Source organism: Sesamum indicum, linkage group LG10 (assembly GCF_026168435.1).
Source record: "Sesamum indicum cultivar Baizhima isolate 11 linkage group LG10, ASM2616843v1, whole genome shotgun sequence".
In the NCBI taxonomy this organism is placed as follows: domain Eukaryota; kingdom Viridiplantae; phylum Streptophyta; class Magnoliopsida; order Lamiales; family Pedaliaceae; genus Sesamum; species Sesamum indicum.
The window spans coordinates 17,517,868-17,631,326 of NC_142666.1; the positions used below are offsets into that span (position 1 = coordinate 17,517,868).

Genomic DNA, 113,459 nt, shown 5'->3' on the forward strand with positions numbered 1-113,459 from the left:
TTAATTAGTTCTCCTACGTACCAACTTTCCTCAGAAATTGACAGAGGAAAACACATCCAAATCAAATAGACATTTTCCTCCATTTAAAAGATAATGACCATCTACGTAGTTTTTTTTCGTCTATTTTTTAATAAAAATTGACAAAAGGTCAACTAAAAATAAAACTTTTTGTAAGTTATTAGCCATTTTTTAAAAGATTGTAAGTAATAAAATTGTAAACATATCAATTTTAACTCGTTTCACTTTTGTAAGAGAGTAGTACTCCTTATTTATACTTTTGTGATTTATTGTAAGGGAGTAGTACTTCTCGTTTATGCTTTTGATGAATATTTGTAAGGGAATAGTACTCCATTTTTGCAGCTTTTTAGAAATGATAGGGAGTTAGTACTCCCCGTTGTAAATTTGCTCGCTTTCTGATCTTAATAAAAAATGGTTGGGAACTTCGAAAAGCTCCCCACTCTCGAATGACTTAAAAAAAATTTAAATTATAGAACAAAAAATATAATTTCCCCTAGTAAGACAAGCCACAGTTAGTTCTTTGGGAATTAAGATTTTCAAATCCGCAGGCAACTTATTTTTATTATTTGTTAAAAGATTATTATGAGCAAATTGCACTAGACCAGTGGTTGTAATAATGTAAATTCCGACCATACTGATGGATATATAGTATTTTTTGGTTGTTTTAAAATTTTAAATGTTAAAAAATGCATGATGGGCATGGGGTTAATTGCAGTCTTTGTCTCGTATATAAGGAAGAAATCTATAATTTTGGTTCAAAATATAGGGTGGTTTGCAGTATTAATTTTATATTTTTTTAAAATATTAACATTAGTCTCATATTTTAAAAAATTAAATATTGAAAAGTTAATCTCATTATAAAAAATTCGCGACATTTTGGATTACTTTGCATTGTTTTCCTACAAAAGTCGAGCTAACTTTGCAATATGTTTCTAAAATATGGGGCTAATTAATACTAATTATTTCAAAACCTCCGAAACTAATGTCGGTTATTTAAAAAAATATGAGACTAATGCTGAAAGTTATTCCTATTTAGAACCAAAATTGCAGTTTTCTCTGTAAGAAGTTTGTTAAATTTAGGTACGTGAAAAAGTTCGTTTGACATTTTGTTAATCAATTTGTCAATATTCACATATTAAGGTCTTTTTTCACATAAATTGTTAAAATTTGTTGGATTTTTTTATACGCACGTCACTCGAGGGTATAAAATTAAACACTATGTTTGTTTTCATTTTCAACTTATTTCCGAGACAAGTCAAAACATACTCAATGTTTGTCATCATTCAAAAACACCTTATTTATGTGTTTTTAACTGTTTTAGCATAAAAACATACATATATATACACACACATATATACATAAATATATATAAAAAAGGCATGATTTGACAATGAATAGTAATTTTTGTCTCCCAAAATACAATATTAAACATATAATACTTATTTTAAATTATCTCCAAAGATATGATTTGACAATGAATAGTAATTTTTGTCTCCCAAAACACAACATACATACTATCTCTAACACACACTTGTTTATCTTTGTTTTTCTCTCTCTATTTCTACAAAACACTCAGAAAACGAATTCAAACATTATGAAAGTTTTTTGCAAATTTGGTCGACGAAAAAAGTTCTCAACATATTAAACTGCTGATTTTGTAAAGAAAATTGTCAAATCAACTTTTCACATGACAAAAATAATCACACTCCTAGTCCCCGATATTATGGACAAAAATTACAATTAAGCCTCTAATCAATGTTATTTCACTAAAAAAAATTATAATATTTAATTATTATTAATTGTCATAGTTAAAAATAAATAGTCGGAGCAAATAGTTATTGACTATGGTACTCAATGGTTGTTGGTCGTGGTATTTTAACAGTGGCAAATGTTTTGACCATGACAAATAATTTTTTCATAGTGAAAAAGCTAGTTTTTTGCACCGCTTTTATTTAATTGTAGTCAATAATAGTCATTTACCATGATTTGAGCTATAGGAATTAATATTGTGGCCAATAGTAATTTATTTTTAGTGTCTCTAATAATTAATAATATTGACTAATAATAACCTTTGTTTTCTTATAATTGATTTATATTAAATAGTAAAAAAAAAATTGTTACTAGGATAATTATTCAGTATTATGAGAGCTGTTGTATTAGGTTATCGACCAGTTGAACAATGGATGATATGTGCGTAATTTAAGAAAATTTTAGTTTAAATCGAGTTTGATCGAATTTGAATCAATTATATAAGATGTTTAGGACTAAATGTGTAAATGAAAAAAATTATGGGATGAAAAATGTTAAAGACCTACAGTTATAGGATCAAAAATATAATTTTGGCAAGAAAAATATTATGACAAAATTATTTTTATTATTATTATTCAAATGTATAAATGGTGCCAACTTATGATATATCTTAATGTGTTGCTACTAACTTTTTCACTATGCTGCTAATATAGCTACATAAAAATTTGAGGGCACGATCAAAAAGTTTATTACAGCAGCAATTAAGCAGCCAAACATTTAATTATTCAGACACAGAATACAACAACTGTCTGTCTATCTCAATGATTATTCATATAAACTCTTAAAAATTACAAACACACTCTTATTTTCTGCTACAAAAATACACTAAATATCATCACAAAACTCTACGAAACCCAATTATAGCTCAGTGTAAGTTGCATTTTCTTGACAATGACAACTGATTCAGATAATGCCGAAACGCATTTTCACTGCATGGGATTGTTATTCCTCCCATCGGATGATCAAACCCGTATTCTTCCTCCGACCACCTCAACAGCTCTTGAAATAGAGGCTGCTTCAAGTACGAAATCGGGACGATGAAACGACTTTTAACCTTAGTCTCCCCAACATAAACCGCCATGTACCCTCTTCGTACGTCTAGTTTCCGTGCTGCTGAAGAAGGCGACGAGTAGTTCTGTCGACCGATGTGCTTATAAGCATTGCGAATCATCGTCGGAAAACAACTCCCCATTAGATATTATGTATTGCTGGAAGATTATAAATGTGAAATTTGTATTCTTGGTGGAAATGAAGAATGGTTTTTGAGGTGATGAGCTTTTTTGTGTGTGCTTATTTATAGAGTAGGGTTGTGTGCAGTGATCAGACAAATGCGATAACATGTTTTGGGAGACAAATTTAGGGTCCAGACAACGATAATGTAGGTCCGAAGTTGGACTTAGTTTGTGCATAAATATGCATTATTTAGGTCAGAGTTTGATCACAATCCCCCAACTTGTGAGGACTGCCTCTTGGTGTGTAGGCTGATGAATGCCTGCCCATGGTTTTGTGAGAGGATAGTGCATGTGATCAGGCACACAATCAGAAATGTCTGAATATTTTAATTTTCGTTTTCAAAATAATTCCAAAATCAAAAAAATTCGACATATTTGGTTCCCTACTTTATGAAATTTATAGGTTAAATGTATCCAATTTGTCAATTTTGGGATCATTTTAAAAGTTTTGAAAAACATAAGATTACATATTTTGAATCTCGTAACGTATAGGACTAAAAGTGTAAATTCACCCATTTTATCACTACTCCTTGGTTTAAAAAGTATAGACAGCTTCTCATAGTCATCAAAGTGATTAATTTGATTAAAATGATCAATTTCTTGCAAGTAATGGTGTCCCATTATTAGTACATATTTATTGCGGAAGTATATTTATTTATTGTAAATCTATTGTGCGTGCTTAATTAATCATATAGTCGAGGTAATACTAATTTATTTTCTTTTATATTTATCCATTTATGTTATTTGGAAACAATGATCAAAGTCTTATAAGTTTGTACTTAAAACGAACCTCGCCCCAGTAAGAGGGACTTTTGTGCTTATATATGTCATGCTCTAGCCAATCTCGATTAACATATTTTTGCACGATATATTATCGATTTCGCCCAGATCCATAGAAATATATATATTTGTATTTTTGAAAAATAACGTCCCACTAAACTTTTGAATTTATATATATTACAAAAAGCATACCGATTAATAATGTAGTAATTAATAGTTTTTCAGGCATACAAGAAAACACACTTGATTTGATCTTCTTTTCTTACATTTATGTTAATTAAATTGAATTAGGGAATGAAGTATGTTTCAATTTTCAAAACAAGTAAATATTAATTTTAAATCAAAGCAACATAATATTGAGTGCAGCTGCAATTTTTTTAGGCTAAGGCAGAGATGAGTAGTTCCCTTACAAGAATGAAAGCAGTAGCCGCCCACTGTTTCTTGCATGCACTCTTTTTACATTATTATTTTAAGCATCAATGAATGAATGGATATATCCCACTTTTCCTGTTTCTTATAGTGAAATCAATTGAACCATTTTTTCCTCTTTGATTATTAATTATATATATATGTCCATACCCACATGCACATATATATATATATATATATATATATATTACTACAAGTCACTGTCCAAATACTATTTGGTTGCAAATTGTTGCATGTGTCCTTCAATTTTTTATTTTTTTTATTTTTTCGCCCAATCGATGTGTCTCCTTCAATTAATTATTATGAAGGATCAACATTTTTTTTTGATTGATTTTTGGTGGTGAATATGCCACCCGACCACCTTCAATCATCTGTTAGTCCAAATCTAGCCCGACATATATATATATATATATATTAAATATTTGTAGTAAAGTTTGTGATAAATTAAATGGTACAACATAAATGACAATGATTCTTGTATTAATTGGTAGGCTTAAATGCATTTTAATTCCGTAGTTTAGGTCATTTGATGTATATGAAAAAATAAGATTAAATTAAAAAAAATGTTAATATGTAGAATAAAAAATGCGATTTCCCCTCGACATTATACATAAATTGCTTCAAGGGGTGTGACAATATACTTGAATACCCATGGGATTTTGAGTTTTTGTGCATGATCTGATTGCATGTGCTGATTGGTGGGTATTCTGAAAATTGTGAATACAGGAATTATATATATATATATATATATATATATCTTTACTACTCCAATGAGAGGTCTATTATCCTTTTCCCTGGCACATCAACTTGTTAACTTACGTATCCAATTTGCGTATCGTTCAGAGTTGGGATATTTCTATCATCAACTAGCTATATGTGCAACTCAAAATTGCTTTATTTGGTCCTATACGATGTGGGCCTCACAAAAAATGGTCGCCCATTTTTTGTTATTATTTGATATTTTTTTTATTTTAATTTTATAGAGTAGCATTTTGTTCTTTACATCCTTTTGAATTTCGTGATTTCAATTATTTTTTTCGTTGGAGTTCACACGTCTTGTCGGAAAAATGCATATTCATCTCACATGACCTTTAAAAATTGAGGCCACGGTACATATTCGCTCATTTTTTGTTGTTATTTTTGTCTATTAACTTTCTAAAATAGCATTTTGATCCTATATTCTTTTAGTTTTCACGTTTTAAGTCCTTTATTTTTATGTTGGAGTTTATCTTTTTTGTGAGTGGAGGTGAACTCAGCGAAGAAAATGACTGGAATCACAGAAACTAACAAAAATACAGAATGAATATGCTATTCTACAAAGATAAAAGAATGAAAACGTCAAATAACCCGAAATGCATCTAAACTTTTTGTTTTGAGTACCAAATTTTTAACATAGCTGCTATCGTTTTACTGGATTTTAAAAATGACTCCATATTCTGTTAAGAATGGAAAATGAAGGTAAAAAGGCAATACACATCTAGTCCTCTTCACTAATTGCCATTTACTTTAACAGCAGACCAGCACGTGAAACTCACGCGCCACCAGCTAGAATTTGTGTTAGTCAAATATTCAATATTTCAGCAATCAAATAAAAATCTTATAATTGTTATATGATGGTTTTATTGCTGAAATATTCTGTATCAGTCAAATTCTTTAAGACCACGTTTGAATTGATAAATTTAAATTTATACATGGATTTTAAATACTTAGTAACAAATTAATCTTTTAATTTTGGATATATAATTATAGATTGAAAGGATTTTAAATCTCTCATTCTGAAATTTGAACTATATTTTTAGTTATCATGAATGAATTTTTAATTTTTTTAATAACATAGAATCAATTGAAATATTTTATCTAATTTATTTCGCTCCAAATACAAATTTATCAATCCAAATATAAGCACAAGATTTTAGCAACATTGCTTTAAGTGAGTTCATACATTTCGTTTCAAAAGTTACCTGATAAACATAGGTTGAAACCTTAACGAAATGAATTCAAGTATAAAACGAGGGAATTTTTAGAAAGGCGTTTCATTTTTAAAATATAATTTTAGCATTTTTAGAGGGGTCTAAGTAATAATATATGTTAATGTGATTAATTTGAGCAATAAATATAATATTTAATCACATAAATTTCATTTTGAATTATAACATAATTAAATGGGTCAAATATATAATTAGGTGTGAATTCGAACATTTTGGTATATATATATATATAATTAGCAGTAGCAAGAAACTAAACAAGATTAATAAAAAACATGATTTCTTTCCCTTACAACATCCTCTTCTTCCTCCTCCTCTTGTCTGCATCTAACTCTAATTTTATATTTTCAGTTGGTGCATACGACTGTGTGGTAACCCTAATCAACGGTTCCACAAACCAAGTCCTGACCGCACACTGCCAAGCAAATGGCACTGATGTCGGGACAACCACGCTTGACCCTGCCGGTACTGCTTCGTTTTTAACCCCAGTGGCCGGCGATCAGAGGACCGTTGCGACATGTGATATGACACTGGGGAATTTGCACGGACGTTTCGATGTGTTCGATTCAAACGAGGATCGGAGTAGGTGCGCTGTGAGAGCGTTGTCATGGCGTATAGATGAAAGCGGGTTGTATGTGTTTGCTAATCAGCAATGGTACCAACGATATCACTGGTGATGTCATCATCATCACCATACTTGTGTACCTTGTCATCTCATTCATAGCTTGAATAAGGGTACTTTGTGTTTTCAATTTCAATGTAATAAATTTCCTTCTATATATATCAATTATATTAAAAACTAAATTATAACCACGTATTTAGTATGCAGAAAATATAAGGGTATAATCGTCATTTGTATGGCAAAAGTCATTAATATGGTAAAGGAGTATCAATTACATGCAATCCCGGGGCATGATCCAAGCATAATCTCTATTAATAAGCGGATACCAAATATATCATGAGAGACTTTATAAATTTAACGGGTAATATTTGTTAATTATGATAGTTTTTTCTCAAAATATATATACATTATTACATTTTTATCAAATTTGGTCGTCGAAGTGTCTTTGTTGGAGACCCACCCAACTATCCTAACTTCTTTGTGTTCTTAGGATTATTGATCTGTTTAAGGAAGTGTCAGAGGTCGTGAGGCGGGCCCATAACTAAATTTCTGAGACGGATCACAATTTTAAGTCAAAAGTTGAATAAGATTAAAGGAAACATCCATGAAATTTGGCTTAATAAAGGGATGCATCATATGGGCGCAGGCCCTTTCCCGCTCCTCCAAGTTTCCAACTTTCTTTTTCTATAATTACTCCTTCGAATTTATTTCAAGAAAAAATTATTACATATCCATTTCCAACTTACCAAACATGGAATTTTGACTCCCTCCATAATCACCCAATCCCAATTAACAATTTTGGTAGGAAAATAATAACTCCCCATAATATCTCATTTCCAATCCTATATATGGGAAATATATATATATAGGAACTAATAACTTTAAATAATTCAAATCTAGTCAAATATCTATACATGAATCATAATATTTGATCACTCTCCTCATAATCTCCATACTATAAAAACGGAAAACCATAACCACAGTCATAAGAGACAGGAAACAAAATCCCGACACCACAAAAGAGAGAAAAAATGGCCTCAAAATTCTTGTTTTCATCTTTGTTCTTGGCTTTAACCCTTTATTTCTCCAGTGCATGGGCTGCCCAACTCCAAGGCAGCGGGAAGCTGCCGGTGATTCACATAACCAACGTTTTGGGTCGCAACAACTTGCCTGACATCAGCCTTCGTATCAAAGCGGGCGGGAAGTTGAAGGGCTCGGCGGAGCTGAGCCCCTGGCGGGAGTATCAGATCAGCGTGGACGTAGACGACGTGTATTACGCGACCGCGGTATACGGCGTGAAAATCGCGTCGTTTCATGCGTACGAGACGGGTAGGGATAAAGGGCATGCAGACGTATATTGGAGGGCGAATAAATGGGGGTTTGCCGTCAGTTATGACAATACGAAGTGGGAGATGGTGGCCCTCTGGAAATCGGAGTGATGGTTTTCTGTATTTTTTAAGTGATTCCTTTATAATTATATGATAAAGTTGAATTCTTAATAATAAATATATAAATTACTAATGTTAAATATTTATGATTAATCAATAATTTCTGTTAAAGGAAATTATGTAAGATACTGTTATACATAATATTCAATTTGCAATTTGCAAGAATATCCAATTTTCGTGAACGAAGCATTGTTTGATTGATAAAGTTGGGGCTGTGCAATCCAAAGGATCACTAGTATAATATGAATTTTTTTAGACTATTTTATATGCTTCTCTACAATTATGAAAATTGTCTTTATGAAATTTTTATTAATTTCTTATTATTTTTAATATTTATTCTTTTTTTCAAGTTTGACAGAGATTTTTACGCGACGACCCATGCTATGGTCAAAGGATATACAGATCCCACAGGCGTCCTCCATTGAGGCTCATAAGCGTAAGATGGTAAGTAGTTTAACCTATAGTATTAATTGAATTTAATTTTTTTATTTTAATTATTTCTTTAAATAATTTTTTAATATGAGGCACAACTCAGATGCTTCGTTAGGGATACCATAAAAGCGAAAAACCATAAAAAAAACCAACCAAATTTCAAAAGGATTAGGAGCTAATTGGTTCAAAAAAACCTGAAAAAGACGAGCGACCTCTAAATAAAAAAGGAGAAGAAGAAAACGCAAACTTGAGCGTAGTTGGACTGCGAAGAAACACAAACAGTTGGGAGGAGAATGGATGATGACATGTAGGAAAAGAGTATATCCAATAAAGTGAGAAGGGACATGAAATTCTTGAAGCAATTGATCTATAGAGGAGGTCTTCAGAGTAGAGGACCCCCATCTATTATTCATTGGGGCACCCTTTCCTCTTCTTCCTCCTCTTGATGAGACCTCTTTTTCTCTTCCTAGGAGGGGATTCAGATACCCTGTCCTCCCTAAAGGAAAACCTAGGCGTCCCCTCGACCTCGTTTTCCCCTGCCTCCTCGTTGGAATCCTTATTTCTCAAACATCAAGCAGCAACCGTCGCCTGTATTAGGCTCTTCCTATGGCCCCTGGAAAATCGAGCTAAGACAGGGCTTGTCTTCCTTGAAGTGACCTTAGAGGTATCATCGTCCAAGAAGATCTCCCTGAAAAAACATACAGACTAACTAGAAGAAAATATGGAGGAAGATGAACCTTGGAAAAACAAGAAGGATTAATTAGGAATACTTACTCGAGATGAAAATGTAAAACCCTTCTGCTTCAAAAAGGAGTTTTTGAAAGAGGAACACAAAGGAAGATTACACTTAGTCAAGATAATGGTGGGAGTTAAACCCAAGACCCAATTTATAAATTTAACCGGTAACATTTGTTAATTATGATGACTTTTTCTCAGAATATATATACATTATTACATTTTTATCTAATTTGGGCGTCGGAATGTCTTTGTCGGAAACCCACCCAACTAGTCTAACTTCTTTGTGTTATTACGATTATTGATCTGTTCAAGGAAGTGTCAAAGGTTGTGAGGCGAGCCCATAACTAAATTTCTGAGACATATCACATTTTTTAAGTCAGAAGTTGAATAAGACTAAAAGAAACATCCATGAATTTTGGCTTAATAAAGGGATGATCATATGGGCGCAGGCCCTTTCCCGCTCCTCCAAGTTTCCAACTTTCTTTTTCTATAATTACTCCTTCGAATTTATTTCAAGAAAAAGTCATTACATATCCATTTCCAACTTACCAAACATAGAATTTTGACTCCCTCCATAATCATCCAATCCCAATTATCAATTTTGGTAGGAAAATAATAACTCCCCATAATATCTCATTTCCAATCCTATACAAGGGAAATATATATAGGAACTAATAAATTTAAATAATTCAAATCTAGTCAACTATCTATACATGAATCATAATATTTTATCACTCTCCTCATAATCTCCTTACTATAAGAACGGAAAACCATAACCACATTCATAAGAGACAGGAAACGAAATCCCGACACCAAAAAAGAGAGAAAAAATGACCTCAAAATTCTTGTTTTTATCTTTCTTCTTGGCTTTAACCCTTTATTTCTCCAGTGCATGGGCTGCCCGACTCCAGGGCAGCGGGAAACTGCCGGTGATTCACATAACCAACGCTTTGGGTCGCAACAACTTGCCTGACATCAGCCTTCGTATCAAAGCGGGCGGGAAGTTGAAGGGCTCGGCGGAGCTGAGCCCCTGGCGGGAGTATCAGATCAGCGTGGACGTAGACGACGTGTATTACGCGAGCGCGGTATACGGCGTGAAATTCGCGTCGTTTCATGCGTACGAGACGGGTAGGGATAAAGGGCATGCAGACGTATATTGGAGGGCGAATAAATGGGGGTTTGCCGTCAGTTATAACAATACGAAGTGGGAGATGGTGGCCCTCTGGGAATCGGAGTGATGGTTTTCTGTATTTTTCTTTTATTATTTTCTGCCACAGATTAGTTGATATTTGCTTGATTTGGTGTCCACGAGAAATTTACATTTGATGTGGATTTTGTGATGGGGTTGTTGGAATTGATATGATTTTGTGTTGTGATTTATATAAGTGCTTTTTTTAGTGATTCCTTTATAATTATATGATAAAGTTGAATTCTTAATGATAAATATATAAATTATTAATGTTAAATATTTATGATTAATCAATAATTTTTGTTAAAGGAAATTATGAAAGATACTGTTATACATAATATTCAATTTGCAATCTGCAAGAATATCGAATTTTCGTCAATGAAGCATAGTTTGATTGGTAAAGTGGAGGCTGTGCAATCAAAAGGATCACTAGTATAATATGAAGTTTTTTTAGACTATTTTATATGCCTCTACAATTATGAAAATTGCCGCTATGAAATTTTTATTAATTTCTTATTGTTTTTAATATTTATTCTTTTTTTCAAGTCCAACAGAGATTTTTACGCGGCGAACCATGCTACGGTCAAAGGATATATCCGCATCCTTAGAGGAACATATTACAGATCCCACAGGCGTCCTCCATTGGGGCCCATAAGCGTAAGATGGTAAGTAGTTTAATCTATAGTATTAATTTAATTTAATTATTTCTTTAAATAATTTTTTAATATGAGGCACAACTCAAATGCTCCGTTAGGGATACCATAAAAGCGAGAAACCATAAAAAAAACCAACCAAATTTCTAAAGGAGTTGGAGCCAATTTTTTCAGAGAAATCTGAAAAAGACGAGCGACCTCTAAATAAAAAAGGAGAATAAGAAAACGCAAACCTGAGCGTAGCTGGATTGAAAAAAAACACAAACAGTTGGGAGGAGAATGGAATGATGACTTGTAGGAGAGAGTATACCCAATAAAGTGAGAAGGGACATGAAATTCTTGAAGCAATTAATCTATGGAGGAGGTCTTCAGAGTAGAGGACCCCCGTCTATTAGTGACTGGGGCACCCTCTCCTCTTCTTCCTCCTCCTCTTGATGAGACCTCTTTTTCTCTTCCTAGGAGGAGATCTAGATATCTTGTCCTCCCTAGAGGAAAACCTAGGCGTCCCCTCAACCTCGTTTTCCCCTGCCTCCTCGTTGGAATCCTTATTTCTCAAACATCAAGCAGCAACCGTCGCCTGTCTTAGCCTCTTCCTATGGCCCCTGGCAAATCGAGGTAAGACAGGGTTTGTCTTCCCTAAAGTGACCTCAGAGGTATCATCGCCCAAGAAGATCTCCTTGAGAAAACGTATACACTAACTAGAAGAAAACATAGAGGAATATGAATCTTGGAAAAACAAGAAGGATTAGGAATACTTACTCGAGATGAAAATGTAAAACCCTTCTGCTTCAAAAAGGAGTTTTTGAAAGATGAACACAAAGAAAGATTACACTTAGCCAAGATAATGGTGGGAGTTAAACCCAAGACCCACTTGTCACCACACAAGAGTGGCCAGTTACCAGGCATGTGCATGGATGGTTACTCGGTGCACGGAGGGTGGTTACCAAAACGTTGCATGTCCTTGAAATGATTATGGTTATCAAATTGAGCCGACAAAAAGTTGAGATATGCTTTCCTAAGTTGCAGAGGGCGGCAAAAGGAAACGGGCGACAAAACATTGAAGAAGGATCCCCTCTTCTTGCGCTACAAGGGCTCCTACTCTAAGGAGTTAGGGGCATCCTTCCTCCTTAGAATAGGGGGACTGAATGATGTATGTGGTCCAAAAGCACTTGACCTAAAAGAGGTCACGAAACCCGAACAAAGTCGATCAGCCCATGATGAAGATGACCCACTGGAGGATTATCAGAATCAACCCAAGAGGAAGCCCAGTAAAAGGCTTGCCAAACCACAAGCTTGCCCTCCAAGCCCAACTTATGATAATGGGGGCGTCCCCAAAACTCAAGACTCCTTGACCTAGAAGGACTCCCTGCAAAATAGGAGTACTCACATAAAAAGATCTTCCCCAAGCAAATATATACTGATTTTCCTCAAATAACCCTTCATTCCTCTGTACTATCACTATCTCATCAACCCAAAGATGAAGCCCAACCGTGATTCACTTCAAGAACGTCATCCCTGCAGCGGGACTGCCTTATATCAGAATAGGCATCAGCATCAGCATCAGTACTCGTGTGATCAAAGCCCGAGCAATTAATAAGGGCAGCACCGTACTGAAGTCGGGTGATGCTAGTCAGGTGAAAACTGATGTAGATGCAGTGTATCATGCAAAAGCTAGCTTCGGTCTCAAGTTTACGGAGTTTCCTGCATACTTCCGGCCCGAGATAGGGGCCATGCAGCTATATAATGGAGGGCAGATAATGGAAGATTTGATTTCAGTTTTGATAATAAGTCAAATTGGAACAGAGGGGCTACTTGGAAAGATGCAGACTTGTACTTTATATATTTTTATGATTATTAATAATGAGATTTAGTTCAGTTGGTAAAGCTGATACTCTATGGTCTCTAAGGTCATGGATTTGATTTTTATTTTTTGCGTGAAATGTTGTTTTTATTGTAATAGTATGTGATGGTGGGATGTTGTTTCTACTAAAAAAATAGGTAATACTAATGTAAAAAAAAATAATAATGAATTAAGTGTAACAATTTTATGTTACAAGGGAGAATAATGATTTTTAGTTGAAGTTTTAAAGTTGCTGCTTTAAATTTTGAGGGAATTTTACACCAAAAGAAATATCATTTTTCGTTATGATTAATTAGAGTTAAATGTAATTTTTGTTCTATTTTTTTTTTAAAAAATATTTGACATATTTGTCTTTTATTTTTTTAGAGTAGCAAATAGGTCCTATATTTTTTTAGTTTTTCATGATTTTGATTCTTCAGTAGTCGCCAAAGTTTACAAATATTGTTGAAAAAATGTGCGGCAATTTGGAGCCTTTGTTTTCATCGAGCAATTTAATGGGCCAAAGTGAAAAATTAAAAGTTACATGACTTATTTATTACCATAGAAAAATTACGTCAAAAATGCAAAAAATATAGAACCAAAAATTTAAAACCCAAGGCGTTAGTATTTTTCATACATTTTCTGTTATTATTGGATAGAAATCGCACATAGGACTAACATTGAGAAATTCACGACTTTTAAAATGCAACATAAAAAAAAATATAATAAATAGAACTAAATCATAAAAAGCCTAACATATGAGGGTTCAAGTTTATTACAACCTAGCCAAGAATTCCAACCTAATTGCCAATTGTGGATTAATTTCACCAAACTCAAAATATTTTCTGGTAGCTCTAATTTATCCTCAATTTTATTTTTATTTTGGGTGTGTTTTGAAAATTTATCAAAATAATAATCACAATTAAAATCTAAAATTGCTAATTGAAAAAGAAAAATATAAAAGTATTTTTTTTACGGTGACCATTTTACCTTGCTGAGGATAATTTTGATATTTCATAATATTCTTTTAAATTAATGGCATTCCTAGTAATTTCAAGATAAAATTATAAAAATAAGTAAAATATTACATAATTCTATCACTATATATTCTAAATATTATCATTTATTAATTGGGTGAATAGCAATTTACATGTTGAAAATGAGCATATTATCTCCCTATGAAAAAAATATAGCAATTTACTCTCCTATACTTTTTAAAATGAAACAATTTACCTCTTTAGGGGGGTAAATTTTTGTATTTTAAAAAATATATGGAGGTAAATTGCTATTTATTTTCTTATAAGGAGATAATTTGCTCATTTGTGATATCACGAGGAGGTTTCTTGCATTTTTCCTGTTATTAATTTATAGCACTTTAATTTCATCGTACAAAATAAACAAGGCGTCAATGGTTTGTACATAGAGTTTTTAAATGATTGTTACATATTTCTCATTTCTAAAAGGTGGGGTATTTGTTAATGATTCAATTATCTGACATATTATACATGGGATGTAGCATATGTAAGATCCTAATGGTGCTTTAAATTCAGACAGAAAATCCCACACTGCTCCCATATTTCTGTACTTCGTGTTTAGAGGACTGATATTGGAGAGCTCTTAATCAAAATTGAAAGAAAAAACCATGTGCATAGGAAAGGATTCGAATTAAGGTGTTTTGGTGAGATTATTATTTTTCGAACCAAGGCACCCAAGTTTGAATCCTTTTGTATGCACCCATGGTAAATTGTTTCATTTTAAAAAGTATAGGGGATAAATTGCTATATTTTTTTCATAAGGGGTAATGTGCTCATTTTCAATATCATATGGGGATAAATTGCTATTCACCTTTTATTTAATCAATGCGAAAAAAAAAAAAAAAAAGTAATAAGATTTGCAATTTTCTAGACTCTAACAATTTTAAAGCAAATCGTCAATACTATTAAGACTTGTTAATTATTTATTTTTTTAAAGTTGTTATATGCGTTTACGACTTTTATTTTTTTTCTTTAAATTATTTATTGTTCACAAATTTAATTAGTTAATTAATAATTATAAATTTAAATATTTAACTCATTATACCACTTAAGAAGCATGCGGGCAGATGGATAACGTAATTCTTATATACGTGATGTATATTAAATACAATAAGATTTGAAATAAAATGGAAGAGTATGAAGTCGGCAATGGGCCAAAGACCCCACAGGCAATGCGAATATTACTGCAAAATCCAACCTTGTACACTTTGTAATTTTGTCTGAACAAAGATGTTACTGCCTGTAAATATTACAGTGGGCCCCTAACATGAGAGGCACGCACGACGGGCTATTAGCTCAATGGCGGAGTGTTGTGCCCGTTGCGTTGTTGATGGCGTTGCGCTGTATGGATAGTTCAACGTGCTCAAAAGTCTTCAAATCCAAATACAGGCCGAACTTTGAATTATCTTATATGTACAACATGAGTGCAGGAACAAGAACCACAAAAGATGAATGGCCTTATCTTGATGCAAAGTCAAGCCATGACAACCTTGAATAGCAACAAAAGAGAAAGATTGACAACATATATTGCCACTATCCAGCTCTCTAGATTGTTGGATTGAGATTCTCAGAACAAGAGACACAAGACAAACACCTAGTACTAGACAACATATGGTCTGCAGAAAGTCTAATCCCACTCAGGCTCACCCCTCACAACCTCTACACTTCTCATGCATGCATGCTGTAATATGAAGAGGGCTCTTGTTACTTTAGATGTTTCAATATAAATACGGTCTCTTTTCCATGAAAGGTTTTCCAATAACTTTTGTCGTGGTTGTGGAATCTTTGATTTGCAGTAGCCACCGGCATCCACCATCCGACATGATTCCGTAGCCAAATTATCAACTCCTAAAAGTAGAGTATTACTTGGTTTCATACAGAGTTTTTCATAAAGCAAAGCACAGATAACATAGAAAAGAATATATGTACACTCAGAGATTCATGCTTCACTGCTGGGACGTTCCTTTTCTTGTTTCAGTAAGTGATAAGCCAAGTGTACATCAATGGCTTTATCTGTTTCATATTCCACTATGGTCTATAAAGCACTAAAAGTCGGGCTTTCATCAGCTCAAACATATGTAGCCTCTTTCTGTCTGCACAGATTGTAAAACAGCAACCATCGATCATGTGCTGACTATGCTAACACTGAACTAAAGTAGCAAAAAGCATGAAGGAAAAAGGAGAAAAACAATGCTAGAATACACCTGCCGACTAAGCACAACAGTGTTATAAGCTCTGTTAAATGCAGACAACATATCAATAGACCTTGTCTTGCATGGGAATATAACTTAAGCCAGGGATCCTAAGTTTTCACATATGTCAAGAGTCAGAAACAAGTTTGTCCCTAGAAATGACCACGGCCAACTATTTTAGACCTTCGGAGGTCGGAGGAAACAATAAAGAAAATTATGTACTCAAAATAGCAGTAGCTGTAGCTCATATCTGTGTGCTTACAAAGTATTGCAGAAAATGAAAACATATAATACACAGCATGTAATGAAAGGTAAAGGATCCAAATTTCAGGCATCTTAAACACAAACTTGAACAAGATAATCACTCTCATAATGTACAAACTTGAACAAACTTCAATTACAAGCCAAAATCCTAACCAATGGGAACTTTTCAACCAGCGGACATACAACAGAAAACTCAGCTAAAACATCGACTGATTCATGACATCTAAAGTTTGGATCATTCCTTCTTGCTAAATCCTCAGAAACAAAGACCAAAAAGTATGATCGAACTGCAAAATCCGAACCATTTCTAATGCAAATTTCCTAGTCTGATGCCTCCAAGCAAGTTTAAGTCAAAATTCCCTAGTGGATTTTGATCAAAGAAAAACCAATTGGCTTCACTAACAATCTACTCCATTACAACAAGCCATAAACCAGTTCATAGAAAACAAAACAAAATCCTAAAACCTAATCTAACTATACTAAAACTTCAACAAAAAAAAGGTAAAAAATTGCTGCAACGCTGTAAGGAACTAACTCACCACTATCCTACCCTATATCCACATGCCTCGTTGACCGTGATTCCTCCTCCCTCTCCTAGCTGCTTCTGCTTTCTCATCTCAACCACCTTCCTATGAGAATTTGAGTGCAAGATGCTCGAGAATGTTGGGCTACTTGCGGGCCGATACTCCGGCAGCAGACGACCTGACTTATACCGCACCCCACAAGCATTACAGAGCGTTTTCGGTCCCATTGGGCCTGCCCGCCACTGTGGGGTCTTGTCAGCTTGGCAATGCAAGCACCTCCTCCCCATACTAGCACCATTAGTCCTCATCGTTGATAATGGTGGCAACAAGAACGACGACTCTTGTTTCTTAATATTTACTTGGTCCAGCCACACGCAATGCTGGCTGGGCAATTCACCGAAACCTGCCCTTCTCTTTCTCCTCCGTCTCTTGCTCCGAGCTCGAACGGGGAACTTTGCAGGGACTTTGAGACTGCCACAGCAGCTTGCAATGGCAATTCCATTGCCATTACTACTTGAGTTGCTATTGCTGCTGCAGCTGCTGCTGTTCTCAAGCACGGAGACAGGGCTCTGGTGGCTCAAAACAAGTTCCGGATTGTCGGCCAAAATGCCGAAGCAAGTCTCCACCGCCGGGAACGCATCCTTGTTGGATAACCATTCCAGTTCTTCCTCAACGAACTCCTGAAACATATAACCAAGACTCAGTCAGTACACGCAAAAATTCATGAGCCCCACACAGCGAGTCAACTAAGTTCAGAAAAATCTTCAACTAGGCATGCCCACAAACAAAGATTACAACTTTATGACACCCAAACCATCAAATGAAGTTTCTCAGACATGACTCGGTCAGGACTCGAACAGTACAATAAAGCAAATTATTACTTGACTCACCAATAATTAGCCACTCAGCAGAGCTCAAAACGGAAAAATGCTTAATCAAATAAGGGCAGGCTAAACTAATCCATTCACATGACATACTCAGTCGTTGATCATTTTATATGAAATGTATATCAATCATATATTTATTATATAATTAATTTAAATTTAACAAAATTCAAATTAAAATTTCCCCCAAAAATTCCACTTCCTTGAAAGAAAAAGAAAATAAATAATACCCTCTTTTAAGAACATTGTTATCTCCAATTTTTCAAAATTGGGTGACACTAAATAGTTTTCCAATAAAATAATGTCAATGGGGTACCATGTTATGATGTTGTCTAGTGCAAGGGCATAATAAGGTCAGAATGTTCCAAGTGGGCCTTTGCAACTTGACACCAAAATATTTCACGAGGGCAAATTTGCCTTTTTCCATGGAAAATAGTATAGCCACCCCAATTTGATTTGCTTTGGTTTCGCATATGCCCAAGAATATAGGTAAGGACTTTAAAATTAATATTTACAGCTCAAAGGCGTCCAATAAATTCCCCTTCCCAAGAACACCCCTATTGTTTCTCCACCACACCAAGTTCTCTAAGGGGCAACTTCGTCAACCCATAATATTCCGCTAATCACAGTTGGGAAAGTGTCATTTCCCTGAAGAAAAAACAAGAGGGGACAAGCCGGCAACTTTGACTCGGACCGTTCCCATGCAGAGTCAATTATGCACCGACTCACCCCAACTCGCCCGAGTCAACCCGGTTCAGAGGACAGAGTAGGGCTAAAACCCGTCCGAGTCAGGGCCGGTTTCAAGTTTTACACACAACACAGAGCATGAAACTTACAGGAAATGAACCGGTACGATTCTCGTCGCTAAACGTCGTCGTCTCCAAGGAAGAAGAAGAAGAAGAGGAAGCGTAACAGCCTTTGAGAATGGTTTTGGTTACTTGGTCGTCCTCACCTTCTCCGTCGAGAGTGAAGTTGAGAAGTTCATCGTCCACCACGAAACACGCAGCCGTCGCGTCCAAAATCTCCATTTCTGAAACGGGTTTTTCCTCCTCGCTTCCGAGTATAGAGAGAGAGAGAGAGAGAAAAGAGAGAAAATGTTACAGGTCTAGAGAGAGAGAGAGAGAGGAAAGTCCTGTTTCCTCAGTTGGTCTTATTAGAGAGAGGGTGATGGATATAATTATGAAGAGGAATTGAAATGAAGAAGGCAGAGATTTTTATTGTTCATATGTTTTGGATGGATGTGAATTTTTTGAGTGTTTTTGTATGAATTTGGTTGCTGCTCTCACTCACCTGTTATAATAGCCTGTTGCTGTTCTTGTGTTTCATCTCATCTCATGCTTCCCCTCTTCCTCATTATTTAATACTACTGATGGTCCATTATTAGGTTTTACTTTTCTTCCTTACTATTTTCAAATTCCAGACTGCTAATGTTGTAGTGTAGCCTCTTGGATTCATTCTCATTGCACGTCCCCACTGTATTTGGATTGATGAATTTAAAAATAAAAAAATATTAAGTTATTATTAATAAAAAAAATTAATTTAAATCGAATTCGATCCAATTTAAATTAATTATATAATAAATATAATACATTTATTGAGTAATTCGTATGCAGTTAAAGTAAAGTAATCAATCACACAATAAGTATATTCCACTTGCTCTGTGATTCATTTGGTCAAATCTAACCTGATTTGAGTAAAAAAGATTCCGTTGTTAACATATTTTTCTAATTTATTAGGACAATTTCGTATTACAAAAAATTAAATTTGTCAACTCCCATTTTCGACTATATTTTGTGGCTAGCAAAACCTAAATTAGTCGACGAAGTTGAGGCACTATGATCAAAAGATCATAGGTTGGAATTCCACCAATGTGTAGATATTAATTAATCTACTTCAATAGTAGTTAATCGTCTACTGTAATAGTAGTTATTAGTTAGTTTATACACATGATTGGCATATATTAATTGTTGATAATCAAAATTCATAATGTAATAATGATCCATTCACTTCAAAAAAAGGAAAAAGAAATCAATTATATTTTGTTGAATATTAATAGATTTCAAATTATTCCGACACGAAAACATTTGAATTCTTTTGTCGAAATGCTTACCTGGAATGCAGATCATTTCATATAAATGCAACCATTAATATTGAATTTATGAATTTTAACACTTGTCCTAATATTAAGTGGATTTAAAATCTCAGGTGCAGATTCAAAAAGAAATGCTCTAACAATGGTATTGTAATTATTTCGGTAAGTTCAATAAATATGTTACTGTCGATTTAAAATTACTAAAAATTAATGTTCTTCTTCTTTTTTTTTTTTTTTGGAAAGCCTAAAATTAATATTCTTGAAATTTAAATTTTGAGATGAACATTTATGTTTGAGAGAGCATATTTTTGGGAAAGAATTTGTTGTAAAATATTCGATAAAATAAGTATAATTTTAATGCTTATGCGTAATGTTTTATTCTATATTCTCAAAATTGATACCGTAATTATTCAAAACAGTATAATTCTATTTTCAAGAATATTCTTTATATTTTCATTTAATATAAGTAAACAAAACGTATTTTCTTAAGAATGAAATGAAATATAGACCGAATTTGTCAACTCAATTATCAAATTTTGCAACTAAATACATTTTCGAGGTACTTTGATCATCAGACGTATTTTCTGTAACAAACTAATACATTGTCATAAATTTGTTGCATAGAATCGCAAAGGCGATCATTTTCGAATTGACTAGTAACAACATAATGAACTAAATCAAGCCCGTAAAATACGAGAAGAAAAATAAATTTTTAATCATGGATGAGGTTTAACATAATTGATGAAACTGAAATTTTATTACCCTGAGATCATAGATTTGAACCCCACCAATGCGTGGATGATGCAATGTTTATTTTAATAGTAATTGTTGATTAATTATAAATAATTGATATTGATAACTCGTGCATTACTTTTTAATGATTGAAATTCATGATGTAACTGTAATCGATTTTTTTTTTTGAAAAAAAAATTAATTTTGGTGATTTAGAGGATAGATGAGAAATACAAATTTAGAGAGTTAAGATATTTGAAGCAAAATTCAAATTTCTTAGAAATGTAGGGAAATTTTGCAAGAAAGTTAGAAAAATTTTGGTATTAGTAGTTGTCAAGTAGGAGGGAAAGGTACCACCTTGAATTTGAGTGATAGTACACCAAACTTTATGCTGAGATTGACTTGTACCTAAATTTCTTGATTTTTTTAGTTTTCATATCTTTAATACTTTCATGGAAATATATATATATATATATATATATAATATATGCTTTTATATATGAAAATTCTATATAGAAATCATGTAAACTAAATAATCATATAATACTAGGAATTTTTTTTAATATAATCATATAATACTAGGAAAATGTTTTTTTTTTTAAATTTAATTAACTAATGTTTGTATTTATGCTTTATTTTAGTCTTATTAAATAGAAACAAGATTTATGAGCTAAGGGGTTTGGGTGAATTTATAAACATGATTTTTTTACTAAATAATATAATATTATTAATAATCAATATACGTGAATTATCAATATTATATATATGTATAATTGGTCAAAATTACTATACAGTAGACCAATAATTACTATTAAAATAGAGTATTACTCATACAGTAGTGTGACTTGATCACATGGCTTTTTAGTTATTGGGCATCAACTTCACCAGCTAAGATAAGCATTATTAGTAATAAACATAAGATGTCGTAGAGTATTTGGTATTTTTTATAAAAAAATGATATTATAAAATCTAAGAATAAGAGTAAAAGTTTCCAATTTATTTTCAAAGTTTTGACAAATTAGTTCAATTTTCTTCAATTTAATTACAAAAACATTATTGATAATATATTATAAAAATTTAATAATTTTATTAATTCCAAACACCTTAAAATTCTCTTTATAAAATAAAATAAAATATACCTTATACTATATGAATATATTAGATCTCCTCCCCTAACAAAAATTTGGAATAATTGTCACCTTTACTTTAAAAAATTCAAAGATGAAAATGTCCCCATTTTATTAAAATATTTCGTAATAAATCAATACTATTAAAAAGAAAAGAGGTGATATATATATAAACTGATAGTTTTGATACAATTCCACCAATTTTTTATAATTTCAAAAATATTGTTCAGATGATAAGATAACTAATATCTATTCGACATTTTGAATTTTTATTAATTTAACTGCCCAGTTAAAACTCTAATATTTTTTAAAGAAAATTGACTTAGCTTCATCTATTTATACTATTATAAAGAAAAGAGGTGTTATAAATACGAAGTGACGGTTTCGACACTATTCATATAAAAAGAAAAATCATTTACCTACTTTTTACTTACAAATAATCGTTACGATACTACTATACCAATTTTTTTTATTGTGTCGATAATATTCTTAAGGTGATTTTATTTTCTTTTCTTTAATTTTAAAATATGATATATTGCTCTATACATTTATTCTTATTTAGAGTATATTTAAAAATATAAAAATATATTTATTATATACACACAGAAAACGACGTGTTGCAATGGATAATAAATTATTAAAGAAAATCCGCATAAAAATTGTATCATATGCCTTTGATTGAGGCACCAAACACGCCCTACTGTTCGACTTTTTATTTATTTATGCAAATTATATGGGCCCTACCACGTTTCAATTTGATCACGTTACTAGTTGAGAGCCTGCAACCACTCTTCAAAAGAAGCACGTGCTGCTCACGTGGAAGAGGAGGAAAAGTCGTGCTTTTTATTAATTTATTAAAGCGCATATATATATAATAAAAAGTGAAAATTGTATGGCAATATTCCTGTGATCTCTCTATACATGTGAGACACGTAAGCCAGCCAATGGGATTCTTGATGATAATTATTGTCGGACGTCGTCGTCTTGATTTTATTCATCAATTTTTTTTTGGTTAATTGGGGCCATATATATTTTCCTAATTTTAATATTTCATAGATTTCTTGAGAGTTTGTCATTTTCATGTATCAATCAATTAAGCGTTCATTTTTTAGAAGGTAATAGCTAATTAAGTTCCAAATGGCAAGTCTTCATGGATCCCAACTCAAACTAATATAATTATGATAATATAATTTTATTTAAGTCAAATTATGTTCACATCGTTTGATGCTGATTGCATCGTTGACGTCCCTCTATCGAAATATTGCAAAATAATTAGGTCATATAGGAGTTGTAAAATTTCTTTACTATCACCAACATTTATTTATAGCAAGAGAAATTATTTAAATTCAAATTATATTTTCTTCTATTTTATCTATATTCATTTGGGATAAAGACAAATTTTATCTATATACAAAGACAATCCCATAAAACTCCAATCAAATTAAACAATGCCCAAGCAAAAAAATTTAAATGTCGTATGTGGGAACGAGGTCATATATCCATCGCAGACCCTTTGTCTAGGGGCTGATGATTATGGCATGTCTACATTATTAATGAAAATGAGATTATATACCTGTCCCAAACCGTCTTCATCGGAGCTTATGATTTTGGCACACATAGTCGTCAATTACAAATAAAAAAAAAAAGTATTACTAGCTTAAACTCCAAAGCTTATTTTTCCTGACGAGACTTTTATTCAAAAAAAATAAAATCATAAAATTATTAATCAAAATAAATAATACCTTATACAGTGGGAGTGGGAGTGGGAGATCGATTACATTGTAGTCAAGATCAATAGGGTTGAGCTATTTGGAAGAAAATATATTATTGTAATAAAGATATGTATGAATTAAATATTGTTGATAGGGGTGAATGGTTGTGAGATTACTATATTTTATGTGGTCTTGTTTTGGAGGAGAAGATATGAAGTCAAATGAGGTTAGAGGTGACAAAATAAAAAGGATATTACAAGGCACGATGTCGCAATGAGAAGATGGTGTCCCACTCTTTTGATTTTTGTTTCATAAAAATCAAGATTTGTTGGAAGCATTAATCTCCCACTTCTATTAGCATTTGTGCCCCCAAATCACCTGAGATTGCAAGGATATTTTTATTTATAGTGATGATTGTCTGCTCCAATAATATCATAATGATCGAATTTTTTTTAGATAAAATTTAAACTTAAAAAAAGACTAATTTAACATGCAAGACAAGGGGTAGCATTTCGTTATTTAAGCTAATAAAATGATTTATTGAACATGAGTAGAGAAACATTTAAAAATAACATAAGATATGATGTAATAATTATAGTTGGGTGATAAATATTGAAATATCAAAGGAAACAAGTGTGTGGAGTGCAAAAATTGTGCAAGTGATAAACCAACAAGGCTAGAGTAGCTGGACTGGTTAATGGGGGTTCATCTCCTTTATTCTGAGCCTTAAGAGAAATAGTTGAGGAGGTATCATATAATTTGGATGTAATTATTAAAAAAAAAAGAGAGAAAGAAAGAAATTACACTCCCAAAATGGGGAAATGAACCCCAAAGAAAGGTATGATTTTTTTTTGAAAAATTATCTTATAGTAATTATTTATCTATTTTAATAATAAATATTTATTAATTGTAAAGTGTTATAGAAGATATTACTCGTCGATGAGTTTAGGTCTTTAGATTACTCGTACTATGTAATAAGATTTATACAAATGGAGTTAATTACATAACATGTTCTGAAAATTAGTAAATTTACTCATCATATCTTTCCTTTTCTTTTACCAAATTATGAGAACCTTCTCTTTGAATATCCATGTTGAAGGAGACAAAATCATGCTGTACATGATGCGTATACGACTTATATTTTTTGAAGTACAATAGAAATACTTGTCAAACTTTAAATATTTACCGCAGAGTTGTATGTAAAAGTTATAAGTTAGGAGGGAAGAATCTTAGAATTTCTAAAAGAGGAAGGATATAGTCAACAATTACATTGATTCATAAATGAGTTCATCGTAATTAGCATCATTTATTCTGGAAAATATATACATTGTATTTATAAAGTATTTAAAAATTAAATCTACCATTTAAACTGGATATACATAAAAATTATTCATCGGCACATAGATGGGATCGACTTATTTCAGTCAATAGCAGTTCAACGAGACGTTTCTAAAGCCGTTTGGCTCCCAGACCAGGACTCATAACATCGACATCTGCCCAAGATGCATTTATCTCCAGCAGATTCACCTAAACACCAGCCTCCGAGCGTTTGCTTGCCTTTATTTTGCTGTGGCAGTTCTTTGCGGCCAAGAATGGGATAGTTTGGGGGAAATGGTGAGGCAAAGGCCATAATGCTCTTGATCAGTTCGTCGAAGTTGCTGGAATTCAGCGAGTTGGGTTACTGTCTGGAGTTGAGATAGCCACGGTGCAAGCTGTTGCTGATAGTGGTTTGACCGAGTTGATGTGAATTGCATAGGACGGTTGGGAAGCAAACAGGAAGTCGATGCTGGCATGTCGAAGACATACATTAGCAGAGTCCTGGGAACGTTGTCTGCACCCAAGATATAAAACTCAACGAACTTGCGGCTCAAAATAGCTGCCAGAGGACCTGCAAGCAAGCAAAGACATCTTCAATTCAATAATGTCTCGTCTTGTGTACTGGGAGCCGGGAGGCTCTGAATACAGCATGGTACAAATTTGCTGTATTGGCTGGTATTATTCCACATCAGTCATGGTGTATGGAATATTAATATTGGACAATACAAAAACAATATATTATACAATACTTAAAAAATTCCAAAAAGATTAGTAAAATTACAAAAAGAAAAAATAATAATCAGTATAACAATTTACTACATAATATTAGAAAGAGAAACTTTACCATATCAAACATTAATAAGTGAATCATACAAGCTTAAAAAATTAATTCCTGAAAATAACATATAATCACACAAAATACTACTATATAATTGTTTATAGTTTAAGTAAGATTATCAAAATGAGCCATGTTATTTAGTTCTTGAAATATACATTTCTATACTGGGACATGCTAAAAGTTAATATTGAGTTGTAAAGTTAGTTACCATCATAGCCATGGACTACTCGAGTTCAATTTTTTCTCATGTATGTAGGCGATAATATCATTATATCAATGATAATTCGGATACTATCAGGGACACCAAATGGTTTCGGTATAATATATGGAATCGGATGGTTTTCTCGGATCGGTACTAGCCAATCCTGTTATGTATCGGTTGATATCATGGGAAATTGGCTGATACTTTGAACCATGGAATACACATGTGGTTACTGCTCCAAAATTTTTCCATTTATAATCAAACAAGAGACAAAACTCCCTACTTGGGTTTGTCAGTTAACAAAAATTGAAGATCCCAGCACGCAAGTTTGATGTCATAGTCAATATGAAACATCTGATCCGGTCTCAGGAGATTCCCCAAGTTTACACGACTTCGATATTTTCTCATTTTGCAATCAAATTATCTAATTAAAACTTCTTCAATGTGAATAAAAGTTAATCTCCTTGTCTATCTTTGGCTACCTTTTACACAACGACAATGCATGTTCATTAAGGGGAACCTGGGATTCAAAACAAAGAAAAGTAAAAGGTAGTGTAGCACTGACCTCTGAACAACCGATATGCATCAGGGAGCTATCTCTTTTCAGTGGTATAAAAAATCTCGCTGTTTTCTGCCATGGAGAATGGAGAATCAACAATTATTCATTTCAATATCCTTGATCTGCAAAAAGAATGTCCAAGAAACTATATGAAGATTAATCCTACTAAAGGTACCACTTTTGTTGCTCTGACGTGATGTGTTTAGCAGAACTTAAATTATGAAACATACTCTCTCCAGTCAATCTAGATTGTGTGGTTCACAAAATTAAGATTCCTAGGAAGATCTCGAAAACAAGAAAACCTCATGCACGAAATTAAATCAAATTACTCATGATAGGGGTTAACAAGTATTCGGATGGGAGTGGACATATAACATATCTATATTTGAGAATTACACCATACAATCACACAAGCATCCACTGCATGCATACCATAAGAATTCATAAAGCTATATGATATAGATTAAAAGATCGATAATCAGAAGCAGAGAGATTGAAGAATCAAATGCCAGAAACACCAGAATCACTTACAACTATGCCAAAATAACTTTCTATAAACAATTGAAAGAAAAATTAACAACATGGCTAGGATTATATACAACCAACCAACATCAGGACCTATTCAACAAAAGACAATATAACACAACCATAAGAATTAAGAAAGTAAGACAACTACAGACAAACATCATGTTTTACTCATATCGGCGATACTGAAATACGAACAAGAACCATCTAAACTAACTATCAAATAACTAGCAGCTGCGAGGTTCATAAACCTATCAAAGTCACCCAAATTATGCAAGCACAGCGAACCAAGCATGTGGAGAAAATTAGAGATGCCGCTACAGAATTTGTTCTTGAATTTATTCGCATATGCAGCTTGTCCGTACCCAGAAACAAGTAGCACGTTTACAAGAGATTCTCACCACCAGCAAAATTTTAGATACGGAGTCGTTATGGAATTTGAGCAATTTCAATAATATGTTACAAAGATATGATGAACAGAAGAACTAATGTCAGCAAGTCCAGGGAGTATTGAATTGAATTAAGAACACTCAATCCCTCTCTGCATTCTAGTATAATCATGCACAAACACAGACCAAGAATGCGTACAATTAATCCTTCAATCAGCAAAAACATTTCAGAACAAATTATAATGCAATTCAGGGATAGCTCATCAGACTTTATGAATTTGGTTATTAAAGACAACAAACAGTAAATACCCAAGAACCCAAATCAACAAGGTCATAAATAATCATGGAAGAAAAAATTACCATCTTGAGTAACAAGCGGATAATCAGAAACCGAAAGACTGATGAACATTCCGCGCACTCCGTAAAAGCGGTCGAGTTGGAGGAGGTAGTGAATTCTGGGGTGGTAGACGGAGTGGAGAAAGCGTATCCGAAATCCTTGCCGGATCCGAAATATAAGGTAGGCTATGGAGGGAGGGGGAGGAGGAGACAGTGGGTTGGCGGTACTTGGTGTCTTCGTCATTTCGACGATTGTGAAAGAGGACGCAGCGAGAGGGTGGTGGCGAAGGAGGAGGAGGAGGGCGGCGAGAATGGTGGCTGCTATGATATACAGGGAGTTGGCGGCGGTGGAGGGCGGTAAGTGGCCGTCGTTCGTTCCCCCATTTTTGCTTGCTTTGATTTTGCATTTCAATTTCGCCAAGCAATTTTCTTTTTTATTTTTTTTCACTAGTGATAATTTATTTTAAACCATACCATTTAGTAATACTTTGTCCTATATTTTATTTTATTTTATATTATATTATTGAATTAAACAGAAAAAGAAATAAAATAAATAATGAATCAAAAAATAAATAAAATAAATTACACATTAAATATGAAAGAAAATATTTATTGAGAAAATTAATCAGATGCTATTTTATGAAAGAAATAAATATATTCCATGACACTTTAGTTTATACATATTCTAGCAATTGAAATAATTATACAAATATATTTTTAATAAACAGTATAGATATATAAATTTTGGGAAAAATATAATTTTAGAGAAATGAAAAATTATAAAATAATAAGGCTTATATATTTCAAGAGAAAGTTTATTATTATTATTATTATTTGAAATAGAAAAGTCTAGTATTCATCAAAATCACAATTGTTTCTTTTTAATCACTTTCCAATATCATATTACGCACAAAGAGTAATTCTAAGTAATTGTGCCATTTGTAATTTCAATATTTATTTTATATCTTTTAAATATTTTCTTATCATACAAATCTTAAATAGTAAAAATCATTTACATTTAAAAATATTCTACACAATTATTAAAGGGCTATTTACTTTTATGTGTGAGATAAATGGTAGATAAGGTCCGATTATATTAAATTAGGGGTGGTAATCAAGTGAGTAGGGGAAGACTCTGAACCTATCCCGCCAACTCCAGGAAGAACTCGGGACCTGTACGACCCTAGTAACTTTTATGCCCCGCTACAAAATCAATCGGAACAGATCCGACGATTTAACTTCTTTTTTTTTTTTTTTTTTTAAAAAAATCAATTATTCTGCAAATATAAAAAAAATAAAAATTCAACATATCAATAATAAAATTGTTTAATCACTTAACTCAAATATTCAAGTAAAACAAAAAAATTATCAAGTACAAATAAAACTGTTTATAGCAAACCAACAAATCATATCAGTTTTAAAACCCAAAACAAATTATATTAATTACATATGAGTAACAACTTAATTATCTTCTTCTTAGATCAAATATATATAAATTAATATTTTTTGTTCAATATTTATCTAATTAAATAAAATATGGGATATTATTGAATTATAGTTGCCCCCTAACCTTGAAAATTATTATATGTATTTATTTTGTTAAAAAACTCAGTTAGAAACCACAATTGGCTTCAAAAGTAAATCCATTAAATTTGTCGGAATATATATAAATCTTATGAGATGGCTAGACAGAGCTATGGAGGACAAAACCCAAAATCCCCAAGAACAGCCATCGACGAGCATCACAGAAATCAGCGAATCATGGCCCCGGCGAGCATGGGCCCACCTCGAGTCTGTACGCCGAGCCTCGCCCCTTATCCAGTGCATCACGAACTTCGTCTCCATGGATCTCGTCGCCAATGTTCTGCTCGCCGCCGGCGCCTCCCCGGCGATGATACACTCAATTCAAGAAATCCCGGACTTCGCCCCCAAGACCCACGCCCTGTACGTAAACGTCGGAACACTCACCCCCGACTGGCTACCAGCCATGAAGATGGCTGCCCAGGTGGCGAATGAGTGTAATAAGCCTTGGGTGCTGGACCCCGTGGCTGCCGGAGCTTCTGGTTTCAGGCTGAACGCTTGTCTGGAGTTGCTGAAGTTGAGACCTACTGTTGTTAGGGGCAATGGGTCCGAGATTATGGCTCTTTTTAAGGGCTCTTCCGATGAAAAATCCAAGGTATGTTACCATGTATCTATGTACTAAATTTGCAATCTTTGTTTTAGGGAATGACTCAATTATTATTTCGGTTGTTGTTAATTGGGTAATGATTCTTGGAAATTTTGGTGTTTTTTTGTGTTGTTTGGCATCCCAATATTCAATTTAAGTATACAAAAAGTTTAAGTATATGGATATGATTCAATAAGAATTGAAAAATTACGGGAAATTGCGGTTGAATTATGGCCAAGATTTAGTATTATCATATTTTACCAGAATGGAATTTGGAGGGACAGAAAGTCTGTGTTATAGAAAATGAGATCTTATTCTAGAATACAAAATGGATTCAACTCTAAATTTGGGATGGATAAAGTATAATAGAATGGTTACTGTTGTTTGTATTTATGCTACATTTCTAAGTTGGTGTTTGGTAGCAAACTGAATCCCAGAATGTGGCGGAGGAAAAGGATTTGGACTGTGTTTGAGTATTTTATGAATTGTTCTTATGAAGATCTATGGATTTTACATGGCATAAGAAGACTGACTTGTATGCAGAGGACTGGAATTGTGGAAATTTTGTTTGTCTAAACTAGGTCTCGTGGCACCAATCAATCACTTAAGATGTGGTTTTGCGCTTGCTATATAATTGATCACTCTTCTTAAATCGATGCTGTGAGTGAGGCCATCGCATTCTGCTCAAATGATGGGGTTGAATCTCTTGCCCATTTTAACAGAAGAAAACAGAGCATCAGGATGAGCACTTTTACGTCCTTGAATGTTGAGTTTCCACTTTTTTCTTTGTGTTGGTTGAAGCCCTCTACTGATTTTCGTCTAATGAACTCAAGATGGATGGGGGCTGAAGGAGAGTTTCTCTCAAGTTGCTTTTCTAAGCCTGTTTCTCAATACGGAGGATGTGATTTTATTGAGAGATGCTGCCGATTCTGAACCTGTAGGCATTCCTTGATGTTGACCGATCTCTTTCAGGGTGTAGACAGCATGCATGACTCAGCGGATGCAGTTGAAGCAGCAAAGTCGCTGGCTCAAGTTACAGGAAGTGTAGTTGCTGTATCCGGGGCAGTCGACATAGTCACAGATGGCCAACGCTTGGTTGGTGCTAGAAATGGGGTTGCTATGCTGCAAAAGATCACAGCAACAGGATGCTCCATCACTGCCCTAATTGCTGCTTTTGTAGCAATCGATCCTCTACGGCCATTTGAAGCCACAGCCACCGCACTGTCCGTTTTTGGCCTTGCAGCCGAGATAGGGATGGAGATGGCTAAAGGGCCGGCTTCTTTGCGGATGCACTTGATCGACGCTCTTTATGGGTTGGATCGAGATATCGTGCATCGACGCACGAATATCAGCCACATGTGATGGTTAGTTGAAAGGATATATAGTTACACTGATTTAGACATATTACAGAAATGTTTTGAACAAAGAATTATTAGCCTTTCTGTAAGTTCACTTCTTTATGATATACCTATCTGTGACTCATTGAGAATTATTTATTTATTTATTGGCTAGGGGTGTTATAATCTATATAATACTCAAAATATTATATAAAAAACCTTCAATTATATATATGACTGGAGCAAAATGGCTCTTGTCCGGAATTCTTTCACCAATATACTTTAATCAGATAGAAACATTTTCTTTTCAACTAAACCACAAATTTCACGAACATTACATTTAGAAGGGACTTATGTGGTTTTCGTTGCACGACAATCACTTGTACACAAGTCATTAAGGCAGCTTTCTCGTAGAAATTAATAATAAACACCTTGCTCTTGCTCTTGCTCATGGAATAATATATTTGTTTCTGACGCTATATGTAATTGTTGTAAACTTTACATATATAAATCGGATCAGCTCTAAAATTTAAAAAAAAAAACTAGGAAAAATTGAGAAAATTTTGACCAAAATCAGATTTGGTTGAACTAAATCAATCACAAAGCAAGTGTGATGCGATTGTTATGTAATTAGTCACTGGTATATTACACTTGTCATATTATTGATTTAAAATTGACTAAATTGGGTGTGAGTTAGATTTTAAAATCGACTAAATTGGGTGTGAGTTAGATTTTTCCGAATCTTCAAACGCATGCATGCTTCTACATTGAATTTAATTTGGGATGTGTTGCAGAACCAAAGCAAATCAGACAAAAATCTCCGTATGAGAAACCTCGTTCATGAAAGGAAACCCTTTCTTCCCTTCCTCTATTAAAACTACTCTTAATTGCAAATAAGGCAATCTCCAAACCTTAGTTACCAAACGTGAAAACTTCCCAAATTTCCATAAGATCGATCCCTTCAACTATATATAGTGGGCCTTGGCGAAGTATTTAGCTCATTCAAGCATTCATCATCTTCTTGCAACCATCGACTTTCTTGCAAGAAATTAATCTTAATTAGCATCAATGGCTGACTACATCAAATCGTGTGTTGTTTTGATGTTCTTGATGATGGCTTTCTTGGAAGGGTCGATGGGTGCTGTGTACAAAGTTGGTGATTCTGCTGGTTGGACTAATACCGGAGTTGACTATGAAAAATGGGCCTCCGCTCATACGTTTAAAGTTGGTGACACTGTAGGTATGTAATGGTCTTATTTTGTGATTGATTAGTTTTTGCAAATCAACAATTCCAACATGATTGTAATTTGTAATTATTTTTACATCATAATGTTTCTTATACAACGTCCCAACTTACTTTTTGCATGGATTTCTTTTGAGTGCTCAAGAACTTAAACTCTTTTTGTACATAATGCAGTATTCAACTATGACAAGGAAAGCAATGATGTGACTCGAGTGACCCAAGAAAATTACGAAACATGCAACTCAAATGATCCAATTGAGACTTTCAACAGTGGGGACGATGAGCTTGAGTATTCCACTCCTGGCAACTTCTACTACATCTGCAGCTTCCCCAACAGGTGTCTGAATAACAAGCAAAAGGTCGAAATCAATGTCTCCCCGTCGGGCAACGACACAACTCCGTCACCTCCTGCAGGCACCAGCACCTCACCACCAGGCACCAGCCCCTCATCACCAGGCACCAACTCTACACCACCAGCAGGTGTATGCAAGCGCAACACTACTGCATCAGCATCACCCCGCCCTTTCAACAAACACCTCGGCGGACTCTTGGTTTTTGCTTCATGTGCTTTGGCTCTTTATCTCCACTAGTTGCAACATTTCAAGCTTCATCCAACTGCTAGCTAGCCTACTACATACTTTAATTAATAGATCATAGAGCTAGGAATCCAAGTTTTTCATTTAAAAGATACGATTATGGTAGGTTCTTGACTTGTTTAATTTTTCTGAATTTTGACGAATTATATATATATAAGTTGTAATGAAAAATCGATCTTTGCAATTAGGACACTATTATAAAATCAATATATATTGATTTTCAAGAAACGCTAAACTTGTATTATTTTAATTAGAGATAATTACAACTTCCTCTCACGTATGTAGATTTTTTGAAGTTTATCTAATACCCTTGTCATTTGCTCTTATTAACAAATAGATCCATTAACTGCATAATTTGTCAACGTCAACATAAAAATTGAATACAAATATAAGTTTACCTTTGAGTTGACTTCAATTGTTTGATAATTACATAAACCCCCTTAAAGTTTAAGCTAAGTGCACAAACCCCTCTAATTTTTTAAAAAAATTACATATATCTTTATTAATATTTATTATCATACAAAAAATGATCTTGGCATCTTACATTAATACTATCAACATCATTATTTCAATTTGAAAAATGATAAATTTTAAATTAATAATTGTTAGTCTAAATTTATAAAAGTTTCCGTAAAGTTTGACCACATATATTACAGTACATTGAAATTTATTTTATTTGTGCTCATCTTAAAATTTAATATTTCTAATTTGTGATAAAAAAAATTAAAATCATATCTTATAATACTAATAAGTCTATTCTAAATTACTTTAATAAAAATGATTTTGAATTTAAAAAATTGGAAAAAAACTATTTTAGTCCTTTAACTTTATTTCAATTTTATTTTGGTCCACTATATTTATTATTACCACATTTTTACGACTAATTCATAAAATTTAGTAAATGTATAGTCCTGTTCAGAGTATTTTTTTGCCAATTCTTTTCCAGAAATTTTGGAATCTGCCGAAAATTGATTGTGTGTTGCGATAAAGTCAATTAAATTTGAATTCGAAAATTTAGTTCAAACTGCTAAAGTAGTCACTTAATATACAGTTACTATTTTAAAAGGGCAATTGTAATATGAGAAACCTTATAATTAAGGGGATGTGTCTGTAATTTCAATAAACTTTAAGAGATATTTGTGTAATTTACAATGGAGGGTAAAAAGGTATTTTTATCAAGAATGCTAGAGCTTATTAATGATCATTGTTGTTATGGGATGTAAATATAAGTTTTTAAATTTAAAGGGTTTTACATATAATTAAATTAAATATCAGGGAGGACATTGTAATTGTCCCTTTTAATTAGTACAAGGTTCCTTTTTATTATATACAGTTGCTTTGGCAAAGAAATAATGGAGAGGTCAGCATAATTTACAGCCTTCAAATAAATGTAACTGTTGTTTTGGTGTTTGGTGACGCTTTCTAACACTGTAAAGTTTACATATGTAGATTCGGATCAACATTAAAGTAATTTAAAATATTAAGGATATTTTTAGTATATGTCAGAATCTTTTTTAATTTAATCCATTGTTATAATTTTTTTAAATTACATCACATAAATTGAAATTTTTCTGAATATTAGTCATCATATGTTTTTTCGTCCAATATACTAATGGCTCTATCAATTATTTGACAGAGAATATACACGATTAAAATTGAGACAATTTTTAATTTATGAGATATAATATGAAAAAATATGACAAATGAGACTAAATTGAAAATAATCCCAATATATGGGATCAAAAATGTGATTTTTCGAAACATTAATTAGGAAGCTTTGGATGCATCCATGATTCTCGATTGAGATCTTAATTCAATTTGGAAAGTGATATGCTTGTTCCCTTATCTAACAAATCTCTACATGAAACTAAAGAACCTCGTACATAAAATTGGAACCCCTTTGCTTTCTTCCTTCCTCGGAACATCCCGTACTAGAGCTCTTGATGCAATTAAGGATAGTTTCCCAACCTGAAAACTTGCCAAATTTGAATAAGATCCCTTCAACTATATATATATAGTCGAGGTGGTCTGCTCCACTCAATCATTCATCGGCTTCTTGCAAGTGCAACCATCTTAGCTTGATCGATCAGGTTTAAGCATCCATCAATGGCATATTACACCAAACCATGTGTTGTTTTCTTCTTGATCATGATGACTTTGTTGGGAGGGTCGACCGGCAATGTGTACAAAGTCGGCGATTCTGCTGGTTGGACTAATACCGGCGTTGACTATGAAAAATGGGCCTCCAGCCATACGTTCAAAGTTGGTGACAAGATAGGTAACGCGTTCTTTCTTAAATAGTTTGGTTTGATCAAATCTGACCACTGATGTACATGTTAGTCCCATTACTCTTTTTAATTATGCCCAATGCATGCAGTATTCAACTATGACCCTGAAAAATACGATGTGGTGGAAGTGAGCCAACAAGATTACAACATGTGCAACTCAAATTCTCCAATTTCAAGATACAACAGTGGAAATGACGAGCTGGATATCACCACTCCCGGCACCTTCTACTACATCTGCAGCTACTCCAACATGTGTCAGCAAGACAAGCAAAAGGTGGCAATCAAGATCGACAAAGAAAAGAGCACTCCGTCGCCCCCAAATGGCAGAGTATGCATGCGGACTGCTAGCAGTGCATCGCCCCTCTCTTTCGGCAAACTCTACCTTGGGCTGTTGGCTTCATGCGTTTTGGCTCTTTACCTGCACTAGTGGCAACCCAAGCCTGCTGCAGGAACCACTGCCACCTATCCTACTACTATTATTGTTATTACAACATCGATCATACAGCTTAGAGTATAGGTTTTTGGTAATTTAAAAGATAAGATTTCGGTACCTACGTAGGTTCTTGACTTGATGAATATTTTGGAAATTTGAGGAGTTGTATATCAGACATTAATTCTTTTTGCTTAATTATATTATCGTTCGTCTTATACTGATAGTTAATCAAGAACTAATGTGATGGATGAGATATGTCAAATTAACTTTTTGATAATTACAAAAATCCCCCTTAATTAATTAAGTTTAAGCTAAATGCAAATACACCACAGCCCTTTAAGTTTTTAAAATTTCATAGACCTTTATTAATATTTTACATCGATCATCCCACAAATTAATTATCTTAATTAACATTTTACAATATACTATCAACATCTTTATTTTAATAAAATGATACATTTAAATTAATTTTTAGTCTAAATTTATGAAAATTTCTCTAAAGTTAAGTCTGACTATCAAGTTTATGCTCATTTGTAATTTATTTGATTTTATGTACTTATCCTAAGAATTTAATGTTGCTAACTTGTGATAAAGAATTTAGAATCACATCTCATAAAATTATTATATATATATTTTTTAAAGACAAAATATCACTTTTGGTCCCACTAAATAGGGCCCTTCTCACTTGCAGAAATACGCTTTACGTGTTCAACACTTTTAGTTTCAAAATCCTATTTTTTTAACGAAAATGGTCCTACTCCATTAACAACTAACGAAAACGGCACGTGACTTGGAAGTTGGCGAAAAAAAGAGAAGACCAAGCTTGTGTTCAGTTTTTGGAGGGAAAAAAACTCTAAATTATAACTTCAATTAAAACTATTTTAAATTTAAAAACCAATTGAATAGATCATTAATTGTATTTTACAGTGATATCCTTTTATCTTGTTTTGGAAAATTAAGTTAATGAGTTTGATTACAAACTAACATAATCATACAAAACAATTAGTCAGTTTTTTATATAGAAGCAACTTTTTGAAATTAACATGAATTTTTTTCTTACATTTGAAAATTAAAAACAGACCAATGAAAATTTAAAAATAAGAAATAATAACCAGAATTGATATTAAATCTAAATATAATTTTATGAACTTAAATTTAAATTCGAAAATTTACTTTCATCTATGGTCAAAATTCATTTTAATACTTAATATGCTTTATTATTTTATTTTTATAAAATTTAAATTGTAGTAGGGGTCTAGTCATTAAAAAAAAATTAATTGCATATACTACATACCCTGTATATAACGGGGGTGAAAAATCGAGAAATCCACATATAAGGGTGATAAATAGTAAACCATAATTAATATTTTTGGCAATTTCAAGACTTCCGCTATCGAATTTAAAAACGATTTGTTGAGATAGACAAAATCAGAGATTTTTTTTTTAAACTGTTTGGATATTTTTTTATTATTTTTTACAACATAAGCACTTACATGAAAAAATTCCTTGCACATAAGCAATAAAATAGAAAGAAATAGGGAATTTACTTTTAGGTTTGTGGTTTTTTGTTACTGACAAGGCATTTATTTTACGCTCATCTGCCATATAAACACTTACAATAAAAAAACTCAAATGCTTAAAAAATAAACTTTGAATGTATATTTTATACTAATCATCGTGACACAGCATTCCTTCATACATTTAATAAATAATTTTATACGCTTTAAAATATATTATAATTTATAATAAAATATATAACCCAATACTACATTTTAAAAAACTATCAAACAGCAAAAAAATATAAATACATAAAATTATAAAAAATAATTTTATTATTTTATGAATAATTTTAAATTATAAAAAAAAATATTAATTTAAATAAAAATGAAAAAGAGCAACAAAGACTTGCGAAGGAGGCGAATGATGTAGCCCCACGAGCTAGGGGATGGATTGGGGGAAGGGAGTGTAATTTTATTCTTATAATATTTTATGCAATTTTTTTCGTATTAACACTTATGTGGCTAATGAATAATCAAACATGCCCAGTCAATAAAAGCCCTAATGTTGTCCACCTCCACAAATTTCGATCACTTTTAAAATTTTGGTAGTTGGGGTCCTGTAATTGTCAAAAAGTTATTAATTGTGGACCATTGTTTGTTACGTCTATATCTAAAGTCCTTATTTTATGCCACCTTTTCTGATATATAGGGCAGTAAAAAATTAAGAGGCGATTGTAATATGACAATTCTTGGGGTTGTGCTTGTAATTTGAATAAATATCAAGAAGATTTGTGTGATTTCCAATTAAGCGTGAAAGAGTATTTCATCAAAAGTTAGAGTATTCTAGCGGTCATTAATGTTACGGGAGGTAGATGTAATGTTTTAAACCTTAAGGGACTTAAATATAATTAAACCACATTTGAGACTAGGGAAATGAAATTATCCCGTACAATGAATACAAGTTTATATTTGCATTATAGTTTCTTTGGCAAAGAAATAATAAAGAAGTTGGCATAATTTAGAAAACAGAAAATAAATCTAAGTACTGTTTTGGTGTTTGCTAACGCTATCTAAAATTGTAAACTTTACATATATAGATTTGGATCGGCATTAAATTTTAATAAACTAGGAAACTTTGCATGCATGCATGATTCTTGATTGTGTTTAATTACCATCTTAATTCAATTTGGAAAGTCATATGATTTCCTACCTCAATATTGCCTAACCAACAAATCTCTACATGAGAGAACCTCGTACGTGAAATTGGAAACCCTTTGTTTCCTTCCAACAATATCCCTTATTGAAACGTACTCTTGATGCAATTAAGGTAATCTACTAAAACTAGTTACCAAACATGAAACTTCCCGAATTTTCATAAGATCGATCCCTTCAACTATATGTAGTGGGCCTTGGCGAAGTATTCAGCTCATTCAATCATTCATCATCTTCTTGCAACCATCGACTTTCTTGCAAGAGATTAATCTTAATGGCTGACTACACCAAATCGTGTATTGTTTTGATGTTCTTGATGATGGCTTTCTTGGAAGGGTCGATGGGTGCTGTGTACAAAGTTGGTGATTCTGCTGGTTGGACTATTACCGGAGTTGACTATGAAAAATGGGCCTCTGCTCATACGTTTAAAGTCGGTGACACTGTAGGTATGTAACAGTCTTATCTTGTGATTGATTACATTTTTGCGTGTCAACAATTCCAGCATGACTGCTCAAGAACTTAAAACTCTTTTTATACATAATGCAGTATTCACCTATGACAATGAAAGCAACGATGTGATTCGAGTGACCCAAGAAAATTACGAAAAATGCAACTCAGATGATCCAGTTGAGATTTTCAACAGTGGGGACGATGAGCTTGAGTATACCATTCCTGGCAGCTTCTACTACATCTGCAGCTTCCCCAACAGGTGTCTGTATAACAAGCAAAAGGTTGAAATCAAGGTCACCGCGTCTGGCAACAACACGACTCCATCAACTCCTTCGGGAAGGAATTCATCAGCCCCAGGCATCAACTCTCCACCAGTTACCAACCCAGGTGGCATGGTATACACTGGTGCTGCATCACCCCTCTCTTTCAACAAACGCCTTGGGGAGCTCTTGGTTTTTGCTTCATGCGTTTTGGCTCTTTACCTGCACTAGTGCCAACATGCCAAGCTTCAGCCATTGCTCGCACTACTAACATAAAGAGATAAGATCAAAGGAAGAGCTGAACAATCAGTTTATTTACTTTACAGATCAGATTAGGTTTTGGGTTATCAAGATACATTACGTACTTGAATTTGGAGTTTTTTGGAATTTTGAGGAGTTACATATTCAGCAGGTTTTATTTAACTAATATTCTTCATATATTTACAATTTTAATATCACGCAAGAACCAAGATTTCATGATTTGGTTAAGATAACAAGTAGCATTTAGCAAATATCCAAAGAAGATTAAAGATTGATTCTTTTGACAGAATGCGATGCTAATTTCCAACTTGACAGCCTTAAACTCTGATCTCAAACTTTCAAATGCTAACCTCATCACATTTCCGACGATCCATACCCAGGTTCCTTAGCAAAATAGTGGTTCAAGAATTTCCAACAGTTTCTCCTACGTCATTGTCCTTGATTCTTCTGTTCACATGCTTGGTAGCAAAGCAAGAATCTCTGTATAAATATACAAAGATTTCATCAAAAATCAATGTAATCTAACAAAAAGAATCAGAGTTCAGACTAGTTCTCTCTCATTTGTATGAACCTAATTAATAAGGAGAGACACTGGTTTTTGTGCCAAAGTTAAGACAGTGCCTCCAAATTCAGAGTTGTTCATTTATAATTCGGGATGTACAGCAAGGAGTTCAAAAATTTTGATACGACATATTTAGTACCACCTCCTTTGTAGAAAACAACACAGCACTGCCTCAAGTACTAAATTTATAGTTGACACTTTCTTTACATCAAGATTCTGCATGAAGTAAAGGACACACTTTTTTATGACCTTTTATTTCATCATTCAAGTTTCCAATTCTAACACTACCACCAGTTCCATGATGCATTTTTTAATCTATATCTATATCCATTTATATTGTACATATATATATATTATATTATATTTTTATATTGTCATATACCTATAAAAGTATGAAACAACTAAAAAGTTTTTTCTTTTTTTTTTATTCTACTAAATTAACCTCGTAATATTAATTTTTTTTTAAGGACAAAAATATACTTATTCATTCCTATTAATTTATACAAGCTAAGAATCTAATTCTTAAATGTATTCATAGAAAAATTAAAATTAGAACTATATTTCTCAATGATTACATCAAACTAATTAACTTAACAATATGAAAACAAACAAAAGTTAAGAGGAAGAAATTGAGAAATAGAATAAAAAAAATCCATAGATATTACAATAAAACTATACATTCATTAAGGACATTTCATATATTATACACCATATTATAATTACTATATTAATACTTAAACAAATAATTATTGCTAATTATATTTTTCAAAACAATTCAAGTTTATAAAATGTTTATAATTCTTATAACTATCTTTTACAAAATTAATAAAATATAAAATTGATGTTAAAAGTCTACTTGCAACACTTGTGCACCTTAAAGTAAGGTTAAAAAGCTGGAAAGCATGACAAGAATGATAGGTTGGTAATGTAATGGATAAAAAGATACGTCAAATTCATTATAGCAAACGGCAGGTATGTGAATAGTAAACAGAGATAGTGAAACAAAATCTAGACAAGATTTCACAGAACAAGTTAAGTGTGTACCTCCCGAACTGGCCAGTGGATTCAAGAACATTAACTCTAGCAATTACGGTAGTCCTTCAGTACTGGTTCTCGGAAGCTGCATTTCTTAACGGAGCGATAGTTATAGAACGGAAATAAGTTGTAATGAATTACTACTGTTTACAATAGAGCCAAAAATAGAATAGAGATAAGAAGGCGAGAACTTCCTATGCTTTCATTAGCAGAAATATAAGGTGAAGATCGCTGGCAGTTTACTTAAAGTAAAGTTCATGTGGCCTTAAGATTTGGCAAGAGAGAGAACAACCCTGATTATTGAGAACACTGAAGTTCAATATTCCGGTCCATCAACCACTGTATCCGTGTTGAGAGAAAGCAATCCTAACTCACATACGAAGTCTCTAGTCCATGTTTAAAGTCAATCATCAGAGCATGTTACATTTGAGATACACCGCCATCCCATAGAAGTAAGCCTGCTGATATTACTAAGAACCACCTTCTGTAGCAGCAAATTTATGAAAACTGAATCAAAATCAGAAGAAGGGGTGGTTGCTACAGAAAGTAAGTAACAAAGAATAACCAAAATGAGTAGCTAAAGGACTCCATCTAAGGTTGGAGATCATGAATCTAATTACAAAAGTGGAAACATGAAGTAAGCCTTTTAAGCAGCATTCACTGAAGCAATCCGTAAAGTTTTTCCTTCCAATTGAACCAAATGATCTTTTTTCCCAAAAATAGTCGCCATTCATCACATGTTTAATTCCTGTAAATCAAACAAATATAACACAGCTTATCCGATTCTTATACCGAATGTGTTGGGTCATCAACCAAAGCCATCTGACCAAGAATGATCCTAAACATAAACAATGTCCAACGGCTTTAACCAAACATGATGGTTTGCTGGTCAAAATATAATGCACAAACCTACTGAATACTGATAGGAAAAGTATAATCAGTAACTTTCTGCAGTTCCTTTAAATATATACAGATAAATAAGTAATAAAATACCTTTATGCGGTTCCATGTTATTTTGGAGCAGTCACTGATTTAATATAGAGGGTACAGCTCTCCTCTGCTTTCAATGATCACTATAGAAGAACTTCCAGTACATTGGTTATATACACTCTTTACAGTGAATTACTCGCCAAAGTCTTCCTATACAGTCCGTGCCTCTTTTCAGTTGATTTCCCCTTAATTCTTTCAATATTCTGCAGTTACTTATGCAAACATATAAAGAAATTTTATAGAAGTCAGTAGTTTTAACATCAAACCATAGTCCTACGAGTAATTTATCTCAAGAACAGTTACTAAAAAGTCAAATCTGATAGCCATCAACAAACATGATAACAGCGAAACTTCATGATGAATGTTATATTGGTTCTCTTCATGTTCTACCAACTACTACACGATACCGCTAAGCTTTCGCCTTTTACAAGTTTGTCACCACATTCCTTCGGGTATAGCATTTTTCCTTCAATTGATTTCTTCCAATTCATCGTAGATCTCCAATTTTCCAGTGTTTATCATTTGAAAAATCGTTAGCAACGATACGACTTTACCAATTGGGAAATTATGCCTTAAAAAATATGATCACTTAAGGCAATCAACAGGAAGTTTGGAAGAAAAGGCAAAACCCTGTCCTTTCTCCCACATTGATAACACAAAATAGGGTGAATGACTTTATAAGATACGTTAGTTGTCACTACAGTTCGCCGGGCTCAGTAGCGTGAGCCTGTAACCCAAGTGGGGGCATTAAGGGTATCATATTACTTGCGTGCACCAAAAAAACTGAAAATTAAAAATCCAAAAAATACTTCCACGCTATTCCGAAAATTAACAAAAAAATTGAAAAAGAAAAAGCACCCAATTAAAATGATACCTTTTAATATTTTATTCTTTTGCACAAAATACAAGCAACAGAAAATTAAGTTTACAAGTGAGGGAAAAGATATATACAAGAACTGACAAAGCTTATTAAGAATTCAAAATCTTTCAGCCATACGAGGCTTATAATATTGGTGCTTTTGTTATCGTTGTGTCTCATATTAGAACAAATTTAACCATACTCCAATTCTCTTGATCCGTAAATTATATAATCATTTTTATCATGTTTATTATGCAGCTATAACAAAAAGAAATTGACACTTCAGTACTCATTTCCTTAACAGGTGTAGCATCAACAACCACCAACAACATTTATGGAACAAGACCATGAATCAGTTGTATTACATAAGGAAAAAGTAATCTATTTCTTTAAATGTCAACTCTGTCCATATTAGATGCCAAATGTGGATGTTGGTGGATCTCATTTAAAAGATCGATATAGTCCATATATTCATATTTTATTCCCCAGAAAGAAAAGTATTTTATTATTCAATAATTCTAGTTTCCCCAGTAGGGTTTAGGCCTATATCAATGATCAATAATTTTTAGTTAAACAGAACAACCATACCACTGTATTATATTATCCATGCTTTCTGTTGGATGTATGGTGTTGAAAGTACCACTTATGTGATCTCAAAATGGTTTCATCAACTTTAGAATAAATTAACAGTCGAAAAGGAGACAACTGAAAACTATCTTGCATCAATTTCTAGCCATTGAGTCATAAAAAAGTGGTAAAAAAAATAAAAGGGCTCAATTGGAGAAGACTCACAAACTGGGAAAAACCCATACATGGGATCAATAGTTGACATGGAAATCCATATCACACGTACCAAAAGGTATACCAGGGAGCAAGATCTGTTTCGATGCACTTCATTTTCATCTCTCGACATGAATGTGTGGAACTATATTCAAGTGCTCATGCTACCTTTCCAATTAAATAGCATCTCAACAAAGAGTAAAAGTAAAAGGTAAATCCCGAGAGGAATCTTATTAATCCAGCTGCTGCAAGTCTGAGAAGAGAAACTCTATGCAGTAGCATACGTACGTGAAGATGTATAACATCAACCATAGACGCATTATTACACAGTAAACCAATACTGATAAGGAAACTATACATACATTTAAAGAGTACATAAATGGTGAAGACAAAAACAAGAGAGTTCAAACCAGGGAACGAAACAAGAAATTCCATACATAGTCATGATACTTAATTCAAATGAATGTGCAAGGCAGAAACAGCTAATATGACATGAAAACAAGCACAATGATCAAAATTAAGTCCACATAACTACAACCATTATCCCCTTTATAATTTTACATCTGCTAGCTCAATTATTCAAAGAAGACCACAGACACACATCACTAGCAACAGAACGTAACATAAAGAGTGTCGGAAAAGGTTAGAAACACCAAAATCATTGCTTCCTATTAAAACTAACCACATCATAGAAACTTAGAGAATACATAAAAACAAACACAAGAACATGGGTCTTTAGTGGTGCATCGAGTACATATATCTCTACCAATTGACTAAGTTTTCCCTCTATACAAAAAATATCTAAAACAAGCAAGCTAAACGAAGGGTCAAGAAACACATGGAGTCTACAAAATATAAACATAGAATTTTCATAAAAGAGCATGAATCCTCTCTTTCTTCCATTTTCCTATATTTTGCAGGTATAAACAATTTATAAGAAAAAAAAAATTCTTAGCAACCTGTAAAAACACAATTATAGAAGCACACCCCATTAATCCTCAGACACTCATGGTGTACTACATCAATGGAATCTTCAAAAATCAAACATTCATTGCCCCAAGAATACGATAAAGACTCTACAAACCGCGAACCAAACAGATAAACATAAGATACATTACACTCTCCAGCACAATATTCACACAGAAACCACAGTTCTTGAAGAAAGAAGAAATACCTTGACATACTACGTAGAAGTGAAGAAAAAAGAAAACCCTGATCAAGAAATGATGCCAAGAAGCACTGCGTCAATGGGGATGAGAGGATTCTTCATTTCTTGTTTGAATTTCCATACTCCTGAATTTATTTTTTTCTATGTTCTCCAATTTATCATTTTTTTTGTTTAACGATTCATGGCCTTCCTGGGTATGTTTGATTGGGCTATATAGAAAATTTTGTAGAGCCCATCACGAAATGGACTTCCTCAATATCCGTCATCCAATTATCATGCCTCAGGCCCAGGCTCCAACCATCTCCAACAATTATAATTATCATAAAAACTCCACGTTATTTTACACTTAGCCGATGCATGTGTACAATTTCATTTTTATTATAATTATTTGAATTATATTAAAAAATAAAAATAAAATAAAATAAATTATCAAAATTGATAAATTTTTAAACAATTTTTATTAATTTTAAATGAGCATAAATAAAATAGTACTAATATAAAATTAAAGAATTATCATTTTGTGTAAAAAAAAAAAGTATGTTTGAGGGTAATTTAGTCAAATTATAATTTATCAACCAAAACTAGTTACTCCTACACCCTCATACTTAATAAATAGTACAAATGTTACGTATTTTTTGATCAATCAAATATCGGGATATGTATAGGTCCAAAACCAACTTTAACTCATTCTCATCCCTATTTTAGCTCAAGACCTATAACGTATTTTTAAAACCTCAGCCGTAATTACCAACACAAGCTACATTTGACGCGTGGTAGTACATTAAACAATAGTGGCAATTTCCTAATCCCTACATTAATGAGCAAAATTTCCCAAATCATGAGGGCATTTCCACATCTTGATCTCCTCATTTCTTGATTCAAGATGCTCCATATCTACAATTATTTCTTAATTATTAAATAACACAGATTCTATTTTTACCCCCGAGAAATTATAAAAAGGACCTTAAATTTGACATAAATTCAGGCATATATACATGAAAAAGAGTTTGATTAGCACTTGTCTATTGTTGTAGTTTATACATTATATGCATGCATGGCCTTCACCAATTTATTGGTCTTGTTTTTCCTCTTGGCAATGGCTCTATCTGACTCCTCCACCACCGCCGCCCATCACCAAATCGGCCACGCCGTGGACTGGACCGCCGCCGGCACCGTTGATTACGCTAAGTGGGCTTCCAGCAACCTTTTCCAACTTGGTGACGAATTAGGTTAATTTCTATCTTTTATTATGTATTGAATATGAATACTCTCATTGTTGTTCGAAAAATTAGCAATATTTTTTATATTTTATGAAATTTGGATGGAAATTAAAAAATTATTAATTTTGCCCTCAATGTATTTGTTAAATAAAAATAAAAAATTATAAAAAAATCGAACGAGTTGGATGAAAGTTTTTGAAAAATTGTAACAACATCACCACTTAGTTCATAAAACAAATTCAGGGAATTTCAAAATAATAGTAAAATTATAACTCATAGTCCACAAGTATATTTTAATCAGTTCACCACAAAAAAAGAATAAAAACTTAACAAAGACTAATAGATTGGACTAGTTGTTAGGTATTGGTATTTTCCCTAACGACGAGCATGTACTTGTAAATTGTAATTATGTCAAATCTTATAAAAATACATTATAATTACCCTTATTTTAATCGTCTTTGTTGATTCTATATAATCGGAGAAAACCATGTCGCAGATTTCAAATACGACCATCAATTCCATAACGTGATGGAAGTGAGCAGGCAGGATTTCGAGTCATGCAACTCTAGTTCGCCAATTCTTACCTACACTACCGGGCATGACTCGGTCAAGCTAGCGTCCGGTGGCCACCATTACTACCTCTGTGGCATTCCCGGTCATTGTGCTGCCGGACAGAAGATTGACATCTTTGTCCGGAGCCCGAGTGACTCTTGCAGACCCAAAATTAGTCCTCCTCATCGCAGTCATGCATCGTCGACACCCTTCGTCTCATTCAAGCCGTGGCGTAGTGCCAAATTATTAGACATGTTCCTTCTTGTTGCCTACGCAATTTTTGCTTAGTCTCTTCATAGATAAGAAAATATAGGCTATATATAGCTAGGATATATGGAAAATTCTTGTTCGAATTAGGCTAGATCGAACTATATGAATTATAGAGCAAACGTGGTACACTTGACATATGATTGGTCACTCTGCCTAAACTGTACACTAATCACAAGATAAGTGTATTGCACTTGCCATACAATTTATTCAGGTCCGACCAAACTCGATTTAGATTAAAATTTCCCAAGACATAGTAAGTTTAGACAGTTCAATTTCCTTTAACACACAAATTCTCCACCCTCTGATCTATTAATCATAAATAAACAACTCCGCATAGACGATTAAAGAAAATAAGAGCATTTATTTTACATAAAAGAAAAAACATTTTACTTAATTTTGTATTACACTGGCCTGGAAACAGTAACCTGAAAATTCTAAAAAAAAAATAAAGAATAGAGGCAGTATGTAAGAGAAAAAACATATGGTAGATGAGAGAACAAAATCATGGGTGGACAGCAGACTTATCTACACTTCCTCTGTGGAGTCTTCATGGTTCATCACTTTGGTCTCTTTCAAGACAGGGAAAATCAGCTTCCACACTGCCCATTCACAAATCTTTTATTATCAGATAATCGAAAATAGTATTGGAGCATCAAGCAACAGAGATCAGAAAAGTATTTCCCTACTTAATTTAGAGATGTTAATCCGGAACCGTCCAGTTTGGAGCAAGTTTAAGACAACAATCAGATTTTGAGTTTCGGTGTTTTAGACACATCATGTTGTCATTCCTACTATATTTTCCGTGTTTTTTAGACAAAATTCACCTGTAAGGGAACGGTACTCACAGTATATAGTGGCTGCAAACCACTCGTTGACAATCTTCACCCATGTGCTAGCCCAACCGACGTCTATGCTCCACCTGTTGTTTTATATAAAGCTGTAAGGAAGGTACAAGATAGAAGCGAAAAACATGTGTCGAAATCAAACATAAGAAGACAGAGGCGTCCGTCCTGATGTTGAGTCAGACTCCACGTTACAAGAAATGGTTATTGCAGATACCTTAAGAGCAACTATATATGACTTACTTTCTGGTCAGGCTGCCTAAGTTCCAGCTGATGAATAGCATTGCAAAGTACATGGCCCCCAAGGAAAACACCAAGTGGAAGAATCCATAACTATATGGAACATCATCCTCCAGCAACTGGGCTCCGTTTTTACGGAACTGCAAACCGAACAGAATTATTAGGATGTCTTACATATTTTGTTTGAGAAAACAATGATGTTCAAAGAAGCAACTCCTTGTCTTATTGCATGGTTGCCTATTGATGAATTACTTGAAACAATCAAGTATTTAATCACGGGATCAGTATTACAACAGGTTTTGACTGGGCTGACAAATCATCGGTCCCATTCCTTTAACAGACGTCCCAAAATAAAGACTTAATTTCCGAAATTGGAAATTCTTGTCCAAAACTGAGTTAGAGTAATGATGCGACACTACCAACGGCCACTACTTTTAAAGACAACATTGTAATTTTTAAGGCTGCAACATGAGCAGAAGAAAGTCGAGAATTCTAGTATCATCACCGTCAGGAAAACACGAAAACTTTAAGGACTGTTGCTTTGTTGTTGTAAGCTTAACCCACCTGAAATGTTTGTGAGTCGATCCCCGTTGAAAAGGTAGCAATTACAATTGCACATAGAGCAATGACAAAGCCCTGGAAGCAGCAGCAGAAGCAGACTAGTAGTTTGAAAGACAGTACAGATCAGAACGATAGATCAAACATAGTGTGAAATCTTACAACGATAGTGGACCAACCACCATGTCCACTTTCTTGCTTCTGGGGGCTGCATTTTTCGCTGCCCGGCTCGCTGCATTCAAATATAACATCACCGCATTCTCAAAAACAGATGCTATGCAACAGAGCAAAAAACTCTAAACTCTTTAACATGTAAGAATTGTAACCTTCTAATGGCGGTCCAACATAGGAAAACAATGTAAGAGGCCATGATCCCTGAAGACAGCAGGCCTCTATTCACCTGTCTTAAGCATGACAAAGAGTCATACATCAGATACAAAAACCACTTGGCTGATATTCTTCGTGAAATATAGTTACTGCAAAGACGTACCCTAGAATGCAACGATATAACCATCATCACAATAAGCAGAACCCCAGTCCAAGAGATGAAAAATATGTTGAGAGAGCATGACGTTTTTGAGGCGTAAAGTGCATACATCACGGCTATTCCGCACACAGAAGCAATGTAAAATACTGTTGACATGAATAGTCCGATCGAACAGCTGCCACAATAGCAAATAAATTCCAGATGACATATTCCTATGTATCTTGTAAGCTAGAGACTTTCTTAATACAACATCCTCAAAGAATGCATTGAGGTCTTCTCATCGTACCTTGATTTGTTTTTCTCATCAGACATCCAGTAGTTGTTCCACCAGGTGATAAACTCAATCACACTTATGAGCTGGAGAATCAAAAACACCCTGCAACATGTGAGTTAGATCAAATATTGATGCGTACTAAACTATAATGCTTGTAATTTTCCTAGGAATATCTGCTTGGGCTTTAAGTGCTGTCAACGCTTGTAATAAAAGATTTTACCAAAATATTGCAGCATGTCTGTGGTTCTAAGAACAAATCAATGTGGAATTTCATTAGCTTAAAAGGAGGAAAGATTACCCTGCACCAACACGAGCAAGTTCACCATATAGTTGAATGTAATCGGTGGGGATGAAGAACGGAATAACGAACGAGATAAGCAACAGAATAAACTTGAGAGCCCACCACCCAGAATGCCAAGCATTGCGAACTTCATGCAACTTTCTGGTGTTACATGTCATCACAAACATTAAAAAGAAGAATATCTATAATCAGATGTCAAGGAAAAAAGCTCTATTCGCAACAAACTCTGACTCTTGATGTCCTAAGTCCTAACAGTGACAAAAGAAGGGTAACGGAAGAAAATTGTAATTGAGTGAATTCCTAGTTTTGGATAATTTCTGTTGTAAAATTAATGCATGTAAGGATACAAAGCATCCTAAACTGACACGAAGAACTCCCATCGTATGGTAACATTCTCGCTCCTCTGCCCCGCACGCTCTTGAATCTGCAGAAAGAAATGTAATAACATAATTCGATGATGAGATTAAGTTCATAAAACTGATATATAGTTAAAATTTCTTAGCAGTAACTTATGTAAAAACAAGAATTCAAAACGACAGCTATGTGCGACATCACGCGATTGTTTGTCAGCAGAGAGTATCTCATTGTTTACTAGAAACAAAACTGAAAGTCGAATGCTACATTGTACTGCAAATTCTGTCCTCAGCAATGTGGAAAGAAAAGAAGGCAAACTTACAAGGTAGCACCGGCAAAATCCTCTCTCCATAGTCTCGAAACAGCCACGCTATAATATTCGTTAACAGAAAAATAACGCCATATGCATATCGAGCCCGCAAAGATTTCTTCTTTCTGACAGAGCACTTAACACTCTTCTGTCCTGACGCAGGTTGTTCCTCGCTTTGGGAACTCCCATTGTTTCTTAATTCAGGTTCCATCATCCTAGGTTCAAGGCTTCCAGCATTTTCACCCATCCTGAACATGAAAATGACCTTAAAAAAGGGCTGAATAGACTTCCAGACAAACTAAGTAAATCATTCTCGAGTAAATCTTGAAGCACATCATGTGATTGCCCTTTTCATTACATTTGAAAAAAGGTTTAGTTTCAACCCGAAGAAATTGGATAATTCTGTAAGTATGTGTCTGGATAGATGTATGTTCCTGGTAAAACAGTCAAGTTTCCTTCATCTACCAAAACAATTCTCCAGCAAGAAAAGTATTGTCTGTGAAAGATACATTATCTTTCACGCAAGGAATAGGTTGTTCATGTCCAACCCACCCCCACCCCCACCCCACCCCGCCGAAAAAACAAGAAAATCAAAAGGGACCAAGAAAAGTGAAAGTTAAGGAGTGAGTAAGAACAAAACTTTTTCAAGATTTTCAAAGGTTTCACAATGTGCAATAACTTGTTTGTGTTTGCAGGGAAACAGTCAAATTACTCAAACATTGCAAGGAGTGACAAAATTTCTGTTGGCCTAAAAATTGAAACTTCCCAGTAAAGAACAAGAAATGGAAAACTTTAGAAATGTTTCAAGCTTCTTTGTTCATCACACATTCTTTACAACAAAGGAAACATCAATGCAAGAAATCAAACATTGGGAACCATAATCTTGTAATAACAAAACACAATAATCCCAACACAAGTGATAAAACCTATACAAGAATGATCCCAACAACATAAAGAATTTCCAAAAAAAGAGGGCTCTTGAAAACTAACCCTTTCTACCCTTTTCTTGTTCTGGAACAGCCCAGACTTCCCTCTGGAGTGTTGAGATTTCACACACAACACACAGTCACTTCAGCAAGAAAAGAAGGCTCCTTTGATTTAAATAAACTGCAAGAAACCCCACTTTTGTTCTTTTTACAGGAAAAATCAAAGCCTAGGCCCCTGAAAAGAAATCATCAACAACCCACTTTTGTCACATGCATAATAATAATAATTTAAAGAAAACAGTAGAGACATCAAAAGTCAGCCAGAAGGAGTGTTCATAGTTACACTTTGAAGTAAGTGCCCTATGGCATGCAGAAGACTTATTTCCTCTGACTTTTCTGTTTTTGTGCAGAAGAATTTATTGCTGCTATTGTGTTTGCATTTTGCTACTTTCTTGCAACCTTATTAGTATAAATTTTTACAAACTCTTTTTGTCCTTTCAAGAAGATTTGCATGCTTGTGACATCATCATGGTGTAATAGTCACTCTTGCCCAGTTATAACTGTAGAAAACTAGAAGGATCTTTCGACATTTATCAGTTGCTTCAAAATTAAAGCTTTTAACTTGGGAAAAAAAAATAAAAGTAAGTTTTTTTTTAGTTATTTCATTGTTTGGATCAGATTCTTATTACATTTTGATTGTAAGAGCCCTCACTGAGATACATTGCTGACAATATTTTCAAGAAATTGGCTTTAATTTTTCAAGAAAAAATATCCTTTTTTGTACAAACGAAATAATTTCTTAATCCCATTTTCCTAATGACCGACTAGTTTACTCTGAAGGGCGTGTTGAATAAAAAGATTCGTGGTCGTGCTTGCTTGTAAGATGTATCTCATCTCATCGTATTCGATCAAATTAAGGTAATGTTTGGTTGTAATTCTTTTTTTTTTCAAAAGTAATGCTTCAAACACATCGCACTGTTATAAAAAAAACATATCACATCACATATAATAATTATATCTTCTTTCTTACCTAATATATTACATTAACTATCATTATTACACTTTTATATCACATCCAACCACATACACAAAAAAAATATCGGCAAAATCCTATTTTTAGTCCTGTAAGAATAGTTGTGTAATCCTTTATTTTTTAACAAAATACATTCCATCTTGTAAGTTTTATAATTTTGACACATCAGTCCTATAATACCTATTTATCAAATTAAGACTTGCATTTATTTGTATGAAATACATTTAGTCCTATAATTTATTAAATTTGACACTTTTAGTCCTGGACTCAGTCATCGACCTAGAACACTGGCCGGAAAAAGAAATGTATTCCTAATGCATGGATGCGGCTGGTCAAATGCAAATAAACGGTACTTTTTACAATCTTAAGTTCCCAGGCGTATTCTTCACCATTCTAAATTCCTAACTATTCATCTAACTTATTAAAAATTATAAATATTTTTCTATAACTATTAATTGTCCAGCACATACCTTCTCATGACAGCTCATTATCAAAGTATTTATTAAATATTTGTTAATTATAAAAAATATTTATCATTGTTTAAATAATAGGATCCTATTTTTAATTAAGGGACAATTACTTTTATGGGCCTCTTAATCAGGGTCATTAAAAGTCACCTAGGAGAGCTCTATGATTCAATATGTTTTGAACATGTCTGAATTAAGATAAAAATTTGTAATGCAATGAATTATACTAAGAGTGTTGATGAAGCAATTGTGACAAAGAAAAGAAGACATGAAAGGTTGAGTGGGGCCTCTAGTATGCTGACCATAAACAAATTCCATTCCATTCCTTTGGCATTTTAATAATGCGGGTAAATTACATCTACATCTCCTAATTTATGATTTATTTATGTAAATTATTTTTAATTTTTTAAAAAATTATATATACATTTATCAGAAATATTAACGTCATTTACACAAATCATTCATTGCTTTTTAAAAAATTATATATATACCTCCGAAAATATTAACAATATTATACAATTAATTACTCTAATTTTTTAGTTGTCAGGGATGGTTTCTGTAATTGCACAAGTGATAATGATGATTTGTGTAAATAAATCATAAATTAAGAGATGTAAATATAATTTATCCCTAATGACCATGGAGCATGTGACGTACTTCTTGTCTTGTTCTGCAAAATATTATCTATTTTAATTGAAATTTTGCACATAAAAAGATGTCTCGCTAGAGAGATGAAGTATTAAGACTTATAAATCATACAAGTTCCTTAATATCAAAGTGGGACACGTGAAAACATCCGAGCCAACTAAATCAGAGGTTTTCGATGGGAACATAGCCTCATCTCCACACATATTGCTAAATTTTCTTATACATCTTCACGCACATTAATGCATGTGAGGAAATACTTTTTCATGTTATAAGAGTAGTTTAGTTACAAAAGATTTGTTTGAGCTGCAATAAGTCTACTATAAATCAATCGAGTGTAAATATTAATTTTTATTTAATTTTTTTTATAATATTAATAAATTTAATGAATTTTAAGGATCTATTTATTAATAGAAGTACTAAATATAAATTACTAAAATCATAAAAAATTACATAAAATTATACCAAACTCACTGATAGTGTATTATCCTAAGTCAAAGTGGAACTCGTGATAGCATCAGATCTGTAGTTTTGTATTTTGTGATATAATAGGGATTTATGACTAACCGTTGGAGGGAATGGGAGGTGCTCGAGGCTACTAGCTCTGCTATTTTAAATATGCACTCTATAATTTCTCACGGGTGCTCTATATATCACATAAATTCTTTAATAACTTTGTACTATTAAGACTGAATATTTGCAAAAGTTTGTATTTAGGAAGAAAGTGAAATATTTAAAAATAAAATAAAATTTTGATTAAAAGCAAGAATGTTCGCAATAATTAGCAAGAAATAGAAAAATCTATTTTTAGATACCTAAGAAAAATTAGGGTAGATTACGTTGACACGTCTTGTGATTAAATCAAAACATGTAAAAACTCTATATTTTTGCATAATTATAATTATATTTTTTAAAATTATAGTTTTGATTACAAGTGCATCTTCTATTCAATGGCAAAAATAAGATACATTATATGCCTTTTTATAAAATTATAATTACACCATTTGAAGTTGTACTTTTAATTACAAAACACATATTCAGTGACAAAAATTTGTACGAAGAGCCTCTAATGTATATTACATTAACATATTCAACCGTAAAAGTTTACACAAACACCCTAAGAGGTGTATTTATAATTTTACAAAAGGCATGGGGTATTTATGTGTTTATATAGACATAATTTCAAAAGATGTTAATATAATTTACCTAAATAATTATTTTCAATCAAAAATTAAAAATAATAATAATAGTATTAATATTTTGCAAGCACTCAATAAATACTATAAAAAATATAATATTTAACCATGATTTATTAACATAATTAAGAAAAATACCCGTAAGAAATAGTTATTAACTAGGATTACACCACATGTATCAATCGTGGTTTTTGCAAGTGTGGCTAAAAGCCACGGCGAATATTTTTTTCATGGTAAATAAAGTAAATTTCTACATCAATTTTATTGAACCATAATTAATAATGACCATTTATCACGATTTTTAGTGTATAATAATTTAAAATATGAGTAATAGTAGTTTTTTTCTCAAGCGGGATAAAAATATAAGTGGATTTCCAACATAAGCGGACAGTAATTACAAAAAGCAAATATAGATTAGTAAGAATTCATCATTAATCTTTTCAAAAGATGTCTCATTGTCCTCAAAATGTGTAATGACTATGAGAAAGAAAAAAGCGATTACATGTCGGGGGGAAAAAAAATAAGGGTGGATTAATGATTTTCTTGCCATGTGCGCCGCGTTAATTAGTGTAGAGCCTCATGCTTAATTTAATGTATTTTATTCTAATTTCTTTTACCAAATGCTTTGGCTTTAATTGATGGATGCTCAATAATTAATTAAGCTTAATTTCCTCTCCCCATCCTTTTCTCTTTGTCCTACACTACTTTTTGTGATGAGGTTAAGTGGTTTCACATTCATAATTGTGGGTAAGTTGTTAGGTGTTGTATGATTAGGTGTTGTATGATTGGGTATGTTTTTGTGCTTTTGCAATGCAAGATCTAAGAGGAAAATGGAGTGGGTGGAAGTGGGCAAGAATGTTTGTGAGGCCACCATGTGTTGTGTTGGAGCGTGGAGTTTGTCTCAATTTTACGTGTAAGTTTTGTGACTGTGAATTAAAATATGTTGTTAGGAGTAAAATTATAATTTTATGATGTTTTACGGGTGTTTGAACATGAATTTTTCGAAAGCATGAATAGTTGGGTCTTATGATTAGTTTTCTTGTCATATATATTTTACGCATGCATGCATTCACAATTTGTCAGAAATAATTTTTGGGATCATGGTTATTTCTGGACTTGTCTCTAGGTTAAGATTTCATTGACTTTATTTGATTTTGGGGGTTATTTTAAAACTTAAATCATTGGAGAATAATCAGTATTGTTAAGAATTTTAATAGATCTTGTATCGTGGTTAAATTACTTATCAAAAGATGGGATTTTAAATGTGACTCAGAGTTGATCATCAAGAATTCAATCCATTAATAAGTTAAGTTTAATGGTATTATAACATTTTTCGACATATCTTATCATATTTAAAAATACAAGGGTAGATTGCTGCATTTTAAAAAACACAACAGATAAATTACTAATTTTTTTGTCAGATTCTTTTTCATTCGCAATCAAATTACAATAATATATACAATTCAAAACAACTCAAGCCTCACAACCATCACCATTGAGGTAAACTATCAGCAAGAAACCTAATCTCACAATCTGCACTACAACCTTCGCAGTGCACATCTTCCTCGTCATCAATAATGTCCACCCAACCCCTTTTCCTCCTATGGTTATCTTGTCTGGTACAGCACACCGGCCGATGCCTCAGAGCCGGATTCTCCACCCACATTAACCTCAGCATGTTCTTCAGCTTCTCGCGATGCTCCTTCAGTTTTCTCCTCACATACTTAGACTTCTTCATGTCGGCCATCAACCTCACACCGTCTGCTTTCAGCTCATCGTCTCCACTAAAGAGAAGAATAATGCACGTAACATATAAAGCTCCGATGTGGTTCGCGTTCAGGGCTCTTTGGAGGTGGCTGAGTGCTGATTCAGGTCTTTTTCCAGTGAAGTAGTCGAGCTGAGGACTCAAGAAACTTATAATATATTCAACGAGCTTCTTTTTTAAAAGTTTAAGTAGTCGCGATGCAATTTATAACCCTATATATATATATATATAAATTACTTACCACTCCTTGTCTGTACATGATCTCTGGATTCTGACACTCTTTGCACTTAGTTAAGAACGCTTGTTGCTTTTCACTTAGGGGGTTCCATGGTACCAATGAAAAATCGTCTAACGACATATGCCGATATACATGCGTGTCCTCTGCTGCTTCATGAAAATATTTACAACTAGAAGATATAAAATTGTCTCAATGTAAGAATATTAAGGAAAAATATAAAATTGAAGAGAAAATATTAATCTAAGCTCATGCAAAGAAAATATATGGATGTGAAATAAGCAAGTTATAGTTATATGTAATTAAGAGAATATATATAAAAAATAATAATAATAAAATTTTTTACATAGCATACTTACATGACACGAAGCATTAGTTTTTGTGGTTCAATCTCATAATTATTGTTAGTTTTCGCTAAAATTCAATGAAAATTATGAAAATTCATATTATAACATAATTTTGTATGTTTGTAACTTGATATTATTAACCAGTTTACTTATAAAAATTCTTAAATATAAAAATGGCATTTGGTTGGGTTTAAATTCAAAATACTGATATTTCTTACTTAAATATATTGACATATATATTGTATAACAAAATAATGTTTATCGAGAAAACACGTTTTATATGAGATGTACTAAATGAATATACAAATAAAAAATAAACTAGATTGCAATAAATTATAAAAAAATAACGTCATTTACATATATAAGTTTTTTTTAAAAAAATCAAATTACCAAAAAAAGCATATCAATAAAAAAAATAATAGCTACGACTTTTGAATCTCGGACAAATAGAAATTAAATATAAACATGCATGCAAGATGATCATGTTCTAACATGAGTAGATAAATATATACATACCTCAACTTGGCGTTATGAATATCCGTAAACGAACTTTCTGCAATACGAGATAATATTTCAACCAATAATTCTCTGGGGATATTCTCAATGTTACTAGCCATTACCACAGCCCGTTCCGTTGTCTTGGAACTCTGGCTTCTCAAGATCGCTGGCGTTGCTCGTCCCACATTCTTCGAATCCTTTACCATGATTCATTCACAAATTGTAAGAAGATGAAACAAAGTAGAAAAAAAGAGGAGGATGTAATGAAAAACAGAATAGGTGTGATCAGATTTGTGGATGGTTATAAATAGTAGTAATTTGTATGCGTTATATATATTCTCCTAAACTTAGAAGGTTTTGAAAACAAAGAGTTCTTTCCTAATTTAACTTCAGCTTGTAAGTACAGAAGGACTAGGAAACATGTTTGTTGTTTTCGAAAAGTTTCAAATTTTGATGAATGTTCTTGGATAATTTCTTACACCCAATATTGAACTGCCATATGGTAGTTTTTTTGTTTTTTTTTTTTTTTTTTTACCTTTTTGCTCCCTTTTGTATGGGACTTTGATCTACACAAGACTACTCACCATGGCTACTTACGAGTATATGTCGGACAGATACAACACAAATTTCAAAATAAAAATTAATTTAAAAACAAATCAGATGAGTAATACGAATGATAGTCAAAAATGAATATGAGTGCAATGCTATTACGAATTGTCGTAGCTCAGACTATCTTTACTTTTTTACTTTTTTTTTACACGAGATGTCAAGAAGCCGTTTATGGTGTATTGGGCTTGGGCCCATGGAGAATTAATTTGCCAGGCACAACGATTAATCTATGTGTCTGGCCCAACCTAATATCATATATTTTCTATTTTGATTATATTTTTATTTTTAATTTTAAGTAAAAGAATATTTCTTTTCAATTTTATGTAAAATTTTTGTGTAAAAATAATATTTTATTTTATATTAATCTATGATGTGGAATAAATATATTTTTTTTATGAGAATATGTATAAATAATTACTGGAAACAATTTCGCTAGGGGTACGTCTGTCTTTACGTTTTATGGAAGCGAAACCTATATACGAAGCTCGCATTTCTCAATTTAATCTGGCGGGAAGATTCGTTAGGGTTCAACGGAACATCTATACCCTGTCTAAAAATCGCGACAGTTTCGTCCAGAACAGATGTCCATCAGCGAGGAATTTCAAGCTAGTAAGTGTAATTTCATCTCTACCTAATTAAACATGCGTTTGTTCGATTGATTATGGGTATTTCTCTTGGAACCCTAGGTCGTCGGAGTGTTGGATTCTGCTTAAATGGATCGTGTTTTGTTTCAATGTAATACGTGTTCTGTGCTTTTAGTGTGGGGATTGCTAACCTTGACCAAAAAACTTGGAATTTGTCTTGTTTTCTGTTTTAATTTATTGATGGTTTTTCTGGTGGGCGCTGGGAAAATTCATTACTTTAGTTATTATTGGTTGTTTCAAATAATTTTCTTTATTAGATGAATTGAAGTAAGTCGTGAAAATGTGATTAATTTCAGTACACGCATTGTTTTCATTGGCATTAGAAAGTTATTGATGTTCTTCTTCTTATTTAAATAGATATTGAAGCCTTACCGAATATATTACAAAGGAAATATGCTCTCTTACGAGATTTGGATAAAAGCTTACAAGGTATGTGTAAGGAGATGTTGGGGTTAACTAGCTATTGTCTCTCTCCTTGAAATGTCTTTTTTCAGTTTTTTGTTTGTTATTATACTGTGTGAAAATGTTCTAAGCCCTATGCATCACCATCCTGTTTAAATTATGTGTCACAGTGACTTAGATATGGGTAATACTGACATTTTCCTTAGATTCAGTGCTCTTTGTTGATACTATTAAGTCTACATTCAATATCAAGAATATGTATGATGTAATCTGATGGATCTTCCGACAACTTTACATCAGGGATCGTAGTTGCTGACTATATCCTGTGAAATGCAGTTCATTAGACGCAAAAACTAGATAGGGTTCATATAGGACATGGAGAATCGACGATCAATGCAACATTGCATCAACTCGAGCCATGCAAAAAGTTGAGATTCTTAATGCACTGGAATGTCATTTGACAGACAATGCAGTTGCTAATGCAGCAGGACACCAACCAGACATCATATTCGGCATTGATATTTTGGGTTTTACATTTTCATTGTCATTGTTAAAAAATTCCAACATCTTTTCTTGTTCTTCATCTTAGTCTCATTTTTCTTCATGTTGAGTAATGAGTCTGTAGACTTTTCAGTTAAGCCAGCCCCACGACACCCAGTCTCTTGTCCTTATTGTATGAGGTTTGCTAAGTAGCTCATCAGAGCCTTATTCACTCCATCTCATCTTGCAAGGAAATTGAACTTAAGTATTTTGTGTTGACTGCTTCTTAAATCTTCCTCAACCCACCTGGCAAACATGAGACAATAATTATAAACTCTTGGTGGCAAATATAAAGTGGTTATTTTGTAGCAATTTCTGAATTTGCAAATTGTTTGTATTATTAATGCTTGATCTAAAGCCAAGCGTTCATGCATATTACTAAATTTATTACTTTATGAAGATCAGGTTTCTAGTTTAAGCATACTGATAACCTTTGTTCAACAGAAATCCAGCGGCAGAATGAACAGCGCTGCGAGCAAGAAATAGATGATATGAAGCGTGGTATTAAGTCCGGTAACATTACTCCAAATTCATCTCTTCTGAAATTCTCGGACGATGCTCTAGATGAGCAAAAACATGCCATCAGAATTGCTGATGAGAAAGTTGCATTGGCTGTTCAGGCTTATGATTTGGTAAAATGGAACTCACTCTATTTTGTTGTCTTGTTCTTTGAGTATTCCCAACAAAAACTTGTTTCATGCACTGTTCGCTAACTGAGCATTCTTATCTTCTGCTGTTAGCTCACTGGATCTATTCTTTTGCCACCAAAAATTTACCATCAGTTTCCTGGTTATGTTAATAGACAGATGTTCTATCATTGTTTGTTTGTTATAAGAAGTGGAGAACACTCACATGCAAACAGAGAGAAACAGATAACCTTTACACGAACAGAGAGGGGGTTATAGATGGAGGAGTGTCTAACAGTCTTGAAAATATAGTACTTGGTAAAATAACTTTGGCGACAGTTCGTGTGCCCCACCTTTGTTTTCAAGCATAGGGATCTATATAGCCATAGGGGGAGCTACTGCTACTCTGTGTTTTGATATGGTTCAATATAAGTTTTGGGGTGAGGATAGGGGTGGAAAATGATGGGATCAGGGAAAGGTCATGGTCATCTACTTGTTGACAAGAAAACATGTAGCTTGTACACTTATATGAGAACTTTGTGCTAATTTTGCCCCTGAAAGGCTACTAAATTATTTTATTGAGTGTCATATAGGTACATTTACACGAATACTCATGGAAGGCTATTTTTTCTTCTGTTGCTTCATTTCACCATGTCCATCATTTAGATGAAGCCTGTATCCTTAAGGGGCTAAGCTTAAAGTTCTCGCAGATGACATTAAGAGGATCCTTTCTTTCAATCATGTTATGCATAAAACAATAAAGCACCCTTGCCCTTCTCACAGCTAAATTGAATGCATGGACACTTGTTCAATTCATTCAATATTATGCATCTTTGCTGTCTTTTCATTTAATTATTGAACCTTCAATATCAGTCTGGATTATGTAATGAATCTGATATCTTTTGATCGAATCCTCTTGCATCCAACCATGTATTGGTCAAATGGACAAGATCTAGTATGGAAGCATCGGAAGGTGTGGAAGTCACATATTAACATGAGATGATAACCGGTTTCGGGAGCATGCACATTTAGTTGTAGTAGATCTGAATTGATTGTGACCTATTATTGTTACAAATTGGATTTTGTTTATTAATTTTGTGTGGACTCTGGAGAGGATGAGAAAGTCATATTAAGCAATTTTGTGTCTTCATTGTTCATCAATAGGCTAGGACACCCAAAATAAGATTGGATTGCAACATCAAGAACCATGATAAGAAACCTGATCATAAAATTATTTGCTTACAGCATAAATAGTTTAGGCTTGGCTTCCGGTCAAAAAGCTTTCTTATCCATTCATTGTATTACTCACTACTTTATTTTTTTTCATGCAATAGGTAGATGCGCACATTCAACAGCTTGATCAATACTTAAAGAAATTTGATGAAGACCTTCGGCGTGGTATTTATCTGACACTTCGGTATCTCTTTTCATATGCAAATGGGTTGCACACAGTTATTGATTGCTACTGAATGGATTTCTCCTTAATTTCTCCCAGTTTACGTAATTTTTTGTGTAAAATTAGCAGAAAGAGATACCATGGCTGCAAGTGGAACTTCTCCAACTCTTGATAACAATGTTAAAGCTGGTAGATCTGGTGAGACTAGCAACAGAGGGCGTAAGAAGTAAATCCTTTCTCTGGACCCTTTTTACTTTAAATATATTCTGTAGAATTAAAATTGTTGAATTGCAAGTTGGATTTGGTACACTTCATATGAACAATTTGCCTTTGCGAATGAGATGAAAAGAGGATTTTAGTCGGGTTATTCTCTAATAGAATACATTGAGAAGAGTACAACAGAATACCTTTACTGTAAAACAAAATGGGATCACAAGGACTGCCTCCTCCCGCCCCACAGACACACAGAGAAATAAATAATAAAAGAATGAAAGGAATAAAAAAGAGGTCCTTAGACTGGCAATTTAGAATTGCCGTGATACTCTATTACGTTTGCCTCATAAGAGTAAAGGCCCTGTCTGTTTCAAAGAATCAAAACTAATTGCTTAATCCTTAGAAATGTTATAGTAATTTGTGATGGCCTGACGGCAAGGATTATATGATTTTATTGTAGTATTAGATGATAATGCTATCATCCTACAAGTGTGTGACATTTCTGTAATGTTTGTCTCTCTTATGCATTGATCAGACTATTTGTTATTTGATTACCCATTCATTTGCCCCTTCTTGCCTGAAGTGCACTTTGATTGATAATCTCTTACTGTAATATCCTTGAGCCTGATGGTGGCAAGTGAGATAAATTTTACATTGGGCAAATAACATCTTCTATGTAGGACACGCCTCGCAACAGCGACTGCAGCTGCCTCTGCCTCTGCAACTGCTGCTGCTGCTGCTGCAACAGCAGCAAATTCAACCAGTATGGAACTAGATCTACCTGTTGATCCCAATGAACCGACATACTGTTTCTGCAACCAAGTGAGCTACGGGGAAATGGTTGCATGTGATAATCCTGACGTATGTGGACATCTCTCCCTTCTTGTTATTCTTTACATTTTTTATATTACCTTTCTCTTGAGCTCTGACAGAATTGATTGCTCACCTTACAGTGCAAGATTGAATGGTTCCACTATGGCTGCGTTGGCCTGAAAGAACAGCCAAAAGGGAAATGGTATTGCTCAGATTGTGTTGGGACCCAAAGGCGTAGGAAAACCAGATAACACCCTGCAAACTATACTCAAGTCTTGTTCCGCATGTTGATTTTACATTCCCAGGCGCCAGTATCTGGTGTAAATGAAAATGTAATATTGTGACTTTTGGTAAATAATCTGCGCCCAAGCTTCCATTCACATATAATTTCTAGATTGTCAAAGAGATGTAACTAGGTGAATTGGACCACCCTGGGTAATGTCGTGAAGATGACTTAGTTCTGACTACAAGACAGTTATTGACAAGCAATTATCTTCTATGGATACATGTTATTTTATTACATCACCTCTATCATCTTGTTCTGGCCTTACATCACAGATAGGAATACTGCAGGAAGTACTATGCATAATCAGAAGTTCTAATGCAAATCGAATCTATTCATTTTCAACCAACTATGTCTCTGTTTGGGCCCACACCAGCACTAAACTTGAGTTTTGAGTGCAAACACAATTTTTTGTTTCACATTGTTGGGTTCCTTTCCATTGATCACTTTGAGTATCCTATTCGATCAAAATTAAGTTTCGATAAAAGTTACCATTTGTGGTTTTAATCTCATCACAACTAATTTTCACCTCGCTGCCCTTCTGTGTGGTTTTGGAACTTAGTACAATCTGCATTTGTCTAATCATTGTAAATTCTATCAATCTTTTTAAAGTAAATTATTTTAAAATTTATTTCATAGTTCTTCATCTTATAATCGATAAGTTATATAATTGCCAGGCCAAACTGGTCCTACAAGTGTTATTGCACTATATGACAGTATTTTGACATTTTAAGTATGGACTAGTCTTCAGTTTGTTTCTTAATACTTGGGCTCATCCCTCACGTTCGAGAGGTGAGGATGAGGTACCCTGTTCATGTTTTAGCGGCAGCCGATCGCAGCACCAGTACCCAAATGTTTGACGCTATCTATAGAATTTTCTGCCAAAAGCGAAATGGTGCGACTCCTACTTCCAGTTCCAGCTAGTTGAAACGCACAATGGAGCCAGAAATGGTTGGTTCGTATCTGGGACCGCTTCGGAAATGGCTAAAAGAACAACTGGGAGTGAGTATTTCCTCCAAAATCCACATGGAAGAGTAAATTATGAGATTTCCATAATTATAAATATCTTTTGAGTTTGAAAAATTATCAATAGTAACGGTCATCTGACAATTCGCTACTCATTTAATCTCCATTATATTTTCATATATTTTAAATGATAAAATGATAAAAATACCTTGTAAACTAAAAACCATACTTTTATTTATTTTTTAAAATTTTATCAGTTCTTTTATGTACTAACTGATATTTTTTTTATAATTTTTTAAAATTTTTCATCGACATCGTTCAACTTTTTTTATAATTATTTAAGTCTTTTTAAAAAATATATATAACAACAATAAAATTAACAATTCCAAACCTCCATCCAATGGTTATAAAATTTCATTAAACATGAATAAAATATTTATAATTTTTAAATAATAAAAAAAATTATAATTATGTAAAATCGAAGCTCAATATATATTTACCCAAAAGATAAGAACAAAAGCTAGCACTCAACGCAGACTTAGTGCCACCAGCCCGCATAAGGAAACTTCACGTACTCTTAATAGAGAGTTGCAAAGAGTAACTGATAGACGCACTGCAGCGGAAGTTTAAAACATGCAATTCCAGGAGCAGTGGGATTTTCAGCATTTGCAAATCAGTACAATCAAGAAAAGGTGAAGTTGCAGCTGAATCAAATGGACTTGAACCGTCCTGGAAAGACAATCATTAATTAACCAAAATGCCAATCCCGTCTTTCAACCAATTACAGAGTGTAAACCTACATGATCAACATGTTTTCTTTCAACTCTTGTTATGATTACAATGGATGCCTCAACGTCCCGCAACTGAACTCGTCAAAATGGTGACAATCCTAAGCTTATTTGTTGTTTAAACAATGTTTGACATGCGTGCTAGATTGGTTCAATGTCTTGAGACTGGTCAGTAATCCATTTCACCCATGCCGCCACCCATTGGAGGGGCAGGCTTCTCGTCTTTAGGCTGTTCAACCACAATGGCTTCTGTTGTTGTCATCAATGACGAAACACTGCCACGATCCCATTAATCAACATATTAGTTTGCATTTTAGATGTCTATCATAATGAATAAAGAAAAAGAAGAGGAATGGGGTCTTCTTGCTCACCTAGCAGCATCTACAAGAGCAGTTCTGATAACCTTCAACGGATCAATAATTCCAGCTTTGACCATATCAACGTATTCACCTGTTTCACAAGGCAATTATACATTTTAGTGTTAAGAGCAAAGAATAGGATAAACTATTTTTTGAGAATATAGAATACTAATTTTCACAGACCTTTAGCGGCATCATATCCGAGATCAGGATTATCTGATTCCAGCAACTTGCCAACAACAACGGCACCTTCTACTCCAGCATTCGATGCAATTGTATAAACTGGTGTCTGCATTTAGAAGTTATTTAATTCCAAAGTGTTCAAGAGGTCTAATGATGCGGTAATATAAACATAGTACTATTACTGTATGGAAAGAATTCTTGATCAGGTTAATCTAGATGGGATAATGGTATCCAAAAAGCCTAGAGAATGAAATACAGACCTTCAATGCATTCTGAATAATTTGAACACCAATCTTCTGGTCAAAGTTTGCAGTTGGCAACTTTTCCAATTCCTTTGATGCATAGAGTAGGGCAACGCCACCACCTGTATCATCAGGATTAATTTAGCTTCTTACTTTGTTGATTGTCGGCTAAAGATGCCAGAGTAGATATGAATGTAAAGACATACCAGGAACGATTCCTTCCTCAACTGCCGCTTTCGTGGCATTTAAAGCATCTGTGACCCTATCCTTCTTCTCACCAACTTCCGCTTCACTAGCTCCTCCAATCTGAAAGAAAATTTAGATTCAAAAACTTGACAAATTTCTTACCATAGTCTTACTAGTTAAGCCAAAGAGAAATGCATCAACAGGTATTGCTGATAGGTGAGTTAAGTAGAAAAAACACTGACCTTAAGCACAGCTACACCACCAGAAAGTTTGGCAAGTCTTTCTTGCAACTTCTCCTTATCATAATCAGAAGTGCTCAATTCAATTGCTGACCTGATCTGCATCATTGACAACAGGCCATGTAACAAGAGCAACGGCAAAAGGTTTTGGGCAAACAGTGGTGTAAGCCATTATAGATTACTAAACATTACGAAAACATACAAGATTGCCATGCTGAGAAGTAACAAACCTGCTCACATCTTTCTTCTATGGATTTCTTTTCACCAGCTCCATCAAGTATAACAGAGTCATCCTTAGATATGGTGACCTTGAAAAAGAAGAAACTTTTATCTCAATTTAAGTCCTTAGACAAACATACACCAAAAAGAGCCAACATGTAATGACAACAAAATATTACTTTCGATAAAATAATGATTTTTCACACACAAAGTTGCAAACAAAGGAGAGGAATGTCATTAACAGGAAGGACCAGTAGATCAAGTGAATATATAGCTAACCTTCTTGCATGATCCCAGCATATCCAACTCCACATCATCAAGGTTCATTCCAAGTTCCTCAGTTATGACCTGCAGTAGAGAATATATCACAACAATGAATATGAATAACTATAACATATCCACAGGAAAGAAGTTTTGACAAAGCGCTCACCTGGCCTCCTGTTAAAACAGCAAGATCCTGCAAGCTAGATTTCCTGTTTTCACCAAATCCAGGAGCTTTTACAGCACAGACCTGCAATATATATTACAAAATGTAGTGTAGTCCACATGGAAAAAATTAATAACATCAGAAAGAAAGTAGAAAGTACCTTTATTCCAGCTCGAAGCTTGTTAAGGATAAGAGTTGCAAGTGCATCACTCTCCACATCTTCAGCAACTATCAGAAGAGGTCTTTGCCTCTGCACAGAGATGAAAAGATATATCACCAGTGCAAGGAACATGCATCACCAATCCTAAAAGCAAATAGCTAAATGTATTTACCTTCAAAGCCAGTTCCAGAACTTTGACAACGGCATTTATGCTTGAGATTTTCTTCTCGTGAATTAGAATTAGAGGATCGTCCAATTCCTATTATCAGTCAGACTTGTGAGTTAAAAAGGTCAAAAGGAATATAACAATTTCATTTGGCGTGTTCGCCATTACAAAAGGGTATTATAAAACAATACACTTACACATTTCTGGTTCTTCTGGTTTGTAATGAAGTATGGGGAAATGTAACCTCTGTCAAGTTTCATCCCCTCAACTACTTCCAATTCATTGAACAATGTCTTTCCATCCTACAAAAGAAATGAGTACAAAATTCACACATCTCACAAGCATGACAGGGCGTATTGAGAATGAAAAAAGACCATAAACGTGAAGAATAGGAGGATTAAAGCCAGCAACTAGTAACCTAGGAAAGCGTACAGCAGCTCAAATCCGTCAAAATGTTCGTTTCCTACCACCAAATATAATAGCAAAGTAAGCATATCACTTTGCTAAATATCAGCTTTTCCTATCTATATCAATTAGCATCTTTCTAGCCGTTTCTTTTTCATGATAACATGAAAAAGAAGCCAAGCACGCTTTAAGGTATACAGGCATGGCCAAAGCCTACACCAAAGATGAAAATTAGATGATTTCTCATTTGGAAGTTACAGTTCTAGCAACTGATTAAATGGATACAAGGACATACCAAGAAACAGAGAACCAGAAACCCAATACCGCCCTACTATACCAACTCATGAAATAACAAGTGCACAAAATTACAAATTTACGGGGCTCACAAAAGTCTCCATGCATAAAGAAAAGCATATAGATACATACTTGAATTGTGATCACACCCTCCTTCCCAACTTTTTCCATGGCCTTTGCAATCAGCTCACCAATTTCTCTCTCTCCATTGGCAGAAATAGTTCCAACCTACAAATGTATTGTTACACTGTAAGTTCCACAAGTAAAAGAGTACATAAGACCAAATGTGATCCAATAAACCACTTCAACTGCAACATAGATAATTCGAGTAATTATCTTTTTCTTCCTTATTCCACCTTTAGACAGATTCTAAAGCACTGAACTTAACATTAAAAGCCTCCAAGATACAAGAAGAAGTTCAAGACCAGGCAACCAACCTGAGCAATCTCCTCTGAGGTGCTAATCATTCTCGCTCTGCTTTTCAAGTTTGTGACCACAGCATCAACAGCCATAGTAATACCACGCCTGAGATCCATAGCATTCATGCCAGCCGCCACTGACTTGCAGCCTTCCATAAATATCGCGCGAGTGAGGACAGTGGCGCAGGTAGTACCTGAAGTACATAATAGACCATATTAATTGGCATAAAACATTGGAAGAATGGAATTCACCCATTTTAACAAACAATAAAATGTTACCAAGCTGGTAGAACTTACCATCACCAGCAACATCATTTGTAGCATTTGCAACCTGTTTTACAAGGCTTGCACCAATGTTCTTAACTTTGTCCTTAAATTCAATGCTCTTTGCAACTGTCACGCCATCCTTTGTAACTTTAGGGGCACCCCAACTTTGTTCAATCACTACATTACGCCCCTATACCAAATAAAACAATCATTACATTTCTCATCAATGCATCAATAAACGCAAGCATAATTGAAGAATCGGATGCAAACAAAGTGAGAATTTGGTAAAAGAACCAGTTGAGTGACACAGCATTCCATGATATTTGTGCATAGGGCATCACAAATAAAGTTAGAACAAGTAAAAACCAACAAATATAGAGACCTGTAAGAAAATCTTATTATAGAAAGATGAAACATGAAGATCGTTAGCATCAGTAATATCACAGTACCTTAGGACCCATAGTAACTTTAACTGCATCAGCAAGCTCTTCAACACCCTTAAGCATCAATGCCCTTGCCTCCACTCCAAATCTAATGTCTTTTGCAGCATAGTTTCTGCTCCAACCCCATCTACTACCAACCTAAAACAAACCCACCGAAAACCATCAATCATTCCGGACAAACCAAAACATATCAACTCAAAAAAAATACTTCAAGAAAAAGATCCTTCTGCAAATAAAGTACCTGTTGGCTGCTGTTTCTTGCAAGCCTGCACAATCAAGAACATTGGGTTACCATCAAATCACAAAATGAACAATCACACAGCATAAAGTACAATAGCACCTGTCTCAAAAGGGTTCTTGAATACCTGGCTTTTCCGGCAAGATTTGTTGCAAACCGATACATACTTCAAAATTGAAGAAGAAGCTGCACGGACTGCAGGGAGAATAAGTGCACGAGAAATACTTTGCAGAGGAAAATGGAGCAGAAGTGGTATTTGATTTGGCTTATTGAACGGGGTGTGTGTGTGTGTTTAAAATGAGAAGAGAAGGGTCTAGAAGAAGGAGGTTCTAGGGTTTTAGGGTTTTGAGGTACCGTCGGCGTTTTAAGGGGTTTAAGCTTCCCTCGTGTCTTCACTTTAGCCCCCAAAAAAGCGCAAAGTGGATCACACAATTGTGCTCTTAAATCTTTTGGATAATTACACCTTTCATCCACGACTCTCGATGTAATTATACGTAAATTTTTTATAGTTTAAAAAATTATATTTAATACGTTCGAAATTTATTTTTATTTAATAAATAAGTCCCTTTATTAGTCAAAATTCAATAAATTTGTTGATATTAACAGAAGAATTGAAAGAAAATGATATTTACCCTCCATTAATTTATTATAGATCAAATAATTTTTTTAAATTAAATTACCTTTATAATGGTAAAATATATCTCCTCATATACATTAACGCGCGAAGACGTATGAAAATAATTTGGTCATAAAAAAATTTATTTGACCTGTAATAAATCTATCAGGGGAAAATAGATGTTTTTTTTATTTTTTTAACATCAGCAAATTTGATGAATTTTGTCTATTTGATGAACTTATTTGTTAGATGAAAGCAAACTTTAGGAGTGCTAGATGTTATTTCTCAAATCACATGGGATTTACATATAATTATATCAAACCTTAGGTGTATTATCTCCAAATTAAACTTAAAGAGTTGCTTGCTTTTATTTTATTTTTGATTAATTACATTTAAACCTCTATAAAATACAAAATTATATTTGTCTCATCAAATTTTTCAACTACACTTACACTCTCTTCAAAAATATTATATTTAGCTTAACTCGTTTTATTCTACTTTGGACAAAAAATACTAATGTTAGCAAAAGAAATTACATAAATTTTCATTTTGTACTTCATTTAACATTCTCATATGTATTTTCATACTTATAAAGATATTACTGTAATATATATATATATGTATATATATGGAGGGGGATAAATTATATTTTTTCTTTATAAGTAAAAATTATTATATAAAAATATTAAATAAGGGGTAAAATTGAAAACTTATATAATTTTTTTTTTTTTTTTGCCAACATTAGCATTTTCCGTCCAAACTTTAACGAAAGAGAATCGTGTAAGCAATGAATTTTTCGAATGGAGGGTAAATATAATTTTTTTTTTGAAAAAAATGTATAATTTCATATTTTTAAAGCTAGGTCTGAGTTTAATTAATTATTTTTTTTTTATATTTTTAACTCAATACATCCAGTATGTTGGGTTGGATTGAAAAGTGAGAATATAAGATAAATGGAAGTAAAAAGGAATGTATGAGAGATGGTTTGGTGTTTGATTAGATGGAAGAAGTGACGGGAAAAGTAAAACTCGATGTATATTAAACCCCTCCGAAATTCAATTTCATTTCCATTCAAAATTGAGCGGAAAAGTGAAAGCATAAAGGCAAAAAGACAAAATAGAATATAATTTATTTTTATTTACTCTATTTACCCCATATATAATTTTCCTCAAATTATTTTCTCTTTTCCGCCGATAATACCATACATAATCGGCAGTGCAAAGATAATGAAATCGGTGAAAAATTACTACATCAAAGTAAACGATGAATATTTTTATTAATAAAAAAAATATTCTTCTTTTTGTTTGACAAATATTTTTATTAATGAAGTTTTAAAATTTTTGATATACAAAATTAATTAATATAATTTAATTTATTTATTTTCTAATACAAAAACAAGGAAAGAATTATTTAGTAAAATTATAAAAAATATTTTTTTTTCAATTTATTTTTCTTATAACAAGTAAAAATATTTGAGATTTATCGATTGATTTTTTTTCCCTCCCAATTTTGGTTAACATGGACATCAATAGAAAATCAAATGTCCATTTATTTTAATTGTTAATAATTTGCATTTCTATTTAAAAATATATTATTTTATTAAGATTCAATGTCTTAACAGTCAAATATGATTGATAAAATATATTTTTTTAATCTAATTAGACATAATTCATCAAATCAATTTTCAATATACACGAGCAAACACATTTGTAAGACTCGAATTCACAACCTTTTAATTGTGAGACTTCAACCTCACCACTCAACCAATAAATTATTGGTTTTATTGGTTACTGTGGACATATTTTGTTAGTTCCTAAAATGTTTTTTTATTCTTACACTATCCAATGCAAGTACCTCAAATATATGCTCAGAGGCTGCATCATTTAGACAAGTTTGTGTGCTATATTAATTTGTATTTATTGTCAATAAGTATTAGGGTAAATTAGGTCGATCTCTTCTAAAATTTATTATTATTATAATTATAAAAATTATCTCGCTGCTTAAAAAATTACAAATACCCTCTAAAATAAATTGTCGTCTAATAAATACCCCCTACAATGGACTGTTGTGAGGAAGTATTTATAGACAATCATTACTTTCAAAGTATATTTGTAATTTTCCAAATAACAATGTAATTATGATAGTTTTTAAAAGAATTTATTGTAATTTATCATAAGTATCATTATATTATATGTTAAGAATAAGAACTCAATCATGGAACATTGTGTATTATATTAAATGATTCCAGAAAAAGCTACACACATATCACATGTTGTCCTCACTACAACATTCCACCCCTCCCCCCCCCCCCCCCCCCCCAAACACACACACACAGAGGACATGTCAATTGTGTGGAAGTAGTATACTAATTATAGAATACCGAGAGGACCGTGTGCGATGACTTATTTTATGTTTTACATTAGTTCAAAATTATGCAAGTTGGCTTATACCCCATTGGGCTTTAATACTAAAATCCAGCCCATTTACTGATGGGCTGAGTAGCCCGAGCTCTAATTCGACAGATGACCTTTTCACACGACTTTAGTTCTAAATTTTCGAACTTACGCGACATAACAATCCTTTCCGTGGCTCCTCCGGAAAGCGCAAGTCGAGCAAAGCCGAAGTACCGAAAGATCCACTTAAAATCGGTAGAAACTGTAGGCGAATTGTAGAAGCGGTCACAGTAGAAGAATAGCTCCCTCCTCTCTCTCTTTCCGCAGTCTCATTTCCAGTTTATACTCTCTTCTGTGTGTACAGCCTGACGGGAAAATTAACGGTAAATTCAGCCAAAAAGGAGAATGACGGAGGCGGTGATAAGGAAGAAGGCGGGAATGGCGAGCGTGAAGGATATGCCGGTCCTGCAGGATGGTCCGCCGCCGGGAGGTTTTGCGCCGGTCCGATTCGCACGGAGGATCCCGAACAAGGGCCCGAGTGCGATGGCAATTTTTCTAGCCGCTTTTGGTGCCTTCTCGTGGGGGATGTACCAGGTTGGCAAAGGGAACAAGATCCGGAGGTAGACACGCAGAGACGAAAGTATTTTTTGTGTTTATTGCAATTTTGATGTTCTGATCGAGGCCGGTTTTTGGGGTGTGGCATTTTGAGTGATTTGGTTGGAGAATTTTAATTAGGGAATTTTTAGGATTTTCAATGAGATTGACTGTTTAGGTTATTGGTTCCGCTGAATTTGTGAGCACAGAAGGTGAAATTTGAATCTGGAGATCATATAATAGCAAGAATAATCACAGTAAACCACAATCTCATTTACGTGAGGGGATTAAAATGTGTTTTTGCCTATAATTATGGGCCAATTTTATGCTTATAAGTATTTCAATGCTTAAGAATTAGCATTCTTGTTGTCTTCTGAGTTGATATGCCTTGATGTTATTTCGGAGTTAAGTGAAAAATATGGAGGTTATGTTAGTTATGTGCTGATCGCGCATGTGCATATATTGAAACATAGGCATATAACTTACGGATACAGTATTTCTGTTTGTTAATCATGAAGTCCAGATTGCCTTGTGTGGTATTGTGCTTAATGTAGTGGAAGGGCACAAACTTATGAGGAGGTTTATATGATTTTCCTGATCTGATCCATCTCTCAAGCCACTCCCATTCTGTATTATTATTAAAGAAAATCATGTGTTGATTGTGTACAGATGTATATCATTTACCAAACTAATGTTTGCTGTTGTTATGTGTAAAGATTGGATTTTGATGAGGTGGTTTGTATATAGTGATAGTTGTATTTATGTTTTTTTTGAGCTTGAGAGAGTTGATATTGGGTTTAAAGTTGGATGAGAGATTTATAAAGAACCTTAGTTATTTTAAGTAATGAAACATTACTAGGTTTTCATGGTTCTGTGACAGAAACTTGTAACAGGCCACTTATAGTATGCTGCTATTTTTATGGTAAAGATGGGAGCACTGATGTTTGTTTGAATCAAAAACTGGCCTGTCCCTACTTGAGGTGAAATTCTGGAGGCGGAAGGTGAGCTTTGGGTCTGTGCAAAGCAGATTAAGTTTAGCATTGATCAGGTTTTACAGTGGTTGTGTTGCTGTGGAGGACAATAGTGATTGCCATCAAATACACCATCAAAATCACATTAATCATGTGTATTAACATTTGATATGCATGAACTGCTGTCAGTATTTGTCTCTCTTATTTTACGCTCTTGCTAGTATTCTAAATTTTTTAGCAAGTCCTTACTGTTCATTTATTTTCTTATGTATCTACTTCTTGCTTCTTCTCATGCTGGAATGTGTTACTATTATCACACTTATATTACGCATAAATGTGTCTGATTTTTTCACACACAAAATTGATTGGAAAGTTTTCTACTGTATAGGGCATTGAAGGAAGAAAAATATGCTGCTCGGAGGGCCATATTACCTATACTTCAAGCCGAAGAGGATGAAAGGTGAAAATTGCCATTTGCTTGTAAGTCAGAGCTTTTCCTATTTTTTCTGCATTACACCCTTCTGATTTTCTTCTTCTATTTTCTTCTTCAGATTTGTCAAAGAATGGAAGAAGTATCTCGAGGAAGAGGCAAGAATAATGAAAGATGTGCCAGGTTGGAAAGTGGGTGAAAGTGTTTACCACTCAGGAAGATGGATGCCTCCGGCAACTGGGGAGCTCCGTCCTGACATCTGGTAACTTCATGGTCCTTTCATCACTTTCTGGCCTATGCAATCCGGCAAAAACATTTTTCTTTCCTGCAAAACTTCATGTCCCTTGGGATTGCTTCCTTTTTTCAAATAAGAAGATGATGTTGAAAAATCTTTGTGCTTTGTATCCACAACGGTTTGGTAGTTGTTCGTTATATGGTCATATTGATATTGTTCCTGGTGCTTTTGGCTATTAATAACGTCCATATTAATAATAGATTTGTTTTTCTTTTTCCTTTTTAGTGGTTTTTAGAATGAACTATATATACAATATTACAATCCAATATATTATTCTATAATCAAAACAATACCAACTTTCATTCTTTACACAATAATATATGATTCTTGACATAGATGACTCTTGACAACTCCAACACAAGAACTAAATAGAAGCACAAACAAAATAATAACTCCTCATGGCCAATTATGTTGCTTCACATAATTTTCATTATCACAACTGAGGAAAATGCCCTCTGCTCTCACTGACCAGAAACATGCTGAAGTTTCTTCACACTTAGAGCTGATGTAGTCAGTATCAAAAACAGTGAAACTTTTCTCCATTTCTCCCCATTTTACATGGCAAAAAAAGAGAGTAGACCTGAAGAAATTAACCCTGAAATTCCAATACCAATCATCACCCTTGTCCAAGAAATGCTCTCCAAGATCATCATCTGCCGATTTGCAGCGAACTATCAATTCATTGGTGTTTTCGCTGAAGTTATTGATCATATGTATTTCATACCGTTGGAAAATTCCGATGCTGCTTCCTCTTACTGATGTAGTAAACATGAAAAATGTTGCGATAAACAAGGTGATTGACCAAGTATAAACACAATTCATTTTAATCTATGAACTAGAGATTATTTACTTGGATAGTCTTTTGTATATAATATCTATATTTTTTTCAGTTGAGAAGTCTGTATTTATAGCTTCAACCCTCACAAGAACCCATTAATTTGCTTTGAAATTGACACCTGTCTATAGGGTTCTTCCATGGTAGTTCATGCCTCATTATAGCAAGTATGAGAAATGAGAAGCCATTGTGCATATTTTCTCAAGAAAGTTATCAAAGGCTATCAATTGTTTATTTCCAATTTTGTTTGCAAAAGTTTAATTCTGATATGAATTACTTAATTCTGGTATCATCTAATTATATTTGAAATATACAGAATCCTCTTGCTATAGTACTTCATTACTTTTCACCTTATTTGCACATTTTACTTGAATATCTTGAATTTTTGGACCATCCATGGAGTAAATTCTCTGCTCAAGTCCAACCTTCTGTGAGTTTCGGTAATGTCATTTTTTTTTAGTACAATGGGGGTAGGGGTACATAAAAACTTAGTTTGAACTCGGGATCCTCTCCTTGGTCAATGAGAATCATTCTAATTCAATCAATTGGTTGTTTGCTTCGGTAAATATCATCTTAGCAAAGAGAACTTGTCTAACCTACTGGGCATAATTTTCTTATATGTATGCAATATAACTGAGTTTTTATTGCTATTTCCTTAGTCAAATAAAAATGAATTTATCCTATATTGAATTCCACGAAACAAATTTTGACTATCTTTGTTACATGCTATTTAACTTTCAACAAGATAGGCAAAGAATTTAAAATGCAAATAAGGTTGTCTAAATGTAAAGGGTAATAATAATACAAATTTGATTATGGAATAAAAGGATTTATATTTGATTAAGTTTGTCAAAAATTTGACTTTACATATAACTTTTAAAACACCTTTTTTTCCTTATCATAACATCATTAATGCAATTCAGTTTGTACATATATTAGAAGGACTATATACTTAATTATATTATTTATTTAATCTATATAAATTCAATTATCCTTACTTAATTTATCCAGAGTAGTGGATGATTATATCATATTCTTTTTCTTTTTTTTATATATTTATTGGGGTATTTTGACATAATTATAAATACTTCATTGTTGTTTGAAAAATTATCAATATTCCCTTGATCTTAACGGTCGTAGTCTAATCCGTTAGTCCCCGTTAGGTTTCTATCGATTTTTTATGGTAAACTGACCAAAATACCTTTGTGGACTAAGAAATAAATTTATTTATTTAAAAAATATTTTGAATTTTTTTAATGAATTAAGTGGACAATTTTTTATAATTTTTCAGAATTTTCCACACATCCCGTCTGATTTTTACAAGCTTTTAATATTTGTAAGAAAAAGAAAAAAAAATACAGCGGGAGCAAAATTGACAGTTTCATACATCCATCTAAAAATTACATAATTTCATCAAATATTAGGAAGATAATTGTAATTTTTCAAATAATGAAGAGTATTCGTCTTTATACCAAACCTCAAATAAAATTGCAATTTACCCTATTTATTATCTTATTTTATCCGTATTCATACCCTGCATTTTGGTATCCACATCCTCATAACATAATTGATTGATCAAATTGTTTTATTTCATTGGATAAAAAGAACAGGTACATATTTTTCTCTTGAATAATCACTTGGACAAAATTTCACCTAACAATTACTTCATTAAGTAGGAGAAAACATTAACACTCAATTACTTCTTATTTATAGATACCAATTCTTAGAAATACACAGTTAAAGTAACTTAAAATCGAAAAAAATTCGATCAAAAAGTAATATGATTATGTGTTACGTATAAATGGCATAATCGCAGCATACTGAAACATCATCAATTCCAAGGATATTTTTTCACCAAATCATTTGGAAGAAACGACTCTACACTGGTGAAATAGAATCCATCACTCCTCACTACCCACTCACATAAATTTCCATCCCGATTATCACAAATACTGGACCAGTTGTTAAAGAAGACGTCGAAAGCGTTCTGCCTTCCGTTCCACCAGAAATGACAGAAGAATCGAGTAGTCCCCAACATATTTGGGCGAAACTCCCAACTAAAGGTTTGATAATAATAAAGCAGGCGAGTTCCAAGCTCATCATCTTTTGAGGCACAATGAACCTTCACAGAGAGGTTTATGGGGTTGTTAATTTCATTGAGAATTTTAACTCTATATTTTTCTTTGGAATGAACAACGTTGAATAGCAGGACTAATAAAATAAGTAAAGACAAATAATACTTGATAATTCTTGCAGCCATCTTGAAAAATAAGTGTTGGATCTCTCTACTTTATAGTATGGATAATGACATAGTATATTTAGCACGTTTAATTAGTAATTAGTGTATTTAGCAAGTTTAATTAGTAAGTAGTATATTTAGCAAGTTTAATTAGTAATTTTTGGGATATTTCTTCAATTGAAAAAAGGAATCTGATTCTTATTGTTAAGAAGGTATTTGAATTGAATATAATCATTTTTAGAAAAGTAATTAGACATAAATAATATTGTTCCAAGAATAAATCAACAATCAATTATATATAACTACAAATTTTATTAAGGGTTAATTACATTTACATCTCTCTAAAAATAAGAAATTACACTTTTTCCTAAAAAAAAGTTCCAATATCAAACTTACACCTCCTCTGAAAATTTTCCATTTACACCTAATCCCAGTCCGTTAGGGTAAAGACGAAAAATGCTGCAAAAATATATATATATCTAAAATTTTAATTTTGCCCCTCATTGAATATTTTTATTTTCATGTATATTTTTGTACTTATAAGGAGATAAATATAATATATCTATATATATATATATAAGTACAAAATTATTACATGTTAATGTTAAATAAGGGGTGAAATTGAAATTTTGTATAATTTTTGCTAGAATCAGTATTTTTCATTCAAATTATAACGAAATGCGATCAAATATAAATGATAAATTTTTTAAGGGGTTATAAATATAATTTTTAAAATTTTAATGAAAAAAAATATAATTTTGCATTTCTGAAAAAAAACTAAGTGTAATTAACCCTTTTGTTAAACATATGTTTCCAGTTTGCATGTGTTGGTATGGTTTTTATCATTCTCTTTTTCCACATCATCGCGTCGTGTATATGAATTTTGGAGCGTATAAATTCATGTATGTATATGTGTGTTCTTTAGGCGTTCATGTATACATTGCATGAACAGTTTACAAACGTAAATTGTTAATAATATATGCAACATCGTAAATTACGAGATTGAGAGGAAAAAGAAAGGAGAATTCTTACTTGAATCAGATTTGCTCTAATTGAACCCACAGAGCAAGTGTATTTCACTTACTATGTAATTTGTCATTTTTTCTGAATTGTACACTCATACAAGGTAAGTATATTGCACTTGTCATATTACTGGTTCAACTTTGATAGAATCGGGTCCGGGCTAGAATTTAAAAAAAAAAAATTAAATAAAATGCTTGACAACATATTTATTGGAAGGATTGGGTGTATATATATATGGTAAATTAGAACCTGACACTATTATTGGTCCCATCGATGTACGATTTCTCGTTCACCATTAAAGTAATCTTCACCATGGACAAGACTGAAGCCGTGGGGTTCTATTATATAGTAAAATACAGTATTCCATGTAGGATTGGGCTGACCAGTTGGAAAAACAGTGAACGCTGCATGTTTTTTCCGCCACCAAAAATGACAATAGTAAAGAGTAGTACCCCAAAAATTAGGACGAAACGACCAACCATAAGTATTCCCTCCGGAGATCCGATGAGTTCCAAGACTGTCATCTTTAGACCTACAACGTATCTTTACAATGTTGTCTGGTATACGATTATAAAAACCTACGAAATTTGTATGGAAAATCCAAGCAGCATCACTTACTTGGAAACCATTCAATACTAAAACAAAGAAAAAGCATTTGATCATTGTAGAAGTCATGTTTTGAGGTTCGTAATTTTTCCCTTTAATGACTCTTTGTAGTTCTAAATTTGATTCTCATATATATAGTGTCGTAGAGTCATTTTGGTCGGAATTTTTACGTTCAATGTATTGAGATTATAAGTCTTTATGTGTAACGTATTTATTTAAAACTCTTAATTTATGAAACTAAGCAATTACTCTTAATTTGTGAAACTCAGTGACATTTTCAATGCATATGCAGTTACTAGCTAATTAATGAGTAATAGAGTCTGGTAAGTGATAATTGCATAAATTTATGTGTTAAAATAAGCATATAACAATTAAGTTCTTGATAAGGGGTGGAGATTTGGAGAAATAATATAAACAAAGATCTGTAAATTTTATTTAAAACATGAGAGGATTTGATATAATTTAATTAAATAAAGAGGTGGAATTTGATAAGACTTTTATTTCTTGACATCAAAATTTTGGAATAAATTATCTATTAAGAGTTTAAAATAGATTTACTAATAGTTGTGTTCCAATTAAAGTTCATAATATATTTGAGCTTTATATATTTTTAAGATGACTCAAGTAAGCTCATACGAAATTTGGACCTACTGCATTTTTATTGATCAATCCAATACGAATACATGCTTTTCTTTTATTTGGCTAATTGAAAGTATGTTCAAGTACAATCCGTTGACGGATGGATTCATATTAAAGCATACGACATTCAAGGCTTATAGGAAGTGAGTCCGAGTTGCAAACTGAAGCCTACTCATGCCTATAAAAAGGGACCTTCACCACATACAATACAAGTCACGAGATTACGCACATACAACAAATCAAAATGACTCAAGTCTAAAAGCTCTCCGTCACAACGAAACTCTGGAACCGCGAATGTTCCATGTTTTCTTTGGCATCAAATTTTCAAAACCTTAGTACCAAATATTCAAGGTGAGGCGTAGTTGCTCTACAAATCTGGAGGAAATTACACATCCATATATAGGAATACGCTTCAAGTCCTTGGATCGACATTCGGGACGAATAATTAGGGGATAACATTCACTCTACAAATCAGAGTGAAATTACACATCAATACCAATGAATATGTTTCAAACCCTTAGATCGATGTTCGAGCGAAAACTTACGGTATAACTTTCACTTTAAAAATTTGGAGAAAATTACACATCAACATCCAAGAGTATGTTTCAAACTCTTGCATCGTCATTTGAAGTTTATTACGTTGATATAGATTATGTAAATAACATAAATGTGCACACGATATTTATGATACGGTTCTGTGTTTTGTCGATTGCAAATGAGAAGTTTATGCGGCTAATGAAAGTTTTTACTCATAGTGAAACGTCGTTTTATGATAAAATTGTGAAGCTTATATAAAGTTAGGGTTAAAAATATCATTGTAAAACGAATTATCAATCACATTGCATATCGTATCAATTAGTATCGTATGTGTAAAAGAAGCTATGTGCATGTCCCAATCTCTCAATGATCCTGCCATATGCCTCGAATCAACTGTTAATGAATTTTCTGCCGAATGAGGCGTATCCTTGTATGACTTCAAAATGGATAATAATTCGTACAATAATTTCATAATTATTAGTCAATCTTAGTCATGTACCAAACAAATTCCACCTCATATATTACACCGTACGTGTCCCTCCACGAGCGTTTTATCTGCGTCACAACTCACAACTGTACGCACATAACCGCAGGGAAAACAAAAACTTACCACCTTCGTTTCGACCAAACTCGTGTTTATTGCTTATTCAGCGACTCTGCGTCAATTCACATAACGACTTCCCTTTCAAGTGTAAGAATTTTTTTAAAAACGTCACGTAACGGAAATTTATAGGCAAAGGATGAGTGCAAAGAGGAAATGGGGGAGATTTAAACCAAATCAAATTTTCAGAAAAAGAAAATAAAAAAAATTGCAGAGAGAATCTCTCCCTCTCTTCCTCTCCGATCAGATCGGAACTTTCTCTCCCATTTTTCTTCAATACGGATAAAGAAATATTTCCGTCAAGTTTCTAATCGAATTTTTCTGGTTGCAATCCGAAGCATTTGAAAATATTGCATTACCTATTCTTTTGTTTGATTTGTTGTAAGTATACAGATACGGAGTTTGTATTTGTTTCTGGGCGAGATTGAAGCTGTGATCTGGTTATTTACGGAGGATTATTGGGGATTTTGCGGTGGGAATTTAATGTAACGGTGAGAATTTTGGTGTAAGAAATTTTTGGATGGCGTCGGCGCAGGTCTTACGGAAGCAAGAGCATTTGGAAGCTGGAAAGAAGAAGGTAGTTAGTTTTCTTCTGCTTTCAATTTCATTTTCCGATGGGGTTTTGCTTTAAATTCTACTGAATTTTGTTTAGTGTATAGACCGGCATTGATTGCGATTGTTTTGCTTGTTTGGGTGTTTTTGTTCGTGATTTTATTCGGTTTTGCGTGTGTAAGGAAGAGACACTTGGAGACAGCACCTGTTGGATGTAAAATATGATGTTGTATCTCTGTCAGTCTTTATTGACAACTTAGTCCCAATTGTGTAGTTGGCGGATTCTTGGGATGCTTTGTTGCATCATCTAGTGTGAACATACAGTGAATGTTAAAGTTCAGAGAAAAGTGTCAGCTGTTGTGTTATATAATCACCATTAGCTGTGTTGCAACATGGCATGTCTAGTTGTGGTAGTTCTCTTTGTATGTTAATTTTCTGTTGATCATCTTTTATTTTCTTCAGAGTAAAATGAGTAGTTTCCAAATGTTTATTATTTTGTGGTGCTGTCATTAGTAATATTATTTTGTTAATTTTACGAGTGCTACTGTTATATGAAAAATTGAATTTGCAGCTAGAGGAGTTTCGCCGAAAGAAAGCGGCTGAGAGAGCTAAAAAAACCACTTCTACAAGTCAAGTTCATGCCTCTGATAGCGTTATACATCAGAAGCAACCATCAGAAACTGAACATGTACGCCCTACAGATGCTAATGGAGTAGGTACTTCTGATGCACTTGCTGAAGGTCGCTTGGAACCATCAGGTGGTGCACCCAAGGAATCTGATATTTCAATTAAAAGTGATAGTAGTTCTTCTGCGGATAGGAATGTTACACCTTCTCCTCCGTCAAGACACAATGATATCAATTCATCTGTTCTAGAGCACTCACACTTAAATAATGAAGATTACAAGGATGCTGCTTCTGTTGGTTCAGATGGTTTTAGAACTGCTAAAGATATATTCCAGATCAGAAAGGATGATTATGGGTCATCATCTCAGGTTTCATCTGGGGTTGGAAACGATCACTTTTTGACTCATCAAGCACCATCTAATCAGGAAAACCACGCTTCCAATCACTCAAAATACCATGACTTAGATAATTACCCATCAAACAACATTGATGGCCCTGAGAAGGATCTTTCACATGGTAATTTTGGCACATCTGCTATTTCTACTGATGTTTTGACCAAGAGTTCTGTCAGCGCTCTCCTGGTAGACAAATTGGGTAATAGCGGACATGAGGATAAAAGCCTAATGTCATCACCTTACAAAGGTAAAATTATGATGTTTATACCAGAAATTTTCAGTCTTTTGTGTTTTCTTTCATGTTCTCTCGCTCACACCCTTTCAGAAATTTCTAATTCTTTATGTTGTTTGGTGCTTATGTATATATTTTGGTCCCTGCCTTTTGGGTGGTAGACTCTCTGCGTTCTACCTCAATCGTAACCAACTCTGCATTTGGACATAAACAAAAATTCTCTGCGTTTTCTGATATGGGTGAAAAGAAACTAAGTGGTTCTGTTGATCATATTGGGAGTGTGAACCAGTCATCTCCCTGGACCTCTGACAATAGATATTCTGATTACAATAATGACGCCCGAAGCTCATTGAGTCATGCACCATCATCTCCACCTGCAGCCGGGAGGAGAAACCGTCCATCTTTTCTTGATTCCATCCAGATCATGAAAGGCCCTTTGTCATCCCGTCCCCTATTTGGGGCAGAAAAAGCTGATTCGTCAAAGCCTAAGGTTTTTCCAGTGGATGGTTTGGAATCATCAGATTCTCAGAGATATGCTAATTCTTCGGTTGCAGCTGGTGATGGTGTTGGTCTTTTCAATCATGTCAGTGAAAACAAATACGATTTTTTTCCATCTAAGCAGAATGACGACTTTGCTGCTTTGGAACAGGTTTCTTTACTGCATATTTTCCTTTTATGACATTTTTCATTATATCCTTGTTACTATTTTCTTCTGCAGTTCTGCCCCTCACATATTCTGTTGTAGCCTAATTATATATGCACTGTTTACCTATAGTGGGTGTGGGTTAGTAATATATACATCTGTATATATTTTCCTGCTGTGACTGTAAACTGTTTTTGAGGTTAGAAAAGTTACTCTTCTGCCCAGGGGACTTTATTCCAAGCATAATTTATTTTCTGCTAGTGTATGCTCTAAACATAATCTGAATGTGCCCTTACATTTTTCTTGGTTACTGTGAAAGTCGAATAATTTGGTTGTTTGGTACAATAGAATCTTTAGGGCAGTCTATTTTCAGTTTTTACGTGAAACCACATAAATACATCATTTTGATGCGAAGTTTATGGGATTCTTGGTGGCTGCTTTTTCTTGTCCATGAGATTGGTTGTGGTGAACCACTGTTGTATTCAAAAGACAGATTGCTTACTAGGTGGTTTGTTATGACTATATGTAGTGGGATATCAGAAGTCCTACATTTTGACAATTCTCTGAGACGCATGACTCTGCCGTAATATTTTAGAATTCAAAGGATCCTGGCAGATGAATGTTGGTGTAAAAAGAAACCTGAACTGTATTTTACTCAAAAACCGAAGGGAGCTATCCCAGGCCAGGAACTTAACTTTACCAGCTTTCAGGGCAGGAAAGACACTAAGTAAAGCTAGGGCAAAGGTCACCTGAATTGTCCTTGAACCAGTTGAAGGCTTACCACGTTAGGCAGATATTGTACATTGATCTTTTGGTGAATGCTCATGAAGTTCCAACATACTTTGTTGCTTATATAATTCTTTAGAGTATATTAAACTTGCAATTTCTAATTTTCTAAATTATGTCACATCATTACTAGAAATGTTCATGTGCAGAATGCCAAATTAGCACTCCGGCATTTAAGATGAATGGTTTATGTGGAAATTTAATCATCAGTACTGCTGAGTCAGAGCATATCTTGCATTTTGTGGCAACCATTGGCAGTTTCATGTTAGTTATCTGTCCTATATCAGATAGTCTGCATGGTTTCAGACACGCTGTTCGATTCCCCACATGTGATCTTTGCCTGTGCATAAGAGTTTTTTTTTTTTTTTGGAATTGTGTCCATGTATTTTGTCATAGCATGATCTGTCTTGGAATATACTTCACAAAAAATTGAGATTAGAAAGCTCATCATTGGCTACATGGAATATAGCATTCACATTCATGACTTTGGAGAATTCCAGGATAGAGTACCAGTCTTGATGTAATATGCTTGCCACTTTTATGTTGGATGATAACTTCTTTTCAAATTTATTCCATGTATTTCTTTTGCAGAGAGTTTATCCTTTTCAAATAATAAAACAAATACTTGTAATGTCAGTTTTCTCCATCTCTTGTGCAAGCTAATCTTATTGTACCACTGTATATTGTACTAAGTGGCGCACTGTTTCAATACATGGACATGATGGGTTTCTATTTTACATGGACTCAGTGTGAATTTTGGTTGTCAATTGAGCTCTACGGGTTAAAATATTACATGGTTCCAGGAAATCAACTCTAAAGCATTGTCACTGGAAATAATTATACTTTTTTGATGTTAAAAAAATAATCAACTTTTTTTCTTTTCTCTGCAGCATATTGAAGATTTAACGCAAGAGAAATTCTCGATGCAGCGTGCTCTTGAAGCTTCACGGGCTTTAGCCGAGTCTTTGGCTTCTGAAAATTCGGCTTTGACAGAGAGCTTTAATCAACAGGTTTGGTCTTGCCATGCTAGGATCAATTACCTAACTAGGCTTATTTGCATGCATAACTGGTATTGATGTGATTGCATCCGGTTATGCCCATACACTATACCTGCTTCTTTGTTGTTCAAGTAAAGCTATTACTGTTCTTTCTTATGTTATATTGTTTTAATTTTTTCCAGGTACTACTTTCTGTTAGGGCCAAATTCCTTTTTGTTGCTTAACTGTGCACTCTCTGCAGTTGTCAGAGTTGTATTAACCTCATATCAAGTTGAAGTAGTTGAGAATTTTTCACTGGATTGTTATTAAGATTGTATCAGATTATCAGTCTGGATGCATCTTTTTGCCAGAAAAGTATAATAACTGTTAGATGATTTCCCATTTCTATACTTTCTTAGTTCCTCCTGAAAACCAATTTTTTTATTGGTGGTTGTTTTTGCTAGGTGGACATTTAAATTGGGATTAATCGACTTAATTATCAAGAATTAGGATGTTTGCTTCATAATGCGGGTGTACTTAGATCTAAATTCATGCACTTCACTTATTAAAATAAGCATTCATTCATGCATATGGAGGATCTTCTGTGGCAATACCTGTAATGTACTGATAATTTTGTTCTGATGACTACTGATGGAAACTGTCATTTCAGAAGTCTATTATTTAGTATCTGCTGTGCTGTTGACATATGCTATCCATTCCATTGGTTTTAGTGGACCAATTCTTTTATGAATCTGATTAGTTTCTCAAAGAATACTAAGATTCAGTGCCTAATATCGTTGTTTGGGCTAGTATGGCTGCTCTGAATTTGTGGGAAATAAATTTTTTTACAGTTTGGATGACAGATATTACTGTGGTATTGAAGCCTATCGAAAACATTGTTGAAGCAATTGCTTGTGCATTTGTATTCTTTTGTCTTCATTTCCTTTTCTTGTTTATCAATTTTTGATATTATGCACGCACTTTCTTTCACTGATGGCACAATGGTTCGTCTTGATAGCTTTCTCTCCTTTTCAGGGAAGTGTTGTCAACCAGCTGAAATTTGACCTGGAAAAGTTACAGGAAGAAATCAAAGCTCAACTGGTTAGTGTAGATCAATTACTGTCTATTACTAGGATAAAATTGTGTTTAGATTGGGTTTTCTTTATCACTTATGTGGTTCTTTTGCTGTGATAGTGTGATATTTCATTATCTTACCACCTGCATAATGTAACCGGATTTTCTCATGACTTCACGTCTTCATCATTTGCCTTCCACTGTGCTGAATTTGTTTTGACTTTTTGCTCACAGTAACTGAGTAACATAGTCCTCAGTCCATTTGTATCTTTCAGATTTTTCCATCTTAGAGTGTTACTATAGGGGCGCATTTAGATTAGCTTCCTTCTCAAATTTTATCAGCTTCTTCTCTCATTTGACATTCTTGAGATCTATACAACCATATTTCACCCATACATGTTCAAATATCTGTAGGTAGAACTTGAAGCTGTAAAAAGAGAATATGCTAATGCACAGATGGAATGTAACGCAGCTGATGAACGAGCAAAATTATTGGCTTCTGAAGTTATTGAGCTGGAAGAGAAGGTAAACTTTCTCAAGTGTTATGTATATTTGTATTTTTGAAGGTCAGTCAATTGCACAAGAGAAGAATGCACATGCACAATAAGTTCATCTGCATGTGACCCTTCTAATTGTGTTTAATCTTATATTCCACAATGCAGATACACAAGTGTATGCAATTGCAACTGAGTGTATATTAATGGAATATTTTATGCATTTGATGTAGAATAGAAGATGGAACCCCACACTGTAATAGGGGATTGAACTGCATTCTGATGAAAATATGCAGGACAAGACTATTAAGAATCTAATGTCTGTTTATTCACTATGATCTTGTGGAGTGTAAGGAAGAGGCCAGGGTGGGGGTGGATTTTGTTTTTTGCATCTACACTTGTTTGTTGTTATCGACTGTTATAAACCCACTTAAAGTTATAGTGTTTCTGAGGATATCTATTGTTGAATGGTAGAGCTGGAGCTGGATTTTGTATTCTTTTCTTTGTTCTCGGGGAAAATTCTGTTATGTTGCTTTCTGAATATTGACAAAGGACGCATAGAATGTGATTAGTTTCTGATGGTTTTGTGAAACCTAGAGGGCTGTTTGCTATTATATGAGCGTGCACACTATCTTTATAATTTTTCCATGCCCCTTTTTGAGTACCGAACCATTGGAAGCTGTTAATGCATAGTAGCATAATTAGTTATGGAGATGAAGTCTATGCAATCATCTTGATGCGCATTTGGTGTGCGAATCTTTTGAATGGTATTGTTGCTGGTTATCTGTGGTAAATGCTGATGGCTGCAATTTGAAGATGCATTTGAGGCCTACACCATGTAGGGGATAGTAAATGTTGCTTAACCTGTAACTTAGCTGAAATAGCTGTTCTTCTACCTTCTCTTCGGATCTCTCTCTATTTGACTATCAATAACTTTTTTTCCTACTAGTCATATTTTCTTTTCCTTCACTCTTATCCTGTTGATAGTTCATTGTACCTTTTCTTCAAAAACTGTGCCATACCCTTGTTCTCTTTATTTATCTGTTTCATGGTCGTACTTGTGAATGCATGTAGGCATTGCGGTTGAGGTCAAATGAGCTAAAATTGGAAAGGCAGTTGGAGAACACCCAAGCTGAAATTTCTTCCTATAGGTATAGTCAGTTCTCTAGGTTTAATTTCTTCTTTGAATCTCATTTCAGTTTCCCGTAACTTCTCATTTGGGTTTGTTCTTTCTATTGTTGTTCTTTTTCCTTTACTCTTTCCTTTTCTTTCTTGTTTTTTCCTCTTTCCAATTGCATTCTTTTCTTCCGCACCATTTGGTAGATAAGACCTTATGGTATAAGAAGGCTGGAAATGCTGGTGCATGAACACTTTTTCTCGTTTGGTTTCCATATGATAAGACTCTTTGTTGTTGTTAATTGAATTCCACAGGAAGAAAATGGCAAGCCTTGAGAAAGATCGTCAAGATCTGCAGTCAACCATTGATGCCTTACAAGAAGGTAGATTGTCTATTGTGTTTTGTTGAGTTTGCTTTATTTAGCGGAGTGTGTATATGAATTTGAAATGAAGAGAAAGACTTGACGAAAATAGGTATATTCCAAGAATTTTCTGCATTCTATTAGGATTTGAACTTTCTACTGTGCTTTCCCCATTGTCCCTAATCTCCTATTATCTCTGTAATGGTTTCATTTTAGTTTTTGAATTAATGGTTAATTTTCTTCCTCTTGTGCAGAGAAGAAGCTATTACAGTCCAAATTACGGAAAGCTTCTTCAAGTGGGAATTCCATTGACTTAAGCAAGACTTCACGTGCAAAAAATGATGTGTCGACTTCCACTGAGGATCTTGGTACAAAATTTGGACATTTGTCTTCGGGCTTTACTATGATTTCCCTCATTCATTTGGACTCATACCTGAGACGACCAAACACCATAGTGGGCATGAAAACTTGCTTATGTCTTTCTCCTAGGAAGATCTGTGATGATGCAATACCATTTGCATGAGATTAGAGAATACATTTCCATATTACAGATAATTTGTTTGGTCCTACTTAAAACCACAAGCCCACAGCTTTCCTCTAGTTGCTTTTTGAGCAGCTACTGGTTGTAGTCAGCCACTTTTCCGTATAATAATGTTTTATTCTGGCGAGAGGAGGGATGGGGCTGGTTCCGGGTTGGTAAAATTTGAAGCCAACTTGCATTAGAGAATCCTTTTCCTGATTAACATGTTTTTGCCTTGACATTACCCTATTTTTTGTCTTCTATCATGTTACTATGGTTCTGTTTTATGTTACATGGCGAATACCTGATTCATGGATATCAATACAATCACAGAATCTGGAAACTCAGAAAATCTTCGTACTGCTTTGCCTGGGGATGATGCCTCTAGTTCTCAGGTTTCACATGAAAATATACATCTCAGTCTTGAAGGTCTACCAATGGCTTTTCCTTCCGACCAGATAAGAATTATTGAAAATATTAACACATTAATTGCTGAGGTAAATTCTGTTCCTTTGGGTTCTCACTACTTGTTTTTGCTTCATCTAGTCGTATCCCTGTTCTCTTTTCATTAATATGCTGACATAATTACTGCATTTACATATTCAAGAACCTGCAACAATTGTTGTGTTCTTTGATTGCAGTTGGCATTAGAGAAAGACCAGTTGACGCGGGCCTTGTCAGCAGAATCATCCCAAAGCTCCCAGCTTTTGGTAATTTGGGTTTAATATGGTTTTTGCCTTTTTGCGAGTGTCTTTATGCTGTAGCTACCACACTATTATAGAAGTTCTATGTTGTTGAACTAAATCTTTGAGGATATTCTGTAGTGTGCCTCTAAATTAGCTTGGTTGAACCCGCATAAAATTTACAATTTTGCTGATTGCATACATACTGTTAAAATGTAGAATTTGCAGAATGTTGGATTTAAGATTAAGATCCAATTTTTTAACAATTTTTATTTCGCGCTGTTTTCTGCCAGATTGTAATAGGGTGTGAGCAAACAACATGAAGGATTTAGTATATTACCTACCAATCAGGTGTTCTCTTTTTGTCTGTAATAATGTCGCAGGAATATCATAATAGCATTTTGAGGGAAGAAGAATTAGAAAAGAAAGAGAACTTTAATTCTCTCATGATCTCATTTTCCTTTCTCCATTCTGATTCCAGTTGAATTGAGAATTTTTGTTGTATTAATATGTTTTGGTTCAGGAATTGTGGGGGAAATTTTATGCCTCTTGATTGACATGCTAAAATTGCATAATATGATTTATGCAAAACAGTAGCAGTATTGAACTCATTAAGATTCTTAATTAAGATGGTGGTTTGTGTAGACCTTATTTTTTGTAATGTATCTTGAGCTCTAGTTCTTGTATCCATTCCTTTTCCTTTGTCCTTACATATTCTGGTTATAGGAGCTGAACAAGGAATTGACTCGAAAGCTTGAAGCTCAAACACAGAGATTGGAGCTTTTGACAGCTCAAAGCATGGTGAATGATAATACCCAACCAAGACAACTGGATCCTCGGGCTGTGCATGAAGACACGACTTATGCTGATGAAGGAGATGAGGTAATGTATCGGTTCCAGTAGGTTTGATTATTTTTAGACATACTTGAAACATGCAAACTTGGTTATGTGATGAAATATGCTGACTTTGTTGTGTGTGGTGAATGCTTCTCTAAGATTTAGTATGGAACTGGATTTGTGGTAGTCATATTTATAGGTAATCGGTGTTATTTATGTATATGTACCTGCACATTATGTAACTATTATTATTGAAAATAGATTGATACTTTGCTAATGTAATGAAAATACTTATCCTCTGAACCTCTAATTTTTTGGAGTAAAATGGTGTAATTTGGGCTGTTCTTTGCATGGAAAAAGAAAAATGTAAAAGATAATTTGTGGAAGTTTTTGGTTTTTGTATGCTGTGGTCCTCCTCATTTGTCTTCTTCCCCTTCTAATTAATAGATTATGAACATTGTTTGATACAATATATGCTGATGGAAGAATTGGTCCATAGTTATATGTCCTATCGCCCATTTGGATTCCATTTTATGTTCACCTAATTTGTGATGATCCATATCCATGGAACTTGTTTCTCAAGGGTACTCTATGACTGACTGGATCTTATTTATGTTCTTATATTTGAAATGTCTGATATTAATCGCTATTTTTAAGTGATTGAGATTGTTCACGATAAGTAAAGCATTCCCCATTAACCTTTACATTTATTCCCTGCTGACCAGGTAGTCGAAAGGGTGTTAGGCTGGATCATGAAGCTCTTCCCTGGAGGGCCATCAAGGCGTCGACCTAGCAAGCATCTTTGATGTTATAATATCCATTTCTTGAAAAAAGCTTTTGTGCAGATCATGGTTCTTCCTGCCCTTTTTGGTGGATAGATAGAGCTGGAGTTTGTATTCTATGAGTGAGAGTACGTTCATTCTTTCCTAGAAGAGGAAAAAATGCCCATTCTTTCCTAGAAGAGGAAAAAACTTGTTCTTGGGAGAGGGCTTCATTGAAGGTGCCAGAATTCGATTTCTTTGCAAATTCTGCAATCAAGTTAGTCCTGCATTTTCAATATATTTTGAGGTCATTTGATTGTTTCTTGGGACTTTGTCTACATATCAGTAAGCAGAATAACTTCTTGTAATTAAAGGGAGAACTTTGGCAATGAGAGATGACAAATTTAGTGGAGAAACAAGGGCAATTTGTATTTGTTAGATAGTCTGAAGTGGGAGAATCTGTGTATTCATTGTTTTTTTGGGATTTTGTTTCTAGATTTCCTTTTGTATACTCAAGCGTGGCACTTGAATGAATATTGGAAAAGATTATTCATTTATACTGCCAGTATTCAGGATTTTGGTCTTTTTAAGTTGATACTTGTTGTGAAATGCGAAGTGCATTTCATGTATTAGATTGAAAATGATATTCGTTCCAGCCGTTTGGCTAGGATTACACAGATTGTTCTGTCATCTCTAAAGGTAAATTGCACTAAATCAAAATTATACAACAAGCAAGGTGCAAGGTATTAGACTACATTGGCCATACAGTCGTCATTGGCAACTTGCGGTTCAGTGGGTAGTACAGAAATGGAGGGGGGCCTCACCTGCTGAATGCAACCTATAGAGCAGCAATACTTGTGTACCATATTTGACGGCACTCAAAGACAGGCTGCTGTGGTATCACAACTGATTGTGGAACATAGTAGAGAGAGTCATATTTCCACTTCTGTATTATGTAGGATTTGGACTATAGCTTGGACATGATGAGTTATACATGGTATTATATTCCAACTTGTATGATTTAAGCAATTACCCACCTGCCCGTCCGCCCCTTAAGGATATACTCGAGTCTCGATATACTGGAACATGTCATGGTACCACGGTCTCCCATCAGGGCTCCTCTTCCATATGTAAGCAATAAGCTGGGGTATCTCTTGCAAGTGTAAGCTGAAGCTCCTTACCAATAAGGTGACTGAGGGGAAAAATGTGATGTAGCTTGTGAGTTGTATTGCTGTGCCTTGCCTTTCCTCCTCCTTTCAACTTCTGCACATCTGCTGTATCCATAGGAAAACCATGCTGTAAACTACGTAAACTTGCAATTAAGCCTCAAGGGAAGGAAGCAATTTTTTTGATGCAATTAGCTTGATTTTTTGGACATAATTTTACTTGATTCTTTTGGATGCAAATAACACAACTCAAAGGCATATATAAGTGTTAGGGGATAAAATCGTCCAAAAAATTCCAACGAATATTTTCAATAGTCATAAAGACTACATCAACTTTAGTCGTAATGATTTTACTGATGGCGATAAGTTGAATTTCTCCATTTTAATACGTATTAAACATTGAGGGTGTTTGCAACACTATTTTACTAATGACTAAACTAACAATTTAGTAATAGAGTTAAGTTAAATTGTGCTTTTTTAATAGTCTTAAACATTAGAGGTATTTGCAATATTGGGTATACTTTCAAATTAATCATATTTTTATTTTGGGAGTGATAACCTTCTCGTGAAACATGCCCCAAAAGAAAAATGAAAAAGAAAAAGATAAGAACACAGAACATGGGGAAAAAAAATGGTTTAAGGAAGAGATGCTGGAGTTCAAAGCGCAATAACGACGTCGTAGGAGATATGGGTGTTGGTTTATAGCAACTCCCCAGCTTCTGTGGCGCACAATTACTAATCAATTCAAGACTCTCTTTTTTTCTTCTTTCCACCAGTTGCTTAGTTGCCATGGCTATGGCCTCTGGAATTCTTTCTTCTATTCCCTTCTCTCTCTCTATTCTCTCCTCATCTTCTACAGGTAATCTCTCGTTTACTTCCACGTTTTTCTTCCTTATCTTTGTTGGGTTTGAGTTGTTTTAGATAATCAGCTTCATATTGGAATGTGCAGAAGGTACGAGCTCAAAGTCTGTGAAGCTAAGAGATGACTGGAGGCAAAAGTCCAGACCCGTTCCTCCTGGTGGGATCTACCCAGCCAAGGACCACTGCAGGTAAGAATATATACCGCTTCTTCTTGGCAGCTCATTTTCTTGAAGTTGTGTTAGCGTGATTCCAACTTTTCTGAGTGCATTTCCGACTGATACATCACGCGTGGTGGGACCCATTTCTGTACGTGCATGGTGGGCCGGTTTGGTTTTGTGCACTAGTGCAATCATTAATCTATTATATTTGTCTTGGTGCTTGAGAAATTCTTAATTTGTGTGTGGGCAAGTTGTCTGACGATGGTTGCTATTGTTTTTTGTTTGAGCAGCCGCTGCGGGTTGTGTGATACATACTACATTGCCCATGTCAAGAATGCTTGCGCTTTCCTGGGAGATGGCATGTCTAGAGTTGAAGTTAGCTTGTTTCTTTCTTTTGTTTTTATGTTCATTTCGTTGTATATCTTGGGGGCCTTCTATCTATTTTTAGTTTATACTGGAACATGGTATAATTAGAGCTTCTTTTTTCTTTTCTTGGTTAGGTGAATTGCATACAAATCATTCTTTTTTCAATTTATTGGTCATCTCTTCGTTTTTTTTTTTTTTTGTTTTTTTTTTGGTGAAGCGGGGTATGAGGATGCTGGACTGGCGAGGCTAATATTCAAATTGATCTGATTCTGTGAATGTGAATCTTTGTTTAGATGCAATAAAGTTGTTATCTAGTGTGTCAATACAGATGGAGTATATTGTGATCTGAAACAATGCCATTTTTAATGTGGTTATCTTTTCAAAATGTGTTGTAAGCAATCTTCTTTACCATCTTAGGTTCTTGAACCAGTCGTTCACGGTCGAGGCAGGAAAATTGATTCATTGGATGAGACCTATATGGGAGTTTATGAAGAACTACTTTACGCCCGTAAAACCAACCCTGTAGAGGGTAAGGTCCAGAAGCTGATTAGGGCTCCTGTTTTCTTCTTCCACCCCTTATATAGCTAATTTAACATCATTCAGTTATTCTACATGGTCACTTCTATGTACTGTTCTACGGATTATATGCCTCATCTACATTATTTTATGTGAATTTTCAAATTAACTTCACCTTTTTTCTTTTATTTGATGTGCAAGTTACTTGCATACATGAAGTTTCCTTAATGAAATTTAAAAAATGCAAAAGAAAAGTAAGATTTATTCATGGACTCCACGTAAATTGAAGAATAATTAGAAAAATATTTTCTTTCTTTTCCGAAACAATTGATACCAATTGTTCCTAAATGGTTGATCTTTCTTATATTACACTAATTAAGAAACTGGGTTCTAAGATGCATCCTCCACTTCTGTATAATTGTAATGAAGATGAAAGGAATATCATTTTAACATTGAAAAAGTAAATAACTAAAGAAGTGATTGCTTATTTCTTTGGCTATGGTCATGACCAGTAGAATTGGATACTTACATGTTTCTATGTTGCTGATGCTAGCCTCAATCTCCAGCTTCTATAGTTGCCAAGGTGGTAGTTGCAGGTAATCCTTATGGTAAAAGTATTGCTGAGGATTAAGGCTGTTTGGACCTTGATTTTAGTGTAGAGAAGGAAAAACATTATAAAAAAGAACAAAGTTGTTTTATTTCAAGTGACAGACACATTCTCTTCAGGGTTTTCCCATGAATTCCAAGAACCAAATATAGACTAAATCAAGGCTGTTTGGACCTTGATTTTAGTGTAGAGAAGGAAAAACATTATAAAAAAGAACAAAGTTGTTTTATTTCAAGTGACAGACACATTCTCTTCAGGGTTTTCCCATGAATTCCAAGAACCAAATATAGACTAAATTTTCAGTTTCTGTGGATGTTATGGTTATGATATGTGTTCTGTCTTCTAATCACCTCTGTTCTTTATGTAATTATGTACTTTCAACTCTCTTTCATCTTGAGGTTCTCCTACTTTAGCACCTAAGAATATTTTGTCAAATCTATACATGAATTACATTACATCGTTTTTCGGGACTAGATGTTGTGAGGTGTCTATTCCTGTGTATCTCTTATAAGGTCCATGTCCTGCATAACTTTACTTCGATAGGGGCTCAGTGGACGGGTATAGTGACGACAATTGCTATGGAAATGCTTAGAAGTGGCATGGTTGAAGCTGTTGTCTGCGTGCAGAGGTATTTGTCTGTGCATTATTCCTCTTTGTTCCCTTGTGAAGATATTTATCACGATTCAGTAATATATGAATGTTTCTTGTGATTTGTCTTTGCATACATTTTACCCAGTGATCCAGATGATAGATTTACTCCCAGACCTATCCTGGCAAGGTTTGTTCTATTCAGTGGCCAGATTAGTTTGATAGATTTATAATATCTGACATGTGCCTTGGTATAACCAGACAATTCTGTTTAAATTAGGACCCCAGAGGAAGTTCTTGCTGCTAAAGGAGTAAAGCCGACACTGTCTCCTAACCTTAATACTCTAGCGTTAATTGAGGTTCTGTTCTAACTGTTCTTTCTTTTTCCCTCATTTATTAATCATTTTCATATGTTAATTTATGAGTGAATTAGCTGAGGTGAGCATTTCATATTTGCTTGATTTTAATATACGGTCAAATATCCTATGTTCTTTTCCACTGTAGAAATATATTGGATAAAAGAAAACCGTTGAGAACATGTCTTCCATATTGTTCCAAAGATATATGAACAATCTCTTTATAGAGTTTGATTTTTGAACTATTTGACTTTCTAAGTAGTATGTCACTGGTTAATTGTGCTTATTAAATTATGTGAGAAGCTGGTCAAATTTCATCTTTATAATCTTGGTTGCTGGCTTAGTTGATTTAGCACATACCCTGATTTGGGCTGGCATTAATGTCCATGACCTTAACTTTAAAGGTTAGTGTTGGTCGAAGAAATAGGCAAAGCTGGGGAAAGGATTATATGACCACACATTGTTTACTTTACTAAATGGAAGATGTAAAATATTCTTACATCAGTATTGGCAGAGCACTCAGATTCTTAAACTTAACTATGAGTGTTAAAGGTTAAGGTTGATGGGTACGAACATGAAAGTTTTGTGAGATCTGCTTATGAGTGCCTGATCTCACTGGCTTGGTGTGGCTTGGTCCTGCATTCTGATGTCATTGACAGGCAACTAAAAGTGAATATCAGTAAGATATGTTAGATAAAGCTGTTATTCTTTGTCATAATGTTATAAACGAAGCTTTATTTAATGATATGGAGAGTATAAATGCTATTATATTGGAAAATCCACAAATTTATTTTACTGAAACTCTGTCATAATTTGAAGGTCAATTTAACTGAGTTCAGTCAAAAAATCAAATTATAAATATCCTTGAAAAGAGTATGACTGTGAGGTTGCTTATTGGACATTCATTGTTGGTGCAATCTGTTTAGCTCTTAAATTGAATTTTATTGTGCAGTATCATCATGAGCACGGGTTTAGTGTTTAGTGATGTTCTCTTCATTGCAACCTTCTTAAAGTTAAAAATTATATGTACAATGGAAATTATATGCGCAACGCAATAAACAGACAGTTTCCATTCTCAGGCTGCTGGAGTGAAGCGTCTTCTTTTCTGTGGTGTTGGCTGCCAAGTGCAAGGTATCTTCATCTTATAACCTTGCATATACTTCTTTCATTTAATCACTATATCATGACTTACTACTATTTTAATGCAGAAATAATTTCTTGAAAAGTGCAGCACTAAGATCAGTCGAGCACCATCTGAATCTGGAAAAGCTTTATGTTCTTGGAACTAATTGTGGTAACTATATGTTTTTCATCGCGTTTGAGCTTGTTATGAATAGCCGTAGAATTTTTAGTACCTTTGTCAAATATGTTATTCTAATTGAAGACATAGACTTGGAACTATATTAAGTTCATATAGGTATATGTTTGCCAAAAAACAATATGTAACATGATACTAACTAAAAGTTCACTTCAGCTTGATCTAGAAAGTTCCAATATTTCTTCCTAAAACCTATATTTTATTATGCTATTATGTGATCCATCTAAGCTTGAACGTAAAACAAGTGTTGCTTTAAGATCATATTGCTGCTTGACTTAATGCATGTAGTTCCAAGTTACACGTATGGAAATAATATAGTTTCAAGTGTTCTTATTGTTCTTGTTTTGTGGCTGACTGGCGGACTAATTGATCACATATAATTCTGTTCTTTTTTGTGATTGCTGAAGTTGCCTATACTAATATACTGTAATTTGTAAAATCTAATGACTTCTCAACAGTGGATAATGGAACAAGGGAAGGCTTAGATAAGTTTCTAAAGGCTGCTAGTACCGATCCGGAAACCGTTCTTCATTATGAATTTATGCAAGATTACAAGGTTTGGCTCCTTCAGTTTGTCTCTTATGTGCTTAGGAATAAGATTAGTAAGGATCCAGTTGGAGTACTTTGGTTCCAATTGGTTTATACACCAATGCCTAATTATACCTACGGAAAATTGCACTTTTCATCACAATAAAGGGTGTTGTGTTTTGGTCCCACCATTCACGGGCTTAGCGCATTTGGTCCATAGGCTAAAATTTGTAGTATTTGGGACAAAAAATGCTACAATTTGTTATTCTATGGGACCAAACGTGCTACAATTTTTATATTATGGGACAAAAATACAATTTGTTATCTTATGGGACCAAACGGGCTATAATTTTTATGGGACCAAGATGCCACAACTCTTTACACCAAAAGTACAATGCCCTCTATGCTGGACCAAATGTACAATTTTCTCTAATACCTAGTTAGGTGGAAATTACAGACATTTTTTCCTATTCAATAGACCACAAGCTTGATTATAGCTCATTTTCATTAGAAAATATGATGTGTTAGTTTGCATGCAAATTACTCAACTATTTGTATGTGGATTTGTATTTGTGATTGAGCTAGCTGCTGGCCTTTGTGGTTCAGATTTACAGACTCCTAAAACTACTTTCTGATATTTGATTTCTTTGTTTTGTTCTCCAATAGGTTCACTTGAAGCATTTAGATGGTCATATTGAGGAGGTAACTTAGTTTCATCATGCCTCATGGTTACGGATCTTGATAGTTTGCTGCTTAATCCAATGTTGTATTCTTACTAAAGCAGGTTCCCTATTTCTGTCTCCCAGCAAATGAGTTAACTGATGTGATTGCTCCTTCTTGCTACAGGTAACTCCAATTTTCTTTGTATCTTCTATCCCTGTCTATTTTTATCTCTTTGATGGCAAAGTAAATTTCTAGTGAATGTGGTCGAGTAAGATCCATTTTGGAATTTCTCACGAAGAGGTGAACTAGTGTCTCGAGAAACTTGACATATTTTTCTTTCTCTGTAGAGCACTAAATAATGATCAATGAGTGTTGGAAGCAGAACTAGACGGTCCTTCAGGAAATATAGCAACCATTGAAAACTCAATGGGGCCCGAATGAGGGGATTTACTAGAATATTATGTGAAATTAGATGCAATTCTTATCTTGTCAAAATACTATTCAGGATCGAGTAATGCCTCTTTCACAAAGCATCAAGCTTTGGTTACGACCAGCTAATGTCACTTAGCTGGTGGTACAATCTGTTTTTCCTTCCAGCAAAATTCGCCATTGCATGAATTCAGAATGCGTAAATATTAGCCTTAAAACGTAGGGGTGTTTAGAATATTGAGTATCTTCAGAACGTCATGTACATAGTTGACATACTTAAGCCTAGATTAAAACTTCAGCCTGTAGATGTTATGGAATGATACCAATGATTCTTCACTGAAATATCTTATGTACTGTGTTTCCTTCATGCCTGCTCGATGCTGTTACCTAATGTCATTACTATTGGTACCTATAGATTTTTCATTTTACCCGTAATACATGAACTCAATTGTACACATTACGCAATCCCTGACAGTTTCTCTTTTTTCGTTATTTCACTATTCTGGTGAAATATGAAATGTCATTTGGTTCTGCAGCTGTTTCGACTACACAAACGCTTTAGCTGTGAGTACTACGCTGCTTGATTAAAAGTTCCGTTATACTATTGTAGGTCCATATCAATAGTGACAGAGTCTTATTTCCTTTACTAGCTGATTGCTCTCTAAACAATTCCAGGATATGGTAGTAGGGTACATGGGCGTCCCAAAATATGCTGGACTTAGCATGACACAGCATCCGCAATATGTCACTGTTAGGTGATTTATTGTAACTTTTCGATTTTGGCACGCTTTGTTCTTTTCTCTTAGTATGAGCCATTTGTTCCAACTCTACTTTTCAGTGCTGGTTGTTTATATAATTTTGTCGGTGGAAATGGCAGAAATGAACGCGGAAAGGAGATGCTAAACCTGGTGAAAGATCTTCTGGAAATTACCCCCACGATTAGTTCGGTAATAGGCATTTTTCAACATGTAATATATATTCTGGTACCTGTATAGAAACTCCGAATGAGTAGGTTTTTGGTCCAGGGTGACAGGCGTCCATTTGTCATGGAAACTGTAAAGGCAGATGATAAAGCTAAATTAGGTATGTAACTGCATGCTCATCACATCTAGTTGTAAACCACAATGTTATTAACCAATCATGTGCTTATCTGCCTAAAAATTTTGTAGTTTCACATCTTGGAGCAAATTCTGTAAATCTGTATGCATTATTATACACAATGATGCTTTCTTCATTTTAATTGTTATGGTTCACATACTCCTGTAAATGAAAATTAGCTTCATCCCTCTTATATGTGGGATTGTAATTTGAAGATAGCCTTTTAATTCAGAGCAACTTCATAGTATTTCCATGTAAGTGGAGCTCATTTTTTGCTTAGGCAAAGGTCCGTCTCAGACAGCCCCAAAATTCATTGGTGACTTAATAGCGTTCATTTTGAATCTAGTAAGGATCCTTTGCTCTTGGAATAGTTTGAACCTGCTTTAAAATTTTGTTAATCCTTACACTGATTTTCTGTTAAAGATTGGTCCAAAGGGTCTTGAATTCGCTCGTTATTCCTTGGATTACCACACTATCAGAAACTACCTTCATGTAAATCGTGCTTGGGGAAAACAAAGGTAAGTTAAAGAAAATATGGCAAATAGCATAAAGCTCAAGATTACTTTGTGATTTTCCAAACATTTGTTTGCAGAGCTGATAGGCACATACCATCATATGCAAAGAAACTGGTATCGATGTACAACCAAAATGGAGAGATTGATCAGATGCTTTCTGCTAAATGATGAATTTTCGGAGCCAGATCGTGGAATTAGTGTGCCTTTCCATGTATGTCCAACATGTACCTCGATACATTTTTGTTATGTCCTGAGGTTGCTGTTATACTTGCACTTGAAAAGCTACTTATTTCTTTTATAGTATTATAATGTGAAGTTATTTAGTATTAAGAACCCCAAAGTTTGTTTTACTGTAGTGGAAAGTGAAACTTAATCTTTGAAACCGCAATGATTTCTTGAATTTTCTGTTATTTTGTTATGCTTGCTCAGTATAACTATTATGCTTTGTAACTGTTTGAGCTTGTTGTAAGTCGAACCACATTTCTCCATTTTAATAAGAAAATGGGCAGTTGCAATTCCTGATAAATTAAATAATAGAAAAGTGAAGACCGAATCCAAGTGAAGACCAGCAGAGATTTAGTGAAGACAACTTAAATAGCACATTGTTTCCGCGGGCCCTGAGGAACTAGGATATGAGGACAGTGCGAAACACTTTAGTTAAAAGGCAAGGTGCATCAGAGCATGAAGGAATGGGCCTTCTTCATGAGGAACTAGATGATACACAACTAGTGACCGTCCCATGTGTTTTCTTCTATTGGTAATTGCGTAGTTGACAAAACAGGAGAGAATCATGACCAAAGAAAACTGTGATACCGATGGAAAACAAAACTCGTAGAATTTTAGCTCCCGTGTCGTTTTTGGTATGTCGGATAGAACTGCAAAATTCAAGAATCTATGTGGGCATCAAGTTGTTGAAGTTCAGCTGTGTTTTTTATGTTGACTAAAGTTTGAAATCAACTCGTTTATTTCGGTAAGTTTATTTTTTTGTGGTGGTGAAGCAATACTAGATGGGGTATTGGATAGAGGTTTACATGCTGCTTGAATCAACAGCATGGGAACTCATGTGGGTTGTCCATGTATTCCTGCTTTTCATTTCCTGTGTCCTTTCCTATTAACTTCTCCTTGTTTCGCTTGATGCATGTTCAGGTTATTTTATGCATATTACAACAAGACCCTCAGTTTCAGAGAATTTACACTATGCTCCCTACAGTTATGTTTTACATTAGAAATTCCTCTTGAAGATGGGATAACAAGAGGTAAAAATCCGTGACGTAGAACATGACTGCAGGGAATGTCAGTCTACTTTCCGAAAATCAAGAGGTTCGTTTGTAATATGTCTGATCCTTAAAGGATGTCCATGTAATTACATCTCTTTATACCATTTTCAAGTGAAAGAAGTGCAGCATCCATATCCAAGACGGAAAAAGTAGATAGAGATGAAATGATTCTTCACTTGGACCAGATTTTAGGTGATTGTAGAAACTGATATCCCAACAGGAAGGGGGGCCTGAAAGATCATAAGTTTAGATTTTTAATTAATGGGATAAAGATATGTGAACAGATTCTCTCATATAGTTTGCTGTTAGGAAGTTAGACAAAGAAGAATAAATGTCTCTCCATCCATTTTGGGCAGGTAGCTGTGAGATTTAGAAATGGAGAATGAATGTTAGTATGTTTTTTGACTTGGGAAGTAGAGATTTTTGTGGATGTAAGGACTTTGAGAGGTTTTCTTGGAGTAAAAGTGTCCCATTCATTAATACTTGTCCTTTGGTACTTAAGATGCTCTACGCCTGTTTGTGAAAATGACTTGCTCTATTATGTCATATTGTGCTTTGTATTATTGGTCAGAAACTAGTAATCAAAAGACTATTATCAACCCTATATGTCTTCCAAACTCTTGGATGAATGAGTTTTGGTAATTTTGGACATATGGCAAAAACCTTTTTTTTTTTGTTAAAGATAACGGTGACGACGCCCATGTAACCGTGTTTTACCTTACAAACTTCCTTCTGGCTGTTCGGTCTTAGGGGGAATTCATTATATAAACTACGATCCTAGGGGGTCTAGTGTAATTTTTTAAAATTGAAGGTTTTTTTGTATTGTTCTCTATCGTAATTTATATGACTTACCGGACTGAAAATGACTGGATCCGGAGGCAAAACATTGTGAAAGATGCAGAAGTTTTGACTCGAAAAAAAGAAATATTTCTGGTTACTGTGGGCTCTATCCATGTGCTAGGCAACATGCAGTCTGTAGAGGAGGTTTTACATGTACTAGTTCCTAAAAAAAGGAAGGGGCAGTGAAGAGTCTTGATCACATTGAATAGAATTATGGATAGAGGGTCCACCATATTTAATGGGTCCCCAGATGGACCAATTCTTTTCTGGAGATAGATCCCATCAATTTCTTTGTAATTAAACACAGAGAGTGCTGGACCAGAAAACGCAGAGAATGAGAGGGAGAGGGACAGAAACATTTCATCGAACACCTTTGGAACTATCATCAACTTTTGTACAAATCCCTTTAAAAGAAACGAGAGAAAAGCCTCATCTTCCTTTTGTACAAAAATGCCCAAAAACAAAAGGTTTCTGGGACTTGTTTTTTTTTTTTTTTTCTTGAAGAGGGCTGCCTTCAGTTTTATGTTACACCCTGTCTTTTTTCTCTATCCAAACTCATTTGATCTGTCAATGTGCAAGTGAAAACTACAAGAAAAGCAGAAAAGGGGGGAAAAAAGAGTTAAGTAAGAAGAGAAAAACTTTGCTAAAACATTGTGATCAAAGTTCGAATTTGGTGAACTATGGCTTGCATTTTCTGTGACAGGAGACTGCAACGCAGTGGTTTTTCTGCTTCGTTTCTTGATTCCAGATCTTGCAGATATCTTGTGCAACTCTGACGGCGTCCAGAGATGCACCGGATAGCCCTCTTCTTGTGAAACCAACGGCGTAAAGTCCGGCTTTGCCTTTCCATCCATTTGGAAATGGAGATCTTGGAAAACCATCGCTTGAAAAGAATTCACTTTCCTGTACAACACAGTAATTAATACAAGGTCAGAAAGTTATTACCAAATTTATCTGTCTCTGCAGACATTAACTAACAAAATCCTAAAAAACCAGATTTCAAGAACTTGACTAGGTGACTAGATTCAGAACAGAGAATCTATAGTGAACCCAACTTCCATAACTGTCACATGAATCCAGATACAGATAAAACTAATCTATACATACACAGATACATACATATTTAAATTACTCATAGTCTCTTCTCCCCTCCCCTCCCCACCTACACATTCCAACAATATCAGCATTCTCACCTTTAACCATGATGGAACATTGCTAGAATATCCAGTTGCCAAGATAACAGAGTCAATTTCATGAACTTCTCCATTAACAAGCTCAACTCCTCCCTGCAGGAACTTCTTGATTCCTGGAACTATTTTGATATCACCGGATCGAATTTTAGACAGTGTCCCTATATCCAAGACGGGGGTTTTCCCCTCTGTGTTCTTGAGCTGTAAAGGCCCCATAGATGGCCTTTTGAGGCCATACTTCTCTAAGTTACCAAGAATCAATCTTGCTGCTCCCAGCAGTATCTTGTCCACAACCCACAGTGGCATCCATTTCATCATCGAAACTGCTAGCTCGAACGTTGATTTTCCCAATATTTCCCTCGGCAATACATGAACCTGCGCAGTTGGTAAACATACAACGTAAGTAATTGGTTAAAGATGTATAAGTATATGCTAATATTTGAAGATAGAAGTGGGAAAAAGAGAAATTACTCACAGAGCTCCGAACCACCATTGATGGAGCTGCATGATGGTGGCAAAGATCAAGAGAAACTTCCATTCCTGAATTCCCACAACCAACGACTAGAACACGTTTCCCCCTGAAATCCTCGCCTGATTTATAATCACAAGCATGCATCACATTCCCGTTGAACTCGTGCAGCCCTTCAAATTCTGGCACCACTTTCTCTGCATTTTCCCCACTAGCCACCACAAGCCACCTACAAATGTACTCTGTGGTTGAATTATTACTACTAACCGTCTTAACACGCCACAAACCACACGTTTCATCGTACTTAGCAGACTGGACTAGTTCATTGAACCTAGGATCAATCTCAAAGTGCTTCGCATAGGATTCAAGGTAGTTGATGAACTGGTGCTTAGATGGATATTCTGGGAAGTTTTCTGGAAAAGGGATGTAAGGAAGTTCACAGAACTGTTTGGGGAGGTGAAGGTTTAGTCGATCATACGTTCGATTTTGCCACAGTGAGGCAATGCAGTTGGCTCTCTCAAGGATCACAAATGGCACACCTTGTTGCTTAAGGCCAGCAGCAACTGCCAAACCAGACGGACCAGCCCCAACAATCACCGGGCCGTTCACCAGTATGCAACGGCCCGTAAAGAAGCCGTCTTGCTCAGGAACCATACTTGGAGGCACACAGAGGTCACAATGATTCATCAAGTTACACAGGTCAAAGAAACAATGTGATGACAAAGGAGAAAACAGAGGAATTAATATATATAACTATATATATATGTATATATATATATATATATATATATATATGAATGTGGATTGTTGCAGAAGAATTTAAGTTCTTGAATGGGACAGAAGAGAGAAAGAGAAGAGTTTGAAGAGAATGTGTGGAGGGGGATTAGAGGAGTGGAGAGGTTTAAATAGGGGAAGCTGGTGATCAAGGGCAGCTTGTAATTAGGAGTTGAAAAGGATGCTTTTTCTGTCTTTTTCAGATCATTAAATCCTCTTTTTAGTTTTATCAGAAATAGAATTATGAAACATTTCATCAGTTAAAACTAACATGTCCAAACTATTCCCTGGAGTTTGACTTTGAATGACCTGAAATAGTCTCTTTTAAGGTACTGCATTTTTACCTAAGTTGCCAAAAAAATAAAAATAATAAATAATAATTCCCCAAGTTATCAAAAATTGGCAAAAGAGCCACTTTTATTTTCATTTTCAGTTGAAAAACGTGTGTTCTTTTTTTTTTTTTTTGTATAAATTTTCACCAAAAAATAATTTAACGAAACAAATATGTTTGAATTAATTGATGAGGCTGTGTTTTTCATTTAGCTAGTGATGTCAAATCAATGTATTTTTTATTTAAATGGAGTTTATAATATCAGTTTTTATTAATTTAGAATTGTTAGTGATGTTATATCAATAGACTATTAAAAGTATATATTATAATCATTGAAAGATATGATTATATATATATACTAAGGTAATGATTGAGATAAAAAGATACCCAAGGTATTTTAAATAGAAACACTTAAAACTAAATATATTTATTAGAAAAAATCGTATTTTGGTCCCATATGTTAGAGTCTTTTTAATCTAGTTCCATTTGTTATGATTTTTTCATATTGCATCCCACAAGTTGAATTTTTTCTCAACGTTAGTCCTTACGTGCAATATTTGTCCAATAATTAACAAAAAATGCTAACGACTCTGTCAATTACTGAACGAAAAATGCACGTTAGGACTAAAATTGAAAAAACTTCCACTCAAAAAAGGTAATAAATAAATTAAATTGAACAAGACTTTAGCATATGCGACAAAAAAATGTCGATTTTCCCCATTTATGACATTTTCAAACAGATGAAAAGTAAAAACTAAAATGTAAACAAATTGGTTTGCTTTGCACAGAATTTCCATGGAGAATACCTCCAAACACAAGTGGTCAACACTCTCCATCATGGTTCTCTTTCCCTAGGCTCATTCAACAATATTAAATAATATATATATATATATATATATATAAATAAATAAATGAAAATTCAGAAATACTGATTTCTTACATTATGTTCATAGTACAGGTGAAATTTTAAGGTTTAAGAAGCTATTTATATATGTGTGATTATTAATGATGAGAAGAGCATATTTGCAGTTCAGAAATAACTCTTACCCAATCAATTAAGTAATGTATTTTCTGGGAAATGATCATAGCAAATATTCCTTTGTCATTTTCAGTTTCTGCATTTAAAGAACAGGAATAATTATCCTAATATTTAAATATGTCATAAAACTTGTCCTCATTTTCAAGAATTATATATTATTATTATTGCATCCTCCTCCAACAGTTTCTTTTATATTACAAATTATTTAAAAGTATTGCACTGGTTGAGGAAACATGCTCTTTGTAAGTATAATTGTAAGGGGTATTAGTATAATTTTTAATTTTTTTTATTTATAAAATAACTAAAGAAAAGAAAACGAGAGAGTCTGATTTTCAATATTTGTCCCACATAGTTTCTTGGGAGACAACCCAACAGTTTGGATTCTAAAATATCTTTTTAGAGGTCTTGAATTCAAATTTGGGTGTGTGTTTGTGCCGAAAAAAAATAATAAAATAAAATTCTCCGATATATTTTTAGGATAGAAGTACATAAGTTGACAATTTAAAATTTTTAAACTGTCGTAAAATAGTCGAGAAATTGCGAAAAAACAATCTTTGATCTATTAACAGGCATGTGAGAACAATGTCCTGCATATAGACCATCGATCAAAGAATAAAACACAACTCTTAAGCAAGACAGGCGAGTTATTACACTTTTCTTAATAGAATAATGATTGAATGAGAAAACTAGAATACAGAAAACTAGAATACAGAAAAAAAATCATACGAGGGAGCAATAGAATTTAGGGGCAACTTCAAATTACAACAAAGAATTGAGGTCAAAGTGTAATAATGGAAAACTGAAATGATTAGAGTAGCCATTGTCGGTGTTTAACTTTTTGAACAAAAGTCTAATTTGCTTTACCCAATGAACCCCTCTTTCTTGGAAATATATATATATACACATATATATACGAAGTTTAATTAATTAATAAAAATCAAGTTGTAGTAAATTTAATTGTTGGTGAAAAAATATTCGACCGCTTTAAGAAATAAGAAGTCCCGACGAAGTTTGTTAGTTGGACAATGAAAACAAGAGGCTGCTTTATATACTTTGACAAAGGTAAAATAACTTGTAAAGCTACAATCTACATATATTAACATTATTTTCTCTCTCCTCTCTCTCTCTCTCTCTCTCCCCTATATATATATATATATATATCTCGACTAGGGTACAATTCTTAACTATGAAATTAAGAGTTGGGAATTACCAATGATGTCTTATTTTAGCGGTTAAGGTTAAGGTATCATGAACAAGTTCGATATCATGGGTTCAAGTTTCATTGGATGTGTGGGTATTTATCTCACCTTATGTGAATTATTTTAATTTGTAGTCATTTTTAATCTTATAATGTATTGATTGAAACGTATTTTTAATCATATTGATATATTGGTTGAATCCACATGTTACTTAAAAAAAAATTTGATAATTAAGGTACTTTATCGATTTCAAAGACGAATTATGATCTGACCTTTCTTTTCTTCCCCCCCCCCTTTTATGGTTCGAAGATATGTGATTTAGAGAATTTACTTGCACAATTGCTCAAAATTATTTAGATTATAATTATCGATATCAAATATTTATACATAACAATAACCGACAATTATAACAATTATATTTTAGTCATTAATATTAAATAACTATATTAATGAACAAATACTATTAATATAGAACGACACATGCTATTACAATAGGTATCTACTAGTACTAGGATTGTTTCGAGTGAACTATTACAATAAAAGGTCGGCTATCACTTGAATCTATGAACGTTAAGTTTGGATGTAATGTTGAGTCAGACTCGACCCCAACATGACATAATTTATAATTTGTACTATTATAAATGAGAGGGAAAAAGTTATAATTTCCTCGTTTCACAAGGACGACTCGAGCAGCGTTTTGGATATTTTATTATTATTACATCTAAGAAATTGTATACTTTTAAAAATATTTATAATTACATGTGTGATACTATCAAAAGTTGCAAAGACCTGGACTGTTTTAATAAGAGAAATTGGGTGCATCACAATATATATATATATATATATATTATATTATAAATAATTACAATTTACCACCATTAAATAAATTTAATATAAAATTTCTTCGTGTTCTTATTATACACATATGAACTGTCGATAATTTTCAAATTTTTGACGACCCTTGTAAGTAATAAATTTTGCATTTCCAACACGATTTGCATGATCCAAGATCATATTAACATATATATATATATATATGTATAGTTTAATCTGCGCAGCTTTACAGTGTGTAAAATTCAACTTTGTTGTTGTTTCTTGAGATGGTATGTTATGGGATGATTACAAGAATGAGTCAGAGCTTATCTGTTTAGGGGGAAACGTACGTCGAAGCTGCACTCCCATCATCTTCTGTATCGATATTCACTTTCTATTTTATTAATCCACCCCCCCCCCACCCCCAACACAAAAAAGAAAAAGAAAAAGAAAAAATATATACTTCACAGAACTTGAAAAAATAGCACAAAAGGGAAAATTGTTGTTGAGCTACTAAAAAAATCTCTTGGTTTTCTTGACTCACATTGTCCCACAATGTAGGTTGGTCAAGTCTATTATGTTATGATTAAACTACCCTTATTAGATGAAAATATACGTATTTTTTATTTATATTAATATATAAAAATATTTAAGAGTAGTTTGATTAGAAAAAAATTATTTGATCTATAATAAGTTAATAATAAGCCAATCTATAGTAAATATAGATTTTTAATCAATTTTTTTTTTTGCTAGTTATCAATAAATTCAGTGAATTTTGACTGACGGGAGATTTATTTGGTAAAAGGGACCAACTCAGAGGATACTAAATGTAATTTTTCAAATCTCAAGAGACTTACGTGTAATTATACTAAACATCAGGACAAGACGGTGTAATTATACCTTAAATGAATAACTTAATATTAGAAACCTAAGAAATGAGTTAATTAAAATATTAAGTAATTTAAAATAATAAGTATACAAAGAATATATAATTCAACAATTAATCAGTACTCTCAAAAGTTCGATATCTTGAGTTCAAGTTCCTATTAAATTATTCCTTCAATCATATATATTCATACGGGTTAAATATATTTCGCAACCCTAAACTATTTTGGTCGTGTTTACACCACTAAAATATAAAAAGTAACAAAAACACTCCTAATAAAAGAGTGTAGCATTGATAGGACAAAATGCCCTACTCACATACCCCTATACTTTATTTTACTCTTTAAAAAATATTTTATTAAAAAATATCCACCAAAACTATTTATAGTGCATTTAAAATTTTACATAAATTTTAATTTAAGTAATATTAAAATTTATAACCTTTTATCAAATTATGTAATACAAAAAATATTTATAAGCTCAATATATGTAAATATATTTTATAAATAAATAATTTATGTTATATAGATATTCGATGTAATATTTTAAAATTTATAACATATCAAGTCTTGGAAGAAATTTGCTATGATTATACATTTTCTACTTAATAAATTTACATAGAAAAATCTAAACACTAAGAGTTGATGCAAACATATAAATACTTAATTCAGAAGTTTTTTAGATGTTTAAAAAATTAACTTTATTTTGTAGCTTTGTGTAATGTGAATTTTTCAGTAGGTCAATTAGGAATGTTTGTGGGATTGATTTGATTTGCATTGGTCCTACTTTTTATAATTCCCACATAATATATATACACACGCATATGATTTCTTGGAAACTCAATCTTTGAAAAAATATTTCAAAAATAGTGCCTTAGATATATAGGTATTGTAATTGAATATGATCTCATTGCACCTATTAGATACGAAGCAATATTTGGGTTAATTAATCTCAGAATTTTAGGTCTAGATTCTCTAAATAATATTTGATTTTTTTTTTATGTATGTTTTGGTTCAAATTATTAATATATAATGATGTAATAGATCAAGTTTATTTATATGTAAAAAATCTGTTTGCTGAAAGAAGTAGAAAGTGAAAACAAAAGCTGAAGTTTGAGTGTTTGAAAAACGTAATAATATTACAATTCAACTGCTACAGTGTAGAAGTTGGCAGCGAGTTGCTATTTTATTAAAACATAAATAGCGAACTGCACTGCATGGTTAATTAAATTGGTATGATCAGTAAATAATTTAACAAAAACAATCAATCATAGGAAAAAAAATTGCAATCACATTAATTATATCTGTAGTTGGGTATAATTATAAAAGTGATCTCAAATAAAGTAAAAGAGTGAGAAGAAGAAATATGAGGATGGATGAGTGGGGCACGAGGAAATGCTCGGAAGAGATAAACGCGCAGTGAGGCTGAGGGCGGCCACGTGAAGTGGGCGACGGCGACTGCGTCTCGCACCTGCGCTGTGGGGTTCCCTCGCAATTCTCAAATGTTACAACAGTATTATATATATATCATCACACGTCAATTTCAATACATACTAGCTGTTGTGACCGAATATTTTTAAATGTATAATAAATATTTTTTTTATATTTTTAAAATATTATAAATAAAAATAATATGTATTATTTGAATAGTTAAATTAATATAAAATTTTGAAAATTAAATAAGTTACGTTATCAGTTGCAAAATATATTTTTTAGAATCACAAAGAATTGGTGCATGCAGTATTAAAACAACCACTTTCTCTCTCTCTCTCTCTCTCTCTCTCTATGTATATATATATATACATACTGGCGTGCGATATGTTGTTTTTGTGTATATATAGAAAATAATTTTTTATATTTTAAAATATATTATAAACAAGAATAAAATATATTAATCGAACAGTTAAGTTAAAAAAGTTGAATAAGTTAGTCATCTTATCATTTGAAAAGTATTTTGGGATCACCAAAAATTGATGTAGGCTGTGATAAATCGCCATTGTTGTGTCTATAGCACATCTTTTTCTTATAATAATAATATATATACACCAGTTTTGATTTAAATATATAAGTAATATATAATTTATTAATTACAATTATTCGCATAAAAAAAATATATTATGCTGCATACAAAATTTATTTAAATTTTTTAAATCGATGTCACTAATTTTTTATAATTTGGTATATATAGCAATATTTTGATGTAAAATTCGAATATTTAAATTATAATTATTTGTAGGTGTGACAAATACATTACTTAGATTTGTGTTTATCCAAGTGCCAACACATGTTTTGTAACTTGTAGCAGGACAACCACCGACTAATTTTACCATCATTTCTTGCATTTATAAACTGACCATGATATATTCATGCTGGTGCGTAATTCGATCGGGACATCAATCTTAATAATAGGGGGAATTTAATTTTATTCTAATTTAGGTTAGTAATCGCACTAGAAATCATTAATTGAATGAGTCATTTACACTTTAGTTACGTGCAATATTCCTTTGTTTTTTTATTAATTATTATACAATTAATTAAGACTGACAAACAAATAATTTCTTATTAGAATGTCAAAGAATTTTTTTCCCTAAATAGCAATATCAAGAATATTGGACGCCGACTTCATTTCAGAAAAATGCGTTTTTCAAGAATTTTTTCAAATAAAATTTGAAAAAGTTTATTTGACATTTATCTGCACCTATATATTTAAAAATTAGGATTCTCCAAAATTAATTTTGAAGAAAAATAACCATATACATTTCAAATTGTTTCTTTTTAGGTCTTTTTTTGTTTTTCTAAATAAATATAATTTTCGAGCAAGAGCTCTATAGGAAAAATTACGATTTTAGTTCAATTTTGGCAATTTTAGACATGTTCGAGCTAATTTGATCGAAAAATTATATGTGACTCGTACATGACCCAATAAAATGGCAATTTTATTTCTGTAAGTAAATTCGTATAGGATTACAAATGCCAACTACCTCTAAGTTATAGGACTGAAACTATAATTTAATTGGGTTATGTACAAATTACATGCAATTTTCAAGCCAAATTGGCTGAAATAAGATTAAAATCGTCTAAATTTTAAAATTACAAAACAAAATTTCAAAAATCAGTTCGTGTGGAACTAAAAATGTCATTCACCCTGAGTTACAAGACTAAAATTGTATTTTTATTAGTATAAATATACACTAGAAAAAATTATAACATTAATGACTATGGCTAAAAATCGTGGTACATAACATTTATAAACCACGATTAAATACAATAAACATGCAGAAAACAAAATTTTCGACAATGATACAAATACGAGACATGATAAATATTTTAGCCACCTTCGTAAAAATTACGGTCAACAACTATTGTATAATCATAATTAAGAATTATTTGATACCACTATTTATTAGTAATTATAATTAAATATTATATTTTTTATAGTAATATATCCATATGTTCACAGCTTAAGTTTCTCCACGTTTCTATATAATTTTGGGGTGGGGAAAAGGATAACAATTCTGGGATTTGCTAATTAATTTTATCGATTGAGACGTGGAATCTTCTAGTTTACTTAGTTTCTTGTAAAATAATTAGGGTTTACAGTTTACAAGAATTCAAAGTAATGAGCTATAAATTGCCAAATCAGATACAGTAATATGTATATATATATATATAGACGTAGGTGTAAGCAGCGATGGGGGGTGGGGGGTATGTGCATGTGCATGGAAGCTGGGGTTAGTTGAGTCTCTCCTTTTCATGCAAGAATATAAGCAACTTAGCATTTGTTCTCATATATATGGGTTTTTTGCTTCCGATGGCTTTGGAATGAGAGTACAATCATAATCCCACAAAATTATCATCCTTCCATCTTTATTTTATTAATTTTGTCTTTATGCCCGTGGAAGTGTGAACCCACAATAAATTATTATTTTATATAAGTGTGGATCGCCCAAAATATAATTCATTATTAAAAATTATTACAAATGTTTCTGACTATAGTAAAAAATAAGAATCGTAGAAATATTATTGTTGTAGTTAAAAATCATAATAAATATTAATTCCGTAATTTTAAATTTTTGACATTTTTGCTCTTACACGAATTGATTTTCATAATTTAGCTCCATAATTTCAAATTTTTGGCAGTTTAAGATTGTATTTAACTTGTACATGGTCCAATTAAATTGAGGATTTTGGCAAAATTGGCTAGAGTTGTCGTAAAATTGTAATTCTTTTTTAACTATAGGACCAAATTGTTAAATTTGTTTTAACATGACCAAAATTATCACCACTTGTAGTTACAGGACTAAACATCGCATTTTTCCCCATGATCATTGTTAGCTATAGGGATTTGGAAATTTTAGTCCTATTGAAATTAAAATTTTCAATTTGGTCCTATAATTTAATTTGTTTTTTGCAGTTTTAGGACAACTGGCTAATTTATATCGAAAAATCGCATGTGACTTGCACATGACCTGATTAAATTAAGAATTCAATTTACCAAGAGTTATCCTAAAATTGCTATTTTTTTTTTGAATAATAGGACTAAGTATG

The 113,459-nt window shown here is 33.4% G+C and overlaps 13 protein-coding genes and 2 long non-coding RNA genes across 18 annotated transcripts; 8 read left to right on the forward strand and 7 right to left on the reverse strand.

Moving 5' to 3' along the window:
* Positions 1-16,749: 16,749 nt before the first annotated feature.
* Positions 16,750-19,416, reverse strand: GATA1 (GATA transcription factor 1). Its single transcript, XM_011093086.3, has 2 exons — positions 18,910-19,416; positions 16,750-17,869 (listed from the first exon to the last, which is right to left on the reverse strand). The coding sequence occupies exons 1-2, from the start codon at positions 19,099-19,101 to the stop codon at positions 17,207-17,209; spliced, it is 855 nt and encodes a 284-aa protein (XP_011091388.1). The 5' UTR covers positions 19,102-19,416; the 3' UTR covers positions 16,750-17,206.
* Positions 19,417-24,989: 5,573 nt separating this feature from the next.
* Positions 24,990-26,755, reverse strand: LOC105171842 (beta-glucuronosyltransferase GlcAT14B; the record flags this gene model as incomplete). Its single annotated transcript, XR_848609.3, has 2 exons — positions 24,990-25,624; positions 26,659-26,755. It is a non-coding gene; the product is annotated as a beta-glucuronosyltransferase GlcAT14B (long non-coding RNA).
* A 2,807-nt stretch (positions 26,756-29,562) lies between these two features.
* LOC105172037 (hydroxyethylthiazole kinase family protein) lies at positions 29,563-31,594 on the forward strand. The gene is made up of 2 exons (XM_088885640.1): positions 29,563-30,078; positions 31,042-31,594. The coding sequence occupies exons 1-2, from the start codon at positions 29,578-29,580 to the stop codon at positions 31,429-31,431; spliced, it is 891 nt and encodes a 296-aa protein (XP_088741766.1). The 5' UTR covers positions 29,563-29,577; the 3' UTR covers positions 31,432-31,594.
* Positions 31,595-32,171: 577 nt separating this feature from the next.
* LOC105172036 (mavicyanin-like) lies at positions 32,172-33,315 on the forward strand. The gene is made up of 2 exons (XM_011093376.2): positions 32,172-32,646; positions 32,824-33,315. The coding sequence occupies exons 1-2, from the start codon at positions 32,475-32,477 to the stop codon at positions 33,237-33,239; spliced, it is 588 nt and encodes a 195-aa protein (XP_011091678.2). The 5' UTR covers positions 32,172-32,474; the 3' UTR covers positions 33,240-33,315.
* Positions 33,316-35,038: 1,723 nt separating this feature from the next.
* On the forward strand, positions 35,039-36,219 carry LOC110012706 (mavicyanin-like). The gene is made up of 2 exons (XM_020697351.2): positions 35,039-35,523; positions 35,623-36,219. The coding sequence occupies exons 1-2, from the start codon at positions 35,352-35,354 to the stop codon at positions 35,958-35,960; spliced, it is 510 nt and encodes a 169-aa protein (XP_020553010.2). The 5' UTR covers positions 35,039-35,351; the 3' UTR covers positions 35,961-36,219.
* Positions 36,220-39,054: 2,835 nt separating this feature from the next.
* Positions 39,055-47,343, forward strand: LOC105172035 (blue copper protein-like). Its single transcript, XM_088886258.1, has 2 exons — positions 39,055-39,617; positions 46,733-47,343. Exons 1-2 carry the CDS (start codon positions 39,181-39,183, stop codon positions 47,100-47,102), a joined length of 807 nt encoding a protein of 268 aa, XP_088742384.1. The 5' UTR covers positions 39,055-39,180; the 3' UTR covers positions 47,103-47,343.
* LOC105171841 (uncharacterized) lies at positions 39,997-45,042 on the reverse strand. Its single transcript, XR_002287913.2, has 3 exons — positions 42,239-45,042; positions 41,255-41,729; positions 39,997-40,128 (listed from the first exon to the last, which is right to left on the reverse strand). It is a non-coding gene; the product is annotated as an uncharacterized LOC105171841 (long non-coding RNA).
* Positions 47,344-47,425: 82 nt separating the features above from the next.
* LOC105171840 (Serinc-domain containing serine and sphingolipid biosynthesis protein) lies at positions 47,426-51,631 on the reverse strand. Its single transcript, XM_011093085.3, has 12 exons — positions 51,441-51,631; positions 50,463-50,698; positions 50,134-50,210; positions 49,784-49,968; positions 49,498-49,587; positions 49,215-49,386; positions 49,051-49,124; positions 48,887-48,956; positions 48,731-48,802; positions 48,170-48,306; positions 47,930-48,003; positions 47,426-47,683 (listed from the first exon to the last, which is right to left on the reverse strand). Exons 2-12 carry the CDS (start codon positions 50,695-50,697, stop codon positions 47,610-47,612), a joined length of 1,260 nt encoding a protein of 419 aa, XP_011091387.1. The 5' UTR covers position 50,698; positions 51,441-51,631; the 3' UTR covers positions 47,426-47,609.
* A 4,512-nt stretch (positions 51,632-56,143) lies between these two features.
* Positions 56,144-56,925, reverse strand: LOC105172034 (putative F-box protein At1g67623). Its single transcript, XM_011093374.3, has 2 exons — positions 56,724-56,925; positions 56,144-56,614 (listed from the first exon to the last, which is right to left on the reverse strand). The coding sequence occupies exons 1-2, from the start codon at positions 56,838-56,840 to the stop codon at positions 56,207-56,209; spliced, it is 525 nt and encodes a 174-aa protein (XP_011091676.3). The 5' UTR covers positions 56,841-56,925; the 3' UTR covers positions 56,144-56,206.
* A 1,692-nt stretch (positions 56,926-58,617) lies between these two features.
* On the forward strand, positions 58,618-63,325 carry ING1 (RING/FYVE/PHD zinc finger superfamily protein). 3 transcript variants are annotated; one of them, XM_011093082.3, is made up of 7 exons: positions 58,621-58,780; positions 59,173-59,244; positions 60,202-60,389; positions 61,718-61,781; positions 61,906-62,005; positions 62,673-62,853; positions 62,946-63,325. In XM_011093082.3, the coding sequence occupies exons 1-7, from the start codon at positions 58,753-58,755 to the stop codon at positions 63,054-63,056; spliced, it is 744 nt and encodes a 247-aa protein (XP_011091384.1). In that variant the 5' UTR covers positions 58,621-58,752; the 3' UTR covers positions 63,057-63,325. The 3 variants fall into 3 exon arrangements, with proteins under 3 accessions (XP_020552765.1, XP_011091384.1, XP_011091386.1); XM_011093084.3 differs by having other exon boundaries at positions 61,909-62,005; XM_020697106.2 differs by lacking the exon at positions 59,173-59,244 and having other exon boundaries at positions 58,618-58,780.
* Positions 63,326-64,759: 1,434 nt separating this feature from the next.
* Positions 64,760-69,471, reverse strand: HSP60 (heat shock protein 60). The gene is made up of 18 exons (XM_011093081.3): positions 69,217-69,471; positions 69,093-69,117; positions 68,858-68,989; positions 68,439-68,598; positions 68,160-68,335; positions 67,855-67,950; positions 67,221-67,325; positions 67,030-67,116; positions 66,858-66,947; positions 66,701-66,781; positions 66,550-66,618; positions 66,282-66,359; positions 66,055-66,150; positions 65,833-65,932; positions 65,645-65,748; positions 65,385-65,490; positions 65,214-65,292; positions 64,760-65,117 (listed from the first exon to the last, which is right to left on the reverse strand). The coding sequence occupies exons 1-18, from the start codon at positions 69,252-69,254 to the stop codon at positions 65,012-65,014; spliced, it is 1,728 nt and encodes a 575-aa protein (XP_011091383.1). The 5' UTR covers positions 69,255-69,471; the 3' UTR covers positions 64,760-65,011.
* A 2,824-nt stretch (positions 69,472-72,295) lies between these two features.
* Positions 72,296-74,605, forward strand: LOC105171837 (NADH dehydrogenase [ubiquinone] 1 alpha subcomplex subunit 13-B). The gene is made up of 3 exons (XM_011093080.3): positions 72,296-72,718; positions 74,052-74,123; positions 74,215-74,605. The coding sequence occupies exons 1-3, from the start codon at positions 72,504-72,506 to the stop codon at positions 74,357-74,359; spliced, it is 432 nt and encodes a 143-aa protein (XP_011091382.1). The 5' UTR covers positions 72,296-72,503; the 3' UTR covers positions 74,360-74,605.
* A 6,383-nt stretch (positions 74,606-80,988) lies between these two features.
* BLI (protein BLISTER) lies at positions 80,989-91,483 on the forward strand. The gene is made up of 13 exons (XM_011093079.3): positions 80,989-81,445; positions 81,992-82,688; positions 82,835-83,322; positions 84,993-85,112; positions 86,115-86,180; positions 86,568-86,678; positions 87,722-87,798; positions 88,079-88,146; positions 88,380-88,493; positions 88,979-89,142; positions 89,287-89,355; positions 90,055-90,210; positions 90,891-91,483. The coding sequence occupies exons 1-13, from the start codon at positions 81,389-81,391 to the stop codon at positions 90,969-90,971; spliced, it is 2,268 nt and encodes a 755-aa protein (XP_011091381.1). The 5' UTR covers positions 80,989-81,388; the 3' UTR covers positions 90,972-91,483.
* A 1,231-nt stretch (positions 91,484-92,714) lies between these two features.
* On the forward strand, positions 92,715-100,495 carry HCAR (coenzyme F420 hydrogenase family / dehydrogenase, beta subunit family). 2 transcript variants are annotated; one of them, XM_088886021.1, is made up of 19 exons: positions 92,715-92,951; positions 93,042-93,141; positions 93,402-93,486; positions 93,895-94,006; positions 95,144-95,228; positions 95,337-95,378; positions 95,469-95,547; positions 96,624-96,675; positions 96,776-96,838; positions 97,321-97,418; positions 98,057-98,092; positions 98,172-98,236; positions 99,019-99,046; positions 99,158-99,237; positions 99,360-99,429; positions 99,508-99,565; positions 99,861-99,925; positions 100,004-100,098; positions 100,173-100,495. In XM_088886021.1, the coding sequence occupies exons 1-19, from the start codon at positions 92,882-92,884 to the stop codon at positions 100,261-100,263; spliced, it is 1,374 nt and encodes a 457-aa protein (XP_088742147.1). In that variant the 5' UTR covers positions 92,715-92,881; the 3' UTR covers positions 100,264-100,495. The 2 variants fall into 2 exon arrangements, with proteins under 2 accessions (XP_088742147.1, XP_011091379.1); XM_011093077.3 differs by having other exon boundaries at positions 92,720-92,951; positions 98,175-98,236.
* A 2,075-nt stretch (positions 100,496-102,570) lies between these two features.
* LOC105171834 (putative indole-3-pyruvate monooxygenase YUCCA3) lies at positions 102,571-104,739 on the reverse strand. The gene is made up of 3 exons (XM_011093076.3): positions 103,878-104,739; positions 103,406-103,777; positions 102,571-103,115 (listed from the first exon to the last, which is right to left on the reverse strand). The coding sequence occupies exons 1-3, from the start codon at positions 104,556-104,558 to the stop codon at positions 102,891-102,893; spliced, it is 1,278 nt and encodes a 425-aa protein (XP_011091378.2). The 5' UTR covers positions 104,559-104,739; the 3' UTR covers positions 102,571-102,890.
* Positions 104,740-113,459: the final 8,720 nt, after the last annotated feature.

Bases quoted from the DNA above. Each gene is read 5' to 3' on its own strand.
- ING1 (XM_011093082.3), top strand. From the start codon at position 58,753: ATGTCCATCAGCGAGGAATTTCAAGCTA. The intron at 61,782-61,905 runs GTATTTATCTGA...GTGTAAAATTAG, and splicing joins TGATGAAGACCTTCGGCGTG to CAGAAAGAGATACCATGGCT. The intron at 62,006-62,672 runs GTAAATCCTTTC...TCTTCTATGTAG, and splicing joins AGCAACAGAGGGCGTAAGAA to GACACGCCTCGCAACAGCGA.
- LOC105172035 (XM_088886258.1), top strand. From the start codon at position 39,181: ATGACTGCTCAAGAACTTAAAACTCTTTTTATACATAATGCAGTATTC. The intron at 39,618-46,732 runs GTGCCAACATGC...TTGTTGATTCTA, and splicing joins TTGGCTCTTTACCTGCACTA to TATAATCGGAGAAAACCATG.
- LOC105172034 (XM_011093374.3), bottom strand. From the start codon at position 56,840: ATGTCGTTAGACGATTTTTCATTGGTACCATGGAACCCCCTAAGTGAA. The intron at 56,615-56,723 runs GTAAGTAATTTA...TTGAGTCCTCAG, and splicing joins TCATGTACAGACAAGGAGTG to CTCGACTACTTCACTGGAAA.
- LOC105172037 (XM_088885640.1), top strand. From the start codon at position 29,578: ATGAGATGGCTAGACAGAGCTATGGAGGACAAAACCCAAAATCCCCAA. The intron at 30,079-31,041 runs GTATGTTACCAT...GATCTCTTTCAG, and splicing joins CTTCCGATGAAAAATCCAAG to GGTGTAGACAGCATGCATGA.
- HSP60 (XM_011093081.3), bottom strand. From the start codon at position 69,254: ATGTATCGGTTTGCAACAAATCTTGCCGGAAAAGCCAG. The intron at 68,336-68,438 runs GTAAGTTCTACC...TATGTACTTCAG, and splicing joins AAATGATGTTGCTGGTGATG to GTACTACCTGCGCCACTGTC. The intron at 66,151-66,281 runs GTTTGTTACTTC...TCAATGATGCAG, and splicing joins TAGAAGAAAGATGTGAGCAG to ATCAGGTCAGCAATTGAATT.
- GATA1 (XM_011093086.3), bottom strand. From the start codon at position 19,101: ATGGAGATTTTGGACGCGACGGCTGCGTGTTTCGTGGTGGACGATGAA. The intron at 17,870-18,909 runs GTAAGTTTCATG...TATATGTTTCAG, and splicing joins ATCGTACCGGTTCATTTCCT to GAGTTCGTTGAGGAAGAACT.
- LOC110012706 (XM_020697351.2), top strand. From the start codon at position 35,352: ATGGCATATTACACCAAACCATGTGTTGTTTTCTTCTTGATCATGATG. The intron at 35,524-35,622 runs GTAACGCGTTCT...CAATGCATGCAG, and splicing joins CAAAGTTGGTGACAAGATAG to TATTCAACTATGACCCTGAA.
- LOC105172036 (XM_011093376.2), top strand. From the start codon at position 32,475: ATGGCTGACTACATCAAATCGTGTGTTGTTTTGATGTTCTTGATGATG. The intron at 32,647-32,823 runs GTATGTAATGGT...TACATAATGCAG, and splicing joins TAAAGTTGGTGACACTGTAG to TATTCAACTATGACAAGGAA.
- LOC105171840 (XM_011093085.3), bottom strand. From the start codon at position 50,697: ATGGGTGAAAATGCTGGAAGCCTTGAACCTAGGATGATGGAACCTGAA. The intron at 48,803-48,886 runs GTAAGATTTCAC...TGCTGCTTCCAG, and splicing joins GTGGTTGGTCCACTATCGTT to GGCTTTGTCATTGCTCTATG. The intron at 48,307-48,730 runs GTGGGTTAAGCT...TTCGGTTTGCAG, and splicing joins TCGACTCACAAACATTTCAG to TTCCGTAAAAACGGAGCCCA.
- BLI (XM_011093079.3), top strand. From the start codon at position 81,389: ATGGCGTCGGCGCAGGTCTTACGGAAGCAAGAGCATTTGGAAGCTGGA. The intron at 85,113-86,114 runs GTTTGGTCTTGC...TCTCCTTTTCAG, and splicing joins CAGAGAGCTTTAATCAACAG to GGAAGTGTTGTCAACCAGCT. The intron at 89,356-90,054 runs GTAATTTGGGTT...TTCTGGTTATAG, and splicing joins CCCAAAGCTCCCAGCTTTTG to GAGCTGAACAAGGAATTGAC.
- LOC105171834 (XM_011093076.3), bottom strand. From the start codon at position 104,558: ATGAATCATTGTGACCTCTGTGTGCCTCCAAGTATGGTTCCTGAGCAA. The intron at 103,778-103,877 runs GTGAGTAATTTC...CCAACTGCGCAG, and splicing joins CAATGGTGGTTCGGAGCTCT to GTTCATGTATTGCCGAGGGA. The intron at 103,116-103,405 runs GTGAGAATGCTG...TGTGTTGTACAG, and splicing joins ATGTTCCATCATGGTTAAAG to GAAAGTGAATTCTTTTCAAG.
- HCAR (XM_088886021.1), top strand. From the start codon at position 92,882: ATGGCTATGGCCTCTGGAATTCTTTCTTCTATTCCCTTCTCTCTCTCT. The intron at 95,229-95,336 runs GTATTTGTCTGT...CATTTTACCCAG, and splicing joins GCTGTTGTCTGCGTGCAGAG to TGATCCAGATGATAGATTTA. The intron at 95,379-95,468 runs GTTTGTTCTATT...TGTTTAAATTAG, and splicing joins CCCAGACCTATCCTGGCAAG to GACCCCAGAGGAAGTTCTTG.
- LOC105171837 (XM_011093080.3), top strand. From the start codon at position 72,504: ATGACGGAGGCGGTGATAAGGAAGAAGGCGGGAATGGCGAGCGTGAAG. The intron at 72,719-74,051 runs GTAGACACGCAG...TCTACTGTATAG, and splicing joins AAAGGGAACAAGATCCGGAG to GGCATTGAAGGAAGAAAAAT. The intron at 74,124-74,214 runs GTGAAAATTGCC...TTTCTTCTTCAG, and splicing joins CAAGCCGAAGAGGATGAAAG to ATTTGTCAAAGAATGGAAGA.